Source organism: Pleurodeles waltl, chromosome 6 (genome assembly GCF_031143425.1).
Source record: "Pleurodeles waltl isolate 20211129_DDA chromosome 6, aPleWal1.hap1.20221129, whole genome shotgun sequence".
In the NCBI taxonomy this organism is placed as follows: Eukaryota; Metazoa; Chordata; class Amphibia; order Caudata; family Salamandridae; genus Pleurodeles; species Pleurodeles waltl.
The window spans coordinates 432,904,303-433,048,481 of NC_090445.1; the positions used below are offsets into that span (position 1 = coordinate 432,904,303).

Sequence of the window (144,179 nt, forward strand, 5' to 3'; positions counted from 1 at the left end):
AGCATACCAAATGGACAGACTGTTGTTACACCCGGGAGGGTACATGAAGGCCATTTACAAGCCCCGCCAAACTGACCCGCGACTTGGGACCTACGTCGCTGACCATCAACCACTGTTATGCTGCGCTCCGAGCCCTGGGATGGGAAAGAAAGCTAACCCAGGCCACCCCCCTTTGGGACGCGGGGCGCTGGGCACACAGGGTGAAGTCCCCGGTTTTGCAAGGTGGGACCTTTTTGACATTTTCAGGGTGGAGGGACCTTTAGCAACACGGCGAGGTACTCACATTCCAGGACTTGCAAATGGATCACCACAAGCACCACTACTGAGAGATTGGAAATGAGACATGGACAGGTACATGTTAGCCGAAAGAGTAACTTATGAGAGCCGGGGTGCACACAGAAATGGCCGAAAGTGTGGGGGCAATGAAATGAGTATAGGGTTAGGCTGTGCTCGGTTCCCCTGCAAAACCCCGCCACGTGCCTGTCTTCAATGTCACTAAGTGCACTGACATTGACCTGACGGAACCCAACTTAGGCATGGCACTTCTACTGGGTATGGGCGGTGTGACATTGGAGCCCATGTCTCATATGTGTTGTTTACTCCTAAACAGAATTTGAAATGTACCATGTATGGGCGGGTGTGTTATCGGAACCCATGTCTCATATGCGTTGTTTACTCCAAAACAGAGTTCGAAAGTACTGTGTATGCTTGCCCTGTTTCTAATAAAAAGATATTTTTTAAAAAACGGCTGCTTCCTGTTATCGCTTTTCTCTTTCATGAGCTTGCCTTCGACTTCTGTGCCTCCTGCCAATCTGCTATCTGCTTCTGACACTACAGTCAATCTGCCTTCATTTTCAGCATCTGCCTTCATTTTCAGAGTGTTACTTCAGCTGGCCATCTGAACTTCAAACACCTTTGATCCAGGCTCTTAAGCTCCTGTTACTGGATTTGGACTCTTCAAATCTGCATTCAGTTCTGCCTCCTGAATCAGGGTGCTTCTGTCTTCAAAGTTATGCCTCTAATACTGCTACTAATTTACTGTCTACTATTCAACCCTCCAGAACATCACATTTTTCCAGCCGTCCCGTGTATCTTGCACTACGACTTTGATGGGAATTGACATGTTACATAGGAGCAAAGATTCTGAATCCAGTCCCAGATCCCAGGAGCCGGTCACGGAAGGGGGTATACTGTCATGATTCTCACCCAGTCTCTCATGCCCATCACCAGGTGGCCTAATTGTGGGCCTTTCCAATGCTCTAATAAGCTTCCAGACCTTTCCCTGCGTGCATATTCTGACTTCATGTAATTTGGTTGCTATTTGCAAATTACCATCCATTCCCAGTCCATGACGCGTTTTGTGGAAGCAAGTCTGCTCATGCTTGGAAATCCATTACCTAGAATCCCCTGCTCACTGCTTCATCTCCAAGCCTGCAGGCCAATGATGGGTGGCGGAATTCAGCACACCTGTGGCTGGCTGCTGCTAGCCTGCCCACACCTGATGCATGTGATTACTGTGAGCCTTTTTAAGCCTCAGCTCCCTTCAGCCCAGTGTTGGTCAATGTAGGTGTTTTCCGGTGAGACCCACCCTTGTTTCCAGAAGTTTCTGAGCCACAGTTATTACTTGTTCCTGTTCCAGTGCCTTAGTTATTCCTCCCTTGTTTCCTGAGCTTTTGTTATTCTTATTTGCTGAGTTCCTGAGCCATAGTTATTCCTTGTTCGAGTTCCTGAGTCATGGTTAATCCTTGATAATGTTTGTTAGCTGTAGCAAATCCATATTCCTGAACTAGCACTGTCCGCAGTGCTCTCTTGATTTCTGAGCCTTAGCAAATCCTTGTTCCTGAACTAGCAGTCCCTGCAGTGCCACTTGACTCCTGAGACACAGCTGTTCCTTGTTCCTTCTACTTTCTGCCTGCAGTGTTTCCTGGTTTCCTTGATTCCTGCACCATCACTCCTTGTGGCCCCTTGAAACCTCCTCTTCTGTATTTTCCTTTTCCCATTCCTGCCTTTCTTTCTATTTCTTTGTTCCAGTTCCTAGTATGCTGTTTTCTCACTGTCTGGCTTCTAGTTTTCTTGTATGTTTGTTACGTGCTTTCTGCCAATAGTGCCCTTGTTTTCCTTTCTTTCCTATTAAGCCCTCCTCCTTGTCTATCGTGGTTGTAGTTAGTTCTACACCCTTGCTGTTACCGCCTTGCATGTTCCTGTTTGATCTCCAAGTTTAATGGCCTCAGCTGACAACCTAAGTGGTGTTTCTTGTCCACTGTGAGTATTGTCTTTCAGTTACTTTTATAACATCACCATAGGGGTCAGCTCCACAGACCCTGCCTTTGCTTATATATATATATATATATATATATATATATATATATATATATATCCAATATATGGGTATTAGCAGTCAGAATCGGTAACAGCAATTGTTCAGGAACTTACTGAATGCTTTACCCCACATTCCCCATATCTTGCACGTTTGTCCTTGGGTGCTAGTCTGGGTGCCACATTACCGACTGAATTCCTGTTCTTTCTGAGACTTATGTCTCTTATTCCTTTGAATAGAGTTTCCCTTTTGGAGTCCCTCTCTCCTCTGAATCTCTGTGTGATCTTGGGCAGCTCTATACCAGTATTCTGCTTCCTTCGTCTTCCCTGCCACCAGTGTAGCCAGCACTCCTTGACAGTCAAATCATCATTAACATTTATAAAGCGCGCTACTCACCCGTGCGGGTCTCAAGGCGCTAGGGGAAAGGGGGGGTTACTGCTGCTCGAATAGCCAGGTTTTTAGGAGTCTCCGGAAAGCGGAGTGGTCCTGGGTGGTCCTGAGGCTGGTGGGGAGGGAGTTCCAGGTCTTGGCCGCCAGGAAGGAGAAAGACACTGTGTCTGACACTGTGAGCCCGGGACCCATATCTGGGCATACCCGGTGCACTTAGGGCATCAAATACAAAAACAATAGGGTGATGGATGGAATGGTTGAAGTAATCTCAGCCAATGGCAAGTGCCCGGGGTCATATCCTAATCCATTGTTTTTCTCCCACCATGCCATTTCAGTTTGGACCCTGCCATATGTTAATCCGGCTTGACCCTGCTCCTCATGGAAACAGCCCAGCCCAAATTGCTGTTGCATTTGCTGCCCTAAGTGTGACGGATATGGCCAGACGTCGGTCCCATGCTCAATGTACCACTAGACTCAAGCTGATGACTCCACTATGCAAGCTTGAAACTGTTCACTTCCAATATCGAAAATGTATGTTTACCCTCCTAACCCGCCATACCATTGTTAGAGCTAACCTTAGACAACGTCTGGTCCCGGTCTTATGAATCTGCTACCTTGTTGTTATTAAATATTTGTTGTATATCTCCGAGGGTCTCAGTCCTGTTTCTCAATATTAGTCTCCAGTGTGTGGATTTAGTTGCTCCTAGATGACCTCTTGAATCCCCGCCTCGTTACCTTTGTGCAAAATCTTCCTTCGGTTTACCACTGGGTCCTGTAAGATCAGGAAAGCCTTAACGACCTGGATATTTCCACCCACTTCGTGTGAGTGAGTCATATGGATGGACTTGTGGTTGATTATAGCACGTGCTCTGTGATAGTATAATAATACCTTTGTGGTTAATGTCTCTGCTTTGTAAAGGTTTAAAAAAATATATATTTATATTTGGCACGTGTGTAGAGGTGCACTGGTTGGAGCTGCAGTGTTTTTGTTTCTTTTGGAATACCTTCCACGAGTGTGGTACTAAATGATCGTTTGTAATATCGACCTGCCTATGTATTAACTTCCACCTTATCATTAAGCTAATTAGATGTGAGTTAGAACAGTAAATGTACAGGCGATCTATGTGCAGGTGGATTTTGTGGACCTTGATATCATGATCTACAACACGTCCAAGCAGGTCTGAGGTTTTCATCAAAGAATGCAGTGTGGTGTGCTTTTAGTGGAAAAAATGTGAATTATTATTATTAAGAAAATGTCACTTTTACGTGATGAGTGTAATTGGTGAGACGAGAGAGCCGTGCTAAACTTCTGAAACAGCTTCTGAGCCGGGATGCATGCCCACTGCCCTAGCACGTGTGGTAGGCGGCAGGTGAAACCTAGCACTGCTGGCTAGTTGCATAAGAAGTGTAAACACTTCCCAGCGAGTGTTCTATCCACTCTAACCACATCCACTACATTTATGACTACTGTTGGCTTTGGTGAAGGGAAAGGCAGCTCTTCAAAGTTTACTGAACTACAAGTGGTTCCCAGTGAGTCAGAGGTGGATTGTCCAACCATCTGGCAGGCGGAAACTGGGCACCATATGGACACGTGAACGCTGCTAAACAGCAAGGAAGCGTCTACCCTGTGTACTTGAGCTGTGCTGTTACCTAGAATGCATTCACCTATTGAGGACAGCATAAAATGTTTTCTAAATGCATGCATAACAGCCGAAGATTGGTGGATGCCCTAGTGTTAGGTCCTGGGGTTAGGTGGTGGTTAAAGATCTTTACGAGATTGTTGAAAAATTCCTCAATGATGTATCCTGTAAATATTATGCAACTTATTGTCTTTTTTATAGAGACTACTAAAACCTAGCTAGCGAACCATCACAGTAGCAGCCCAGAAAGCATTTCACACAAAGGCTAATGTAAATGATGGCTTCACCCCCTTGCGTAACTGACAAAGGGAGCTCTGGCCCAATGTAGCATTCTGCAAAGGAAGAATTTTATTTGGCTAATTAAATTATCTACTGTCTTTCTTCAACAGATTGCAACCAATTTCCTGTACAAGTATAAACAGAAACACTGACACTGATTATTCACTAGTGGCATGTAGAGCAACTGTTCATAACCTGGCATCCGCGAACCTCTGGGGGTCCCCAGTGCCTACTCCAGGGTCTGAGATTGCTTAGAAAATTAAATATTAGCAGGTTTATTTAGTATACGTACATAAAAAGCAACATCTAAAATTTTAGAAAACTCTGTAAAAGTCAAGGAATTTGAAATTTGAGCCTATTAATTAAGTTGGGATCCTTATCTTAATTTTTGGGAGCAGTGCAAGTACAGCAAACAGAAAATAGTATGGATAATTGGTGGTGCCAGTGGTAGAACTGGTATGGGCAGACAAAAGTGAGCACATGCTAAAAGCAAAAAATACAGACTGATATGCTACCGTCTAGCATACTACTTTGTCTTTTAGAAATGAAAGTAAATTTAAAAAACCTTTCCCTTAAAAATTTTGCATAGTTTGGATTGCACACTAAATAGAATATTTAATAATGTGGATATTTGTTTGTATACTTTTTTCTGTATTTTTGTGTATAATTTCGAGGTTCAAACTGTAGAAATTGGTTGGGTGGGGGGGGAGGGGGGGGGGGGGGTTCTTGGATTCCAGTAATGAATCAATGTGGTCTGCTGAAGTCAAAAAGTTAAGAACCACTGCTGTAGATAATAAACCAAAGTGGACTCCAGGATGCGCACACGTTATCCTAACGACCAACCGCCCATCATCATTAGTGCTACAGAACGCGTGGTTCATGTTTCCATAATACGTCTGTCCACAGCTCCATCAGCTTGCATTTGTTCTGAAACATTTTGCTTAGAGGGGAGTGTGGCTGTAAGATAGCCCTTTACAGTCTTGGAGAGGAGACACTCTGGGTGGCTGGGGGAAATCAGGCCTCAATTGTGGTTTAGAGGCAGCTCTGCATTGGGGATTGTGGGGAATGAGTAAGATGGCCCCATGGACTTTGGGGCACGTCCATAAGGGGCGTAAAAGTGCGGGATAGGTCCAGGAGTGCTGTTGCTAAACAGGGGTAAGATTGGACCTTCCATCGTGAGACAGTGGAAGTTCTGGGTGACTGGTGGGTCAGACCTTTAATGTGGGTTAGGATTAACTATGGGTGGTTTGGTAAGGCAGAGACCTCCTTTGTGAAACTGAGCGATCTTTGGGTGATGGGAGTGGGGCAATTGGGGCAGTAAGCCAGGCCTTCTGTGTGGTTTACAGAGGGTTGTAGGTGAGGGCCCAACAGTCCTCTCCAGTTTGGGATTGAGAAATCTCTAAGCCACACTACAAAAGCTGCCTCTTCATCCAGAGGATAATCAAGACCTTCAGTGTAAGCTACCTTTGGTTTTTGGCAGTGGGTTGGAGGCTGTGGTGAGCGGGCGAGATAGCCTCTCCCGCTCTCTCTCGTGGGACAGCAGAAGTTCAAGGTTAGTGCCCAGTCATTCGTCTCCAGTCCTGGGAAAGGAAGCTCTGGATCCGGAGGTAGAGACATACCTTCCAGTATGGGGCAGAGAAGGCTTGCAGTGAGGGATGATGACAGTCGCTCTGGGAGTGGGAAAGAAGTGAAGGCAGCCTTCACTGTGGCACAGAAGGAACTCTTTGGCTAACTGGGTGAGGGCATGAAAAAGCAGCCTCCAGGGTGGATCAGGAATGAGCCAGTCCCCATCCCCACACTGTGGTACAGAAGGAGGGCTGTGTATATGGGGGCAGAGATACCCCCTTTAAGTCTGGAACATCTGCCTCCCACTGGCATCCTTGCAGTTGTGAGGTGTCATTCATTTACTGTGGTGGGTTGCAGTCATTAAACCGTCATCCGTGCCCCATTGTCCAGATGGTTGTTGCAGGGTCTCAGGCTGTCACTGGTGGCTAGTGGAGCGGCACTCTGAGATCGCCAAAGAAGTCACCTCGGGCTTCACCTTAAAATACTGCTTGAATCTTAATTCTGCATACCTGTCAGAAGAGAACAAAAGGTTAGTCACATAATTGGAGATGTTAGGTCTGGCTCTGAGAAGGCCATTCAGAAACCAGAATGCACTGAAGTGTACTAGCTTTATTACAGTTGTATATCTGAGGTTGTGCCGCAGTTTGAGGGTGCATGCTCTTTTAAGCTTCTTTGACAAGGACTGGGGCAAGCCATCAGTAGTACCTAAAACCTGTGTAAACGTCAGAGTAGGAGTGATGGTTTCTTATTTACTCTACTATCCATATTTGTTCCTCTTGTCACCTATCCGGCTGAGTACCCAAATTGTGTGGTTAATTCCTTCAGAAGGGACCCTTTGTTTTCTTAAAGTAAATACATGTAGGTGAAGGCTGGGGGAGCGCAGAGGACAAAACGGGGACCTGTCCATGTACAGACAACCCTTATCTCCTTTATTCTCATTTAAGTACAGAAACATTTAATTGGGCAAAGGAGAGTGAGAATAACCACGTCCTGACTTTCGTCTTCAAAATGCAGAAAAGGTTTCTGGGTACAGAGAGTCAAAGCTACTAGACTTGAGGGTAGAGTGGAGTTGCACACACAGTGATTTAAATTTGCAGTTAAAATGTAAACCAGAAAACACAGCCCTTAAGGACACGAAGGCACGCATGAAAATCTAATTCCAGCTCCTACGTGTGAAGGGGTGCGTGGACTCTGGGCCCAGGCTTCCCTCTGGTAAAATGATGGCTTGTCCCAATCCAGGTGCAGAAATTCCTCGTTAGACTCTGCTGGGGGTATATGGCTGCCAGATGGCTCCATGTCAGCAGGGCACTGCTTCGCCAATCATCTTTACTTGTACAAAGTATTTCTTGAATTAAAGAAAATCGACATTGCATCTCATAGAGGGTGCTAGATTGTCATTGAAAGCCAAGAAGTGAAAAAGGGATGTCCTGTGACAGAGTAATCTGAAATCACCTGTTAGGAAGTGAACATGGGTTATTCAGTAGTTTAGAAGATTGACTTGCGATAACTCAGAAAGGAAGAGTAACTTACAAATACGATGAGTCCATCTGAGTTCAGAGCATAAGCAAGTTATCTCCATAATCAACACCTAAGCTAAACAAGAAGGCTTTGACACGTCATGATTGCTCTGCATGCAAACTGTGAGACAACATAAAAAATATTTTAAGGATAGAGACTCACTACACTTTCCACCCAGAAATGGCCTAATTGCACTAATTCCCCAGGGGTTTACCTACTGATCTGCCCTTATGTTACGGTCAGGTCTAGATCTGAAATACTACAAAAGCCCTTAAACTCACACCAAGAACATCTGTTTTTGAGTTCTTTTTTTATTATTTTCCCAACAAGAATGTAAAGCAAAAACAGCTACTAAGAAAATTTTTGATGACTTAAGAGTCTTGATCCGAAACACTAAGACATATCTACATCAACTATTGAGTTCCACATCCTCATATCCAGTGACTCTCTCACCCAGCACACCCTCTAATCATTAAAGATCACCAACAAAATCTACTACCACTCTCGATTCTCAGTCCCACATAAACCTGAAAGGCTTTGTCTACTTTAATGCTGCTAGTTGCCTTAGTGGCTACTAATCCACGCATATTATGACTGAAAACCACTGCTCATTTTAATAACCATTACTTATGTTATAGCTGCAAGTGCCACTTAGAGGCAATCAGTCTGTTTCTGTACTCTGTGTGTTTCCCCCAATGCTTTGTTGGTAAAATGTTTCATTCTTAGACAGCGCAGAATCAGAAGCGATGCTAAAAGTACTCTTCGTGGACCAGCACACAGATTTCAATACCCACATGCTTGCATATTCTCAGAGTTACTTAATATCTCTTCCTCCATTATAACCGAGAGATTATTGATGTAAGGCTACGTTCTAGTCACCCTATGCACTGATGTTTTAAATGCAAGCCGACCCATGCCCAGTACTCAATACTATCTAATGAGGTCTCCTCTACCCCAATATGGCATAGATAGTTGGATCTAGCATCCTATCTCTGTTCTGACAACGCTGATGTTATAGCACCATTTTTGTAGGTACTTTTAGTATCACAACATCAAATACTGACTGGACAGCACCAAACTACTAGTAGTGAGGAAGCTGTGCTCCTGACAAGGTGTGCCTGCCCCACGGAAAGAGCTACTCTAAATAAGTTCATCATCTGTCTGCTTTATTGCCTCCTTATTGGTGTCTTATGAAAGATAGACAACCATTTTTATTTATTCCTTCAAAAGACATTTATTCAATAGTGACACATACGTCCATCATTTTCAGTAATTTGACTCACAAATCTAAGGGTTGACTCTTAAATGTGCCATTTCGGTTCATGTTATTCCATTATGTGTAATGAATTATGTATAGCTTTGTGTACAACAATATTTGTTTTTTGAAATGCTCCATTATTTATATTCTGTAGTAGAATACATTTAGGTAATCATCCAATTAATGTTGGGCTCTGTCCCTTTACGCCCCCAGTTTGTGTACTATAACACAGATTATTTCAGACAGTGAAGTTACACCCCGTGCGTTGATATTCTGTTCCAGATTTTAAAAGTGTTATAAATAAGTCAAGAATGTTAAGTATTTACATATAAACAACACGGATGGTGGTGAGCACAGACAATATTCCATTTTGATTCTTTTGGACACTTTTATGATGAGTTGCCACCTTTCACAGTGGGGAAAAGGGTGTGAGCCTGAACCCCCTGCTGGTTCTAGAGGTAAACTTGCTCAACCACTAGACAGTAACATCGATCTTTCTTTTTTAACCTTGCTATTCATTGACTCTATCCCTTGAAGCATCTGAATGCCAAGCTCTATTGTGAAGGAAGATATGCAAGCTCTGTTTTGAAGGAAGAAGTAAAGTAATAATTTCAACAGTGCTATTTTGTCACGATAATGGTTTTCTATTTTCCTATTCTACTAAAAAGCAGTATACTGTGTTTGACTCCTTGCTATTCCTTGGCGCGCTGTAGTTTGTGGTGTTGTGCAGTACAACCTGTGCTCACAATGGATTCGGTGGATTATAACCCTGGATTTATAATGCGATAAACACGTACCAGAATGCAAATAAACTGAGTGGACTGAGTGAGCTCCTAAAGTATAGAATCCGAAGGCTTGGGAGCTCATGGGTCCTTGCGCCTCTTGGCCCTACTCTGATGGTCTCCCTCGATGCCCCTAGACACCGCTGCCTCCCTCCCCGCACACTCACCGTGGGAAGTTGAACGCAATGGTGGAATACCGTGCCTGGATCAGTGCCCAGAATCCCCAGAAGAAGTGAGTTGCCTGCAGGGGAATAGATACACCAGCGTTACTCAGATATGCACAAGCATCATGCTCAGCCTGTGCTAGATTCTGAAGAACAATCTCCCATACAGTGATGTATTTGCAACTAATGTACCAGAAAAGTGGGGCCATGGTAACTCAATTCACCAAACAAAGGTAACAGCAACAGAGCTTTCAGTGGTCTCAGTACCATGTGCGAGCACCTCATCCAGGCTGGGTTTTTTAGTTTCCGTTCTGATCCTTGATGCCTTATATTTAAAATAAATGAAACATTGACACACTAACCAGACTGCAAAGGAAAAACCTGAGCTGGATGAGAGTGGCACTGAGTCAGGAAGCTTGCCAGCTCAGGAAAAAAGAAGTCACAGCTGCCAAGGGGCCCATGTCATGTGCACTTTCAACCCCTGCCCCCTTTTTATTCATTAGCGCTTTGCTGCTGGGAAGTATGAGTGCAAGCCTACAATCCTACGGTCCAAAGTACAGCACGCTGATGAATTAATGCCATTGTCAGACAAGCCAGGACTAGCTGAGGGTATCACGTACCACATGGGGTAACCCTGTACTATCCCGCTCAGAGATCACTCACAAAGGAAACCCCAATCTCTGGAGGCAGATGTCAACTGGCCCAGGTGATAAGAGCTACCTTCTGCCCACGGCACTACGCAATCCTTAACTTAATGGCCCATATACATGATCTACAAAGTTAAACTACAAATTCCACAATGTAAGATACAATGAAGTGCCTGCAGGTATCAACCGTGGAACCCTTAGCAGCTATGCTGGTGACCGAGCGCGTGTTCATTTGGTTATCAGTTGCGTGGCCATGTCACCAGGGACACTGTTAGAATCACTGGGCTTTTAACCTACTAATCGTTTGTGTGCTCATCTCATTCATTCAGTGGCAACAAATCAAGACTACAAGGTTTGTTACCCAGAATGTATTTAGTTTCCACACGGAGGCCCAGCACTGGAAGCAGCGTCATTGATGACATAGAGTAGTGTGGTCACCACAGCTGCCAGGGACCACAGGGTACAGATAGACACCCACACTCTATCTATTGAGCCAATCAAGGGCCGCCCGACTCTGCCCGGGGTTACTACTGGGCCATACCATTAAGCACAAGAGCACTGTGTGGTCATATAACCGAACCCTGTGCCCCCAGGATGCACACTGGAGTTGTTAATTAACACTCTTATACCTACATAAGTCAAAGTCCCTCCAGCGACTGACTTCAAAAGCAGTCCCAAATCACCCACAGATCACTGACCGCGTACTTTCCGGATACAACACACAACAACACAGGGGCCGCGAGGGGGTGGAGTGGGGCTTGGGCTTCCAGGAATTCCAGCATCGGCAGGAGCCTCCCAACATCAGCTGAGTGAAGTTCATGTCGTGTGCACTCTCACTGGCTGACATTAAAGCCTCGTCCATTTTACTCAGCCTTTCACCCGAGATGATCCGCTCCCTTGCCCCTACTGGTATCTGCCAGGCGGCTCCATGTCACATGTGACACCTTTAGCCAGTCCTGGCTTTTTACCCCACAACGATCTGCATGCTGGGATTTTTGTGAAATAGCGAAACTGCGAGTCCCAAAACACAAAATGCTGTTTGCTGCATCGTCATGGTTTGCTAGAAATGTCACAGGTAACACTGGGTAATCCAGAAGTTATGCCTACCTCAAAGTAGGCAAGAGGCCACTCACGGAGAGGCTGCTTGGGTACACATCTAATTTAGAAGATACGCCGTGGCTGCTCCTAAACACTTAACAATCTCTGCAAGTGATTCCGAGCCACGACTGTACCGGCTAAGCAAACTGTCTAGTGCACACAATCCTAGTGAGCAGCAAGAGGTTCCTTTGACTTAGCTGTGCAATCCCTCTCCTAGCTACCAAGTTTCCCTGGTCCATGCGTGACTACTAGGTCCGCCATGTTTTTCCCCCTAGAATCTTGGAACGTGTAGTATACATTATCCCAGATAAAACCAAAACTACAAGTCCCAGAATTCTAAGGAAGGAAAGAAAAAAACCAGGACTGACCTATCTAGTCAAGTATGGACCTAGGAAACCTGGCAGTTATGGACCTCTGGCTCGTACACAGCACTTGCACACAGCTCCCACCTCTACACTTTTGTTGTTACGCACACGTGCATGTAGCATTCTAACTGGCTACAGAGCTCCTTGCCTTCTTTCGTTTGACCTGGCGCCAGTCTTTTACTTCACAGTGGACGGTGGTGGAGCGAGCGTAGCTCTCTAATGCCACCTACCCTCGTTTGAGATTTGGGTAACAGTAGAGGGCACAGGACTGGGGGTGTCACCGCCGGCGCAGGGCAGCAGTAAGCCGTGTAGAGTTGGGACACGGTCTGCACTGTGAAATGACTGGCCCTGGAATTGAAAGTTCCCAGGAGCTGGGAACAGGCATCAGAGGTGCAACCCACAACCCCAAACCCTCCCTTGGCCTGTGTGAAGCCAACATGTGCGTTTTGTGCTGTCATCATACAACCTACCCATCTGAACACCACAATGGCACCTGCGGTGCCTCCCAAATCCTGCAGGGGGCAGTAAAACAAGGACTGGCTTTAGTCAGAGCAGAGTTTACTCGCAAGATTATGATAAACAAACTACTTGCAAAACTGTATACTTACAGTGCGTCCATTTGAAGCACATGGATTCTTTGCAGGTAAGGACGGTATTATGTCACGTGGCACCTCTGTATGTTAATTCGTGGCGGAGGTTAGTGCTAACCCAGGGAGGAGGTGCAGGCTTTGTGGAGGTAGGAAGGACGCGGATGTAGTTAGTGTTACAATCACCGGAGTTCAGTAGGTAATGACGTATATACCTGCTGGCAACTTTAAGTGGAGGTTGGGACTGTAGGGGCCGGGGTAGTTAATAGGGGAGTTTGAATGTATAGTGAGGATTTAGTTTTGTAAGGCAGTATTGATAGGAAGGATTTTGTGATGCGCACCTGTTTCAATAAAGCTGCATTTTTCACACACAACGGGTCAGAGGTCTGTCTGTTCCCCATTTCACCCAGTAGGCGTTTGGGGGACAGCTGACTAGCGGTAGGTCTGTCTCCTGGGGGAACTGGGGGAATCGTGGTGCAATCTAGACTTGGAGTATGTAGGGATACATCGCCTGGGCTACTCAGGGCTACACCTGTTAAAGGATGTAGTCTAAGGCTATATATCCATCCATTTTGGAACTGCCACCCACCATTTTGTGGTAGATGTACCTGGTGGAAGCCCCAGCTCTGTTGGTGAGTGTTTTTCCCTCCCACCCCCTTTTTCTTGGTTTTTGGGTATATTTTTTCTGTGGTTTTGGTAGCTTTATTTAGGAACTGGTGCGTAGGGAGTGCTTTGTACGTGGTTGCTGCTTGCTACAGGTGTCAAGTATTGGTGGGTGCCCACAAGTTTGCAGGGGTTTAGATAAGGTTATTGTTGTTGACATAGGTGAACCAGGACGTAAGGGTTGTTGTGAAAAAGTTCACACCAGAAAGAGGCCAGAAATTAAGGTAACATCATAGGAAGTTCTGTTTAGTGTTGTTCACATGTTCCCTGTTAAATGGCGGGTTAAAGTGTTCTAGTCACCGGAGTGCAGTAGGTCATGACGTATATAATTGGTGGGAACTTTAAGTGGGGGGATGGGGCTTCGGGGGGGGTAGATAGTAGGGGAGTTTGAATGTATAGTGAGGTTTTAGTTTTGTAAGGCAGTATTGCTAGGTTTTTGTGCTGCGCACCTGTTTCAATAAAGCGCTCTTTTCACACACAATAATGGGTCAGTGGTCTGTCTATGCCCCATTTCACCTAAATGGTGTCTTCGTTGCCTCATGTCAATATAGCTTGCAGCTTGCCTGCTGTAGGGTACGGGTTAAGCTTGCTGTGACAATCTACATTTCTAATGCAGAATAGAAAGCAGAAAAAGAAGCCCTTAGAGGTAATCAGAGACTCTATAAGTGGTCAGCCTGGCTCCCCAATCCTTTTGCCCATTACAGTGCGGAGCAGGGAATAATTGCTGGCCTGTGAGGATGCACATCTTTCTCTGAAACATTCAAGGGACGTTCAAGAGATGTAATTTATTTTAAATAGAATCTTTTTATTGATTTTTTACAAACAATTTTCCAGAACAATACTGTAAACCAAGGCACTGAACACTGTAGAGCTTTCCATTAAATACAGACAATGCATGTATATTCACAGAGCATATTCAGGTAACAGATCATTACTCTTGAGGAAGGACCAACTAAATAATCAGGAATCAGCTGTCTCTGCCTCTGGGAGTTCATGGGCCCCAGACCTGCTCATGCTTCCTGTCGCATTTGTGCTGTTTGTATACCACCTTTTCAGCCCAATGTCAGTAGTCATACCCAGGGACCATTCTTGTATTAATTAAGGGGAGGGTCTGGGTGTCACCAATGCTTGGTGCTATCCCTTCTGGCAATTAGAAAACCACTCTCTGCTAGTGTTATCTATGCTTGAGTGTCTGTCTATCCCTCCATCATGCCCAGCTTGGGCCACCTTAAGGCCCAAATAAGCAGGGACAGAACAGACATCTGCCAAAATCATATGTATCTCTTGCCAGTATTGTTCTATGACCAGGCACGTCCAGACCATGTGGTAACAATTCCCCTCTGCGGCCCTGCAGCGTGCGCATCATGGGTTGCCCCAACCCCCATTTTCCACAGTCTATGCGGTCTAAAATAGATTCAGTGAAAGCATTTGAATTGGATTCATTGAAAATTGGAGGGAATGGTGAGTAACCATCATAGCCTAATGCCAATCAACGTCATACACTCCCCGACCTCCGTTTCCTAGGTGCCCGTAGACTCTATAAGGGGGTCGAGCCTTTCAGGAAAAGGGAGAGTATAATCTTGAAATGCACTTCCTGCCCAGTTGTTCCATGATTAATTTTACTTCGAATGGATTGAAGTCACCAAGGGTTTCCAGGTCCATGCCATATGTATACAGTGTGTGGCATAATTGGAGGTATCTGAAAAAATGAAGTCTCGTAATTATTATTATTTTTTTTGGGTGGTCAAGTGAGGGGATTTGATCGGTGTCCCACACGTCCCTCAGCTGTGAAATGCCTATCAGGTCCCAGGGTTGGAAACTGGGAAGGTGCATCACCCGATTTAACCAGGTTCCTGCCCAAAGTGTGGTTTGGGCTGTTAATGTACCCACCCTTTTAATATGAGTGAGTGCTGCATGCCAGCAAAGTATGGGTAGCCTAGTCATCAAAGGAAGTGAGTGTGGGAGGATTTACTGTAGAGTGCATCTAGGATTGCAGGACCATCTGCAGAGGATAACTTCAAACACCATGAGGAATTCTGTCTCCAAAGATCCAGTGTCTTATCTGCACCATCTATTGAAGCCTAGTGATAAATCTTGATGTCAGGGAGGCCAAGCCGGCCCAAGCAGGTGGGAGGGTGTAGTTGGTGAAAGAGGCCTTTGGGATTTAATATGCCATAATGAATCTGGATACCAGTGCCAATAAGTCTGAGAAAAATGATAGAAGGATCACAAACAGACAGTTTGGAGGGCATAAAGGAAACAGAGGAGTACCATCATTTTATGAAGCACCACTCTTCCCAACATGTTTTGGGGTAGCTGCATCCAAGCCTCTACGGGTGCATCTGATATGTTGGTGCTGTTAGCTGTTGGTGGGTTACGGTACATGCTCAGATATCGGACTGTCCCCACTGTCCGCTGATAGCAGGCTTTGAGTGGATAATGAGGTGTGATGTCTGCATGTTGGTAAACATAGACTTTCCCCAGTTGACTGACAAACCAGTGGCATCCCCATATATCTGTAACATCTGTGTCAGACATGGCAGAAAGCTCTCTGTGTGTTGCAAGTAAAGACATCTGCTTATAATACCGCACCATCCTCTCATCCATCAGGCGACAGAAACCCGATGAGTATCCTTCCTGATCCACTCAGCCAGGGGCTGTACTGCAAGGGCAAAGAAGGGAAGCTGGTAAGGGACTTCCCTGACTCGTACCTCACTGGATTGCAGAGGAGTAGGAAAGTATTGCATTGACTTTTACACAAGCTCTTGGGACATTGTATAGGGCTGTCCTAAGTGCCAAATATTTAGGTCCTGTATTCATCTCCAAGAGACCGATGCTTCTTCGGATCCTGAGCTTCTGAAGAACATGGGGCCAAGAAAATGGTTTTGCCAGGGCACCCAACTGTCTGAAGTGCTCAGACAGTTAGGGGCAGTCTGGAACTTCCAGCTTCACAGAAGGAGGTGTGATAAGCAGACTAAGTTGATGACCATCAAATGGAATTTCTACCCCTACATGTGGCAGTGAGCAGTGTCATTGCTAAGGAATGGAAGAATAGTGAGAAACTGACTTTATTACATACACCAGAAGGATTTGATGCTCAGTTTTTGGCCGTGGCAAATGTCAACTTCTTGTTAGTGAGCTGATTCTCTCAGTTGTCTTTGACATTAGAGTGTTAAGGGATCTCTCCACTCTATTTGATGTAACGCAGAATAGGGAAGAAGCTAATTCTTTGTTGGGGATGATGGAGCAGGAGGTGCGGTTGCTCTCAGATATCACCTCTTATGAGCAGGCAAACAGTGGCTTTACGAGCAGTTATTTGCACCAAACAACAGCTGGTTGAAGAACAGTCACAAAACAATTTCTGCTCCAACTCCACTCCTGAGCTCCAATGATTTAATCAAGGAATCAGCTAGTAAAAATATGTCTTCCCCTTCTTGGATGATAGTTCCAGAACTAGAAAATTATTCCAGAAGGGCATTTCCAGAACAGGCCTGAACTCTAAGTTCCTTCTTCCTGAATAGAGCACAGCCTCAGTCATCTCCCCCGTTCACCACTTCCTCACCACTTCACTACCAAAAAGCAGACTATTCTCACACATTCAATAGAGGTGGGCAAGCGACTGAAGGCTCAAGCCAAGGTCGATCCTGATGCCCATCTCTGGCTCCTCTCAAGGTCTGTTTGGAACTTCAAGGCAATAAAACCAAAGCCTCCATTTGGTTTCTGCCCCCCCCACCCCCACTCCTTCCCTCAATCGCACCTTTCTATAAAGTATTTTTGTTTCAATTTGATTTAACTTATGGTTGTATTTATTTAACATGGCTTACGTTAGTTTCTCAAATAATTAAAGACAAAATGATTAACCTTTGATTTAAAAGAGAGAGAAAACAACATCCACCTAGTGGCTACATTGCATAACCAAGAAATGCAGGCCTATCTATGCTTCCCTGTTCGACCAAAATTAGCTTATTTCACTGGGCCTCCTTTTCCTTTATGTTCACATTTGAGAGCGCCTTTACACACATCCATCAGTTCAGGACGTGTGCTATACAATAACCTCTCATAAATAAATGTTATTGTTGCTCCTTCTATAATGCAACATATAGGATAGGCTTGAGAAATGGCTTGCCACTTAGTTCATTAAAGGCATTATCATCAGGATTGAGAGGTGGATGATTGCTTCTACGTTCAGCTGTAGAGACTATTATTTCTGCTAAGTGGCACTCAATACAATGAGTTAAAAAACTCGGAAGAATCCTTGTCTTAGTTGTGCATGCCATTTGTGGCATGATTTACATCCAAAATATGTCAATTGGGCAAAAGTTAGGGCTCTTAGAGCCAAGCCAGACCCTTGGTGAAGCGCTGACTCGGCTCTTCCTATTGATTTGCTGGCTTACCCCTATCTAGTATATTCAGTGGTAAGACTTCTTTGGCAGTTGGTCCAGGAGGATGACCTATCTCTCTCCGGTCAATGGATGTTGCAGGTAACATGACAAGAAGATATCAACAGTTTTTCAAGGAAGCCTCTGTACAATCAGATTATTTGGACTCCTGTACCCCACTGTCTTATCTCAAGGAAGGCCCTGCTGGGAGAAGGCAGTAGGGGAGTAGAGGCTATAACCAAACATAAATCAATCACTCATGTTGCTCTTCTTGGTACGCAGGCCCTCAGGAGAATGTGGCCAAGTCATGGATTTGAAAGCGGTGAACAAATATGTACTCCATTGATCTAATAAGCTGATTCTTCGACCACTCATTTCTTGACAGAGCCAGGAAATAACCTCTTGCAGACAGACAACTCCCACGGTACCACTGTATCACACAATATCAGCTCCCTTCACACAGTTGCCAAATAAAGAACCAATTTGATACTGCAGAATGGAAGCTAAGCTGGAAACCCCTACGTTGTGTAGGTTCCATCTCATCTTTGAAAAATCTGGTAAACTGATGTGCATTACAGGTTTTGAAAACATCCACAGGATATAGGTAACAGCCTCAGCAAGCTTTTGAGTCTTTTAGGCATTGGGGTAAGATGGGGTTGGGAGCTAGAAGTGACTCTTATGTAGTTCTTGGCACAAAGCTCCACCTCCTCCTCTCACATGGTGAAAATGTTTTTAAGGTTGACAGTTCTGCTCATGCCAACAAAGTTGCATAACTGCCTTACTATCATCAACCAACTCTTTTGGTAATTCGTTCTGGCAACTGCAGCAGTTTTAGCAGTGCTTAATTTGTAAATAAAAAGGTGCCGGTGCCACAGCCCGTCTCTTAAACACGCGGCTGCTGCAATTGAATGTGCGAGCACAGAATACTGAGACAGCGTAATCCTGAAGCCATCTTGGGCCTCTTCAATCTATTTAAAGACACTCCCTACCCCTTCAGCTCACTCTTGAAGCTTTCTGCTTTCTCCTATTTGGACGATTTTTAGTTTTTCTCTTCCTCTGTCTTTTCCATACGTGTCTTTTGCTCGCAGTAAATGCTTGAGGCAGAAGCCTAAGCGCCGGCCCTCAGAAATAAGTGCCGGTGCTCAGCACCGGAAACAACAAGCACAAATTAAGCACTGAGTTTTAGGCTCCAATGTCCGTTCAGAGTATGAACACAGAGTATTCCGTTCATGTGGTTCGGGGCCATCTTGAATTGTGAAGTCACCTAAGGACTGAAGTCTCAGCTTGAGGCTCTGCAGTCCTCTGTATGGAAAGAACTACGAGTTGTTCATCAAGTGCTCTCTCAATGATTTCCCTTTACAGAATTCTGCCCTGCTGATAAGAATGAACAAACCAGGTTTAGGGTGCTACATTAAGGTGCCTGGGGGTACAAGATGTCCAGTGTATTCTCTAAGGGCAGCAGGACCGGACTGGGGACCAGAAGCAGCCGTTGCAGAAAAGATCACCCACCCTTGACCCCTTCCTCTTCTCTCTTGTTCGTCCCTTGCCTGCTGTAATTACCTGGGGGTCGGGGTCAAGAATGACGCACAGGTGCCATCAGCGGCCCTCTTCCTTCAGAAACCACCCTCCGTTGACTCCAGCCCACCTGGGAAATCTCCGATTGAATAAACGGGTACAAAGTCCGGTCCCAAATGCAGTGGCGGCCCGTCCTTTAGGGCGGAGGGTCCACGCCTCCCCACCTTTTGCCCCTCATGAAGAGTGTCTGTCAGGCTGAACAAAGGCCATCCTGACAGACACTCTCCATGTTCAGCTCAGGCAGCCAGGAGCAGACATGCGCGATTTGCGCAGACTCCTGGCTGCCTGAGCTGACATTTGCTGGGCTGAGAAGGTCACAGCTCCTATGGGCGTGACCTCCTCGGCTCAGCAAAGGTGCCCCGAGGCCCTCCCCTGGGTGACGAGGAAAGCGTCACCAATTGACACCCTCCCTGGGCGCTTCAGTTTAAGCCCTGAAGTGCCCAGGGCGAGTGTCAATCAGTGACACTTCGTCACAGAGTGGGGTGGGGTCAGCAGTCTCACTGACCCCATCCCACTCTGGGACGAGGCTGGGGTAAGTGTGTGTGTGTGTGTGATGTGATGTTTTAAATTGAATGTTTGGTGCGCGCGTGCATGTTTGAATGTTATGAGTGTTGTTAATGGATGTGTGTGCGTGTGTGTGTAAGAATGAGTGTGTGCGATCTTTTAAAATGAATGTTTGGTGCGTGCGTGCATGTTTGAATGGTATGAGTGTTGTTAATGGATGTGCGTTCGTGCGTGTCTGTGTGAAAGAATGAGTGTGTGTGTGTGTGTCCCACCTGCCCCCCTCCTTCCTAAAATGGTAGTTTAAACCGCGGGGATGAAGAAAGTTGTGTCATCTGCATCACGTGTGCATTTACATAATCTACACAGCACTTCTTTCAGCCACCTCCCGCCCCCCTTCCGCATCAGAGAAATGCCACAGAAGCCCTGCAGGCATTGATGCCTACTTTAAAAGCCCCCAGGGAAGCGATCTTATTGCAGAAGAGATCACCGTCTGGCCATTCACTAACACTAAGGACGCATGTAGTGACGGCTAAATGCGAAGTGGGCATTCCTCCATTTGGTTGGGGGTCTAGCCTAATGTAAATGAAGGAAAGTTATTTTCTGTTTGGCTGCCCCGTGTTAGATTTAATGCATGGCAGTGGGCCCTCTGGGAAGGGCGTGGGAGTCTGTAATTGACGGAGTTATTGAACACCACAAGGGTGTTATTTGGGAGTCTGGGAAGAAAGGACACCCTTAGGACCGTGGGATTTGTCAGGGACCCTCTCCCCACAGGAGGGAGCAATTACAGAGAACACGCATTTTGGTTAGGTCAGGGTTACTGGCTATCTTATATGAGCAGGATTGTTTGCATGTGCAGTGAAACAAGGAGCTGCTACTGCTACGTTTTCTATAATCGGGCTCATTGTCCAATTCTGCATTGGTCCCATAAGGCACGTTACACGGCACCCCTCCAGAGGTTCAGTCATATTTGCCATCTGAGGAGCCTTCTAAGTATGACTGCATCAGAAGAGGCCGAGCCTTAGCCCACATTTGCTCTGAAGTTCCCCTGCCTCGATTGTGGAAAGCGAATGTGCTACATATTACAGTACTCGCTCCCCCACCATGCACAGTGTTGTCATCAATGATGTAATTCCAGATGTAGCAGTGATGTTATCAATGATGTTATAAAAGTTACATAAGTGATGTAATATGTGAGGTATTTACAGTGCATGTCGAGAGCGCAAGTTAAAGTTACTTTAGGGCACGAGTTATAGTCACTTGAAATAACAATAACTGGTGAATTTCAATGGATTTGTTTGTTTAAAATAGTATGTTTTACCTGACATTTTCACCAGGCCCTCTGCCCAACCCCTAACGGGCTCCCAACACCCTGCCACAGCGCATGGCTGCCTATGTCATGTACCAATACCCTGCAGCCCTCCACTGCATTACAAAGTGGTTGGTGGAACCCCTGCCCCTCCTAGGGGCACCACCAGGAAGAAAAAATATAATTTAAACAAAAAAAGCTCTTGCAGGGCATTAGGGCGTGCCCCTTGCAGCAGCTGTGAATAGTAAACGATTATTCTTTTTTTTTTGTATACCTCCATGCCACGTATTTTGATTTTAGTTGTGGACTGCAGGAGGAGCCCTCAAGGCCCTAGACGCCCGTGGCAGCTCCCCATCTAGCACCCATTGTGGTGCCAGCAGGAGCAATTCATTACTTTTTTCTGTTGGTGACCCAGTGCCCACCAGGGGCCCCACACATATTTTTTTTAGTTGGGAATTCTGGGCAAGCCTTAAGGCTCCTGCGGGCCCTGCCAGCTCCCCATCAAGTACTCATAGTGAGTGACAGTGGGAGCAGGCTATTTTTTCAAAGTTGATTTCCTAGGCCACATGCACCCCTCCCTAAAACACAATTGGCCCCAGGAGATGGGGTCCACAGGGACTAATTAAGGCTTGGAGAGGTGGGATGCAAGCCCCCTCCTAATTTACATTTTAGTGCCCTCGGGTGGAATGGGGTCTCCAGGTCGTAATTAAGACTCTGGGGTGGGGGCAGCGCACTCCCCTCCCCTCCCAGTTTTAAAGAGTGATCTAGGGGAAGGGGCGACCAGGGCCTAATTAAGGCTTAGGAAGGGGACATGTGCCTAGCCTCCCTTTTAAGGAAAAGTCCACGGAGGCTAAAAATGGCTTGGTGAAAATAAAACTGCTGAGCCTCAGGGCCCTTACAAACCTGGGAGGCTGAGATTAGAAAAAGGGCGGGAGCCCACTTTTCTTTATCAGAGCCACAAATCTGTCATCAGTGATGTCACAGAACAGGTCAGGAGTGATGTAGTATGTGAGGCCATAATCAGTGCAGGGCGAGACTGCAAGCTATAGTTAGCTCTGCCAACTATAACTGGTGAATTTCTGTGTTTTTGTGAGTTCAAAATGTTAATGTTGTCACTGATATGTTCACCTAACTATAACATCACTATATCCTTTTTGTTCAAGTGAATGTTTACGTTTTTCTTAAACAAAGAGATCTTTTTATTACACCTAATTACAACATTACTTTAATCTTTGATTTTTTCAGTGAACTTCCAAGTTTTTTTTAAACATAAAGGGGGTCATTCTGAACCAGGCGGTCTTGGACCGCCAGGGTCACGAATGACGGAAGCACCGCCAATAGGCTGGCGGTGCTTCAAATGGCATTCTGACCACGGCGGTAAAGCCGCGGTCGCCCTGCCGGGGCCGGCGGTATTCCGCCGTTTTTGCCCCGGCTGGGAGAATCCGCCAGGGCAGCGCTGCAAGCAGCACTGCCCTGGGGATTCTGACCCCCGTACCGCCAGCCTGTTTCTGGTGGTTTTCACCGCCAGGAAGAGGCTGGCGGTAAGGGGTGTCCTGGGGCCCCTGGGGGCCCCTGCACTGCCCATGCCAGTGCCCATGTCAGTGGCCAGTGGCATGGGCAGTGCAGGGGCCCCCTAACAGGGCCCCGGCCAGCTTTTCACTGTCTGCCTTGCAGACAGTGAAAAGCGCGACGGGTGCAACTGCACCCGTCGCACCGCCGCAACACCGCCGGCTCCATTCGGAGCCGGCTCCTGTGTTGCGGCCTCATTCCCGCTGGGCCGGCGGGCGCTAACTTGGTTAGCGCCCGCCGGCCCAGCGGGAATGTTGGAATGGGGACCGCGGAAATTTGGCCGCATGGCGGCCAAATGGCAGTTTCCGCCTGGCGGGCGGCGGCAGCCGCCCACCAGAGTTGGAATCACCCCCAAAGTAATATTTTATTACCATATGTAAAGCCAAACCCTGCAGCGCAAGCTCTTTGCCTGTGTGTGGCGGGGGTTAGCCGCAGGGCCTGGCCTGTGGCCAGGCCCTGCAGCCACCTGCCAGGGGCAGCCAACCACACCCTGCACATGACCTTTAGCCATGCTTAGTGGGGGTTGGCCACAGGGCTTGGTGTGTTGCCAGGCCCTATAGCCAAACCCCGAGCAGGGCTGCCAACCCCATGCCGTGCATAACCTTTGGTGTATGTGGTTAGGGTTGGCCTTTGGGCCTGGAGGGTACCAATCCCTGCAGCCAAAACATACATATTAAGGGGGAGGGAGAGTGCAGCCCCCCCCCTGAGCTTTAATAGTTCCCAGGGATCCTATTCCCCAGGGCCTATTACAAAAAAAGGGGCAGGGGGCTGCATGACACACACACTGCAAGTGTTGTCAGTCATGCACCTGGTATATACAGACAAAGTGGGTGAAGTGTCAGCTGCCACATCCTTCTTCCAGCCTCACCGTAATCCAGTACATCTGAAAAAAGTGCAACAATGATTTGCTGCGTTGCCATCACCATACCAAAAGTCCTGGTGCTCCAAAACGAGAGCTGGTGCTCACAGTTGACTACTGCCACCACAAATTAATCACTGGGCAACAATGTTATGTCCCCAAAACCAGAAATGACTGTGAAGCAGAAGCAACGTATTGAAAATAGGGGAAAACTAGGGCATTTTTGGAGCACTGTATTTTCTGTGCAGCATCCTATAACTCTGCAGAGGAGTGCTAGATTTGGTGTTTAAGTAGTGCCATAGAATGAAAACAAAAAAATAGAAAAAAACTCAGAAGGATGGGGTGGCTCATACACTCAGCTGGGTACATTCATCACTGGATGGGGATCGCTAGTAAACAGGAAGTGGCTCACATCAACCTCCGCCAACACCAGTGTCAGACCAAGAGCCACACAGAAATACTAAATCATGTGCAAGATGTACAGATATTAGTAAAAGCGATTACTAAATAGAGTTTTTTGCTAATCGCTATTTGGTAATCACTTTTACTAATGTACCAGAGGGAAATCTGGCCCTGATTTCCAAAACAGAGATTCGTAGTGGGTCACAAATAGACCTACCTCATGAATATTAATGAGTTAGGTTGCAATTAGTAACCCGCTAGGATTCGCTGCCATCACAGAGATGATGGTGTGCTGAGGTCAGCAGACCACCATTTCTATGATTGCTTTTAAATAAAGCAATTTTTTTTTTTTTAAATGCAGCCTGTTTTCTTCAAAGGAAAACAGGATACATTTAAAAATAAAAATGAAATGTTTCACGTGGACCACTGCCTGCTCTTAAATATTTTTTTAAACAGTCTCAAAGGGGAAGGGATCCCAAGGATACCCCTCCACATTTGTGAATGGGTTAGCACCAACTTTCAGTTGGTGATACGGTATGAATGTTTTCCAACATTATTTTGGTCGCAAAACAGTATCACGTTCCATTCAGATTCCTTAGTTGTGAAGGACGCCCTGAACACGCCCCTTCCAAAATGCAATTCTGTTTGTGTTCCAACCCCAAAATGCGATTCGGGGACAAGTTACCAAATCGCAATTTGGAGTTTGTACATTACAAAACGCATTTTTGCAGGCACAAATGGCCAGGTTCAGCAAATTGAGCCATTTGCAACAGCAAAAATGCTTCGTACATCTAGCCCCATATTCCTTACAGACCAGATGGTGCAATAAAGCATTTCAGCACACCCAATATGGAGGACATTGAGGTCTCCTCACGGTCACATTTACAGTCTCCATACCAAATTAACTGTGCCAGAGCAATAGAGCTTACCAAACTAAAGTTATTGACTTGGATGTAGAGTTCTTCCACCTCTTTTTCAGTCACCCCGCTGGTGTCGTTTCGGAGTTTCTTGTAGGCCTTCAGGTAGTGTTTGAGCCACTGGAGCTGGGTTTCTCTGCTGGGCAACAGCCGATAATCCATTTCATTCACGCCTAGGAATAGAGTGAGCTATGAAAGTGACAAGGCGAAGCCAAAATGCACGAATGCACACATATGCAAAGGATGCCAATATACATTCGCATTCAGCTGCCTGGGAGAGGAAGAGGGTGGTCTACAGTTTGCATTTGGGGACTCTGGGAGTAACAGGGAGGAATCAGTCTTTCATACCAAGACTGGTTCTTTCGAGCTGAAGTTTATCTATGGGAAAAGCAAAGTAGGCGGAAGAACAATGGACAAAGTCAGTTCACCTGCAAATTCATTGAAATGATTGGCGATGTCAAAAGCCTGGTAATTATATCCTGCGTATTCGTAGTCGATAAACCGTACATACCCTGTGGAAAGGAACAGAGTGGAAGTGAGATTAGAAACAGGAGCCAACTCCATGATATTTTACATTTTACAGGAGTGTAGTGCCACTCTCTAATAACACAAAGGGGATGCACCCTATGTTTTCTTGTGGAGCCCCTCTCCTTCTGTCACAGCAGTGCCAAGCACTTTTAGCTCCAGAGGTGCATTACAGTGCATACACAACAGTAATTTATTTATTCCATAAGCAATAAGGCCAGTGGAGATAGTGAATAGCCAGCCTATTGTTTCAAGTCCATAAATGAAGTTACGTTGACAAGAAAAATGTCACTATTGATTACTTCATGGGGGTCGGAAACCACTGCTATACACACGTTGTGACCACTGTTTCTATAGTGTAACCTGTCCTTGTATTTTGCATACCCAAGTTCCCCTAAGGAATATCAGACACCCTATCGTGCATAGTAGGCAGTGTTTAATAAAAAATAAAAAAAGTAAGTAAGTACCAGTACTCTCGTGAGGAGGCCACTGCAGCTTGCACCACAGATTGCCGCTGCCATGCTGCCAGTGATAGTAAAATCACAACTACTTACCATCACACTCCTAGAGGTGTGACAATTTGGACTATTCCAGGCCTCTAAAGCTACAAGAATAGCTTGGGTAGCAAGTAATAGTCATTTTTAATATATATTGAATTAATAATTAACTGTTGTTCTGGTATTCTCTAAATTAGCTAGACAGTGCCACCTTGTGGCAGACTGTCACAGCCACCTGTGTTTAAAACTAAGTGCTGGTACCGAGCACCGGAAACCAATGGCACAAATTAAGCACTGACTGGCCAATGAATCACCTAATTCAGTGGGGAGCTTTATGCCAGTACTGGGAGTGTGATGGCAAATAGAGCTGTGTTGGCGATGCACAAAGACGTAAAGCTCCTACAGCTGTAGTGCTTTGCTTCACTTCTGCTTGTGGCATGGTTGGTGGCGCGTGTCTCACTTTGCGATTGCCTGTGGTAGTGAAGTGAGATAAAGGCAGCCCAAAGCCCTCAACGTTTAGACCTTCCCAGTGGCCTTGATGACTGAAGTTGAGAAACTGGTAGCTGTAGCATCCTCCCCAACCATGGTACCTGTCAATGATTGTGCCACACATGGAGCTGAATATCACTGAAGCAATGGGGCAACTAAATGATATGGATAGCTACAAGAAATTGTCATACAACAGGGTCAATTTACAAGAATATCAATAAAAAACTAAAGCCATGGCATACAGATTTATTGATCAACTATGAAGAATTGAAATGTTTGGCGGTGGATCATCCCATATTACCAACAATTTATTTTTTACCAAAAATTCATAAGAGTCTTAAAAATCCCCCAGGAAGACCAATATCCTCAACATGTGGCTTCGTGTTGGAGAACATTGCGAAATACATTGAATATTATTTATCTCCTATGGTACAAAACTTAAGTTCATATATCAGGGATACTGGTGACTTGCTTCGAATTATTGATGGCATAATATGGCAGCACGAATACCACTTGGTCACTATAGATGTAGTAGCTTCATATATGTCAATAAAACATAAAATGGGTATACATGCCATTAAATATTTTCTGAAAGAGGAGAGTTGGAGAATACGAACATTCAAAGATGCTAGTAGACATGATAAATCTATGTCTTAATAACAATGTTTTCATTTTTGATAAGCAAATCTATCAACAATGCGGTACTGCCATGGGAGTGGCCTTTTCTCCCAGTTATGCAAATGTGACAATGGGATGGTGGGAGAAAGAAGTAGCCTGGGGAGAACATCATCATGAATACATGAATAAGGTTGTGTTATGGACAAGATAAAAAGATGATCTTTTTAATATTTGGAATGGCACTGTTAATGAATTCAAGATCTTTTTTGATATGTTGAATTGCAATTCTGTGGGTTTGAAATTCACACATGTAATTGATAAAATGAAAAATAAATTTCATTAATATAACTTTATTTAGAAAAAAGCTAGTTACAGACGACCCTTTACAGAAAAGAAACCACCACTAATTCTGTCTTGCATGGGTCAAGTTTCCATCCCCATCATGTAGTGAAGAATATTCCCTATGGTGAGTTTCTTAGGTTAAAAAGGAAATGTTCCACTGAGTCAGAATTTGAGAAACATGGAGTAACAATGGTAAATAGATTCAGAGCAAGAGGGTATAAACAAGGTCATATACGAAGAGGTTTTGACAAAGTGAGACAAGTAAATCGTAGTGATATGTTAGTGTGGAATAAACAAAATAGATCCACTGGAGACAAATCACAGGCATCCAAACCAAGACTCATACTGTTACATAGTAAGAAAAGTGGTAAAATTAGGAACATTTTTCAGAAATGTTGGCATGTTTTGGGTGAAGATACAGATATAAGTGGGAAAATAGGACTTTCAGTGTCCATTGTGTATAAAAGATCTAGATGCAAGGTATGTTAGTGCACAGTTATTTTGAGGACGGACAGCATAAATCTTGGCTTCATGATATAAGTAAAGGGTTTAAAAAATGCCTTTGATGCAAAGTCTGCACTATTGGGAAAATATAAAATCATACAAAGATGCGAGTGGCAATGACATTTTAATTAATCAAAAGATCACTTGTGAAGCTACACATGTGGTATATATACTTGAATGTCACTGTGGGCTGAGACATGTTGGCATTACCATTTGTCAATTAAAGAAGAGAATCCTTGAACATGTTAGGGCCATAGAGAATAAGGATACAGCATATGCATTAGGTACATATGGACTCCTTTTGCGGTGGATACAGTACCCCTATCACCTAGAGGGGGAGACAGAGTGCAGACATTGAGAAGAAAGGAGTCAAGATATATCATGAAACTTAAAACAACATCCGGGGGGTTTGAACCGCGACAAAGAACTTTATGTACATTTAGAACATATGATGGAGACTGAAGGGTGATGGGTTACCATTATGGAAAATCTTAAAATGTATAAGGTGTTTTTGATGCTTTAAAAAATGGTTAGGATTGCTCTTTGAAAAAGGAAGATGACCTGATTCAGTAGATGTGAGCTAAAAAAAAAAACACGTTGGATCATAATATTCATTTGGAATAGGCGAATCTCACTGAGATTGAATGGTATGAGTCTAAATTGAAGGGATTTCCCACTGAGGGCAAGTTACATTGCTAAATTAAAACTTATTTGGTGTCAGAAGGTTTTCTGTGCAAAGTAATGTATATGAACAATAGATTGATGGAGCATATAAGAATTTTTGTATTTAAGTAAGAGTTTTTAAATTGTTTTCATTGTGATATGTGAATGAACCACGAGATCCAGAATGCTTTGGGGTCTCTGAGAGGTATAGAGGTATATATTACAGACATGAAAGTAGGACTAATAGTCGTGAACAAGACCGCCATGGTTGAAAAGCGTTGACTGTTCATATGAGAATAAACAGCTAAGGCTGCTACGGACTGCTTCCCATTTATCTGTATATATATATATGTATGTGTATATATAATATATAATGTACAACTACATATCTTCAATCTACCTTCTTGTTTCTGTGATCAGTCAACCAAATCTGGTTGCTGGGAGCTGTCACCTTAATTGTCAGCAAGATTTTTGAAAATGGTGAAGAGGTAACAACAATCACTGAGTTGTCAGGTTCAGTCTTTCCTTTACCATCTCAATTTGAAGGCCGATGAATCAAAGGCCTAAAGTGAGAAGAGTCTCTGGTAACAGACTTCCCAAGGCACTGGGCAGTCACCATGTGCCTCTTGGTAGACACCACGTGGAAAGGTTTGGCATCATAAGGAGCATCAGATTTCCTTCTTCGCATCTGTCGGGCATTCACTAAATCGCTTCTCTTGAAAGTGATATTCCTTGCATGTTGCCTCTTGTCCGCATACACTTTCATTTTTTGCTTGTTAACCAAGTCCCTTGTACAAATCATTTTCTCACTTCTTTCTCTCTTGTTGGTCCATTGAGGTAACTTGGTTGTCATTGCTCTCCCAAACATCAAAGTCGCAGGACTTTTGCCTGTGGTCGAGCGAGGTGTTGAACGATAAGCTGGTAGGGTATAATTTAATACAGTTTTCAAGCAGAGTTTCTTAAGAGTTGCACACTTCACTGCCTTTTTTTAGCATACTCATAAAATGCTCAATGAGTCAGTTGGTCTGCAACCACACAGGTATACTCTTTTGATGCTTTATATTAGGGTGCTCCAGTAATTCTTTGAATTCTTGACTGTTAAAAGGTGGGCCATCATCAGACTTCAAAATGGCTGAAACGGCCCATGTCGCAAAGAAGCCACCTAGTCTGTCAGTGATTAGTTTGTGAGTTGTGGATGAGAGATCTATGACTAATGGAAAACATGAGTATTCATCCACAATCACCATCAGGTGATGTCCATCACCGAGTGGACCAAAAAGGGCGATGGCTATTCTCTCCCATGCATACTTAGGTAGTTCTGACATATTCAGAGTATGCTGAGTAACATTTGTAGAAAGGCAATTGCATAGATGACAGGCCTTGATGTTTTTTTTCAATCCAATCATCTAAATACAGAAACCAAACTTTGTCTTGGAGGGAGCCACTTGAATTATTTTCTGTCACAGACTCTCCAGAATCTGGATTCTCAATCTTAAGAGTAAACTCCCTGAATTATGGACAGTTCATCTTTGACATTTCAGTATTTTTCATATTTACCATAATTGGTGAGAGGTCAAGTGTGTCAGTTCCATGACTGATGTGTAAATATGTCTTTTAACTTGATAGCAGCTGGTGTATTTGATTTTACAATGAAATTAATGTATGCTTCAGCCATCTTGGATGGAGTACCTTGACCTTGTACAGACACTCTGGAAAAGTAGTCAGCGGGGTTTTGATCCTTCCCTGGATGATGCACAATGCTATAATTGTACTCTTGCATTCGTAGTCCCCATTGTTCAGTGCAAGAAGGCAGCTTGGCTTTTGGATTGCCATAGATAGCCAGTAAAGCTTGATGATCAGTTACCAGTGAAACAGGCTTTCCATACAGGAATACACGGAAATGTTCACAAGCTCATGCCATGGCTAAACTTTCATTCTCAGGTTGTGAGTAAGCATGTTCTGTTTTGGACAAACAGCTACTAGCATATGCCAAAATATGCATTTGAGCATTTAGGTTCCACTGTGCTGTGCAAGGGCAGCGCCTAGCCCGACTGGGCTAGCATCAACAACAAACTCTGCATGAAGCTTCGGATTGAAGTATGCCATTTTAGCAGCAATTTCAATGGCTTGATTGATCTTCTTGACACGTCTTTCACATTCTTGTGATCATTGAAAGGAATCATTCTTCTTCATCAATTCTCGTGATGGAGCACTTACAGTGGCAAAATCTTGTATGTATCTTAAACAGTAACTGGCCATACCAAGAAATGAACGTACCATAGATACATCTTGTGGGGGATCACCATTTGACAGTGTTTGTACTTTCTGTAGGTAGCTGGCCTGATGTGTGGTGAGTACCTAAGGTACTTACACCTTATACCAGGTCCAGGTATCCCCTATTAGTGTAGTGTAGGCAGTGTCTAGAAGCCAGGCTCTCTATAGGTAGCTGTGGATGAGCAGCTAAGGCTTATCTAGGAGACATGCAGAGCTCATGCAATACCACTGTAGTCACACAGCACTTACACACATGAAACAACCACTCAGTGTTACAAAAATAAAGGTACTTTAATTTAGTGCCACAATACCAAAAAGAACTAGAGAGGCAGCCCTCCAATAGGAGGTAAATAACACACTAAATATATACACTAATCATCAGCAATAGGCATAGAAAGTGATAGAAACTGTGCAAATGCAGTTAGAAAATAGTGACCCTAGAGGGAGCCCAAACCATATCCTAAAAAAATGAAAGGTGAACACAGGACCTCCACCTAGGAAAGTGGAATGTGTAGAGGGGAGCTAGGAATACTAGGAAACCCCAAAGGTAAGTACAACAGAGCCCCCTGGCGACCAGGAGGAAAGGAGAAAATTACTTTTCCCCAAACCACCCAAAAGGAAGAAGAAAATGCAACACCCAGACAAGACTGCAAGAAACCAGTGGTGGATTCTTGAAGAGGAAGACCTGTGGAAGAAGGGGACCAAGTCCAGAAATCACAGAATAGTCCAGTGGGGGCAGGAGCCCTGACCCACCAGTCTAGGATTGCAGGAGTTGGTCGTCAGTGATGTGAAGAAGGTCAGCACTGCAGCCCTGGAGTTTCTGAAGAGTTCCTGAGAAATGCAGGTGACGTCCCATGCTGGAAGATGAATTGCATTCGGGTTCTGGTGCAGGAATTCCACCAACAAGCCTTGGCAAAGGCAAATGTCGTGATTGGCGGAAAGTAGAGCTGCCGGGGATCAGCAAGGCCCAGGAGGACTCAACCCTGGACGGGGAGTCACAGGGGACCCTCAGCGACACAGAGAGCCCACAGGATGGAGACACAGGAGTCACAGAGGAGCCCACACAGCACTACTGGAGAAGGGTCCCACGCCTCAGGAGAGGTACGCAGAGGGCTGTGAGTCACAGGAAGGAGTGCTGGAGGGTGGGGTTACATGGAGCCTGAAGATCTCTTGGAGGAGATGCAAACAAGCCTTGGCAGCTGCAAGAGATGCGGTGCAGGGGTAACTATCCTGCGTGGGAAAACAAGGGCTTACCTCCACCAAATTGGAAAGCTGGCAAAGAGGACCACGAAGACTACTCCGGAACCACCACCCGTGATGCAGGATCCATGCAGCTCAGGATGAGAGGAGATCCACGCAGCCGGTTGTCGTTGCAGTTGGTGCCTGCGGATGCAGGGGAGTGACTCCTTCACTCCAAGGGAGATTCCTTCTTCCTTCTCATGCAGACTGAAGACTTGCCGCTCTCAGAGGATGCACAGCCGGGGAAATGTTGTAGAAGCTGGAAGGAACTGCGGAAACAATGTTGCAAGCAGAGTCTTTGTCATGGATGCAGATTGCCAGTTCCTGTAGGCTCCAGTTGCGGTTCCAGTGGCTAGAAGTCAAAGTAAGATTGCAGAGGAGTCCTGCTGGAATCTTGCAAGCTGAATCTGAGAACCCACCCAAGAGAGAGACCCTAAATAGCCCTGACAGGGGGATTGGCCACCTAACCAGGTGACCACCTATCAGGAGGAACTCTGACGTCACCTGCCTGGCCACTCAGATGCTCCCAGAGGACCTTGCCAACCTTGGATTCAAGATGGCAGAACCCAGGGACCCTCTGGAGGAGCTCTGGGCATCACTCCCCTTTCCATTGTCCTTTTTCACGCAAGAGCAGGTACTGGAGGTCCCTGAACCGCTGTAGACTGGGTTATGCACGGGGGGCACCAAATGTGCCCTTCAAAGCATACCAGTGGCTTGGGGAGGCTACCCATCCCAAGCCATGTGACACCTATTTCCAAAGGGAGAGGGTGTTATCCCCCCTCTCCTAAAGGAAATCCTCAGTTCTGCCTTCCTAGGCTAGAGCTGTTCAAGCAACAGGAAGTCAGAAAACTGTCTGAGGGGTGGCAGCAGCTTGGGATGCCCGGAAAACCCTAGAAGGCTGGTGGGAGCAATGCTGGGGGTCCTTTAAGGAAACTGGAAACAGTATTGGGATATGATTCAGACATGTTTGATACCAAACATGCCTAAGTTCGGAGTAACCACTATGTAGCTGGACATAGGTAGTGACCTATGTCCAGTACACGCATAAAATGGTGTCCCCGCACTCATTAAGTCCATGAAAATGGCACTGGAGGTCATGGGTGCACCTCTGCTAGTGCAGGGGCGCTCTCACACACAGTTATGTGCACTCTGCCCTCTGGGCTAGAAGGGCCTGCCATCGGGGTGACTTACAGTGACCTAGTGCACTGACCTATAGTGAAAAAGGGTGCATGCACCTTTTCACGCAGGCTGCAATGGCAGGCCTGCAGAACACTTTGCATGGTCTCCCCATGGGTGGCATAGACAAGTTGTTCTCTTTGTACTTGATCCACTTGCAGGGCTCCACTGGGGAATGCCACCTCATCCAGTCTGGCAGCTTCTGCAGCCTGTGGTGGGAGTTACAACCAGGCTATGCTCAATAGCGTAAACTGTAAACTTTGCACTTGTATAGCGCAGTACTCACCCGTTAGGGTCTCAAGGCGTTGTACGCATACCCTCCTGGCTTTTCCCTGTGAGGCGCCCACTCCTGAGCACCCCCAGGGTAAAGCCAGGCATCCAAGCGCTGTTGGGGCCGTTGTGGAGATTAAGCAAGCTATTGCCCAGAGTTGCAGAGTGGGACCCATGAATTAGATTAGGCACTGAGGCGAGAATTATCTGGTCAAGGGGAATTGAGCCCAAGACCTGCCGAAGCGGGACTTGAACCCTGGTCTTGAGCCAGATCTCTGCTTCAGGGTCTGCCGCTCTAACCATTGAGCCACACTTGGGTGAAAATGGTACAAATAACCAAGTAAGAAGGGAGAGAGCATAATCACTGGGGTCCTGATTAGCAGGATCCCAGTGAACACAGTCAAACACTGACAACAGGCAGAAAATGGGGTAACCATGCCAAGAAAGAGGGTACTTTCCTACACTTTCATAGGATTGGGTGTCATACCCCCATCAGAAAAGATATGGCCAAAGAATTTTAGTTTTGTCTTGTGGACCTCACACTTGTCCACATTCAACATCAAACCTGCATCAGTAAATAAACCACATACTTGTGTGAGAGGTCTATTGTGCTCCTTCTGTGTAGCTCCAAAAACTAATATGCCATTGCTATAATTGAACGCATTCACAACAGGCTGTATGATACGTTGAATGACATTTGGAAAAAGTTCTGCAGCCAATGACACACCAAAACCAACTCTTTTATATTGAAACAGGCCAATATGTGATGAATAAGTTGTAACGTACCTGCACTTTCTTCGAGCTCCAACTGATGATAACCTTTATTTAAATCAAGGCGAGTGAAGACCTTAGCACCATTTAGTTGCATTATCATGGCAGCAGTGTGTGGACCTGAATGTTGTTCTTGTTCAGTTGCCCTGTTTGCCTGATGTATGTCAACGCATATGCGTACAACTCCTTCACTATCCTTTTTGGACACTACCACTAAGGAAGAAACTTGTGGGGTTGGACCAGTAGAATGCTCAATAATGTCATGCTTGAGTAACAATTCAAGTTCTTTTTCAACACCTTCTTGTAGATGAAAAGCAAATCATCTGTGTCTCTGAGCAGCAGGATGGACATCCTCATTAACATGCAGCTTTACTTTCATCGTCTTAAGCTTTCCTAACCCATAGATTAACTAAGGGAATGGACTTACTACTTTGTGAAGAGCATTAATGTTGTAAGTCAGTCCCATATCAGCGGCTGTGCTGAAACTGAGTACACAGGCACTTGATGCAGCACATGGATGCTTGCACCTTAATTTTCTTGTGTTTCATTGTTGCAACAAATGAACAACGACTTTTTATGAAAATCGATACAGTCCTTGTATACACTTTTCGTTTTCGATGGTGTAAGCTGCGGTAATGGAGATTGTTCATTGTATTTCGCTTCAGGCATTATGTTTATCAATGCACTGCTGTCAATAATGAAAGGTATCAAACAACCATTTATTTTCAGTGTAATCTTTGGACAGTGTTTGTATGATTTTGATGCTTTGGCATGTCCACTTTTCTTTAACATTTTTCTTCACATGCAGCCAGTCCAACAAGCACACATTTCTCTGAGGTAAACTTCGACATGTCACAAGCATCCTTCGCACTTTCACATGATATTGAGGCAGAAACAAGGTGCCCACCCCAAGCCCAAGGAACACTCTCACCCACACCAGACGGATACCAGAGGACGGGGAACCCCATCTCAGAAGAGTAGGGTAAGTTTTTTTGTTTTGTTTTTTTTTAAGTGCCTAACATGGGCCCTCCTGCAGGCACTGGGTCCAAGGGCCATGCCCAGGGAACACTGGTCCCCTGGGCATCGCCATTGGGGTGGTGGGTATGACTCCTGTCTTTAACAACACTAAGGGGGTCATTCCGACCCTGGCGGTACAAAACCGCCAGGGTCGCGGATGACGGAAGCACCGCCAACAGGCTGGCGGTGCTTCCTGGGCCACCGCCGTGGTCAGAAAACCGGATCCGGCGGTTTCCCGCCGGATTTCCCCCGGTTGCCCAAATCCGCCATGGCGGCGCTCTGACCCCCTTCCCGCCACCCTGTTTCTGGCGGTTTTTACAGCCAGGAACAGGATGGCGGGAACGGGTGTCCTGGGGCCCCTGGGGGCCACTGCACTGCCCATGCCAATGGCATGGGCAGTGCAGGGGCCCCCTAACAGGGCCCCAGCCTGCTTTTCACTGTCTGCCTAGCAGACAGTGAAAAGCGCGACGGGTGCTACTGCACCCGTCGCACACCTGCAACACCGCCGGCTCCATTCGGAGCCGGCTTCAGTGTTGCAGGCCCCTTTCCCACTGGGCCGGCAGGCGCTAACTTGGCTAGCGCCCGCCGGCCCAGCGGGAAAGTTGAAATGGCCCCAGCGGTCTTTTGACCGCGGAGCGGCCATATGGCGGTTACCGCATGTAAGAGTCGTTTTTGGGTGCTATTGTGTCAGGAAATGACGCTAGGCTGGTTAACGCCATATATATGACCCACCCCTCCCCTCCCCTACCACCGGCTAGCGTCTTTTCTTTTGATGCTAGCCGATCCTTACTGCCGGCTTGCACCATTCCATTAATATAGCACCTGGCTTGTGCCCAGGAATGGCGTTTGTGCAGTTTTGCATCAAAAAGTATAAAATGAACCAGAATCTTTTACAAAGATGACCATGCTCTTGGACACTCGGGTACAGTAAGCAGTCACATGGGGCGTGTTCCTGCATTTGAATTTGAATGACTGGGTATCCCACTCCAGGATGTTGCTGTCTGCTCTTGTGGTTCAGATTGCATAGTTTATTGTGCATAGAGCTTCACCGTTTCCAGTGATATTGAGGTGTTTAATTCAGAGGGAGTACACAGATTCTGTGAATTTCCAACTTCGGAACTGTGGGCCATTTCAAGTTACTAGGACTTAATGTGCACAAAGGTAGCCATCACTTTTACATTTTAGAAATAACTTTATTAGCGGACGTAGTGTGGACAATCTCAGCCTCTCGATAGTTGGTGTAATCATCTGTCACTACGAGGAAGTACCTTTCATTAGAGAGGTTGCAGAATTCTGAATTGGCCCTCACTTATCTATGAAATAGGGTATCCTTGATGATTATGTTCGGTCAGCCCCAGGCTTCTAGTGGTTGGAATGCAAATATCTAATCTCAATAATTTTGATTTAGAGTGTCAATGTGAGGAAATCAGACTTCTCCCTGTAAACGTTTTGGTTTTGACAGTACCCGAACAATTTATGTTGGCCAGCTGCAATACGCATACAATCATAGTTGCTGGCACTACTAGGTTGGGGCTCGCTAGCAGCAGGCCATTATCATAATTTCCTGGTACAAAATGACTGCATCCTGCTGCCGATTCAAACTATTACACAAAATCAGAAGAACCCAAGTTAGGCCTCATTATTGAAGATCCTTGTTTGACCGTGCATCAAAGATTCTGGGTGGGAAGTGGAGAGAGAATATATGATTCTTGCAATTTATTTGGAATGATTAGGCAACTCAGTCTCTGATCTAGGTGATATTTAGGCAGTCATAAAACAGTGGCAGGTTAACCTGAGGGAATAGCTCTGCTGTCTAAGGCCTCAGACTGTCATATCTGTATAGCCTAGCAGGTAGCTCTGGTATGTGAGGTCTAAGCCTGGAAGGTAAGGCTTGCCTGAAGGACAGCTCTATAGCTAACATTCAGAGCCTGTGGGACTGTGTAAGACTCTGCAGGACCTCAAGAAGATGGAAGGTTCACAAAAAAGGATGGGATAGGAATGTTGAGGGGCACCCCCTCACATGGAGGCCCCTAAGGGTTTATTATGCAACTGCTTCTTTGCCATTGTAGTCAATGGTGGGAGCCACTGTAGGCAAGTGACACTGTCAGCGTCACAGTTTCAGGAGTCGGAGTCTGCATCCCTGTGTGAGCCCAGACATCTGCCATTCACAGGCATATAGCCCTCCCTTTCCCATTCGTCACACAGTAGGACTGGATGCAAGCATGTGTGATTTGGAGCCTTGTCCTCGGTAATGGTAAGTGTTATAATGCTAATCTTGTGTTATAGATATAAAGCTGAGACCCCTGGTCACACTAACTGCCCCCACTGTGACACCCCAGGCCTTGGCTGCTGGTTACAGCTGCTTTAGAAGTGGAGCTACTGTATTTATTGCCTTGTGAAATTGCTCGAAAGTACGATCAGTGTTTTTGTTCCCCAAATATCCAAGTCAAATGCAAAGGGAGAAATAGGTGCTTATAGTAAAGACAGTTACATACTTTATGGCGTTAAAACTGGCCCTGTCTTCATGCCCTTAACATTAATGCCAAAAATGTGGATTGATTTACCAACAATACATGTTAAAAACGTTACAATATAATGCATGTCAGCAGTTTACTTCCTCTTTTATTTCATGTTTTACTTAATTATGCATTCCCCAAGATTGTTAGCTATTTCATATTGTTGTGTTTCAGTTCTGCATCTTATTACTCCTGTATAGTGCATAGTTTGAGTCATGCCAGGTATCTATGAGGGGCTTTGATTGAAAGCTGTGGCCCTGAGACTGAACCCAGCAAAGCAAACTGCCTGTCAGGGATGACCTCTCTGCAGAGCACACAGTACAATGGTCATATATTCCGGTTGCAATTGAAATTCTGTGTAAATGTGTGAGAAGGGTGTACACGGATGTCAAAATATTTGCAAGGCAAAAGTAAATACGAGGAAGTGCATTCGGGGGAGAGTGAAAAGAGGGTGCCAAAGAGTAAAGAGATGAAGTTGAAGATGTGCAGTTGGACGAGATGTTTAGAGAAAAAGGGCATACATATATAACCTAAAGCACACATAACTAAAAGGCAAATACTCCTTCCGCAGACCTCAATAATATTTCATTCACAGTCTCACAATTTCAGAATTGAAACATTTCCAATGTTAAACAGATCATTGTTGTTACAGCTAAAATACACTGACAAAGCCAAGTGCTGGCAGATTTTAGATGTATGCAGTTGTTGGGTATCTGGATGCAATAACATCCCAGATAGAAACCAAAATACCAGTCGGGTGGCACACTACTAGAATCACAAAAAAATATTTTACATGTTCCCTGTTAAAGAGCCCCCCATTTGTCTTCATCTTACTTAAAGACCTGTTTGCTCATATTTCCCTATGACTGATTGTAGCCAGCAGCTGTGGGTGATTCCCGAAGCCTGGTTAGAGCATTTACTTCCAAACTCAGTGCTGCACGCCGTGCAATACACTGGGCAAGCACACACTTTAAAGGCCTGAAGGTGCTGCGCTGTACAATTTGCACACTACAATAACTGTTGAACATATTAATGCAGTAAGATATGGGGCATTTTTTTAATGTGTTTACAATTTCAAGACTTTACTTTCCCACTGCTTTATAAAGTTTGCTGTCTCACTAAATTAATTTACTTAAAATGCACTGTTTGCCAATCTTTTTTAATTTTGTTCTCGAGAGAAGGACCCCCACCTAACTCCAAGTGTGCCCATTAAGCTTGCTCGCTTCACTCTACGTAAGTCATACCCGACTTTTACGCCCCACTACTTTCAATTGTCACCAGCCACCACTCATAAAGCAGAGCTATAAGTTGTTAGTGCAGGTCTGTTGTGCCTTTAAACATATGTGCCCTCCTGAAAATACATGTTATGTGACATTTACTGGAGGAGCATAGGTGAAATTGACAAGTGGTCTAGCACCTTGGTGTGAAGTTGATCACTGAAACGCCGAGTCGACATGCTTTACTGTTCACTATTTCAAAGCTTGTTTTCAGAGGGACATTTAGGAAAGACTCCGAGGTTCCTATTATCATATTTGTTAGTGCAGGAACAATATGATGATGATTCGAAATTCTGTGGATGAAGAATGGATGTTTCATGAGAGTTTGAGTGACACTTTACACAATAATGTATGGTGTAAGTAAAAAATCTTGTGGAATATGTTTGTTAATGGTAAAACTACTAAGAGGAATAAAAACATTTTTGGATATAAATTTTATTCTAAACATTTTTTTAAGTTGCAGTAACCATACATGTCAAAACAATGACTCGGTTGATAAAAAATCTTTGCTGATATACAGTAAGTGTATCACACTCATCCTACGTTTTGTTGGGTTGCAGCTATGGTAAGGATAACTGAGGTTTAGTGAACTAGCATGAGAGGAAATAGTTTTAGTTATGTAGATCTCTTCGTATGTCCCGCTTTTAAGATTCACTGACACACTGAACTCAAGCTCACTTCTGCATCAGGATTTCCCTATCAATATAAAGATGTCATCTGAAGTATACCAATGGGGCTTTGTTGGGGACAGTCAGTAAGTGGCTTGCATAACAGGCCACACATTTTTTCTGTTCTCCAAGTGACCCATGACCAAGACCTACGATGAAGAATGCTAGCAAACTTGCACAGTTTTGTTTGTACAGGACCTGCAAAAGCCAATAGATTTCAGACAGAACATGGGTGAGACCTCGCAGGTAGTAAGTCTGGAAGCATTAGGCCTCATATACGAGCTGCTCCAAAACCCGCACTAGAGCCTAAATGGGCTTCACACAGGCCCAAATTGTTTTGCTTTTTGATACCTTAACAAATTCCAGTATTGGTAGTGGAGTGGACGAAGGAAGGAGCAGGCGAGTCTTACGGTGCTCATCAATTGCAAATAGCATGTGGCAGTGCTGTTAGCTATCCGGTTCATGTCACTGTAATTATGTCCTGATTGACTTTCGGGCCAGTACCAAGTCTCACTGGGATACTGGGAGGCACCTCACAGGAAAACCATCAATCACTTACTTACTTCCTCCCGGGGTACAGGGCGTCAACCAGGACTCTCCAGCCATCTCTGACTTGGGCTTTTCTCTCAATCTGACTCCAGATTATCTCCTTGCAGTAAGCCGCAAGGCCCCAGCGCCAGTGTTTCTTGTCCTTTACCTTTTCCTTTTCCAATGAGGGTTTCAGGTGAGGGCTTGTCTGGTGGTGTTTGATGCAGGCTTGCAAAGGGTATGACCTGTCTAGCCCCAATGTCTATTTATGATTTCTTCAGGTGTTGCGAGTCTTCTGCCATAGGTCGTTGTTGCGGATGGTGTTTGGCCAGCTGGTTTTCCTCAGACAGGTGTTGATGAAGGTCTGGACTTGTTGGTGGTGGTCACTGTTGTCGTCCAAGTTTCTGCTCCAAAGAGAAGGACAGATTTTATGTTGGTGTTAAAAAACCTGATTTTGGTTTGAAGTGCTGGTGCTCCAGATCTTTAGCTGAATGAAGGAAGCCCTTGCTTTGCCGATCCTTGCCTTGACCTTGTGCTGCCTTGCTTGTCTATGAAACTGCCCAGGTAGGTGGAGGCCTTTTCCAGTGCATCGCTTTCAAGCGTGACTGCAGTTGCGCTTCCAGATCTTGGTTTTTCCCCTGTGGCTATTCACGCCAAGTTGTGCTGATGTGGCTGCCACTTTGTCAGTCTTCCCTTGCATCTGCAGATGGGTATGGGAGAGTAGGGCCAGGTCATCTCCAATGTCCAAGTCATCGAGCTGCATCCAAGGTGTCCTCTGGATGCCATTTCTTTTCCTTGCTGTGGAAATCTTCATGATCTAGTCTATGGCAGCAGGAACAGAAAAGGCGAGAGCAAACAACCTTTGTGGACCCTCGACCATCAATCAGGTTAAAGGATACATTTCTGTTACTTCTTCATGACTACATCAAGATCAGGCACTGACAATAGCCTGAATGGAAAATTACAACCACGTGTCCAGGGAATGACCAATCAGTTATTGTAGTGATACCAGTCACATAACACTCACAATAATCACCTGAATGGTGCTGTCAGCCCTTAGAGACACCTGAAATTACATAAAAAACCAATGAACCTCAAATCCTACCAGTCACCTGAATCAGTGCTACCAATTCTTTTGTACTGTTTAAGTTAGTTTCAGTGAGTGTAGCATCACCTCAAGGTCACGTCAGTAACCTGGGGCATTGTTTCAATCTCCCATGAAGAACTTGAGACAGGCAAGGGTCTGTTAATCACTGCCAATCACAATGATGGAAACTGTGATTCATTCAGCTCTGTGATTGGAGGTTTTAAACAACCTTGAAGTTCCTGTCAATCACTTCTTGTAGAGAGGGTTATCTTTAAATTCAGAGAACTTATCAGTCTCCCTGGGATGAAATTCTACTCACAGAGCCTTCCCCATGAACTTGAGACTTTAAAAATACACCTAACTCCTCAGTATGTGCTCATTTAAAGATGGTACCAGCTCTACCTTTGGTCTCGTTGTAAATTACGTTCTTGCACAAGAGGTCATTGTGGCAGAGAACAATAGGGGAGCCAAGCGTGGGCAGGTAGGACTCCATCCAGGTCAGCTCTTGATCCAGGACCTCCATCTCTGGCACGTCAGCTTGGACCCTGAGAGCAGAACAGAAAAATTAAATCATTCCATCAATTGATAGAGGAGACATAAAATAATATGGTGCCAACACCTAGTTTGACTTAGCTAGCGGAGGTGAACATTGAGAACAGAAGGAGTTTCATAGGTATACCAACTGACACAGGAATTGATCAGGACTGCTGACATGTTTGGTTTCCTCCATACCACACAGTGTAGAAAGGGGCCCTGAATTCATCTGGAAGATGAGGGACAACTGCACACAAACCTTATATAAACAAATTTAGCCTGGAAAGAGAGTGGGAGACAAAGCTAGTTCTTGTTTGAAGGCTCCTTTCAAATCCTGAAAATCTGCGTGAAAAGAATGAGGCGTGTGTACATGTCCATGTTTCAACGGGTGCAGAAGACCAGTTTGTCAATACAAAGATGAAATTCCTTACACACCACTGCTTCTAAAGGGGTTGTGGGGCCAATGCTATCTTAAGCATTTTTGGGGTGCCACGCAAAACATATTTTGAGGTCCTCTGTTCAGAACAACTTTGAATGAAGTTATTGCCCATTTTCAGCTCAATGAAGCCTCGATGATCACAAAAAGCCTGAATTATATGTTGTACTTTAAAAAAGGGAGGCACACAAAAACATAGATAACACCAATTGTTTTTGCTCTCGGATTTAGATTTTTTTGTCTTGTAACAACATAATACTGGAAATTCATCATCTTACCAGCCTCTTCCTCCCATTGTAGGTAGGATGTGGTAAGGGTGGCTTGGTGGATGTTTATGATACCAGTATAATATCAAAATAAATAAGACAAATGCAAGTACAACCTGGGAAATTAGTTTGATAGAGATAGAAGAGGTAGAGATAGGTAAGCCAAGGAGAAGCCTAAGGTAAAGTGAGGTAGGTATCCAGTAAAAAAGAGGCAGAGAAGTAGAAATAGGAACAGGCATATTGTAAAAGAGAGGCAGCGAGATGTGAAAGGTTTTTATAGTGAGGTAGACAGAAGGAACTAGAGCCAGAAGGAAATGTAGTGAACAGAGATAGATGGATGCAAACAGTTGTGAGGAAGGGAGAGCTAATGTAGAAAGAGAGGTGAATTAGTGAAAGCTATAGGCATAGAGGCCCAGATTTACAAACGTTACACAGAACTCAGCGTAGCACCCAAAAATGCTGTGCTCTGTTGCTTGAGATGGAGAGAGAAGGAGAGTGCCATATCTATAGGGATATGGCACTCTCCTCCCCTCTCATTCGTTCCTGATTTCCTTGAATCCATTCAAGTCACTCTTAATGCACTCATTCCTTCATTCTCCAAAAGCCCCAAACTTCATTAAGAACTTTATCTTCAATATAGCTTTCCATTCACTCCTTTTGAAAAATAGCATAATGTTTCTTATTCACTGACAATACTACTTGAAACACATTCCATTCATTCACTGTGTTTTCTTGTAGTGGTAGAGACATTCTGCTTCAACAACTCTGCTACTTTTGAAATTGTGAAACTGTATTGGTAACCTTGTGATGCCAGGGGAAGCCAGTAGCATACGTAGTCAAGATTTTGGGTTTATGGTCATTTCTTACAACAAAGTCGTAACCTCAGACAACCTGTCTAAAATGTTTCATGCCCAATACGTAGGCCAAAGTTTCCTTCTCAATAATGGAACGATGCTCTGACAGTGTCAATGAATGGGAAGAGTCGGATGATGACTGTCCCCAAACCTTAACCACTGACACCAACTGTAATGATGCTCCTCACCCCTGGTCAAAGCCTTGTAAAGATGTAGCAAGCATTGCAAACGTCTCTTCTACTTGTTTCAATACTTTCTTGGCACTCTATGTTCCATTCAGTTGTGTTTTGTCTTTCAACAGCAGTTTGTAGGTCATTTCTGCCTAATTCTTGACAAGTCTCAAATAAACTTCAGCTAGAATGACCTACCATCTTTTTTTATTTTTTTAGAATTGTGCTATTCCTAACAGAGCCCTGTTATATTCTTTGTTATATTCTGTATTGTATTGTTACCCTCTGCATTGATGCTGTTTCTAGTCAACTAGCATGCTTCAACTTCTGGACTCCAGTGTGTGCATACAGACAGTTGCCAGAGATCAGGGTCTGAATAGGGGTCGTTGTATGCAGCTCATTAAACTTACAATCTTCTTCATATCCTGTGTCCTGTCTTCTCAAAATCTCCCACTAAATCTTTCTTGGGTTTAATTCCTTATGCATTCACTACATGGCCAAGGTATGTGGCAGATTGGACCACAACCCTACACTTGTTAACTTTTTCACTAAATCATTTGGTCCTCAGAATGCTTGACGTCGTGCTCCTCAGTTTCTTTCTATGACCATGATCTCATCCTGGTAAAAGATTCGCGTTTTAGCTCCATTGATCATCTCATGCATTAACTACTGGAACAAAGTTACTACAGAAGTTAAGCCGAACTGCACTCTTTGAAAATGGAAGCACCCTATAGGTGTAATGAAGGCTGCATGATTTTTACTTCTGTGGTGTAATGGGATTTCGTGGTATGGGGGCGCCAAATAAGTGGTGGAATACCAATTTACACCTTTGGATTCATTGGTCGATCCAACCAAGAATTGGTGGACCTCTTTCAACCACGTAGAATTTACCTACGGTTCCCCTACCTTTAAACTCCAAAATAAAGGAGTATTCTAACATGGGATTAGATTCTCCCATGCTGCTCTTAGATTGTATGTCAGGACTTCAGGGAGGGCCACCCAACAAAATGTGCTTATCCATGTTTCTTTTTCCATGTTTTTGGTTCTACTGTGGTGTACAGGTATCTGGAATTCCCTACTTTTTGTTTTCGCCCCCCCGCTGCTGTCATTTCACACACAGATTTGTTGTGTGTTCCAGTGCCAACCTCAGGAATGTCTTTTTCTTTGCTCAGTACACACTTGTCTTGAGCTTCACTTTGAAGTTGAAATAGTAACCTCATCCTTATTTAATCTAGCAGTAACATGATTAACTGTAGCATTTCCACCTTTCTTTCTAGATACACTGGAAAAGAGCCCTTCGATCCCACAACTTGAACAAACTTAGAAATTGGTAGGACAATACTTAGTATACGCAAACTGGTCTCCACTGCCACATCTATAGCAACAATAATGCGGTTATTTATCTTTATCTAGTTTCATGTCTGGACATGCTATCACTATTAGTACCAGTATAGATTTTCTTGTAGTCACCAATAGTTTGGCAATGCCTTGCTTCCTTGGAAAAACATTAAATTGGTGTACTGCCATACAAACAGGGTTAAAATACGTATAGGTTATTCATTTTCAATGTATATGGATCTATTAAGCACTGTTGTTGAGCTCATCTCAAAAGTAGACATACAGCACCACCATATGGTGGACTGTCTTTAGTGCTGGTGTTGCAAATTAAGTGCCATGCTCTGGAAACCACAGGCTCAAATTAAGCACTGGTTATATGTAGGTTTACAGGTCACAATACGTGTAGCTGAAAAATCTGATTCTGATGATTCGAACTGATTGGAGAATTGTGAGTGGTGTCACTACACCAGTGAAGTCACACAATGACATAGTTAGTGCTGTCACAACTTAAACTCCGCCCTGTTTCTGGAGTTGATGTTGTGTAGTGTGTGATATCTCTTTTGTGGCTTCCGAGGCATTTGAAGGCCATTTTCGGAGTGTTGTGGCACTTAGCAAAGTTATCATAAAAAACACCATGATGACAAAATCCTGCACTGGAGACAGCGAGGGGCTTCCCTGCGTGTCTCCACAGTCAGTGTCTGTCAGATTTAAGAGAAGGAGGGGATCAATGCAGACCATCATCCACAGGTGCATATGGACAGGCTCACTCTTTGCTAGCTTGAAGGAACTACCGAAACACAACATACTGGTGGTAACCAACACTACAGGGAAGCAGACAGACAAATATGAGGTAAAGAAATAAAGTGGAGGTTGATACCGAGGTAGAGGCAGGGTCCGATAGTGAGAGAGTGGTGAGGTAGTGACAGTTGTGTGGTATAGAGAGACATGTTAGAGATGAAGGTGAGGTAAAGAGCATAAGTGAAAATGGAGGAGAAGCACAGAGTTAAATGAGTGAGAAAGAGGAGTTGATGATAGAGATAGCGAGAAAAGAGTAAGGGAGTAAGAAAGGTGCCATGGGGCATCAGAAGCAGAAAGTGAGAGGAGGTCGAGGGGTGAGGTAGTTGCGTGAGTCGAGTTGGTGAGGTGGAGTGAGAGTGAGGTAGTGAACGGTTGGTGGAGTGAGAGGTGAGGTAGTGAATGGTTGAAGTGGAGTGAGAGGTGAGGTAGTGAATGGGTGGTGAGGTGGAGTGAGGTGAGGTAGTGAATGGTTGGTGAGGTGGAGTGAGAGGTTTGGTAGTGAATGGGTGGTGAGGTGGAGTGAGAGGTGAGGTAGTGAATGGGTGGTGAGGTGGAGTGAGAGGTGAGGTAGTGAACGGTTGGTGAGGTGAGTGAGAGGTTTGGTAGTGAACGGTTGGTGAGGTGGAGTGAGAGGTTTGGTAGTGAACGGTTGGTGAGGTGAGTGAGAGGTGAGGTAGTGAACGGTTGGTGAGGTGGAGTGAGAGGTTTGGTAGTGAATGGGTCGTGAGGTGGAGTGAGAGGTGAGGTAGTGAATGGGTGGTGAGGTGGAGTGAGAGTGAGGTAGTGAACGGTTGGTGAGGTGGAGTGAGAGGTGAGGTAGTGAATGGTTGAAGTGGAGTGAGAGGTGAGGTAGTGAATGGGTGGTGAGGTGGAGTGAGGTGAGGTAGTGAATGGTTGGTGAGGTGGAGTGAGAGGTGAGGTAGTGAATGGGTGGTGAGGTGGAGTGAGAGGTGAGGTAGTGAATGGTTGATGAGGTGGAGTGAGAGGTGAGGTAGTGAACGGTTGGTGAGGTGGAGTGAGATGTGAGGTAGTGAACGGTTGGTGAGGTGGAGTGAGAGGTGAGGTAGTGAACGGTTGGTGAGGTGGAGTGAGAGGTGAGGTATTGAACGGTTGGTGAGGTGAGTGAGAGGTGAGGTAGTGAACGGTTGGTGAGGTGGAGTGAGAGGTGAGGTAGTGAACGGTTGGAGAGGTGGAGTGAGAGGTGAGGTAGTGAACGGTTGGTGAGGTGGAGTGAGAGGTGAGGTAGTGAACGGTTGGTGAGGTGGAGTGAGAGGTGAGGTAGTGAACGGTTGGTGAGGTGGAGTGAGAGGTGAGGTAGTGAACGGTTGGTGAGGTGGAGTGAGAGGTGAGGTAGTGAACGGTTGGTGAGGTGGAGTGAGAGGTTTGGTAGTGAATGGGTCGTGAGGTGGAGTGAGAGGTGAGGTAGTGAATGGGTGGTGAGGTGGAGTGAGAGTGAGGTAGTGAACGGTTGGTGAGGTGGAGTGAGAGGTGAGGTAGTGAATGGTTGAAGTGGAGTGAGAGGTGAGGTAGTGAATGGGTGGTGAGGTGGAGTGAGGTGAGGTAGTGAATGGTTGGTGAGGTGGAGTGAGAGGTGAGGTAGTGAATGGGTGGTGAGGTGGAGTGAGAGGTGAGGTAGTGAATGGTTGATGAGGTGGAGTGAGAGGTGAGGTAGTGAACGGTTGGTGAGGTGGAGTGAGATGTGAGGTAGTGAACGGTTGGTGAGGTGGAGTGAGAGGTGAGGTAGTGAACGGTTGGTGAGGTGGAGTGAGAGGTGAGGTAGTGAACGGTTGGTGAGGTGGAGTGAGAGGTGAGGTAGTGAACGGTTGGTGAGGTGAGTGAGAGGTGAGGTAGTGAACGGTTGGTGAGGTGAGTGAGAGGTGAGGTAGTGAACGGTTGGTGAGGTGAGTGAGAGGTTTGGTAGTGAACGGTTGGTGAGGTGGAGTGAGAGGTGAGGTAGTGAACGGTTGGTGAGGTGAGTGAGAGGTGAGGTAGTGATTAGTTGGTGAGGTGGAGTGAGAGGTGAGGTAGTGAACGGTTGGTGAGGTGAGTGAGAGGTGAGGTAGTGAACGGTTGGTGAGGTGAGTGAGAGGCTTGGTAGTGAACGGTTGGTGAGGTGAGTGAGAGGTGAGGTAGTGAACGGTTGGTGAGGTGGAGTGAGAGGTGAGGTAGTGAACGGTTGGTGAGGTGGAGTGAGAGGTGAGGTAGTGAACGGTTGGTGAGGTGAGTGAGAGGTTTGGTAGTGAACGGTTGGTGAGGTGGAGTGAGAGGTGAGGTAGTGAACGGTTGGTGAGGTGAAGTGAGAGGTGAGGTAGTGAACGGTTGGTGAGGTGAGTGAGAGGTTTGGTAGTGAACGGTTGGTGAGGTGGAGTGAGAGGTGAGGTAGTGAACGGTTGGTGAGGTGGAGTGAGAGGTGAGGTAGTGAACGGTTGGTGAGGTGGAGTGAGAGGTGAGGTAGTGAACGGTTGGTGAGGTGAGTGAGAGGTGAGGTAGTGAACGGTTGGTGAGGTGGAGTGAGAGGTGAGGTAGTGAACGGTTGGTGAGGTGGAGTGAGAGGTGAGGTAGTGAACGGTTGGTGAGGTGAGTGAGAGGTTTGGTAGTGAACGGTTGGTGAGGTGGAGTGAGAGGTGAGGTAGTGAACGGTTGGTGAGGTGGAGTGAGAGGTGAGGTAGTGAACGGTTGGTGAGGTGGAGTGAGAGGTGAGGTAGTGAACGGTTGGAGAGGTGGAGTGAGAGGTGAGGTAGTGAACGGTTGGTGAGGTGGAGTGAGAGGTGAGGTAGTGAACGGTTGGTGAGGTGGAGTGAGAGGTGAGGTAGTGAACGGTTGGAGAGGTGGAGTGAGAGGTGAGGTAGTGAACGGTTGGTGAGGTGGAGTGAGAGGTGAGGTAGTGAACGGTTGGTGAGGTGGAGTGAGAGGTGAGGTAGTGAACGTTTGGTGAGGTGAGTGAGAGGTTTGGTAGTGAACGGTTGATGAGGTGGAGTGAGAGGTGAGGTAGTGAACGGTTGGTGAGGTGGAGTGAGAGGTGAGGTAGTGAACGGTTGGTGAGGTGAGTGAGAGGTTTGGTAGTGAACGGTTGGTGAGGTGAGTGAGAGGTTTGGTAGTGAACGGTTGGTGAGGTGAGTGAGAGGTTTGGTAGTGAACGGTCGGTGAGGTGAGTGAGAGGTTTGGTAGTGAACGGTTGGTGAGGTGAGTGAGAGGTTTGGTAGTGAACGGTTGGTGAGGTGAGTGAGAGGTGAGGTAGTGATTAGTTGGTGAGGTGGAGTGAGAGGTGAGGTAGTGAACGGTTGGTGAGGTGAGTGAGAGGTGAGGTAGTGAACGGTTGGTGAGGTGAGTGAGAGGTGAGGTAGTGAACGGTTGGTGAGGTGAGTGAGAGGTGAGGTAGTGATTAGTTGGTGAGGTGGAGTGAGAGGTGAGGTAGTGAACGGTTGGTGAGGTGAGTGAGAGGTGAGGTAGTGAACGGTTGGTGAGGTGAGTGAGAGGTGAGGTAGTGAACGGTTGGTGAGGTGAGTGAGAGGTGAGGTAGTGATTAGTTGGTGAGGTGGAGTGAGAGGTGAGGTAGTGAACGGTTGGTGAGGTGAGTGAGAGGTTTGGTAGTGAACGGTCGGTGAGGTGAGTGAGAGGTGAGGTAGTGAACGGTTGGTGAGGTGAGTGAGAGGTGAGGTAGTGAACGGTTGGTGAGGTGAGTGAGAGGTGAGGTAGTGAACGGTTGGAGAGGTGGAGTGAGAGGTGAGGTAGTGAACGGTTGGTGAGGTGGAGTGAGAGGTGAGGTAGTGAACGGTTGGTGAGGTGAGTGAGAGGTTTGGTAGTGAACGGTTGGTGAGGTGGAGTGAGAGGTTTGGTAGTGAACGGTTGGTGAGGTGAGTGAGAGGTGAGGTAGTGAACGGTTGGTGAGGTGGAGTGAGAGGTGAGGTAGTGAACGGTTGGTGAGGTGGAGTGAGAGGTGAGGTAGTGAACGGTTGGTGAGGTGAGTGAGAGGTTTGGTAGTGAACGGTTGGTGAGGTGGAGTGAGAGGTTTGGTAGTGAACGGTTGGTGAGGTGAGTGAGAGGTGAGGTAGTGAACGGTTGGTGAGGTGAGTGAGAGGTTTGGTAGTGAACGGTTGGTGAGGTGAGTGAGAGGTTTGGTAGTGAACGGTTGGTGAGGTGAGTGAGAGGTTTGGTAGTGAACGGTTGGTGAGGTGAGTGAGAGGTGAGGTAGTGAACGGTTGGTGAGGTGAGTGAGAGGTGAGGTAGTGAACGGTTGGTGAGGTGAGTGAGAGGTGAGGTAGTGAACGGTTGGTGAGGTGAGTGAGAGGTTTGGTAGTGAACGGTTGGTGAGGTGAGTGAGAGGTTTGGTAGTGAACGGTTGGTGAGGTGAGTGAGAGGTTTGGTAGTGAACGGTTGGTGAGGTGAGTGAGAGGTGAGGTAGTGAACGGTTGGTGAGGTGAGTGAGAGGTGAGGTAGTGAACGGTTGGTGAGGTGAGTGAGAGGTGAGGTAGTGAACGGTTGGTGAGGTGAGTGAGAGGTGAGGTAGTGAACGGTTGGTGAGGTGAGTGAGAGGTTTGGTAGTGAACGGTTGGTGAGGTGAGTGAGAGGTTTGGTAGTGAACGGTTGGTGAGGTGAGTGAGAGGTGAGGTAGTGAACGGTTGGTGAGGTGAGTGAGAGGTTTGGTAGTGAACGGTTGGTGAGGTGAGTGAGAGGTGAGGTAGTGAACGGTTGGTGAGGTGAGTGAGAGGTGAGGTAGTGAACGGTTGGTGAGGTGAGTGAGAGGTTTGGTAGTGAACGGTTGGTGAGGTGAGTGAGAGGCTTGGTGGTGAGAGAGATATAATGTAGAGATATATGAGGTCATTATTGAGAGAGGAAAACAGTGGAAGGTTATGTATGGAGTGGTGGAAATAGAGACAGCGTTGAGGTAAATAAGAGATGCAGTTGAAAGTACTCATAAGCCAATAGAGGGAAGGCGAAGGGGTGTAAGATGCATACAGAGTAGTGAAATTCCAAGAGAGGGGTAATGTAGGGAGAATGATGAATTGGCACAGAAAGTGATAGGTGGGAGTGTAATGGAGAGAGAGAGAGAGGAAAAGACAGAGGCGATGTCGAGGTGACAGAAAGATGGTGAAGCAGAAAAAACGAGGTAGAGGGAGTTGTCAAGAGAGGGCTGGATAGAGAAATGAGGTAGAGCAAAGGGTTGAGATTTAGACTCTGGTGAGGTAGAGAAAGTGAAGGTACAACGTGCTAGAAAGATAGTTGAGAAAGAGGCGATGTGGAAAAAGATGAATTCAAAAAGAGGATTAAGTCCAAAAGGCAAAGTAGGCGGAGGAGGATGGGGTGAAAAGTAAGAAAGAGGGAAGGAAACAAATAGAGAGGTAGAGAGTCTGAGGTATGGTTAGGGAGACAGACTGAGGGGAAGAAGTAGGCAAAGAGAGGATGAGATAGAAAAAGAGACAGATGTTTTAGAGAGATAGACCACTTTACCAAGCAGCCATTGGCAGATGGCGACTCTGGTCAATAAACATTATACACAGATCTTACAGGTAGGTGTTCAAGGTCTTAGTTATCTGCTGCCCATCCAGCCTCCCAGAAGCAATGGTCTGTGAGACATTTTTTAAAACCCCTGACGTGAGAATGTAACTCTTCTCTTGTCATCAGCACATGTGCTGTGCCAAAGGGCCGTCCCCAAACCATCAAGAAGTCTGCTTCTGGAATGTACAGGAGGACCTGGGGTTCTGTTCAGCAGCAGAGCCATCCTCTGACTGCCACCGGGGTCTGTAGGTACATGAGTTGTATATCAAAGCTAGTTTATAACACCTATGTAATGGGTCTGCACCTGGCATACCCTGCAGGACCATATTGTGACTGCTTTCTTCTTTCAAATTTCCCTTTCCTTCCATTCTTTGCATGCTTTCTCTAATCACAACCTTCTCTGAGTGACGTGCATGTTTTACTTTATGTCTTGAAAACGCCCACAACTCATTTTAAAGATCACAACCTCTCCTTCTTTAAAAGACATGCTCTTGCATTTCAACAATATCTCATCTACTCTTGTTCAGCATTGACACTCACCAACTGTCTGCATGGACTCACATACACCCTCACTAATGATCCTCATAACTCATTAATTCCATCTGCCATGAAGAAACTGGAGTGAATGCATAGAATGTTTCTTTGCTTAAACACACAAGAACTAATTCCAGTAATCAACAATACCCAATAACACCTCACTAACGACTACCCTTCTGTAGCAGGGTGCTGTCCAGGGTAGAGCGCTCCCACAGTAAGTGCTATATAAATGCAGTTACAATACAATATGAATGGTCTTTGTGCCTCAGGTGTGCAGAAGAGCTTCTGTGCATGACCTCCAGGTTTGTCCACACCAGGGTGTGCAGCAGGCCTCAGTGTCAGATTGTGCTTGTCAGTATTTAGGTGTGCAGTAGGCCTTTCAGTATCAGGCTGGACTTGTCTGTACCCGGGCATGCAGCAGGCGTCTCAGTGCTAGACTGGACTTGTTAGCACCTGGGTGTGCAGCAAGGCCTTCCATGTCAAACATGGTTTGCCTGCGCCTGGGTGTGCAGCAGCCCTCTCGGTGGCAAGCTAGGTTTGTGTATGCCTAGGTGTTCAGCAAGCTTCTCATGGTCAGATTTGGTTTCTCAGTATTTCGGTGTGCAGCAGACCTCTCAGGCTGAGTTTGTCAGGAGTTGAGGGTGCAACAGGAATCTTGGTGTCAGGTTGAGTTGTCAGTACCTAACATCTGTCTGTACCTAGAGGCAGATGGGGCTTGGGAGTGTGCAGCAGGCTTCTCAATGTTGGCTTCCGCACTTGTAGTCTGCATTTGTCTGTTTCTGGGTTTTGCAGCAGGGCACCCAGGCCCAGACTTACCAACTTTTTGCTTTGGGGATGCATAACGTTTTTTTGAAGCAGCCCCGATGCAAAATGTATTTTGGGATTTACTAAGCCATGCAAAGCTCGACTTGTGTGGTTTAGTTAAAAAAGAAACTGAACGCATGGCAGTGCTGTGCAGTGCCTTGCTTTCTTTGCATCGGGGAGGTGTTCTATGGGTAGAGTATAGGCGTTCCCATGCATCCATCCATGGATTTTGACGCTAACCCACATTTACTCAAACAGTAAAGCTTCATTTGTGACAGAATGGTATGCCTAACCAAGGCTGGCGTTATTTTTCAAAATACCTCTTTCCATGCGTGCTGCATGCCTGGAAAGAGGAATATGCGTCCAAGGACTGCTTTTGTGCAAAAAGGTATCCCTGCTATTTTGTGTTACGTACAAAGTCAGTACATCTGGCCCAGTGTCAGAATGGGCTTGTCTGTACCTGCGTTTTATATCAACCCGCTAACGTGTCAGACATAGTTTCTCAGTACTTTGCTGTGAAGGAGCCCTCTCAGTATCAGGCTGAGTTTGTTTGTACCTCTATGTGCAGCAGCAGCCCTCTCAGTGTCGGGCTGAGTGTTGTGTATGCTTACGTGTGCACCAGGCTTCCCAGTGACAGCCTGTGCTTGTCCATACCTTGAGTTTGCAGCTCTGTCATCTCCCATTATATCCATTTTCACGATAGCATAGAGTTGACGCAGTTTGTGGCAGAGGTTGGATTTCGGGTAACTGCCATTTGGGACTGTGATGCTGTGGTACTTTGCCAATTCTTCTGCTATGAGCCTGTCAAAATTGAGAGAGGAAGTTGATGCCCTGACATCGACGAGAAGACTGACTTTCACCACCCCCTTTTCTCCCACCTCCCATTGTTTTAGACATGGACCTTCTCACTGTTTTCTTGCTTTACCCGTCCACTCCACATTGATCCTTTGAACCCGTGACCTAAGGGTTATCTTGGCCCCTGGGAATTCCGACCTCTGAATGTGGGGATTTTCTGGGAGCAGAAACTTTATGCCTTTTCACATGGAGATTACCTCTAATTGGTTCCTGAAACTCCATGACCCTTAGCTCTTCACTCAATGAGCATCTTCACTACAGTCCACAGGGACACTCTGAACCAGGGGCAGGGCTCTTAGTGGGATGAAAAAACTCGGGGGATCCCTCAAAGGGATGTGGCCGATATTTTTAAGGGTGTGGCTTAAAACACTTAGGTTAGAAATCTCTCCTTAGCATAGTGTGCCGCCCAACTGGTATTTTGCTGCTTCTTTCTCTCTTTTCATTCAGATATATAATACAAGTAACATTACACCTACAGCAAGCCAGGACTATTGGCTTTGTCAGTGGTTGTCAGTTGAATAGGATAAATAATCAGAAAAATAAAGCTGATAATAAAAGTATTTTATTATCCCTTTATTTTTCCGCTTTTGTGGGGCGTAGCTAGCCTCCTTCACATCAACAAAAGGACGAGGAGTGGTGATCTGCTTCTAAATGTGCATGTCAGTTTGGCCAGCTGTCTGAGGCCGGCCAAACTGACATGCACACTTAGAACTCTATACCTGGCAGTGTTGCACAGCTGGGTGGAGACCAAGCGTAGTATCTCACTCCCTTCCTGAGTGGAATTTCTGCCCGCTCTGGCCAATCCCAGCACTTCTTTCATGCTGTGTAACAGCATGAGAGACGCATCGGGATTGGTTGGCGAGGGACGAAGAAGACAAGAGGCTGCTGGGGCAGCAGAACACGGAGGCGGCAGGTAAGTTTATGGTTTTTATTGCCCCTCTGTGCCCACCACCCCATGCCTGCCCCCCTGCACCCATCCTCCCCATCCCTTCCTGCCAGCAGCCGCTAGCGTAAATAAGCAAGAGGACCCAGCCCACTTAAAGCCTTGACCAGGGGTTTCCTGCTCTCAGGGATTTGATGACCTTTGACTATAAAGACTGTGTGGAAGCTCTTGCCCTTGACCTGGCGCCAATTTACCCCTTCTCTTAAAACCCAGAGATTACTTGGCACTGTGACCCCTCAACTGATGTTGGTGTCCCCTGAACTGCTAGGCACCACTAACTGCTCACCCTGGAGACACCTTGACCTTCGTGATTCTGTGAGCTCTGACCTGGAGACCCCTGACCCCCACTACCCCTGAGTACCTGAAAATGCGGGGCTCTCGGACCTCCTCTGGGCCCAGGGCTCGGCCTTGCATGAACTCGTAGCATAGACCATTCTGAAAGGTGCAGTACAGGGCCGGGGCGCAGCCGTGCTGTCGCAGGAGCTGGAAACTCCTCACCTCATTGTTCCTGTCCACAAACAGCTCCGTCATGTGACCATACACGCGGACCAGGACCACGTCCTCCATTGCGGCGTCCAGGTAGCAGGCCAGTAGCTTGTTGCTGATGCCCTCGGTGAACATCTATGGAAGAGCGAATACAATACATGATACAAACCACTGAAAACGCTATACGGAACATACTGACTTTTATATACCATTGTAGCTTCCAAATGGTACCATAAGTTTTGGCTTCCTAAGTCAAGAGCTTTCATTGCTGGACATTGTAGCATACATTCCAACCCTCCCAATTCAGGCGGGAGACTACCGATTTCAAGGCTAATCTCCACCTCCCTATTTTTTCATGTAAAAAACCCGATTCTTCTGAAGGCTTCAGGTGACAGGGCCTGGACTTGTGTAACTCGGAGTATGCACTACCAGTAACCTTCTCCTGCAGGCCAGTGCACAGCACTTGCCTCACACTCTCTCTGGCTTCCACTGCACTTTCTTCCTTCTCCTTGCTGGTAAGGAAAAAAACGTACATTTGCTGATTTAACATCCGATCCTGCAACAGCAGAATTGCAAATCCCATATATAACAGTACCCCGATTCAGGCCCGAGTAGCAGTCAATGAGGGAAATATATTCTCCTTGTTTTTTTCTAGAAGTCTCCCACTTTTGTCTTCTAAAATGTTTGTTGGCATGCATGGTTGTAGTTTCCCTTTTTTCCCTTTAAATATGCGCTGGCATGCAAACCTCTATCACTTGGCAATGCTGCAGCGTACATAATAATCTCATTATAAAGCACACTGCAAAAACTGAACAGTTTCTGGTTCTTAAATCAGACCGCTTATTTTTAGGGAACTCAAAAGATGAGGCGGGCCACAAGATTCTAACCCATAGCCTACAGAACAGATATTCTCTTAATGAACCTTTACTTACTGTTGTACAGAGCTTACTAAATAAGTGCACACCCATTTTAAAGTGGAAAACATTCCAAGTTGCCATAACGATGGGCATTCATTCCTGCAAATTCAGTTCAGTGTGCATGCAAGGCCTAACTACAATCCATAATTTACATTGCTTGAAAAGGGAAAGCTGTTTTAGTCCCTACCTGCTCATCTGAATTCTCCAATTGCTCAAATGCGCCTGCGGAAACCCTGGCCTTGTGGCTTTCGCCATATTATACAAACAGGCTGCATTAAATAATGCTTGGAGTTGCCTCTTCAGGCAAGACACCTTGGTTTAAATTATTTTCCACAGCCCATTAGACGTTGGGAAGCAATTAGAGTGTGGTTATAGATGATTACATACATAATAATATACATCCCTCAACTGAACCAACTCCCATAACTGTAGGAGCGTTGCAGGACCAGGACACTGGCTATGCCTTAAGAGTAACAAATTAGAATAAACATGCTGGAAGCCTTTGTAAAGCTGAGGCAGAAACCACTGTTCGTATTATGCTAATGTTCTTTGCCCCTAGGGTACTCCTGTGTGTTGTCAAGATGTCAAATTTACTTAGGCTGTTGAAACTGAAGGATTTCTGTGTTGTTTTTAAAATTGTTTTAACAGAAAAAAGATTGTGCCATAAGGTAACTATAACTGCCATGCACAGTTATCTGATTAATTATTTTACTGCAGATATTACAGGGAGATTGTCAATGATGTTATTAAAGATGTCATGAGTGCTGTAATTTGTGTGGTAATTAGCAGTGCATGACGAGGGCGCAAGTTATAGTTGCCTTACGGTACGAGTTATAGTTACTTGAAATAACTAGCTGGTGAATTTCTGTGGTTTGGTGCGTTTAAAATGTGAGCCTAACAATAACATCCCTTTAACCTTTGTTTTTTTAGTGAATTTATGTTTTTTTAAATCTATTTCCTAACTATAACGTCCTTTGGTTTTTCCAGTGAATTTCTATGTTTTTTTAACATAAAGTAATTTTCATTAATATACGTTAATCTAACCACCGCCACGCATGGCCTCTGGCCGTGCACAGTGGCAGTCGGCCGCAGGGCCTGGCCTGCAGCCAGACCCTGTGGCCAACCCCCCCTAACCACCCAACCCCATGCTGCACATGTCCCTTTGGTTGTGCGCAATAGGAGTTCGTCACAACCTGTCTCTCTGGGTGTTAAAATTGGTGTGAGAGGGTGTATCTGGGGGTGAGAGTCGTCATGAGTGTCTGGGTGGGAGAGTGGGTGTATCAGTGTCTTAGTGGGTCTATAAGTGGGAGCGTGAGGGTTTCTGTGGGTCTCTGAGTGGGTGTGTGAGTGGGTCTGTGAGTAAGTGCGTGATTGGGTGTGAGAGTGGGTGCATCAGTGTCTAAGTGGGTGCATGAGTGTCTGTGTGGGTCTATGAGTGGGTGTGTGAGGGTGAGAGTCGGGCTGTGAGTGGGTGCATGAGGGTCTAAGTGGGTCTGTGACTGGGTGTGTGAGAGTCTGAATGGGTCTGTGAGTGGGTGCGTGACTGTCTGAGTGGGTTTGTGAGTGGGTGTGTGAGGGTCTGAGTAGGTCTGTGAGTGGGTGCGCAAGGGTCTGAGTGGGTGTGTGAGTGGGAAAATGATTGAAAAAGAGAAATTAAGAGAGAGGAAGAGAAAGTGAAAGAGAGAGGGAAAGTGATATATTTAGGCTTTGGTGAATGATATACTTAGAATGAAATATTTCTGGACAAATTGAAAATAAAAATGTATTTGTCAATTAAAATGAGTGAGATCACCTTTTGGTAGGAACCTTAAACTTTGAACATAAAAAAAAAATTAAAATAGGGAAATTACCACATACACACCTGGACTAGAACCTTCAACTTTCAGCTTGAGGAGCTATGACCTTAACCATTAGGCCACAGGTGACTCCTTAATGTGAGGTGTCCAGACATAACTATGACAGTCAACCCAAATATTTTTATAGGGAGGACATTTATTAACAGTCAAAACCCTGGTAAATAAACACACTGTAATGCAATTCTTGGATTTGAACCTTCAGCCTACAGAGTGACAGTCCAAGACCTTGACCATTAGGCCAGAAGTCACTATAGTCTGGTGTGCATTACAAGATAACTCTAACATTCGAAGCAAACATCTTGCTACTGTGACCTTTTGAAGTCATTGCATGGAAGGACCATTGCAATGACTATATCTCTCTCTCACTCTTCAATCCCGTTATGGGATGGAAGAGAGAGACAGTGACAGAACCATGGGGGGGAGCCTCAAGGCCCCTGCGGTCCCAGCTGGCTCCCCACGTCCAGTGGGAGCTGGCACTGCTCCGACAAACAAGGAGCTGCTTTTAAAAGCAGCTCCCTGCTTGTAGGAGCAATGTTTTCATCTTTTTTTCTTGCATTTGCTTGCAGGGAAGACAGATGAAAACTCTGCTTTCTAACAGAGGGAGCTGTTTGACAGCTCCTGCTGTCAGAAAGTGGTCTTTGTTTGCTTTTGCTTGGTGGGGGCTGTCAAAGCTCCCACCAAGCAAAAGCAAACAGCTGTGTCCCAGGGGTGGGCACCCCAGGATATAGCAGGAGCCAGCCCTGAGGGGTGGTTGTCCCCAGGGCCATCTGTGGCTCCTCGAGGGGGGCCATGCGGGCCCCCTCCAAAAATCGTTGCCCCAGGGAGGAGGTGTTCCCTGGGATTTGGGGTCCAAAACGACCCCCTTTACCTTTTTATTATAGGCCCAGGGCTGGAAGTCCCTGGGGCTGCGGGAAAGGGGCACTGTATAACTTCATAGCCCTGGGGACGTAGTGGTCCCTGGGGCTGCGGGGGGTGTGGAGGCCCCCGCATTAAATTGGATTTAAGCCCTGGGGAGGTGGTGGTCTCCGGTACTGCCAAGTGGCTCCCCCCGCACACATCATTTTTATTGCCCCAGAGAGGTGGCGGTCCCTGGGCAGCGGGAGGTCGGGAGGCCCCCCTTCTTTAAATAGGAATGCCCCTGGGACTTAGCCCACCCGGGGGCGTATTAAAAAACAAGCGCAGGAGTCCGCGCTTGTTTTTTTTTTTTTTTTTCGCTGGATCCACTGGTCTGTTAAAAATTATTTTTTTTTAGCTCTAGGGGGTCTCTCTGGGATCCCAGCACCAGAGCTAAGGGGTCAAGGTGACTCGACCCTGGCCCCTTTTGTTTATTTTTACACTTTTTTCTGGGACTCGGCCTCAGCCGAGTCCCAACATGGCTGCCAACACTTTGTTGTTGAAGTGTTGACAGCCAATAAGATCTCAGCACAAGATCGGTAGGATTTGCGACGCCTTTGCGTCCCTATAAATATATACAAATTTGGATTTTCTTTAATTTCTCTAAAACTACTGTCCATATCCACACCAAATCACAAAAAGGTCGCTTTCTGGATTGGGCCCTTGCTTTCTGCCAAATTTGGTGTCATTCCGTTCAGTGGTTTCTGCCCTATCGCTGTTCAAAATCCCTAAGGAAAATTGAATGGTGTGAAAGCGTTTTGGGACCTCCCCTTTTTGTCTGCCCACCCCGAAACTTTCAAGACAACAGCTCACATGAGTGGCAATTTTTTGGGGAAAATTTTGTGAAGATTCATCAACTGGTGCCAAAGACATAGGCAAGTAAATAATGTTTTTCTATAGAAATTAGGTCCTAACTATACCTACCTAGTGGTGACTAGGTTATATATATATATATATATACACACACATATATACACATGTATACATATATGTGTATATATATATATATATATATATATATATATATATACACACGCACACACAGATATCATACATAAATATAAAATATTCTTTAGAATAAACTGAACTATATTACATTGAATTGGGCTGAGGATACTTCTGTTAATTCTGGGGGCAATGGCGACATGTCCCTTGGCATTTGCGGTCTTTTTATTACATCTTCAAAAACGAAAATAACTGGGCACCTCTGTGGCAATAAAGTTGAGTTTTTTGCCTGTCATTTAATATTAGATTGGGAGCCTCGCCTTCCACACAGCAGCAGATTTCCCAGCAGAATAAGCCATTGGAGGCAAACTTGGGAACAGGTAAAAAAGGACCGAGTCCGAAAAAGAGTCTGTTTATAGTGTACTGCGAAGGCAGGCACTAGTATGATAAAAATGGGGAGATGGCCCTGGCGGTCAATTCTCACCTCTCATTATTTGTATATGTTGCTCTTTCTGTTTCTTTATGTGTGCACAGTCAATGAAAAAAAACAGATTTAGTTAAACTTTAAGCTAACGAAAGCTGAATATTCCTGCAACCCTAAACCTCAAAAGACAGAAAACAGAAAATGTAGGGTATTACTTTATCCTTAACTCGATATGTCGTGTGAAAAGTAACAAGGCTATAAAGATGAAAGGCTGAGCGGATAGGTGTATGGCACTGACAGTGATCACTTATTAAGTTATTGAGTGATAAATTCATCTTATTGCTATTTATAAAACTGTATTTTTCTTCTTGGCCTTTATTATTAATTACTGAAATTGTGCAATAGTTCTAACCTATGTTATTACCTTAATTTGATATAAATTATACTATTTGTAATTTGGGCTTGTGTGGTGATGGTTATTTATTTTTTCCATTTACAAGTGTGATTTCACCCATCTGGATACACGAGGCACACCACCTTACTGACATCATTGGCGTAATGTAGTGTATGTGGGAAATGCATATTGCGAACTGCTCTGAGGAGGGAGAGAACGTAAGTACTGAGACGAGTAAGGATAATACTGGGTATTGAAGATTGCTGTGAAGTAATCCAGTTCTCATCACGTTCCTTTCTCTGGAAGAATATACTAAAGTGGTAGTAATTTATCATGATCCAGAGCAATGGAAAGGATCAAGCGGGCCTTCGATTTAGGGGTCCAGTGTGTGGGAGGTGTGGCCTATGTAGGGAGTGAGGCAAAATGTTTGTTTTTCCCATGCTTAGCCAGCTTTTCAGGCTGTCACTGGTCTCGGGGACAGACACCTCATGGAGCAAGGAATGGAAAGAGGACGGGGATGAGAAGGTAATGTTGCTGTAACTAATAAAGATCCCAAACTCTAGGGGGTGCTATGTGGCAATGTAGGGCTGTGTAGTTAAGGAAAGTGATTTTATGAATCTTTTCTGTCATTTGTGTTATCTGAGAGTAGCAAAACCAAGAATCTGATGCACCACCTTTTGGCTACGTTGCTGATGCATGTTTGCAGCATTTGCAATGCAATGCAATGCATTCAGAGATTACATTTGCATTGAGAAGTATATACTAGTCAGTCACAGTCCAGAAAAGGCTTCTTGTTGGATTTGCAGAATGTCTAATAAATTAGCATTAATGAGAAAGGTATTTCATTTTTAAATCCCTTCGAATATATGAAAGGCATGCAAGGATAGCAGACCTCCATCTTTGCATTCACATTTGCAAATGGTAAAGAAAAATGTGCAAGATGTGATGGATATTGTGGGATTGCATGTAATTATATTGATGAAAAAAAACTGAGGAGTCAAAAAGATTTACTATTCTTAGCTTCACATCTGCGTACCTTAACCATATATATAGATATATTTATATTGTCATGATCCATAGATGTGGTGTTAAGTACAGTAAACCTATAATTGCCTTGATATATTTCCCTTGTTGATATTTCGGCCCACAATATTTGGCCCCACAAAATTCTGGTGGAAGACCTATTGTGGGAAGTATGCAATTATACTCTGTACTGCTGTATTCTTCACGACAGATTCTAATGTGCAAATAGGTCTTTTTTTGGGAGTCAGTATCTAATCAATGAATCAATTGCTTGCAACCTTAACTGAGGTAGCAAGCCACTAATATATTAGACTAAAAATTACAGGGAATTGGAATGTCCTTTTCGTGTCCCTTGAAATGAACTACAAGTATACATTGTGAGCAGCACATACATTTGCAACTCGTGATGCGATTTTTAGTTCGAGCGTTAGCGTTCAACCTGGTGTACACTTAAGTATACTAATTAGGTCAAGCATTAGCATTCGACCTGGTGTATACTTAAGTATACTTATGCTGTGGGTTAAAGCAATTTAATTTGTCACTTGCCGTGTACTTTAAAAAATCTTACTCGTTAGTGGTCAGTTCTGCCTTTTTCTCCCTCCTTTTTCTGTTTCAGAGCAGTGACCTAGTACTTGTTCCACTTTGGTTTCTTTATCTGTTGCTGTAAGGGACTTTTTTTGCATTTCTTTGGTGGTCCCCTTTCACTGTGCTGTTTAGGCTGGTAGCTGCCTGCGTTTTATTGCAGCATTCCATTCCTCCCACCTCCTCCCATGGCCCTGACATTTGTTTTGGCTTTCCTCTACCCTGCTCCTAAAATAAGCTAAGTTTTCTAGACAAAGGGTCATAAAATAAGCTTATATTACTAAATAAACACCATATGCCCCTGCATCGCATTGCAGAGAGTATGTCTCTCTGTCTCCAGAGCCCCTCCCTGCCAGCACTCATGACAACCCGCACACGCCATTGCTTATCTTTATTGGGGACCATAAGTCTTCTCAGGCTGCTCTGCTAACTTCATTAGAGCTTTGTTGAAATGTGAGGCAAAAATGCTTGTATTTTCTCTCTGTGGGTCTACATTAGAGTAAGACGCACGGCTTTTAGAAATAAAGAAAACAAGCATACAAAGTCACTGCTGTCACACATCCCGGCTGCTTTCGAGAATTTGGGAGACTGAGTACAAATATGATCACAATTTCAAAATCAATGGACCAGTGAGTAATTGTCTATTCCAGGACAGAATTCATGTAGTAGGTAGATGTCATTTTTTGCCTAAACTAAAAAAAAAAAAGTGGGGGGGCATTTGCTACTTATGAGTGCAAAAATCACCATGTTCAGATAGTATTTTGAAGTTGAAAGATCATAGAGATTCCAGCTATTTTTGAGAACCTACGACTGGATCAGATCACGTCTAGGGGGCGGGAACTGCGTCTCCTCCTAATGAATCTGCCAGGCCTTTGCCCCACCAGTATCTAAAGCCAGCCTTGGTGATTGATCACATATCTCATGGGGTCTGAAGCTCTGTAAATATATCCAAGGCACCCTTCTTCTAGGCCACGTTTCCTGTTGTGAGTGGGGTAAATCACACAGACTTGTCATGCCTGTGTGAGCTGTGGTTCCTACACAAAAGGCAACTGAGGAATGGAATTGTGAGCACCAAAATGGCTGCTCGCCTCTAAGATCTTGCCTGACTTCGGTGTGCGTGTTGGTGTGCCACCAGTGGCGGCTGGCAGCTTTAGGAGGGAGGGGGGTGGGCGGGATACACATACACACACACTCATTCTTTCACACACAGACACGCACGCACGCACATCCATTAACAACACTCATACCATTCAAACATGCACGCGTGCACCAAACATTCAGTTTAAAACATCACACACATACCTACACACACACACACTTACCTTCAGCCTCCAGGTCCCAGGAGGGTTGGGACTGCTGCCTTCCTAGGGTCAGCCAATGAGGGAAGGCAGCAGTCCCAGCCTCTTCACAGAGTGGGATGGGGTCAGTGAGACTGCTGACCCCACCCCACTCTGTGACGAAGTGTCACTGATTGACACTCGCCCTGGGCATTTCAGGGCTTAAACCTGAAGCGCCCAGGAAGAGTGTCAATTGGTGACGCTTTCCTCGTCACCCAGGGGAGGACCTCGAGGCACCTTTGCTGAGCCGAAGAGGTCACGCCCATAAGAGCTGTGACCTCCTCAGCCCAGCAAAGTTCAGCTAAGGCAGCCAGGAGTGTGCGCAAATCGTGCATGTCTGCTCCTGGCTGCCTGAGCCTGAGCTGAACATGAAGAGTGTCTGTCAGGCTGACCTTTGTTCAGCCTGACAGTCACTCTTCATGAGCGGCTAAAGGTAGGGGGGCGTGGCCCCTTCGCCCTAAAGGACGGGCCGCCACTGTGTTTGAGTATGTGATTGTGCCTTGGCTTTGCATCACTTTCTGGCAAGCAAATCTCTTCATATGGAGTATTACTCCAGTCTGTGGCCAGTTATCCTATGTGACAGCAGGCTGCAGTCGGTCTCACCGGCCTCTCCTCATTAGCCCATGTTACAAGCAGTCTTCGGAGCTGCTACCCAGGCAGCTGAAGACAGGACGCGATCCCAGGTCACCCGAGAACACTCATGACGGCATTCTGTGCATAGCCACTGGGATATCGAGGGTAGAAAACTCCTCACTGCTGATAGAAGAAAGGGCGTGATATTATTTTTTTATTGTATTGTATTGTAATAGTATTTATATAGCGCTTACTACCCCTGACGAGGCGTTGAAGCGCTTTTTGGCGAGTAGCACGCTTCTCCGGAACCCAAAAGGAATTAGTGGTGGATTAGTGTAGAGAAATATAAGTACAGTTTTAGTATTATTAAGTGTTAATTTGAGCCACGGATATGTGAGTTTGTTAGTTGGATTGACTGGAGTAATGGAGGGGTGCAGAAGTGATAACTATCATTTATTTACAGATCTCCAAGCCATGAGCAGTGAAAAGGTGACAGCAAAAGTTACATTTAAAACATTGTCTCTTCAGACCTAGCCCATTACTCTAAACATTTAGCTCAAAGTGCTATTTTCCGTTTGAAAATATGCATATGTCCCTGCTCATCACAGGTGCTTATTTTTTATTTTACCAAAAAGTTTAAGTTCACATGCTGTCTGCACATATAACCTTGCAACCCACTAAATAAAGCCTTCAAACCAACGCGCGACTATCTAAGTGGAGACTCGGAGCATGGAAACTTGAGAACTGCTGAGCAAAAAAATTGTAATCCAACAAGTATAACAGGAAAATGGGTTTTTAAAAGCTCTAGAGTGCTGAGGACATAAAACAATTTGAGCAAATTACAAGAACTGCTCAAGGGCATGAATGAAATCAAAACTTTACTTGCCTCCAAAATGAAGATTTTTGCCTGTTACTCGACGAATCAGTATTATTTTCAATGGAAAGCTATACGAGAAATCCATATATGCCTTCTTGTAGATATTGACGAGGCACAATGTACCATACAGGCAGTTGTGTGTAGGTACCTCGCTTTATGCATTTTAGGCAGTGCCGAAAATCAGGAGAGTTAAACTTTCAGCCTTAAGTGAGAGCTGGCGGCATACTTACCAACCTTTTTAAACTCCCGGCCGTAGGCAGACATGTTGCACTGCACTTCAAATGTTTCAGGCTGCTGTAATGTCCTGGCTTCTTAATGTCCAACTGAAATGTATTTGAATAGTTCCTTTTAGCCATTCTTGATGTTGCCTTAAAACTAGTGTTCAAATGGAGAAGAAAACAGTGTGAAGATCTATCTATCTATCTATCTGCGCCCCATTTCATATCATACGTCCAGTAGTAGTTTCCTTTTAACAGCAATTGTCCTACAATGCGTGAAGCCCACGTTACATTTGTGGGGACTGTTGTTTGGGGAGGGGTGCTAGTGGATAAGTCTCGGGACAGAGGCAGAGTTCAGCAAACCCCCTTTGCCTGTCACAAACACACAATGGAAGTGGGGCCGAGGAAGGGAGCCTTTCTCTTTACCGTGCCAAGTTGCCGAGAACTTTGAGGAGCTGTTGTGGTCTCCTCCTGGCTGTGCTGACAAACACTGATCCCCTTCAGGTGTTATGCAAGCTGGAGTGGCTAGTTATCCAATTAACTCCTTTGTCTGTAGAGACGGTCGAGTTTAGCGGAGTGAAGCCCTCTTCTTTCGGAACCAAAGTGTCAAAGTGGTTTTCCCATTCTGTGTCTGTGGGAAATATGTCAGTACATTTATGCCCTGGTTCTTTCACTGCTAGTTTCTCTCACCATCTCTCTTTTTTTCTTTAATGTTCATTTTTCTCTTTCTTTTCACACTACTCAAAGTTCCTAACATGAACTTAGGCCTTCAGCTTTGCTAATGACTCAGTTTAACATGCGTATGACATGTATTCAAGGAACTGTTGAGCAGTAGACCTCTTCTATAGTCCCTATGGGTGTAACGCAGCCAACAGTTTTGTCTGATGCCAGAATTCTTTTCTAATTGCTAGAGCCAATATGGACCTGGGTAGGACAAATGAAAGCTGTCATTCGTGACAGTTTCCAGCTGTCCCAACTGCTATGATGTTGCTGCTGGTCCAAAGACTGAGTGGAGCCAGGGAAAAGTCATCCGGGCCCAGAATGTAATTTGAGGGTAGGTGAAGAAAAGGCCCAGATTTATCCATGCATGTGTTGCGTGCATTATGAACATGTGAATAGTTTTGAGTGTGTGCGTGTATATGGTAATGAGGCTGAAAGAGTTGACCAGGCAGAGGTGAGGGGGTCAAATTTAGTGTTATATTTGAGGGATATGTGTGATATTGTTAGGGTTCAATGTGACCTGAAATTGCCCATAATTGACATACTGTGGGCATTCTTAGGTCTGTATAGAGAAGTTATTATGAAATTAAAGACGAAATTAGATCTCAGCATACATGAGAAACATCAGTAAAAAATACAGAGGAAAGCTTAGAACAGAATATATAGCATGCAATATAGAGCCACAAACACAAATAGAAGAATCTTACTTACTTTTTCTGAGCTTTACTGTCTGAAACTAAAGTACTAACTTGGAAAAATATCCGTTTAAATGAATTCACTTTATGCTCTGCAGTCATATAAAACAAGTGCTCTGCGCTGCACCACAAATACCCATCATGATATGGTTCCCCGTGCGTGCACTCAGTCTTTCATCCTTCCGAGGTTGAAAAAGAGAGTTCCATTCAGTTCAGTGGCGGTCATTTGGCGCCAGTATACCCCAAGGGGTGAATATGCACTTTACATGTTTTCATCTTTGACATGTTGAGGGGACCGGAAGGACACCTGGCAGGTGACTGAGAGTGTCCACGACGGGCTTACCTGTGAACTTTAATGTTACGCTATATGTTCTGGTAGGTATGGGGCATTCGGCCAAACCCCGTCTGTGTGCTACACAAAGGGTATGTTAATATCTTTCATAATGTCTCCTGTGGTCCACGAGAGGTTGTCGCAGTGTAGATGCGAACACAATGTGTGATGTAACTAGAAGTCCTGGTTTTGAATGTTCCCTGTCACTTATAAACCACAGAGTTGGATTGACTTCCTGGGATGCTGAGGCAGCGAACTCCAGAAGACAGAAATAAGTATGACGAGTTAGTGTATTAATAACATGTTCTTTAAATGGAGCTGTAAATAACAGCTGTTACCATTACCCAACTCTAGGGCGCGTGTTTCATTCACCTCATTCCAGTGAAAGTCTGAGGCTGCTAGTTGAAGATTCAAGCCCTTGACCTTCAGGGCACAGGTCAGTGTGGAAACTCAAGCATCTAGACTTCTAGAGGAAATGATGTAATAGCCCCACACTGCACCAAATAACTTGGGGCCGCTGTGATCCCCTGCAGCGGGGGAAGAATAGGGATCATGGGCACATTTCACAGTAATATGACTAAGCGACGCAAGTTTACTCCAAAGTTCCGCACCATGGGCCTTATTTACAAGGCTTTTGCCCCACAGCTGCATCTTTTCTTTTTTACAGAACGGTGGCGCAAGCAGTGCTCTCCACTGCACCACATTTACAAACTGACACATTGGACCCAATGCGTCAGTCTGTAAAGCTTTGCATCACATTATACCTGCACCATGCACAATGTATGCAAGGTAGGTGTTCCCACGGGAAAAGCCACGCAGAACTGACACAGTGAAATTTACAACATTTCAGTGCGTCATTCTGCAACTTCACTCCGTCCGAATTTTACTGCCTGCTCAGAGCAGGCGTAAAATTGATGTAGGAGTTTTCTCAATGTGGGCCTCCTAGCATTGCTGGAGTAGCGTCATTTTTTTGACGCTAGTCCAGCAATGCGTGAGTTTAGCGCCACACATGTCAGAATTTCTTTTGCATCTGTGAAAAAGTGTGTCATGGAACTCTGTGTTGTAAATACAGCGCATCCATGACTTTATAAGGGGGTTGTAGGGCAGCGCAAGAAATCTGATGCATCGAAGGGGATGCATCAGATTCTTGTAAATGAGGCCCTGTACCTGGGAAGCAGAAATCCCAGAACCCTCACACCTTGCAGCACTATAGGTTACACAAGGATCTCTGCAGCGGTATATTAACCTCCTGAGCTATATTATAAGCATCCAAACTTGTAATCTTCACTTTATTTACATCACTTCAGAGGGTGCACTAGCCGCTATTTACCAGCAGGTTTATCACCTTGTCCTAGTAGCTAATTATTCCCAGGTTATATCACTTGACAAGTCTACCAGAATAGTGCAAATGCCGATGTATACAAGCCAGTAAGATGATGGTAGACAGCTATTTCAAGGTGACTGCATGGTTGGAGCCCCTGCTATAAACATGTGCATATACCATGGAGATTGCAGATTCATAACTCAGCAGAGCAGCCATTTTTATAACATATGCACCAGGAAACAACTCAGTGTGCTGAACGGACTATATCATTGCTACATAGGCAGAAGCAAGATGGGTAACATTCACCTCATGGCTTTGTAACAGGGGTCTCCAACCTTTTCTATAAACAGAGCTATTTCTGATAAATAAAAGTAGTCCTGAGCTACTTTGACTGTTGCAGTACTGACCACTTCAAAAACAATCATAATAGCAACCATGCAGGATCACTAGTAATGACCAACCAGATGTATGTCACAAATACAAAGTGACAAAATTATACCATGCCAAAATATAATATCCAGAAGATTAAATAATACAGTGCCATGGAATATGTATGTCTACGTAAGTACATATGTACTATTCTTAACTGCACATCTACGTGTATCTTCAGGAAAAATAGATGTGATGTTAAGAATGTAAATAACATTAAACTTACCTATAATTATTTACCTTCATAATATTGTGCTCGTCGATATTGTGGATACTGTATTTTGGCTGGATGATACCTAAAACTCGATATTGAAGTAGAACACCAACCACCCCAATGCATAAAACACGGCTGTTGATAACAAAGCCATGAAAAGCTTTATCAATATAAAGAGCCTCCAAAAGATGACTGAAATAACAGCCGCACCAGAAAGTGCCCAGTGATCCAAAGGAAATAAATAAATCTCCTCACCTCGTTTTGAACGATCATTAAAAGAGCAGCTTTAAGTATGTTTTGGATTTCTAATCATTTTGTTTTCAAATATCAGAATACCAGTTTTTCAAAATACATGTTTTTTTCTATGAAATATGCACTTACCATATTGGGTTAGCACACTCAAAGAAAATCTTGTCTTTTTCTGAAAAAGCTCTTGCCTCAAAAATAAATTTATATGCATGGTGCCCAATTTTTAGTTTTTGATTTCTCTAGTACAAATGACGTTGACAGATTCTGCTCCACCTGCCCAGGTATTGACATCACAGGCCAGGCTGCCCACCATAATGTGAAATATGCCTACATAATGACATGGATGCCCATCATTACGAGAGGGCGTAAATTATGTGTTAGATGTCAACAGTTATATCACACATATTGGCAGTAGATGCCATCATGGCATGATTAGTCCAAGGATGCCCAGTAGGCCAAGATTTGCCATTATTATACCAGTGCCGTCATTATGTCAGGAATAGTCATAAAAGTGCCAAATATAAACCCCTTCTATTGGCAGAATCATATACGTTTGGTGTTCTCTGACACCAGGAATGGCTTCCAGGGTGAGAAAATGACGTCCAACAAGGGACACAACACAAGCTGCATACGGAACACATACATAATAGTGCACATATGCACAGAGAAACATTTAAACACATACACATATATGCATGCACACACCACTCAAAACATCTGGAACAAACATTAATGTATATGTAAATCCAAAATATACTTAAAGCTGCTCTTTCAATGATAGTTCAAACTGAGTTGAGGAGATGTATTTATTTTCTTTGGATCGGTTGGCACTTTCTGCTGCTTCTGTTGTTTCATTAACCATATGGATGCACTTGATATTGATAAAGCTTTTCCTGACATTATTGGTTAATTGCCTTGTTTTATGTGTTACGGTGGTCGGTGTTTTACTACAATGTTGAATTTTAAATATCATCCAGCCAAGATATTGTATCTAGAATATTGACTAGCACAATATCAAGAAGGTAGATATTTTAAGGTGGGTTTAATTGTATTTACATACCTACTTTCACATTTATTTATCCTTAAGATATACATATCTGTTAAGTTCCCAAATGTGAGTTAAGACTAGTAACTGTGTACTTACCTACTTATACATACTTCCATGATATTGTATTGGTCAATATTCTAAATATATTTTGTCATGACAATATTTTGTCATTCAGCATTGTGACATATGTCTGGTTAGTCACTACTAGTGATCCTGGAAGGCGAGGTCACTATTGTGATTGTATTTGATGTGGTCACTGCTGCAACAGTCATCAAAGCCATTAGTAGCTTGGAATTATTTTAATTGATCAGAAAATAGAACTCTTTATAGAAAAGGTTGGAGACCCCTGAATTAGAGCAGTAGTTCCTAACTTTTTCAGAACCACAACCCACTTTATAGCATGACAAACTTTCACAACCCATTTATCTTTAATGTCCTGGAAGAGGACGATTTTATAATGTAACTAAAGCATTGTGTAGTAGTGCAGTGTCATTTGCAGACAACGTATCTTCTTTTCAAATGGCCACTAAATTTGCAGAGACATACAGTTTTACAAATAAATCTACATTGTACACAAAAGATAATTGGTGGAAATTAGGTTTGCGTGAAAACTTTCATTGTTTGCGCATCACCAAGTAAAAGTGTTTTGATTTTCTTGATTCTATTAAAGTCTTTGTTTCTATCACACTTAAGAATTACAAAAAATGTGTTTCATTTTTGTTTTCCACTGCTCAGTTTTTACAGTTCATTTACAGGTATTTGCATTTGTTGTGTGTTGCAAACGATTACAGCCTTTCTTTTCACACTCCCTGTTCCCCTGCAGTACTGTCACATAATTCATTTGACTTTTCCTTCTCTGACTGCAAAGTGAGAGGAGTTTGTAAACACCGGTCTACATATTCAAAAACATAAGCTTCAATTTGGGACAAGACACAGCCTGGCATTTGACTTCATTCACTGAAGCGCAGCAAATAACAATGACAATATAATTAGAGAATTTAAAGGCATCTTTAATTATTGCTTGGACTTTCAGGACCAACCAAAAATCGTCTCTTGAGAAAACACTGGGTTAGAGTCCTAGCAGGTCAACTCAGACTCTCGTCTTTCTGAGGTTGAATAAATGAGTACCATTGAGATGGGTAACAATAAACATGTTTCATGGTGCCAAGATGCTCTTCAGTGTGACCATGCACTTGGCAAACCACATATAAGTACCACTGGTTCTACTTTGTTTTTGTTATTAAGAGATTTTACAATACACATAATAATCATATCAATTTCAACTGAATTTTAAATAAGAAAAGGAGTCCAAGAGCAATGAAGGGATTTAGAAATCTTATATTATAGTGTCATGTTTGCAGTGGTGAAGTGGCGAGTGCAGCTGCTCAGTGAACAGGAATTGCTCAGTGCAGATTCACGGTGGATTGCAACAGCACCAAGAAAAACATTAAATATGCATTTGACCCATATAAGTAAGTTAAGAAGTAGCTAGAAAATTTTGGACCAGTACAAATATATTTATTTGTTATGCCTCCGATGAAGTATGGGAACAACTAGTTGTATGTAGTCAGTGTTTCGACCCTGGGGGAAATGTCATGGGGTCATCATCAGAAACATGGTAATACTTTTTGGTAATTGACTGATGTATAGGTAATGTGGCTGATGTTGGTGTTAAAAAAGGGTTTCGCTTGAAAGAAAGTTGAAACACCCATGCTCAAGAGTAATTAGGGTACAAGAAATGGCATAGACAGCAGTCATTCATTTCGGCAGTCTAAGTAGTTTATAAACAAGCTTTCCACTATGGAGAAGCCAAGCTGCTCAGCTCCCTGCAAAGTCAAAAGGAGCCAAAAGGAAACTTGGCAGACGACTGAGTGTCCGCGATGGGCTTAGCTGTGCACTTTATAAGTTAATGTATTACGCCATATGTTCTGGTCAGTATGGGCATTTGGCTAAATCCAGTCTGCGTGCTACATATAGGGCATGTTAATGTCTTTCATAATGTCTCCTCTGATGTCATATGAGAATTTATTGCAATGGAGATGAGGTCACAATGTGTTATGGAACTAGAAGTCCTGTTACTAGATGTTCTGTTCTTTGTCAAGTTTCAACCACAGAGTTGGATTGACTTCCTGGGCTGCTAAAGCGGCGAACTCCAGAAGACAGAAATAAGTATGACGAATTAGTGTATTAATAATTCGTTGTTTATATTGAGCTGTAAATAACAGCTGTCACTATTACCTAACTGTGTGGCACGTGTTTAATTCACCTCTTTCCAATGAGTGCCTTCACTATGCCTTGCCGGGCAGATGGAGCAGAATCTGTCAGACATATTTGTACTGAGGATATCACAAGCTGACACTTGGGCACCAGGAAGAAACATGTTATTTTTGAAGCAAAGAATGAGTTTCTTCAGAAAAAGACAACATTTATTTGAGTGTGCTAACCAAATACTGAAAGTGCTTATTTGATAGCAAAACGTATTTTGAGAAATTGGTATTTTGATATTTGAAAACAAAATACTTAATTCAAAACGTGTGTCATTCACTCCACTCCTGTGAAAGTCTGAGGTTGCTAGTTGAGGATCCAAGCCTGTGACCTTCACGCACAGGTCGGCGTGGTAAGGCGTCCAGGCCCCAGGTCTGACCCTCTGCAGGGCCTTTACGGGAGGAGAGTAGGGATCATGGCCACATTTTAACGAAATAGGGCCAAGTGATTCAGTTTTAGTTGAAAGTTCACCGCTGAATCTCATCCAGGAAGCAGCCGTCGCAGAACCTTCATCCTTACTCCTTCCTGCATTGCAGGTAACTCAGAGATCTCTGTGACTGGTATTATAACCTCCAGGGTTATATTACCAGCATTAAAAGCTGTAACTTTCACTTTACTCACATCACTGCAGAGAGTGCACTAACCACTCTTATCAACAGTCCCTTTCCTCCCAGAGTGAATCACTTAACAGGTCTACGGAATAGTGCGGATGCTGATGCATACATCTCAGAAATAAGGATGATGACAGACAGCTAATTCAAGGTAGCTCCATGGGTTGAGCTCCTGCAATAAACATCTGCGTATACCATGGTGGTCGCAGATTTACATCTCATCAGAGGAGCATTCTATCATGTATGCACCAGGAAACAACTCAGTGTGCTGAATGAGAAACATGATTGCTATATGGGCAGAAGCAAAACTAGTAACGTTCACCTCACGCCTTTAGAAAGTTATGGACAATACTTTGATATGATATCTGTGCCCGTGGTAGTTTAAATGGACAGACATGTAAATGGGAGAGTACGAGTGATCTTCAATTAAAAATGGATGTACACCGAATCACTGCCTTGCATGCCATTTTCACGCAGACGACCCCCGCCCCTAAAATGTGTAAAAATGTCACTTCAAATCTCACAATAATTAAGCATATTACCAGCAGAAACATTATGCACTTTCGCCTAGCTGCAGCCAGAACAACTGATAGCAACATTAAACCATAATATATATTTCTTTCGTTCTACTACAGAGGACACTGCCATTCCCGAGCATGACCTGGTTCAGGTTCTAGGTACTTAAGGCACTGCTTGTAAGTAACCAGGCTTTGTCGCTGGGATCTCCAAAGGGTAGCTCAGGAACTACTGGTAGCTCTTGAATATTCTAGAAGTAGTTCAGTGAACTGCATCCCAACACAGTACGGAATTGAGAGGGTCCAGCCATTTTGAGAGTGGCAGCTCTACACAGTTCCCTGGAAGGGCCACTAGCCAAACCAATGGCATGCAGCTTACACCCAAACACACACTGTGACAGCCTGCGGTACCTGCAACATCACCACTTGTCTCCACTCTCAATTTAGCATAGTCACATTGAAATTCGTCACTCTGCAAGCCATATTCTGTCAATCATACAGCACTTGTGAAAACTGTACCAGAAGAGAAGTGCAGAAGTAACCAGAGTGGAGTCGTTAGAGTGTGGGATGGCTGGACACTGCGTGGAAGTATGTGATAACTGTGAAGCAGCCATGTAGCCAAGGAGAGCCAAGGCTGGATTGAGAGTGGAAGACACATAATGGCCTTGTTTGTTCCAGACGGTGGAAGTGGTGCATACATGTATGTATATGCATTTATTTAAATGTTTCTCTGTGCACTATTATTTATGTTTAGTTCCTCCTTGAAAGTGATTTTCTCGCCCTGGAAGCCATTTTTTGTGGTAGAGAACACCATACATATATGTTTCTCACAATATAAGAGGTCTGTTGTTGGCATAATTATGACTATTGTGACATAACCACCTCCTCAATTATCCAAGGAAGTTAAAAACCTAGGAATCACCATGGATTCCAAGTTAACTATGAATGCCCAAGTGGACAAATTGGCACGAACAAGCTTCATCACCTTGAAGACTTTACGACGCATCTTCCCCATCCTCGGATTTCCACACAAGGTGCAAGCTACTATCTCGCTTGTACTATCCAAACTGGATTATGCCAATGGCCTCTACCATGGATCATCTCTATCTGTTATGAAAAAACTACAACGTATCCAGAATTCCGCAGCCAGGCTACTATTACATGTAAAGCCGCAAGCCCACATCTCCCCTGCCTTGAGAGCACTACACTGGTTACCCGTTGCCAGAAGATGCACTCAAGCTGCTTTGTATCACCCACAAAGCTATACATGGAACAGGACCTCTTTTTATCAGAAACAAAATAACCAAATACATCCAACAAAGAAACCTCCGCTCAAGATTGGCACCCCGCCTTAGAACACCACCATACAAGGAAAAGACTATGGGTGGTAAATCCTTCTCCGTTCAAGCAGCCAAACTATGGAATTCATTCCCCCCAGCTATAACCCCCCCAGTACCCCCAACTATAAGAGCCACAGATAACTTTCTTGTCTTCAGAAAACTACTCAAGAGTTGGCTCTTTCCTTCATAACCACCATATTCAAACAACTATGAACTGCATATACCAATGTTGATAAATATTTTTTTCAGATTATGTGTATATTTCTAGTTATGTATAGTTTCTTTAGAAAATATGTATCGCTACTATGTCATAACAATAAAATACACACACACTCTTTAAACCTGTTTGACTAAGTATATTTTACCCATGGTTCTAATTATGTATTGTATGTGCAAATGTGTGTGTATTCATGTGTGTGTGTATGTATATATATATATGTATGTATGTATGTGTATATGTTGTTTCTGTGCTTGGCATGTTCGTGGGTCATTGCATGGCTCCTGGGTGGGTTGTTATACTAGATATCTATGAATTCCTGCTCTCATCTTATCACACTTATCTACCCATCATCATATGTCATGTCTCTATCAAACTATCCTCCATTCTCACTCTGACTCATCCCAAATCCTTTCTACTACTTTCATCTCCTAAAGAACTCTGCCTAAGCTCTTCCCTCCGCTTCCACATCTAAGTCACCAAACCTCACTCTACTACCGTGACCTCCCACACAACCCTACTAAATTCTCCCGCATTTATCTCACCCTACTACTATGCTCTCCCTAACCCTTCCACATACTCTTCCCTCCTCCATCCCCCTTTACTCATCCCAAGCCTTTGGATTGAGTAAATTAAGGATATACTCCCAATTAACACTTCTGGATTTCTTTCCTCCTCCACCCCTCCATTACTCCAGTCAATCTAACTAACAAACGCTCATATCCACGGCTCAAATTAACTCATACTCATTATTTCCCGATACTAATCCATCACTAATTCTTGTTGGGTTCCAGAGTAGCATGCTACTCACCGAAAAGCGCTTTGACGATTACAATACAATACAATAATAATGCTGGCACTGGCATAATAATGGTAAATCTTGGCATGTTGGGCATCCTTGGACTAATCATGGCATAATAGCAGCCATCCTTTCCATATTGCCAGTGTGTCTGACATAAGTGTGACCATCTATCACATAACGGATGCCATCCTTGGAATAATAACGCCCATGACTAACATGATGTAGTAGTTCTTAGTAGGCATTTTTCACATTATGGTGGTCAGTGTGGCATGTATGTAATGGCAATACCTGGGCAGGTGGGGCAGAATCTGTCAACGTTATTTGTACTAGGGAAAGCACAAGCTGACATTTGGGCACTATGCATAAAACGTTAATTCTGAAGCAAAGAAAAATACAAGATTTTCTTTGAGTGTGCTAATTTAATATGGAAAGTGCATAGTTGATAGAAAAACATGTGTTTCAACAAACTGGTGTTCTGATATTTGAATACAAAATTATATAAAAATCCAAAACATACTTAAAACCGCTCTTTTAATGACAGTTAAAACCGAGTTGAGTAAATGCATTTATTTCCTTTGGGTCAGTGGGCAGTTTGTGCCGTGGCTGTTATTTCATTATTCATATGGAGGCACATTATATTATATGGTTTTCCTGACATTGCAGTCAAAAGCCCTGTTTTAGGTGTTGGGATCACTGCTGTTCTACTACAATATCGAGTTTTAAATATTGTCCAGCTAAATATTAGTTCCAAAATATCAACTAGAGCAATATAATAAAGGTAACTATTTACAGGCAAGTTTATTTTTTTTTACTTTTTAACTTCACATCTATTTATCCTGAAGCTATATGTATCATCAAGGTAATACTAAATGGGTACTTACCTTTATATAATACTTTCATGATATTGTATTGTTCAGTGTTCTGGAGATTATATTTTGGCATGATAATATTTTGTCGTTCGGTATTGTGACATATGTCTGGTTGGTCACCACTAGTGATCCTGCAAGGTGTGGTCACTATTGTCATTGTATTTGATGTGGCCGCTACTGCAAAAGCCGTCAAAGCCATTACTAGCTTGGGACCATTTTCATTGATTATAAATAGCTCTGTTTATAGGAAAGGTTGGAAACTTCTGCTCTGGAGAGAGTTTCAAATCAGCATGAAAGAAATTCAACTTCACCTCACCGAGAAGGCTCTCCTTCTTCTGAAGAGAGCTTACTTTCTTGCAACTCTTTATCAAGGTATGGTAGGGTCTGTAATTGTGAAGATTTCTGACCTCAGAAACGTTAACGAGTATTACACTAAATACTGCTTTAATCAGTTTGCTCCTGGCTAATCTTTTGATTTTTCCACCTGTTTCATTTTGAAACTTCTTTGTTGTTAAATCTTTTTATTGGTTTATCATACATCAAACAAGAACAATTGCAGACTTAAGGGAAATGTCCAGGGGGTGGGCATGGGGGGGCTTGAGGTGGTAAGGGTTACAGCCATCGGGGCACTCCATGGTCCACAGCGAAATGCATGTGTCTTACAGGTCATATTACGGATTATCGAGTAAGAAATGTTACATTTAATAAAGAGAAGAAATGAAAAAAAACCAGTATCATCTTGGCTATTTGTTGTTAATGGGCTACTTGTGCATGTTAGTACTGAGTGTATCCTAGCTGATCGTCCAGTTGTCCCAGACCTAGTTGGCCAAGCGTTTCTTATAGGACAGACTACTGCCAGTGTGAAGTGTAACAACGTGAATTGAGGACTAACAACGTCAATTGAGGAAAAAGAAAAATATCCACGGTTGGTTCTCTGTTCATTTTGAGACTCCTTTTATGTATTTGTAGGTAGTCCTTACCCCTAGAAACAAGGCTGTTTTTTACTTTAAATTCTTTTCAGTGATTTTGTATAAGTATACAGAATTATGTACATAACTATGACTAGAAGTAGAGGTCAAGTTAGTACATAGCCCAGACACATAGAATTAAATCCCCTGCGTCTGACATTATAGCAGAAATAAGAAATTCATCCCTCAAACTACCCTTCTCTCCCCCTTGCCCCATTCCTACCCCTCAACAGAGGGTCTTCCCTTACCTAAGAAGGACAAGCAAACAACCCCCCTCCCCTCACACTAGTCTGCCATCATCTGGGTGCCTGTACCTTCTAGGCCAGATTTCTGCTACCAGCACTTGTGTATCTGTTTGCAGATTGTAAATGTTCACTGGGGTTGGATAACTAGCTGAACAGTTGGAGGGTACACAGTCATAGTGGGGAGAAGCACATGAGCCCTAACCTGCTGAATAAGTGTATTAGTGGGTCCATCTGCCTCTGAATTTGCTCTCTGTTTGATGTATGTTGTGTGATAGTAGCTCCTTTACTAGGAGTTGACAGAGCCTATGAAACTACAGAGGCACTGAGGAAGGCTTTCCCTTTTTCCAAAACAGGTTGATTCATTGTTTCACCTCTCCTGCCTTATGAAGAGTCGTGGACTACTTGTGTGAAGTCATCTAGTGAGTGATGACATAGCCCTAAGTTCACTGACACAGCTTTAATGTGGACACGAAGAACTCTGTTGATGTTGTGCAGAATCTTCTTCCAAAATGTTTGGACAGAACATGAAAACCAGATTTGTATTGACAACATTTTTTAATGTTGAGTACCTCCAGAGTCTGGTGCAGGTGGAAATATGTGTGCCGGGGCAAGAGCCATTGAAGCATTGCTTTGTATGGCTATTGATTTGGGTCACTCTTGTATGTTTTAGGTATATCTTCAAAGAGAGCAAGCTAGGTTTGGGTGGTTCTCTTTCCTCCAGGGTTCTCTCCGACCTCACTGGCATGCCCGTTTCTGTTCTAGGTGTGTGTTCGGAGATACACTAGTTCTGAGATCACTGACTGCTGAAAAGGACTATGCACGTTTCTCAAACTGTATCAATGGCTTAGTGGCTGGTTTTTCATGGGATGTGTACATGGCCCAATGCCGAAGTAGGCAGTATTGTAAAGTATTTGCCTTCCTTGATTAGCAGTAGGGCAATGCTTTGACCTAAATATAGCTGAATAAGTATGTCAAGATTCTAAAGTCTCCTTCCTCCCATAGCTGGTAGATGTTGCCACCATGGCTGGTGTGAATTGAAGGTTTTGGTGAATGGGTGTATATGGTGATGGGAATGAGGCTATACCCTGCTTTTAGTCACCCTGTCCTACACCTCCAGAACTGATTGCATTGGAATTGCCAGGTATGCATTCCAAGAAGGTTGCATCTTCCGTAGCCATGCCAAACCCCACCACTGCCTGATTCAGGAAGTGAAAGTTTTTCTCACTTTCTCTCACACACCACTGGAATAGCAACCTTAGGTGTGCTGCCCAATCAGTCCCCATGACATTGGGGTAAGCAAGCCCCCTTCCCATCTCTAGGGGCTAAGAATATATATTGGCGGCATTCGTGCTTTCTTGCCACCCCCGAAGAATTGTATCTGCTCTCTCTGCAGATATCTGGCATTTGGATATTAACCAGGAGCGCCTGAAACAGATATAGGACACTGGGGAGGATGTTCATTTTTATGACTTTTAATACGTACCAGCCAGGAGTTATAGATGGGCTTCCAGTATATATGTATTGGTATTTATATAGCGTGAGCCTAGTTGTTAGGCAATAGAATGCTGAACAGTACATGAGGAATTGGGAGACCATCTTAGATCATGTACATCAAATGGGGATTACACAAATACATTTTCCACATATTTAGGCACAGGGAGATTAAGGCTCGGATTTACAAAGGCTTTGTGTTGGATTTGTTGACTTTTTTAACGCAAATCAGATGCATAGTCTACTTGTGGGATTTACAATCAATGCAAATTGTGATTTGGGTTGAATGGTAACCTAAAGTAACACAACATAACACAATGCAATGCCTTGTGTCATATAGCACCAAAGGGGCATTCCATTGGTGGTGCATGGGCATTCCCTTGCAATAACCAATGAGTTTTGATGCAAATCTGCATCTACAAAGAACTGTAGACAGTGATTTGCACCAAAATCCTGCTCCTCTTTGAGGCAGATGTAACTATGAGAAATGTTTTAATTTGTCCCTATTTTATTTACTCTTTGCATATGTACTGCACTGCATCCGTGCACAAATACTATGCTGACCACAACACTTTGACGCAAGGGTGCCTGTTGGCACATGACTGCCAAAGTGTGCCAGCACAGGGATGAGCAGAGCTGTGCCACTTCTTAGTAGATATGGTGCAGTTCTGCTCTCTCCCATTCACATATGCAACATTCAGTGCAGCAAGGATTCAGAACAGCAACTTTCTTGCTGCGCTGCAGTGCATGAACTCTTTGTAAATGAGGCCCTTAGTGAATCACCCAGAATCACACACTGTTGTGTCCAGTGTCAAGCGCAGGTTTCGACCCTAGTTCCCCAGCCTCTATAGGCGGCAGCTGGAGCATCTAAGCAACATCTCCTGCCGTGGAAATTGACCTCCAACATTGCAGATCTTCACCTATCTGATTGTGGAGAGCCAACTAGTTTGCTTCTCTCCATCCCTTCATTCTATTAGTTATGCCTAACCCTAAATACCTAATGTTGTGTGTCTCCAACCTGATTGGCATGAAGGATTCTAGTTTTGCAACTTTTCTGGGGGAGGCACAATAAATTAAGGACCAGCGATATTTGCTTATTGATTTTAAACCTGGATCTCAAATCAGTTTCCTAGAACCTTTGTGAGAGAATTGGCTGGATTCATCATGGCTAGGAGGATATCAGTGAACAGGCACATATTATGCTTTTCCCCAGCAAATGGGGATTTCCTTCATCCCTGTTCGCAATCTAATTCTCACAACCAGCGGTCCCACCCCTAACTCAAATATCAAAGGTGAGAGCAGTCCTTCTACCGGGTACCACAATGGTCTTTGTCCTTTTAATTAAATGGTTGCTGCTGGGCGCTTTTTGCCTGCCATGATTTACCCCTTCATCCTCTCACTAAATTTTATCCAGTCCAGCACTTCTTCCAGGGGTCCCCTTTATATACAATTGCATTCTTTCTGCATCTAATGGCATCAGAATACTCAGGTGTCCCTTCTTAATAACCTATTCTACTACGTGGATTATTTGCCAAATATTATCACTGTGGCTTTCTAATGAATCCCACTTGATCTGGGTACGTCTGGCCTCACAGCAGGTTCTAAATCCTAGTTGCCACAGGGGGTTCAGGAGTCATTGCCAGGTCAGCTTGAGCACTGTTAGTTTACATCTGCTGCAGGTCCATCTTGGCTGCTCCAATTTTTTGTTTCAGCTGCAAGAGGGTGCCTTCCCCCTCTCTTCTTCCATCGACTGTCTCTCAGGTCTTCCTGCTATTTTCTGTGTTGCATTGTCTGCCAAATAGGCCCCCTGTTTTTTGACTAGTGTGAACTGCCACCATTGTCCTTTTCTTCAACTTTAATCTCTAAGGCCCAATAGTTGTTTTTCTTCCCTCAGAGAGCTTGCTCCCCTTTTCCCCCCTACTATAGGAATAAAAACAGAATCAGTTTCCCCATTTTTAGATGGTTTGTTGCTGTCTCAGAAAGTCTGTGACGAGGTGAAAATTGTTGTGCTGTTATAGTCTGACCCAGGTTAGGTCCTTGAAGAGCTGGAGTTTGTGCCTCAGAATATCACTACATCCTTAGACCGGATGCTTTGAATTATGAGCGCCTTCTCTTTGAAACAGTAGACCCTCATCAGGATGTTTCTGTGCATTCTGAGTCATCCACTATATGGATGTAGTTTAATTTGATTGGGGGCTTGTCTGGTAGATTACGGTTGGAGTGGAGCAGAGGCTTGATGAATTATTTTATATTGCCTCCTTCTGCACCTATTGGAATTCTCTGATTCATGATGTTATTTCTTCTGGAGTGGTTCTCAAGGCTTTGTTTCTTATTTTGGGGTCCAATGTTTTGGTCTTCCAGTGCCTGTAATCTTGTCAAGAGTTGTATATGCTCCTTTAGCCTGTCATCGACCACTCACTCCAGGTCATCCACTCTGCTTCCCAACTTCAACACCTTCTCCTAAATCTCTTGTAAGCATGAGCTCCTTCCTGATCGTACTCACTTCTGTGCCTATCTCCCATAGGAAACCCTTCAGGTTTTCCTGTCTGATGGATAGTAGACCTAGGGCGGGAGGCTGCAAAGGTTTGAGGAGTGTCTTCTGCTCCTTCGGAGACTGATTCAATTTTTCTGCTGGTTGGACCAATATGTCTTGATGGATAGTTCCTTCTTTTGTTGCCTGATATCTTGTCCTTGTGTGCCGATTCTGTCTCATAGTGGATCATGCAACTGTATGCTGCTATGTTGCTGTAATCCAATAACCTCTGGTCAGATGCTCCTGACTAGTCGCAACTAGTCAGGAGCATCTGACCAACCCCAAGGCCAGTCTGATTTGCACTTCTCTTCAATGCCTTAGTGTGGGCTACTCAATCTCTCTCTCAACTCTCCTCATAGTAACACTCCCTAGGTTTGCCAGGGCTCTTCTGCCTGCTCTGACTTTCTTGCTTCTGCACCATATGGATCTTCACACTTCATGACACTGATGGATGCAGAACAGTCAGGAGGATTAGAAACACTGTGCCATCATTAATGATCAGAGGGGGGGATGTGGAAGCATGCATTATTTTATGTGGAATCCATCTTGTCTAGTTCACGTTTTGTGATATTCAATTATGACAATTGTCTGCAAGGTGTGTACAGAATTGAGGTGCCTGCAGATAAACCAATGTACACGGCTTAATATCTTGTAATGCAAGGCATGCTCAAAAGAGACACCTCAAGTGACATGCATTGCTTCATTCGCCCAGCAACAGGCAGATACCTTGATGTCCTCATAGATCTGAAGCCAAGAGGCTGCATTTGATTGGACAGGAATTGTAAAAATAATTTAGCTGATGCCTTGGAAAGTACCAAACATTTGAGTAATGTGAAGGTCACGCTTGTAGTCATCTTGTATCACATTGCCAGCACAAAATGTTATTTTACTGTAATTAGTTAGATGTTTAATGCTTGTGTAACCATTGCATCTTCTGATCAACATCACGCCATGCATTTGTCCATAATATTGAAGAAATCCCCTTTTTCTGTATTATGAATGGATGATGTATTGTCATGCCCTTGTGGTTTTCAGGTATAGAAGACCAGATGAAGGTTGCTCTTATTGGACATGTTGTTTGTAAACGCATGGCCCTGTGAATCACAAATACAAGTACGTATGACGCTTGACTTTGTCTGTGTCTCTTCATTCAGCTTCTACAGAGATGCACACTATCCCCTTTTCTACAGTTTTCCTAGTACGTTATGGTTCAGGCCATATCAAGGATCCACTCACATGTTTTTGCTGTGTTGACTTCCATAACTATGTCCTTTCTTCATTTGACACCCCCTGGGTGTTGACTGATGTGTATGGACTGCACTTAGAAACCCACGTGGCAGTGTGCCCTCTGATAATGTATTCTCTGTGGACTTGTAGTTTTTGACCCTGTTAAATGTTTGGTTCCAAACCTCTCCCTGGGCAATCTCACCTGCGTCACTTCTCTCTTTCTCTCTCTGCTGCTGATTTTCTCCCTGCAGGCTCTCCTTGTAGCCCTCATTACTCACATGCTGACCTCTTCAGTGGCAGGTGTTTCAGCCTGTCCTCTGCATTTCTCAGGCTCTGTCTCTCTGGGACTTTCCTCTAACCCTGCCTTCTAAGAATAGGTCTTCTACAGCTAGACTGGAATCTGATCACCACCTCTCGGTCCGTGCGCGGCGCTCTTGTGCTCAGGGATCTCGGCTCCCTCAAGCAAGCCTCAGTGCAGCGTACACAAGATGGTGCCAGTAGCACGCCTGTGCCTCTGAAGGCCATCTCTTGTGCTCTGGGAATGCTGTTGGGTTTATTCCTCCTTCTGTTTGTGACCCTGGAGTTCTCCTGCTCTTGCTGCTCGAGTCTTGCTGAGAAATTGATCCTCAGTCTTTGCCCCTCCTCAGGTAGGCCTCAGCTGGGCCAGGTGCGGCTGCCCCAAGATGGCACCCAGGACCCACTCATGCCTCGGGATAATGAAGCCTTGCTTCCTGAGCTCCAGGCGGAGAGTTCAGTCCGCCTTCAGAGTGTGCCCCCAGACTTCTACTGATTCAGTTGCTTGGGTCTCGGGGAGTTCTCATGCCTCTGCCAGTGTGGCACTCCCCTATTGCAATAGCTGTGAGGCCACTTCCAATCTTTGGTGTTTGCGTGGCCGAGGCTCATCAGTCATGACCCTGGTCCAGTGGGACGTCTAATCCTGGTAACCCTGTGCTCCCTCACTGCTTTCTAGCTGGGTCAAGCTCTGCAACATTGGGTGCTGCTTTTATGGCTTTCAGTAGGGCTGGTGGGAAGGGAACTTGAGGACCTAGCAATTTACTCCATTGTCGGCTGGAAAAGGAAGTCTCAACAAGTCTATTTTTAAGTTTGTTTGATGCAGAGGTGAGTGTTTGGCACTTGGGATCATAGTTGTGCACCAGCAGCCCCGTATCTTAACATGTAAGGAAGTATGATGTGCATATGACATGACACATCAGTTCTCTCATTTTGCTGAGCGTGGACTCTAAGTGGCCCTGGATAAATGCATTTGACTTATGTTAGAGGGGACGTTTTACATAATCGAGATCTATAAAATCGGATAATGTCAGAATGAAACGATTGAGATAATAGGTGTTTTCATTCCCTTTTCATCGTCAGGGGACAAAAGATTGTGAAACATGTTATCTGAAATTTAGGTATTGTTGAATTAATTTGAAAAATCATTGCCAGAAGTGATGATTCTAACTAAATGACGAATTCAATAAAAGTGTGATTTTAAAAATGATTGGACTTGTGGCTTCATACCGTTTTTTGGGTATAATTTTTTATTGATATTTGAACAATAAATGAAATAAATAATGGCATACCGATACTGAATTACAAAGACTTTCAAATTCCACCCCCCTACCCCAGACTTGCGTGCCCCCATCCACGTGTGTTAACAAGCATCCTACAGTACTAAGGGCATAATAAAGATACATTCTACATAACATTTATAACAAATGATATTTAAATTAGTCCCCCTGCAGCTGATCAATGCGTGTTCCACAACCCTACTCCCCACCCTGCCTGGCTCCTGTGGGTAATGCATCTGAGGGGGTCTCACAGTTTGGTGAGCATCGCCGTCCATGCCTGTAAATCATCGGCAAGCTTAGTGTCCCTACGTGTTTTGTGCATGTGACATTACTCTGCATTTGCCCATTCAGCCATATCTCTCAGCTATCCTTAAGTCGCCAGAGCTACCGGGGACATCCATCAATGGCAGTTCTGTCTTTGGCCAGTACGAGCCCCAGCAAGAGCAATTTCCTGCTCAGTTTCTTTTGTCTTTTTCACTGGTATCCGACCTAAGAGACATTGTCCTACCTCTCTGGGTGTGGACCAACTTGTGGTCGCATTCAGGGATTTGAGCACTATCTCCAATTTCCGTCTAACCTGGGGCAACCCCATACCATATATATGAAGACTGCATCTAACACAGTGGGCCGGGGGCTAGTTGTGACTTCATACCTTTATTTGTCTTTTTAGGGTCGAGCCTGTGTCGCACGCGCTTGCGCATGCGTTTCACTAAGCGAGACGCTTTAGTAATTAGAAAAGGCTCGGAGCCCTGTCCACATCACGTCAGTGTCTGTCATTGGCTTTTGGGCTTGCCTATTAGAATGTGCTTGATTTCATTAGTGGAAGGCATGCACATGTCATGCCTTTTCCGGTGGATAGCCCTCCTCTAGCGCATTGACCAAGTACAGAAAACATGCGAGGCTCGCTGTTTTATGTCCGGCTCGTGGACTACTTTTTCTCTATTTTCCCAGCGTGATCTCGCTTGGCAGAAGTCGAGCGCTTTACATAATATTGGCCCTGTTACACAGTTAATTGCACTTTTTCGGGTTACGTACATAAATGCACTTTTGCCGATAGGTTTCATTACCAGTGAAAAGTCGGGTTAGGAGTTTACAATGCTATCAGCTCTAACACGAGCAAACGCGAGACCCGTTGCATTGCAAATGCTTGTTTTAAGTTGACATCGTTTCTCAGGCATTTAATGGGTATTTTGGGACACAACCTAAGCATTGTGCAGCTGCCCCACTTTAATTAAAAAAACGTTTTGTCTTTACCTGCTGTACAGTATTGAGCAGCTTGCACTTGTGTTTACTCATACAAGTCCTACGTATCCATCACTTACAACTCAGTGTGTTTGTGAGTCTCTGACGCACGATTGCAGGAGTCACTTTGCAACATGAGACCCAACAATGAATTGAGTGGCATCCTTCCAGTACATGAGTAGGCAATCATGCAATATTCACATTGAGCATACGTGCCAGATGCAGTAGGGTATCCTTCCAAGACACCGAAAAGGGCAAACTTACCAGCAAGAACTTAAAACTCACAACACAACTCTTTTTCATAAGGATTCTAAGACAAACAGAATAACATCCAGACCAGGCATAAACATTTGGATGTCATTCATAAAGCTGTTTTCAACCACAAAATGAGTTTTACTATCAAATTACTGGTTCTGTTCCTGTAAGAATTTCAAAAAGGGGAACTGGAAGGGGTGAAAGTCAATTTCCTCCTATCATGATCTTTCACAAGTATGCATGAGTTAATTCCGTCCAAGGGTTGGAGTTGGTGAATGATCATAACGTCTGTTTGTGAGCATTCTCAAACTCCTGTCCAAACCTTTCCCACTCTGGAAATGGTTAGAAACTTACACCACCCAGGCACTGGAGTAAATCCCTTTTCTGATAGGGAAGGAGAACGGAACATCCTTCTAACTTTCTGAGGGTGCGGGAAAGGAGTTTCTTATTGAGGGAAAGTATTTTACCTGTGGAAGAGGTTCTCAGGTGTACCCTTGGAAAGTTCTGTGAATACCAAAAAAACAAAATTGTAAAAATACATTCAGACGGCGGAGTATATGTCTGAAGGTACCTTTATAATGTGTTTTATGAATTCAGCCCCGTGAGTGTAGTATGAGCACCAGTGGGACCAGAAAGGTCTCTCTTTAAGCAAACCTTCAGAATGCGGTATTGGTTAATCAACTGTAATGTCGTGCCTAGCCCGTCTTATTGAAATAGCACCGTGTAGAGGAGGGTAGGATGCATTATAAAGCCCCCGGGGACCTTATAAGAAACGTCACACTTAGGCAAAACCGTAGAATGTTATTTATAACCTTATAGGAGGACCTTTTTTGAACTTATAGGTAGCACGGATCCAGTTTGTGACCATCCAGGATGCACAGTCCTAGTTGCATGCTTCTCTGCTTCTCCCCTACTATCTGGGGATGAAAGAAGTATGGCTGCCCCATTGTAAGTAATGCCTGTAGTTCGCTTTCTTCAATTAGTTCAATGTCCTTAGTACCATGTGCCAAATAGCAATGCAGTAGGCTTGGCCTAGGACAATGCATGTGTGATCAGTGGTGTTATGTGTTATTGTCAGCCTTGATGTTGCATGGTGAGGCTATTGTGCCGCAGAAGTGAGTGGTGTTGTGTCGTAGTGTGATGCGTATTGCTATGGAGTTTTGTATTGTGCTTTGCTATGTTGTCTGATGTAGTGTGATGTAGAGTGATGTGTTGCATACTGCGATGTAATACGTCACTGGATTGTTTTGGTTGTATGGTGTGTAGCAATGTTGCTTGGTGCAGTGTGGGATGAAGAGATGTGCAGCTCTACTGTGTGTTGTTGTGCAATACGGTGTAGCCAAGGTCACGGAGATCATACGGCAGCAGGGCACCATATTATGTCGCAGGGTTGGACTAAAGTAAGGGAAAATAAAAAAGGCAAATTATGTTGCATTAAGCAGCATATTCTGAAGCGGTATTATCTTGCTATTTCGTCATTTTAACATACATTTATACAAAGCACACCCAAATGCGTTAAAAGTTACAAAGATCTCCTAAGAAAGAAAAATATCTAAATTCATTCCTCATTGACTTTGCTCCAGTGTTCTACTTTGGCTGCTAATTCATGTCTGCTTGACATCCCTACTTGGGTTCTCGGCCAACTTGTCTGCGCGCTAGTTACACAGTGACTCCTTGCTGCATGCAGTAGGAATTTACGTGCGATTTACCATCTTATGCTCTGTGATTTTGTTGGAGGCTACATCCTTATTGTCTCATCATCCTGTGTCAAGACAGATAAGTTGTGCTTCTCACTCGTGCTCTGTGATGCTGCGCCTTCCTGGGGTCATTTTACAGACTACGGCGCACTCTCCTTGCTTGCTCCGGGCGCACCTTTCAAAAGACATGCCAGGCGCAAACCAGGTGAGTGCACCGTATTATACTGAGGCCCATATTTATACTTTTTTGCGCTGCATTTGCATCACTTTGTGACGCAAAAGCAGCGCAAACATAGAAAATACAATTATGGCCCATATTTATACTTTTTTAGTGCCGCATTTGCGCCGTGTTTTGACGCAAAAACGGCGCAAACTTACAAAATGCAATTGTATTTTGCAAGTTTGCGCAGCTTTTGTATAAAAAAATTACGCAAATGCGGCGCAAAAAAAGTATAAATATGGGCCTATATTTTGTAAGTTTGCGTCGTTTTTGCGTCAAAAAGTGATGCAAATGTAGAGCAAACAAATTATAAATGTGGGCCTGAGTGCGCTGACCCCAGGGCAGTGCATTCAAGAGAAATACGAAGCAGGTATTTTAAAGCTGCTCCGTGTTTCTCGGTGCATGCTGCACCCCTCCTGTACTTTTAAGGGGGATTAGCGATCCCCTTGCAGGCGGGTGCAGTGAGTGACTGCACACGCCTGCAATTGGATGTCCGAGGGATCCACTGGGCTCTTCTCCCCTCCCCCCCCCAACACACAGGATCGAATTGAGACCAGAAATATGCCCGGGCATCTGACAAAAAAGTGGAAACATACATGGATCCTGACCACTTGAGACTAATGACCTTTCGTGAGGCACTCCTTGTTAGTAGCAGGAGACTACGTTGGAAGTTGAACAAAAAAAAGTTTATGCATTAAGAAACAACATATTTGGAGATTCTGCAGTACCTGTACAGCTCACAAGCAAGGGCTTTACCTCATTCATGTTATTAGTGAACTGAGGCAGTTGCGCTCAAAGAGAAGCGACATGAGGAACATCATTAGAACTCCTTTGACTGCTTACTAAAAGGCAGCAGTGCCAGATCAACACTTGCTGTACCTTTAAATTGCAAATTTCTGATCTTAGGTGGGGTCAGAAACATTTACAGAAAAGAAATACATATACTTGGTTGTGATAGGGACCATTTACACTCCCGCTCTGCTGTTTACTTGAGTAACATAGTGTCTGGTTTACCTTGTCTCATTCAGTACTATCTTAGCCATGTTCCAGGCCACGACTGACACTTCACTTAATTGGATGATAATACTTTCTGTTCATCCGCAGATGTAGCAATGCTGGAGAGCTTCACTCGCTCTGTTTTCCCTCAAGTGGTTATAAGGCTAAGCAGCTGCTGTCATCAGGGCCTTCTACTTGTCTGCCTACAGTAATGATGCTTTCCAAGGCTGAGACTAAAGGCAATTAAGGAAACCAATAGTAGCCAAGAGTGGGACTGGCACTGTTTCCTTCTGGATCTTACTGAGCACCACTACATGATCTGAAGCAAGGGCCAGTGTGCAGCCAGCCCTGTAGCAGACCCCCTCTGTGCAGACACACCCAGCTTCAAAGTACAAGACTAACCCTTTAGTAAAACAGGAGGTAACTTGGCACGGGTGGGTACATTAATTGAACTAGTCAGCAAGCGATGTAAGTGTCTGTATGCGCACAGCATGTACAACTTTGGGATTCTGCCGTGGCCCAGTTAGCATTTCATCCATTGAAGGATATTTCAATAGATACCATTTTGTTGGTATTCATAATACCTACTATTTAGACACCAAGAGATATTTTAGTTTATGGTGTGCACTAACACTAGAAGAAACAGGAGTCCTCTGCACGGCTTTGAATACGTGCCTTCAAGCGAAAGGAAAGAATGGAATGGTAGTCCTCTGGTTTCTTCTACGTTTCAAGTAATTAATAGGAAGAAGAGAAGATAATGTAGGCACATTTGGACTGGTGGAAGCTAAGCTCTTTGACAGTGGCTGGGGCCGTTTGTCACCCTCCCCCCCTTTGAACGTATACGCTTCTCTTCTTACTGTGGATGCGAAGTCACTTAATGCTGCTCTATACTTGAACTGGCAGCAGCTCTGGTCAGTACAGAGGTGTCTGCCATAGGTCAGCAACATCTGCACACTTAACGTAATGGGCAGCAGGTGCAGTACCCTTGTTTGTCAGCAGCCTCTGAATTGCACACATGAGCTATTGGTCTGTTTTCTGTGGGAAGCGGCCTTAACCACGACTCCGTAACAACGAAGTCGTGGACAACAAAAGCGGAACAACGCTTTCGTTAACCACGACTTCGTTGTTTGGTGCCTTAACCACGCACATGCGTGGTTAAGGCAAAGAAGAAGGGAGTCGGCTGAGGAGGACGACGCGATCAGTCAGGTAAGTGGGGCTGTTTTAGTGGGTTGGGGGTCAGGGTATTTTTAGTTTTAGGGGCAGGGGTGGGGGTGTTTTTAGTTTTGGGGAGTCAGGGTGGTTTAGGGGAGGGGGTTGGGTTATTTTTTGTTTTAGGGGCAGTTTAGGTTTAGGGGCGGGGAAGAGGAGTCGGGGTATTTTTAGTTTTAGGGGTGGGAGTGGGGGATCAAGGTATTTCGTTTTTGGGGAGGGGAGTTGGGCGGTTTAGGGGCAGGGAGGGGTATTTTTAGTTTTAGGGGCGGGGTGGGGGTCGAGGTATTTTTAGGTTTAGGGGCGGGGGGTCGGGCGGTTTAGGTTTGGGGAGGGGTATTTTTAGTTTTACGGGTGGGGGTCGGGGTGGTTTAGGTTTAGGGGCGGGGAGAGGGGGTCGGGGCATTTTTAGTTTTAAGTGCATGGTGGGGGGTTGGGTATTTTTAGTATTTGGGGTGGGGGTCGGGGTGGTTTAGGTATTTAGGGGTGGGGTGGGGGATTGGGGTGGTTTAGGTTTTAGGGGTGGGGGTTGGGTGGTTTTAGGGGCAGGGAGGGGTTGCGGTAATTTTAGGGGTGGGGGTTGGAGTGGTTTTAGGGGTGGGTTGGGGGGTCGGGTAATTTTAGGGGTGGGGGTTGGGGAGGTTTTAACTTTTAGGGGCGGGTTGGGGTGCTCGGGGTAGTTTTAGGGGCAGGGTGTTGAGGTGGTTTTATGGGTGAGGGTTTGGGTAGTTGAGGTTTTAGGGATGGGGTGGGGGTTGTGGTAGTTTTAGTGGTGGGGTGGTTTTAGGGTGGGTAATCTTAGGGGCGGGTGGGGGGTTGGGGAGTTTAGGTTTTGGGGGCGGTGTGGGGGACTCTGGGTAGTTTTAGGGGCAGGGTGTTGGGGTGGTTTTAGGTTTTAGGGGATGGGGTAGTTTAGGTTTTAGGGATGGGGTGGGGGTTGGGGTTGTTTTAGGGGTGGGCGTTGGGATGGTTTTAGGTTTTAGGGGTGGGTTGGGGGGTCGGGTAATTTTAGGGGCTGGGTGGGGGGCTTTTAGGTTTTAGAGGCGGGGTGGGGGCTCGGGTAGTTTTAGGGGCGGGGTGGTTTTAGGGGTGGGGGTTGGGGTAGTTTAGGTTTTAGGGATGGGTTTGGGGTTGTTTTAGGGCCGGGGTGGGGGGTTGGGGTGGTTTTAGGGGCAGGGTGGGGGTCGCGGTAATTTTAGGGATGAGGTGGGGGGTTGGGGTAGTTTTAGGGGCAAGGGTGGGGTGTGGTTTTAGGGGAGGGGTTGGGGGGGTCGCGGTAATTTTTAGGTGTGGAGGGCCAGGGGGGACGCATGGTGGAACCATGCATGCCGATCACTAATGCCTTTACCAGGAATGCCTTTACAACTAAAAATCGTTGTTAAGGCATTCGTGGTAAAGGCATTAGTGGTAACACCGCGGTCGTTATTCCGACCTCGTTGTTCAGGCATGAGTTGTTTTAGCATGCGTTGTTCTGACATACATTCGTTTTCTGTTCTTATAGTGTGACAGTATTCCAAAGTAAACATTTGTCACCTGCTTGGCGCAGCAGAACCCGCAGACAGAGGAGAGAGGGGCTCCATAACTAAGCAAGGACAATACTGAATACACCAGGAAATGCTTATTTCATTCAAATTCAGTGCCTTAGTGCAGTGAAAAAGTGGAGTGGATCCCCAAAAGGGGCAAGGTTGAAGAAGCATAACTCAGAATACGTACAAAGAGGTGTCGCATACATCAAATAAAATTTGTTTGGAACATATAGCTTAAAATCCTGTGCTTTTCACCGAGTGCCACCTGGTCAGTATCTGGGTGCCTCTATGTGAGTTTTCTTTTATTAAATGTAGACATATCCGACTCACACTGTTGATGCTTGTTACCAGTATCATATAAATGAGTAACAACAATGAATTTGTGAAAAGAAATGTTTCAACACTGAAAAATATTACACTGTACATTAAACATTACTATGATTTGGTGAAGGGGTAGTGGTCTACCAAGCAGTGGTAGCTGATAATTAAACCAGGAGGTGGGCCTGGTGGACCACACATGCACACACATACATTCACCCATATATATGCACTCTCACTCACACCCCCATGCATTCATGAGCATGCACACATACACCCACCATTCACAAGCACACATGCAGGCACAAACTCACAAATACACATAAATTCATAAGTGCACGCATGCACACACAAAATATTTGAAAAAAAAACAACGTACCAGCTGCAGCACTGATCTCTGGTGGCACGTCTCTGAGGTTCCTAGAGAATTGGGACTGCCGCCTCTCTCATTGGCTGGCCTAAGGTCAGCCAATGAGAGAAGCAGCAGCCACTTACTCATCACGGAGTGGGGTGGGGTCAGCCAGACTGCTGACCCCACCCCATGACGAGGTGTCACTGATTAACATTCAGCCCTGGGCACGTTAGGGCTTAAAACTGAATCACCCAGGCCCGAGGCTATCAGTGAGGCTCCACCTCATTATGAGGGGTGGTACCTTGAGGTGCTTTGCACCCCAGTTCAACAACCAGTGGCTCTGACTGTAATGCCATATCCTGGGCAAACGGAGGGAGGCAGGCAGAAGCCTCATGAAAGCTTGGCTTGTTATGGGCTTGAGGTTCCAACAGGATCTCGAGCTGAGCCAGGCTTCAGGCTCAAGCCTGGTTTGATATTTCAGTGGCTCACCCAGCTCTAGGCTGACCTTTGCTTGGCCTCACAGACACCCTTCATTTTGCCATTTTGAGTGGAGTCCCTCGGTCCTTAAGGACAGTCCACTGCTGCGTAAGAGTGTGTCCATCACTGCTATTCTATCCCTCACACCATTTTCCTCTGTGTTAGAAATGGCCCTTTTTGCAGTTTTACCCCCAAACTTTTTGCCTCTGACCTCCTATTTTTGACAGCATTTCGTTTTTGCTGACTTTAGGACTCTGGGAACTTTACCACTGCTGACCAGTGCTAAAGTGCAAGTGCTCCCTGCTTAAATTGTATTGGGGATTGGTTTATCCATGATTGGCATATTTGTTTTACTAGTAAATCCCTAGTAAAGTGCACTATGTGTGCCCAGGGCCTGTAAATCAGATGCTACAAGTGGGCCTGCAGCACTGATTGTGCCACCCACCTGGGTTGCCCTGTCAACATGTCTCAGACCGGCCACTGCAGTGTCTGTGTGCAGTTTTAAAATGCCATTTCGACCTGGCACGTGCACCCACTTGGCAGGCCCAAACCTTCCTTTTACTACATTTAAATCACCCCTAGGGTAGGCCCAAGGCAGCCCCATGGGCATGGTGCAGTGTATTTAAATGGCAGGACATGAACTGCTGTGTTTCACGTGTCCTGATAGTCAAATACTGCTAAATGTGTTTTTCACTATTGCAGGGCATATCTCTTCTATAGGGTAACATGGGGATTGACTTGAAATATCTTTTAAGTGTAATTTCCAATTGGGAGCAGAAAGAAGTATGGAGTTTGGGGTCTCTGAACTCACAATTTTAAAATACATATTTTAGTGAAGTTGGTTTCAGAAATGTGAGTTTGAAAATGCCACTTTTAGATAGTGGGCATTTTCTTGCTTAACCAATCAGTGTCTCTGCCGGTCTGTGAAATACACGTCTGGGTCAGGATGACAGTTGGGCTGTTTGTGCATTCACTCTAGATAGTCACACAAAAGGAGCTGAGGTGTGCCCTGCATATGCTGATGGCCCATCAGAAGGCTGATGGGTCTTCCTGAGCTAGAGTGATGGGAGGAGCTGGCACTTGCACCTGAATAGGGCTGTGCCTGTCCTTACACAAAGCAGGGTTGGGAAAGACAGAATCTTGTGCACTACAAAGACTTACCTTTGCAGTTTGCCTACTTCAAAGACAGAAATGGGTATAAGTACAGTACCTCTGTCACCACATTGTTGGAATCCTTCTGGACTGAGGACATTCTGCAAGGAAGAAGAGCTGGATCCTGTTAGGAGGGGCTGCCACTCTGCCTGTTGCTTTGTTGTGCTGGCCCGCTGCTTACTGCTTCTGTCCCAGGAGTGAAAGGACGGGACTTGGCTTTCTACATCCTGCTTCCAAAGGTATTCCAAGGGCATGGACTGAGCTTTCCTCCTGTTAAAAAAAAGTCTCAGGGACATCAAAGACTTTATCTGCCAGTGCATGGGCTCTTCCAGTGAGAGTTCTGACTAGCCAAGTGGTTACAATCCCAGTCCGTGGGCCCCTGAGATATAAGCTGGTGACCTGAAGAAGAAAATCCATGCATCAACGCAAAGCCTGCGGAATCTATGGAGTGCCTGTCTTGCATTTGAAGAATCGACGCAGCTCCAGTCTATCGGCTGCAGAATTGACACAGCGCCTGTTTCTTTGCAGCTCCATCTGCACAGCGCATCTGGATTTTCAATGCAATGTCCTTGGGCTTCAATTTCTCATTGACCTCGCACCGCAGTAAGGAACCAATGCTGCGTGTCTGGAAATCAATGCATCTCCTTTCCTGTGAGAAAATAATTGACGCATCACCTCCCCACACTTAGACCCATAAGCAGTTTTTTCTCCACATCTTTCTGAAATTATCTATGTGCACATATCACAATAGCTCTTTACTCTTCAGCACTGGCTTTTCACTCCTGCATGTACTCCATTATCTCTCCTACTTTACTATCTTCTCACACACACACACACACACACACAACCCACCCAATCACCTGTAAGCACTGCATTTATTTTTTCTTTGGTGTGCCCAATATTGTGACAGCGGTGTACCTTATTCACACACATTCCCATAGGATTGCATTTACAATGCCAAATGTGTGACCATCACTCTGTACACTCTGCAGAGATGCCAAGGATTGGATGAACATGTTGGATTAACACACATATGACCCACTGACTGGCACTGTGCGAGTTTCTCACTGCCTCCTACATCAACTCCAGAGCTATCAATCATGCAATTTTATCAACACCCACAACGTTAACTCACACAGGACACCTAACGGCACTCAGTTCACAATATGCGCAATGCAAATGCCCTTGGAGAATGCAAAGTGAAGTGAAACCTGAATGTAAACACTCATTCTTGAGAAATGGATCCTTGTTTTTTCTTTTAAACCAAGGGCATGAATATAGGACTGAGAAGTTTCATAGTTGACCTCACCACAGTGTATGTCCACTTGCAAGGCGAGTACAAACTCTGCTGCTCCCATGGGATGTCTGCCCAGGCCCGCTCATTGACGATTAGTGCATGGCAATAGGCTGGCCTAATAACCATGCACTCGGGCTACTGCTGCCTATGGGGTTGTGCAGAAGCACCCTAAGCAGGTTCACATACCCCACACACGTTTCTTACAATCTTGGCAAACAGGCCCACAGCTGGCTTTGGCAATTGGGCTTCGGGCATTCCCCGATTGCCTGCTTTGCCAATTCGACCCTTCCCCCAAAGGGTTGCCTTTAGAAGGTGCCCTGTAAGTGCACCACCTTTTTGTGGCCCAATTTAGTGCGCCTTCTAAAGGTAGATTTGCCTCTGTGCCCACATCGGTAATGCATCACAAGCACAGAGGCAAAGTGATTCCCTGATTTGCATGGGGCATGCCCCATGCAAATCAGGGAACACCCTCTGATGATAGCACTGGCGCACAGATAGCGAGCAGAGTGGTAAGGGTGTAGTTTGTAACCAGTGGTACATTTTGGAGCACTAGTGTGGTAGTGCACTGTCATTTACAGACAGTACATTTGACATTGAAATTGTCACTAAATTTTATTGAAGCTCTGATCTTGGTAGACATGTGGCACCTCATGGATACAGGGGAGCGGGGTTACAACTACTCTAGGGTTCACGGGATCTCCTCTAGGCTAGACCATTTCCTTATACCAGCTTCGGAATCCCACAGGGTGCATGGCATTCACATACATGCACAAGGTCTTTTAGCACATTTTCCCCTGGAACTAGGGCTGCAAATTGGCCCACACAACTTGCTGGTGTGCTGGTGTCTAAATGCATGGTGGCTCCAAGAGGACGAGGCCAGGACCCGGATTCATACAGCCATATAAAGGTATGTAGACACCAACTCAGGTACAGTCAAGTCCCCGGAGATCTTCGGGGAGGCCGTGAAGGTCACCATGCGGAGTGACATCATTGGCTATGTCTCAGGTAGGCGCAACAAACGCAAACAGGGAATGACTGACTCAGAGACTTGTATCCTGGCTCTGGAGGCGTTTTACGCCACGTCCAGTTCCGTTGCTGTCCTGAGAGACTACCTGAATCAACAAGAGGTAATGCGACAACTGTGGATGGAAGACGCCAGAATGGCTTGGCTCATTACACAGAGTTGCCGCTATAAATGGGGTGACAAGACCAGCAAGACCCTGCATTGGCTCTGCACCAACTCTGCATATTGCACACCTATAGCTTCCATGACAGATGAAAAGCGGGTCAGGCATGTGAGAGACACAGCTATTACACAGTGCTTTGCACCTACTACACAAAGATATACACTCAACCACAAGAGAGGGGACCCCGAGGCCTTCCGTGACTTTGTGAAACACATGCCTGCGCGTTGATGGCCTCTGGCTCCCTAGAGAAGGATGTTACCTGTGATGAGCCGGGAGAGGCTCTGTCTCAGCTCCACCGCGGTAAAATCCTGGGGCCTAACGGTCTCCTTGTGGAATTTTTCAAGGTCAATAGAGGTCTGCTTCTAGATCCCCTCGAGAATATGTTCAAATGGACCCAGGAAATGGGCGCTCTCTCCTCTGATCTCTGACTAGCTGAAATAGTTGTTATACCAAAGCAGGGACACCCACCTGTAGACTGTTCATCATACCGCCCGATCTCCCTCCCTAAAATGGAGGTTAACATTTTGGACAAGGCTCTATGCTAACAGGTTACACCCTGTGATTACTACCTTGGCTCATGCCTATTAGTCTTGCTTTATGCCTAGGAGGGCTAAGAGCCATAATATACGGCAGGTTTATAACGCACTGGCACCAGCACATACACTTCAAAGAGCACATGCACTTCTGCTCATAAGGCATTTCACTCCGTCCAATTTGATTATCTCTTTTGCCTGCTGCAGAAACTAAACTTTGGACCCAAATAAATTTCCTGGCCACGATTGCTGTATACTGACCTCCAGGGGAGAGTGCAGGTAGGAGGTGCATTGTCTGGCCCATTCCCCTTGAACAGCCCAATGAGGCAGAGTTACCTCTTCTCCCCTCTGCTTTTCAAATTAAGCCCCTAGTGGGATGGCTGGGGGTGGATGCTCTAGTGAAGGGCCTGGAGTGGGTGTCAGGGATCTCAGACAGGATCTATTTGTATACGGGCGGACCACATTCTGATCTTCTTGGACGACTCACCTAACTCAGGGCCTTAAGTTCTTCAAATTTTGGAGATTTTGGGGACTTTTTCTTGGCTATGTATTAACAATTCCAATTCCTCAATATATCTCCTTGCATGTCCCTCATTGGTGCTTGAGTGGGCTGCTGATATCCAGGTCCTCCAGGAGTGCTTTCAATACTTGGGAGTATATGTAACTGAGGACCACATGTGGATGTGGGAATACAACATTCAGAGCCAGGTTAAACGGGTGACCCGGGATGTAAATATTTAGTTGACACTGCCGCTGTCCATTCTTGGGCAATCAGCCATCTATAAGATAGTTATTCTGCCTCGCCTGCTGTATCACTTGCAGAATTACCCCTTCCTACCCCCCCACCCTCGGTTGTTAGGCAACTAGACTCCCTGCAATGAGACTTTCTTTGGCAACAATGCATCCCGAGAATAGCCCTATCCAAGTGCTATAAATCCCTATGGGATGGTGGTATTGTGACCTATACTTTCCTACTATAGGGCGTCCTACCTAATTGTTACAAAGGAGTGGTGGTTCTGTACTGCACATGATCCTGCCTAGGCTACTGAGCAGTGGGCAATGCAGGAGATCCCCCTCCAGCATTTGCTTTACAGAGGAATCCCCCCAGAGCACCTCTCAATAGCCACAAAAATGGCTCTCCAGATCTGGCGGGAGACTCACAGAGCTCTCGGCGGCAAGGGACACTTGACAAGAGAAACCCTGTTGTGGCGTGGGACTTGGCTGCTACAAGGTGGAGCCTTGGAGGGCTTCAAATCCTGGGATAATATTGGCCTATCTAAGTTGGGGGATATTCTGTTGGGCCCACTATAAAATGCTTCCTTGAGGTACAAGCAGACTGTAACCTAAGTTGTTCTCAATTTTTTAGATACCTGCAATTACGCCACACTCCATGTATTAAAAGGCACACATAGATACGGGAATATACCCCTTTGAGGTCAAATTTCTGTTGGAGGAATAAACCACATACAAAATCTCACCTATTTATCGAACACTAGTGGGCTACACACCAGATCCATTCAATCAGCCAAGGGAGGCCTAAGCGGTGGACCTGGGGCACCTAACAGACGATGATGAGAGGGCGTACGTACCTCCCCCCACAGGATAGCGATAGCTTCAGAGTTCCACCTCATACTGTGGAAATACTTCCACAGAGTCCTTTACACTAGGGAGAGATTGTGAAAGATGCGGATGGTGGCCTCACTGTCCTGCCTGTGATGCCTGTTGAGAAGAGGCAACTTCCTTCACACGACTTGGGCCTGTGTTCGCTTGGCCCCATTTTGGGAGGGAGTGCTGATGTGCCTAGAACGAATGGTGTGTTGTGTTCTTCCTCGCAATCCTAATTTGGTCCTTTTACACATCACAGAAGATGTGGACGCAGATAGATATTGTGGTGCCTTGTTGTGGTTGGGTTTGGTGCTTGTGAAGAGAGATATTGCCAGAGCTTAGAAGGACAGCAACCCACAATCCTTGGAACAATGGAAATAGGGACTAGATTGCTGCCTGGGCCTGGAGATTCACATATACAAGGCCAGGGGTTGTCCTCTGAAACACTATAAAATATGGGCAACTTGAAGCCGTTTTCGGGGCATTTCCTTGCAACGACCTGACAACCCGGGCCATTCTCGGGAGGGTGAACTTCAGTCTTATGAGGGCCGGGGTGAAACTGGGTCATAGGGAACAGCGATACATGCATGGCGGTCCGTGACATCAGCTACAGGCGGGACTTGGGGAGAGGCGGATAATGGTCTTGTTTCGATGTCCAACCTCCTTTGTTTGCATTGTCATACTGGGGGCTCAACTTGTCGTTCCTATATCTATATATAAGAATACTTGTGTCATGTCTGGTGCTATAACTGTGGAAAACGTAATAAAATGTTGTCATTAAAAAAGAAATTGCCACTAAATTTGCATAGATATGCAGTTTTACTGGTAAAACTATATAGCAATCAAACGATGTGGGGAAATCCACTTTCAGCGAATATTTATCATTCATACATTACCTCGTCAAGGGTTTTGATCCTACTAAAATCTTTGTTTCCATTACACTTCAGAATTACAAAAAACTGTACTTCATTTGTTTTTTCCCCCAATTGCTGATATATTTTGAAATAGGCGTATAGTTTATTTACAGGTATTTATGTTGTGTTGCTAAAAAAAAAACAGACATCCCACAGCCTTTCCTCCTTTTACTTCCTGCACCAAGCAAGAATGTCTTCTAGGTCACTTTAACAAAATTCTCTCACTTTGCAGACAGCAAAATAAAAGTGAATACCAGTTTCCCAATAAACAGCAATTTGTCAGAAGACATAGCCTGACATTTGACCTCTGTCTTTAATTCACAGTGTCATTCACCTTCTGAACACCACCCTGGTTATTTATGGAGGCGCTGCCGCACCCCCTGCATACCTACTTCCAGCACCTATCAGTGTCTTCCTCTCTTGCTCCACCTCAACCCCCATCTCTATCGCCACACCCTTTTTTTGGGCGAGCACAAAGTGCTCGTCCATTCTGTAATCTCTCTTTGGGCTTGAAACCACGCCCAGGCCACGTCAGTCACTTACCTTGGTTCGTGGCCTTGCCTTTTAAAATCTGCTTGCTTTCATTTGTGAAAGGCATGCATACGTCATGCCTTTTCCGGTGTTTAGCCCACCTACACAGCGCCAGTAAAGTACCAAAAATACGAGGTTCGATGTTTTTAGCCTGGAGTCTGGACAACTTTATCTGTTTATGTTCCACGCAGCGCGATCGTGCTGCATTTTACATAGCGCGATCACGCTGCGTTTTCTTTTTTGCTTTGCAATGCTAATAGCTCTAACTTGAACAAATGCGAGACCTGTTGCGTTGAAAATGCTTGTTTGCCCTAGTCATAAGGTTTCCTCCACATCCCCGGGCCATACACAGGATGTGCGTGAACTTCCAAGGGGAGAAAGGGGGACTATCCTCACTATCCTATATTTAATGTATCCAAGGGCAGAGAGGTACTGCAAGATTCAAGCCAGGAGGCTTTAAGAAGAGAAGTAAAGATGTCTTGGATTTTTTCAGGTACTAAGTGCCCTCTAGTAACTGGTGGCTGGGGAGCAGCATATGTGTCCTAACTTTAAATTGGATGAGCAATGAAGGGAAACATTGGAATGTATTTGAACGCGTAAAGGTTATTTTTCATGCCGCTGACAAAGGTCATCCCATAGTCAATCATTTGGGATTGTGAATGCCAACTGGGCAGAATTCTCACCCTCACATGACTGTTTAAAAGTTGAACACAGCAGTAAACTGACAAGTTACACGTTAACCCTTTCGCAGCATCTTCTACTGGGCTGCGTAATGTTTGCACATTCTTTTTGGTAACTTTTGTCTGTAGGAGCTGCTAACAGAATTGTTTTTGTTGGAATCTGCAAATTATTAATCAGAAGGTGAAATGCATGACAAGTGTGGGAGATCTATAATTACCTGATAGAGAAGCAGATAACTGCATTTGTCCGGCATGGTGAAGTGTGGTCATTGATGCTCTAGTACGATGTGTTGTACTATAGTGTTGCAATGTGTGGTATGATGTGATGTAGTGAGATGTGTAACATATTTATGGTGTTTGATGGTATGATATGGTAATTTATGGCATGATATAATGTGAAGTGGTGAGCAGTTGTATTCAAAGGAATGATGTGGTGTTCTGCAACACAACATAATGTGATTTGGTGTTGTGTGATGTGGTTAATGGAGAATTTGTATGGCGAGTAGGGGTGGGCGGAACTTGAGGAGTTTCACTCTGTGTAACTCCATGGAAACATGAAAACTCTGCGAGTTCCATGGAGATCCATGAATAAGCGGAACTTGTTACGTCACACTGCTCATGCTGCGTTTTAGCACTGGGACCTTGTTCTGCGCTGAAAAATCATCACAAACAGCACCATACAGTGTGCCAAAGGGCGTTGCTGCTTGAGTTGCTTCTGCTGCTGTTCAAGTAGATTTTCAACTCAAGCAGCAGCTTTCTTACAGCAAATGGTCACGACCGCCCATGACCGTTCGCTCTGAGAAAATCTCACTAGTGGCCCCTAGCAGTCGAAAATTGTTCTAGGGACCCTAATTCTTGCTCACGCTTGCCAACTTACTGTTGGTGAGCCATGAGAAAAAACTGTGCATGCGCGATTGGCAGACTTTGGGTGAACTCCATGTTGCACGCATAACACGGAGTGGCCAACATTTATCATGCACTCCGAATGGTGTGTTTCTGTGTAATATAATGTAGTGAGTAGTAGTAGTATTGTATAATGCTGGGAAGTGTGATGTGGAGCAGTGCCACAGAGTTATGGGATTCTGGGCTGTGTGCTAATATGGATGATGTTGCATGAGGCACCTCTCAACTCACTGCAGTCCTTTACTGAGTCGGCTGAGAGGCGTAAGGTGAAAGCCTTCTTCGCTGGCTCTAATGACATTGCTTCATTGTACTGATTACTCTTCTAAAAAAAATAACACTAACTTGGATTCCCTTTTGTGATGACCCAGGTGACATTTTCACCTAATTAGTGAACCATATATCATTAAATGTATCATTTACCAATCCCTGGAGTGCAACCTCAACATTCCAGCGTTTTACAGTAAAAGTTAGACTTCTCTGGACAATATGGAATCAGAATCATTCACGTCTGTGCAGAAAGTGCAGAAATCACTCGGAAGAGAAAACAAATCTTCTGCCATCTGTGATCAAGACACCTTGACCATCTGGAAAAAGATACATATTGCACAACCAATACGATTTTTTATTGGAACATTGCAAGCTCTGGTAAGGCAATAGACTGCTAGAGGCCCAATAATGGTTGGTAAGGACCATCTACTCCATTGTTCTCTATTCCTCTGTTTCCTTCCTTTAGAATGTTCTACTATTAGAAGGCAGAATGTCCTAATAGCATTATAGCGCTTCTGCCTCAGCCTGTAACAGGCAAAACAGGTCCTGTCCTTTGTTATAGTCCCTGCCTCCCAGGTGGGCCTGTAACGTGGACAGTAGGACTTTAACAACCATGGTAGTCCTCGGCACCAGTCTGCAATACTACAAGTAAACCAAGATAAACATCCCAAAGCCATCAAAATAAACCTATTTCTTAAATAAGGAGAAGTAGTAGTATCACAGTCTCCCCCACAAATGATTTTGCAGGATGGTGTTGAAATCTTTCTTATTAAGTCTTGGTGGAAATGGAAATAGTCTAATTATGGAGAATAAAAATGGTGCCATTGCATCTATTAACATTCTAGTTTGTTTGATCCGCACAATAGACCCATCATAATCTAGATTGCCTCAAAAAAGCTTAAATAGTGCATTTATTATGGAGGATGTGGCGCATCTGGCACTGCACTCGCTTCTGCTGGGAAACTAGAAATCCAGTCTTTCTCCGTTAGTATGTACTACTTACTGTACAAATGTGGCCTGCAGCTACAGCGAATCTTCAGAAGACGGCAGGAACTCTCAGATTACTTTCTGCTATACCGGGGGGGGCTCCGAGAGAACTCTTATGCATGTCACTCCTTGAGGTAAAGGCACCCACACTTGTACAGACCCAACACTAAACTGCTAAATGGTAGTTTGTCCAAGCAGTATTTCAATGTTTGCTTTTTTTCTGATAGGATGGTTGCATTGCGTTTTACTTTGAGACACCTGTCTACAGCCTTACTTATTCAACTTGTAATTTTCAGCCTGCCCATCTGTTGCACCTATGGACCCTCTGCCCTCCAGGTGTCCGTTCTTTACCCGGCTTTCAGTCCAGCCTGCTTATTGTCAATACCTTTCTCTTCTGATTTACAAGGGAGGTGCCTCTTGCGCCACAACCTTTGTTCATCCTCCCAAGATTTCATCATTGCACCAGAGTCCATAGTGTTTCTGTGGTGCAAAGTGTATAGTGTGATAAGCCCTGTTTATGGTATAGCGGTTGCTGGTGTCACGTCTAGCTCTTTCCTGCAGGTGCCACCCAGGTTCATATGCCGTCGTGCAGCCATCCTGAGCAACTCTGATTCCTAATGTGAGACACACTTACTGCACAAACATCAGGATGGATGATCCTGTGCAACCACACTCCCCACAGCACATATTGTCACTCCTGTGCCTGCCCACTGCCTGACTCAGGTCATCCCTTCCTCGGTGGGTGAGTCACCCCCAGTGGCGCTGATGTCAGGAAATGCAATTCACTCACTAGACAACCTGCCAGAAACCAAAACCACGCTCCACTTTTCGTTGATAATAGCTATTTTTCTCTTCAACCCCGCTGCTAAAGAAACTATTAGCCATGTCTGGAGCATGACTCTGAACCTCACACACCTCAGGCAACATCTCCCAAACAGAGAAGCTTCTTCACCCAACTTCCATCCATGCAAAAGTGCCCAGGACCAGATGCAATCAGAAAGCTTCTTGGCCTCACTAGACTATGATGCTTCCACAGATAAAACAGTTCAAACAACCAGCCCCACCACCCATCATATTCATACTTGAGTCCTTTAAGTCAGGCTCATAGTCTGTTGAACCATCAAAACGCTGGTCTCTTGGGAGGGACATGCAACGTTCAACTGTTCCACAATATCTCAGACATCTATTCTGAAATCTGATGTTTTGCACCAAGCTTCATAGGTCAGTCAGTGAACAGCATAAAGTAGTAGCATGGAAACTCCTTGGAATATAGTTAACAACTGTGTATTTCTGAGACACCTTCCTCACTGCAAATGCTTTCTCTAATGAGACACAGGCCCGAGAGTTAATGTGTTAGATGTCGCTCACTGATAAGCAGTCTAGCTGTCCTTGGTCTCTGTACCTTGGTCTCTGTACTACTTTTATTTTTTTTTAAATGTTAGTTCAGGGGCCCTTGGTTTTTCCTAGGATCCTGTTGCCGCCAGCGCTACTGAATGCCACACTTGATGATTACTAAGGCAGTCTAGTCCTGATTCCACCTGCTGCCTTTCTTTCACCAATCTATACTCCCTGGCTCTTTATCCCACTCTTGCAGGTTCTTTGTTTTCTTCCCTGTGTTCTCCTTTTGTCACTGTTTTCTTATCTTTCTCTTCCTCCTTCCTTTCTCTGATTACTAATTTTCTCTCTCTTGCTGTGTGTCCAACTTTGATGATGTAAACAGGACCGGTCCAAGGCATGGGCCACGCATTGAGGTAATAAAAGTGGGGCCCTGCCTCCCTATGAAAGGTCATAGTAGCAGTCAGCCCCCTGCTCCTCCTGTGCCCCTCCCCCATCTGATCACATCGCAACTGTATTTTTTGAGTTAGGTGTCTTGAACTCACTGGCCCTAGGGCATGGCGGCTTTGCTGGGGTTGCAGGGAAGGTAAACAGTTGATGGGGAAGTGGGCAGCAGCAAAACCATTAACTGTGTTGGCTCGCAATGTTACCCCTCCCCCCCAAAATAAAAAAAACTGTCTGCCCTTACTGTTTTGTGTTGCCAGGCAACGGAAGATCCCTTTTGTTCTAAGGATCAGCTGGACATTATCAGGTGAGGAAAGGTGGGTTGGAGGAGGAGGGAGAGGAGAGGTCACACTGGCATAGCAGCATTGTTTAGCAAAACACACTTCCCTGTGCCTTGAAGCACTGGATCAGGCCGCAAGGTCCAGGTATAGTGCCCCTTCCCTGGGCTTTGCAGCCATTATCTAGTGCTGTGAGGCCAAAGGCAGAGGGCCTGCGCTTCTTGGCCTCGCTGAGCTACACTATTGCTGAGAAGCCCAGTGGATGAAACTCCATCCCCTAGTCATCGCAGCACATTAAGTAGTGTGATAGGCCTTTAGAAAACTGCAGAGGGCCTACTCCGGTCAACACACGAATGATAAAACAAACGTGCAGAAGTCTATATTATATGAGAAAAGTACAGGCCTTGGTTTGAACATAATGGTCAATAAGGAACGCAGGGACAGAAAGGAGAATGAGAAGAGAGGTCAGGTGCAGGGTAAAGCAGTTACGATTCAGCTTAGCATACCACAGATAACTTAGAAGGACGCACACACACAAGGGAGAGTCTGAGCCACTTTCTGATATCAGGAAAGAAGGGAAAATCATGACAGACTTGAAAGGGAGACACGGCGTTAGATGTTTGTGTTTCAAGACAGGACGTAAAACTTCAGAGACTGGTAGACGTGTAGGGAGGACATATTAATAGAGGTCACAGGGCAGGATCGAAGCACATTGTGTATGTTAGATAATATGTGCGTAATATATTTGCCATGAATGTATTTTTGTAACAAGTAGTCAGATAGTGTTTAAAGAATTCTTCTTTTGTTAATTGCAAGTGTTGTGAAGGAGGTGGATTTTAAGTGCCCACCGAGTGTATAAAAATCACCGTGTGTAAGAGCTGAGTTGAATTGTGGCTTCAGTTGCAGAACTGTGCTGTACTCCCGGCCGTATTTTATTTTGCTTATAAATGCTCAATTATTACTATAATTGTGTCACTTCGTTATTATTGATAAGAAATTCAACTACAGTAGTTATATGGAGCTAAGGAACCAAGTACAAGACCTAGGGCTTGTTGTAAATGCCGTGTTTGTGGGCAAATCACTTAAATGTTCCCATTCCTAAACAAAAAATTATCTTTTGTATTGTAATCAATACTCATGTAAAGCAATCCATAGACCTTGGGCTGACTTTGCGCTATATAACACTTTTGGAAAAAGGAAACAACACCATGCCACCTTATGTACAGGCACTAAGCACCATTCATGACCCATGACTTCCAAGATTTCAGATTGTATATGTGCTGGGACATCGTAAACCCTCCCCACCCTTGCTTTCGGAACTTTAGGAGGGTGGAGTTCTTGATGGGCCTCTTCAGTTTGCAACTCTGAAGACAGAGGCTCAGCTCATGATTAATGTGAAAGTGTAGGTGAATAAGCGAAGGGATGGATGGATAAGTGAAAGGATGAATGGATGTGTTAAAGGCTGGATGGATGTATCATGAGAGAAAGGATGGATGAGTTGAAGTGTAAATAGATGGATGGAAGGGTGGGAGGGTGCATGGGTGGATGAAAGGGTGGATAGTAGATGGGAGATACCCAGGATGGATGGATGGAAGTATGGAGTGAAATGGTAGATGATGGACAAGTGAAAGGGTGGATGAATTAATGGATGGATGACAGATGGGTAAATGAAAGTATGGCTGGATGGGTGAAAAGGTAAATGGATGGATGAGTAGATGATGGATAGGTGGAAGTGTGGATGGATGAGTGAAAGGATGAACAGAGTGAAAGGGTGGATGGAGAGATGGATGAGTGAAATGATGGATTTAAGGATGGATAGGTTTGTAAATGGTTGAATAGGTTTTGATATGGACGGGCACACGGCTGGACAGATGGATTGAATGGTGAAAGACTGAATGATAGATAAAAGAATGAATGGATGACAATGTAAATGTGAAATGGTGGACATCAGCAGTTTGATGGAAGGATGAATGGTTAGATCCTTGATTGAAGAGACAAGAGAGCTCTACTGGGAAGGGTTGCAATATCTTAATTTGCTTGTTTGGCGCCATAAGAGCTTTGAATCAAAATGGGAGGTATTTTAATTTTCTGGCTCTCCCTTGCCTTTGTGTGGTATTTCTGTGTTTGCTGTGTGTTTACGTGTGGCATTTATACATCATACATATGACATTTTGAGTGACACCCAACTGCTACTGGAATGTTATACTAGTAATTGTAAATTTTAGCATATAATGTTTTAGGTGCAAGGTTCTTATAATGCCATGAGCTTTACTTGAGATGTATATATTGTGTTTGTAGCAGTAGGCAGGTGTCAAAAATAAACTCTGTAATGGTGCATCCTCAGTGCCTTGTTTAAGAAAGCTGCATGTAAAAGTACCTTTGTGAACTGTCAGCCTGTGCAACTCTCTGAGAAGCCCCCATGATTCCATATTTTAAGCCCCACTTGCTGACACACCTATAATGCGTTCGTTCCCTTTAGTTGGTTCATCAAAGCAATCCTCCCTTTAGTACACCACAAAAGCAAGAGCTCTTTAGTAACCTCTGCGTAGCAATGCAATGCAAGAACCTCCTAATGACTCCAAGGGTACGAAACCAGTTCTCCTGTAATGAGTAAGGGGATCAGATTCCAGTTTCTAGCTAGGATGAGCAGTTGCACAGTAGTATTGATGTGAAACCTAACTGCTGATACTGTTTCTCAGTCCAGAGGCCTAAACTCTCATCTCATAGTAGCAGCAGGAATAAACATTGGTATGCTGCTGCAAAAAACACACACGCTTTTTGAACGAACTCACACCAGAGCTGTCCACTGCCTTATCCTCACAACTGACTTCACTAAAGGTTCCAAGATAAGTGCATCATCAAACTTTCTTTTCTCACCAAAGTAAAAGGGATTTTAATGAAAACATTCACTAGCACAGACTTTTACCGGAGGAGGTCTCAAGTAGCTTCTTTGTACCACATGTACGTAGTTCATTCTGCTTTTATTCCCTTCCCTTCTGGAACTTGTATTTTAATTTTTCAGTCATAAATGAGGCAGTACAAGATTCAAATGAAAGGGCTAGCTCACTTCATGGATGCCCAAGAATATTATTGGTCCTAAGATGCCACTTTCTGTGATGTCACTCTTGTGATGTCACTTCTTGTGACTTCATATACAACTTAGAGGGGCCTCACATCTTTCGTTTCTCCCAGGGCCCCAAAAGTCCTGGATGCAAAATAAAATGCCGGTCCCCAAAAATGAGCGCTGGTGCCCGCTACCTGCAATTGTAATCATTGCACTCTGTCTCTGATCAAAAGGGTTTTAGGTTTCTGTTATGAGCAGGGGCGCTTCTGATGACAAGGGCCCACCTGGCTCAAGGTTCGAGGTCTCCGGGGTTGTGTCCAGGTTAGAGGCCTGAGTGAACATTGATCAACCAGACTATAACAGTAGCTGAACGGCCAAGCGGTGTGGCTGATACCCCTGGCTCTCGCTGCTGAATGCCCATGGAGGGTTGTGGCACTCACGGGGCAGCCTCTCTTAACAGCCATAGCCTCACGGGTTACAGGTCTGTAGGCGCAGCAATAACTGGGAACTTGGTCTCTAGGAGGTGTCCCTCCTGACATCCGACACAGTCCTGCCAAGTACCACGCAGCAGGCATTAGACTAATGCAGTGGTTCCCAACCTGTGGTCCGGGGAACCCCTAGGGGTCCGCAAGGCCTCGTCAGGGGGTCCGCAACTGCTTAGAAAATGAAATAATATTAACAGGTTAGGTCCTCAGCTTTCAGTAAATACTCAATGGGGGGTCCCCAGATTCCAATATTGATTCAGTGGGGGTCCCCGGGTTCCAGTAATGATAAAGTGGGGGTCCACAGAAGTCAGAAGGTTGGGAACCATTGGACTAATGCATTTTAATGTGGTGGTCAGCATCACCGCATTAAAGTGTATTAATCGTGCATTTTGAGCGCCTTGATCACCTGCATGCCGTGAGGGGTAAAGCAGAGTGGGAGCGATCATCTGAGCTGCATTTTATTACAGCAGTGAGATGTCCGAGTGCGCTGCTTGATAATGGACAGCCTTCCCCGGGGCCACACAGGGGCAGGGCGGCACTGAAGGGATGACAGGAGCATTGTGAGCCCTTGAGTAGGGCCCCTGGGCCAGCCTGCGGTGCTCACGGCCTGCCTGCCACTCGCTGCTGCTGTGTGTCTGCTGCGCAGAGGCTGTGTGCACTGCTACTGGCCCCGAGTAAGGTATTTACTATTGTAAACGGGCAGGTACTCTCCGGTACTGAGTACCTGCACTTCTTTCATTTGAAAGGGAGAGTACCTGCACTTCTCAGCACTGCTGCAATACATTTAATGGGAGAGTACCGGATCTTCTTGGGAGCAATTAAGTACTGTATCTAGAGAGTACCTGCAGTGCTATATTTCCATTTAAAGCACTGATAAATACAAAATAGTATCACTGAAGCTGTCTGATACATGACAAACAGACCTGATAAACATTAATTTAATTTAATTTGCGGCCCAAATGATGGACGACAGAGACTCATGGGAAGACGTTTGGGAGTCATCACAGGAAACAAGCAGCGGAGCATCTGCGTCAAGTGACATGCACGTATCCCACCCCTGGTTTGTGGGCTCATGGACAGCGGCTTTCTAATTGTACCAGAACTCGCCAGCCTTTGGAATTGTGTTTGGTTTGGTTGGTGGTTGAAGGTCAGAACCCGGTCAGCGCCCAATGTGGCCCCTTGTGGCCCGAGGGTTTAAATAAAGGAGAATTTGCCGCTCATAGGAATCCTGCAGTTACCCACCACTCTGAGTGTCTCGTCTCCATTCTTTGGCTACCAGGGCCACAATGAGGCCTAGCACGTGGGTACCTGACATCGCTTCCACCTCATAGAGCCCCTGCAACCCAGGGCCTTACACTGGCGATGAGGGAGAGAGTGGCCCGGCGTGCGCCCCTCTATGTCCCTGCTGCGGCAGGCGGAAGAGTGTGACTGTCCGGTCATCCTAGAATGGTGGCAGTGTGATTGAGCCGAAGGTTACGGCTCCGAGGGTGTTGGAGCAAGAGAGGGCACAGCAGCATGCAGCACCGGCCCGAGGTTGCCGTGTGAGAAGAAGAAGACCAAGGCCCTTCGCATGACAGCCACAAGGTGACAGGATGGTGAAACAAGAACATCTGACGAATGGGTAGGAGACAGTTCCATGTAACAACACTGGCATTTTGCACACAGCAAGAGGAGAGAAGGGACAAAAGGCAACAAGCACTAGCTAAAGCAAAGAGAAAGAGAGCAAAAGGGTGGAAGAGATGCAAGCAGCGCGCAAGTGAAGTCGGATGAGGGCGCTTGGTGAAGCACACTGTCGGAAGGACAGCACAATGCACCAGACGGCCTACTGCAAGGTGGTAGTGCACACACAGCAATACCCACTTTGCCACCATTCAGTCAGCTAGAGGACTCAGTGACCCCCGTGCCGCGGTGGTGTAAGTGGCTTGGGAGGCTACCTAACTATTTTGGGGCAACACTTGAGACAGACAACACCATGAAGAGATCTCTCATGCTGCACATGGGTTCCAGGAAAACCGAGACGGGGCAGGTGATGCCGCAAACTTCGGACAGGTCCCAACTCAGTAGGACCTCCGTTACTTGGTGCTTTACCTGATGCGGCCCATCCACTAGTATGAGGAGGGTCCCTGCATTGTACTAATATTCCTTATTATAGGTTATATTTACACATAGGATTAGGTAGTTTAGGTCCTGAAGAATCGCGTTAGATCCATAGGACATCAATAGCGAGAAACATGTTGACCTTCTGGTGAATCGTACAGGGGATCCTGTGCGTACAATTCCTAACCTCAAATTGAGTGAGGAAGTGAATAATTTTTTGGGGAGCGTAGACCTTGTTCTTTTCTCTCCCCGCTCTTTGGTTTTAATCATGACAGTGGTTGGATTATTTAATAAAATTTGCCTAACCTCTAGTTATTTTTAAATAGAATTTTTCCAATCCTATACCCTATTCTTTCTAAACCGGGCATATATCTCAAAAGATCTCCGGCAAAGAGCCCCCCTTGAGGGGCCCGTCAGGCATTGCAGCGCCGGCCTGACGTGGAGCAAAGCCCGAGGATGAAGCATGTCACCTTTGGTGAGTGAGGGCTCTTGTTCCAAAATAATTAATTTTCCAGGGACCTGGCTTTCTTTCTTCTTTCTTCTCTCTTTTTTACGATCTTTTCCTTAGATCAGGACCCAATGTGGTTTTCCTGATTATACTTACGTTGTGGAACTGTGTATACCTTGTTTTTGTACATGTATTGGGAGCTCTATACACAGGACCAGGATTTTTCTATCCAAATCTCCCTTTTTCCAAACCCCTCTTTTAGTTGTTTTTTGAGGAACTATGTGACTTATTTGAAGGCCTACCCAACACCAGGGCAGAGGACAATTTTGAGGCAGCAGTGGTGGCACTCAGCATATATTTTGGCCTCCAAATAAACCTTGTCTTCAAGAGGTTCAAGCTGAGACAAGCTCGCCAGGAAGAGGAGGAGTCCGTGGCCATCTTTTTCGCGCGACTGCTGATACTAGCCAGCACGTGCACAGGCATAGATAAGCAGGATGAGGAAGATTATTCTACAACAACCAGGGATATCACTGGACGACATCCTAATACTGGCCAGATCACAGGAGCTGGCTGACTGCAAGGCCGAAGAAATGGAAACTGCCCTCGCGCGGCAAGCATCCACCAAGGTGAAGGAGGAAAGGGTTGAAGTTTTGCACCGACTGCCCCCCAAGAACAAGTACGAAGGCGGGAGTCGAAGAAGTGAGGGGTGTGTGGCAACTGCAGCCTTCCCCAACACACACTGCGATGGTGCCATGCTCAAGGGAAGCAATGCCTGAAATGCAGAATAACCAACCATTTTGCAAACGCCTGTCGCTCTACAAACAGCAAGTGGGGCCCCAAGGCCAAAGGCAAGTCGATGGGAACTGTAAGGCTGCTGTCGCTACAAGGGGTACCCGACCTGAGAGACCTGGCTGCCGATGAGGGTGACGGCAACTGGCGAGAGGAGGATGATGAAATTTTCCTGATATCAGTAGCTGGCAGAAGTAATCAAAAGAAAAGACCGCCTCCAATGTGCCAAGTAACTGTAAATGGGGTTGAAATCACCGCACTTATTGACACAGGAGTGACAGTGAAAGTCATTGATGCAGAGCAGTTGCAGAAAATAAAGGCACTGCCACCAATATCGCCGACCAAAGCAAATATATATACCCATGAAGACAATAGGCCGATTCCCCTGCGCGGAGTCCTCTAGGTGGAGATAAGTCATGGCAGTTTTAGAGAACGTACCAAGTTTCACGTAACAGAGGGGCACACCAGCACACTACTAGGGCGTCACACAGCTGAGGATTTGGGGTTAGGTTTTTTTGTTCGTCAAATTCACCAGCACCATATGGACGACATATTGAAAGACTTTCCTGAACCATTCAAGGGTTTAGGTTGCCTGAAGGATGTCGAAGTGAAGCTACACATTGACCAGACTGTCAAGCCGTAGCCCTACTCCACCGGAGAGTTCCATTCCATCTCCACTCCCCAAGTTGAAAAAGAGCTAGAGTACCTTGAAAAGGAGGGCAAGATTGAAACAAGTATCCGGTCCTACACCCTGGGTATCCCCGTTGGTGATAGCGCCCAAACCAAAGCAGCCCGGTGCTGTGCGGCTCTGTGTAGACATGCGACTGCCAAATAAGGCAATCAAGCGAGAGAGACACATCACCCCTACGATAGACAAAATAGTGACTGACTTAAATGGGGCCCGATGGTTCTCAAAGCTCGATTTTAACTCGGTACCATCAAGTGTGGCTGGAGGAATCATGCTGTATATCACAACTTTTTCCACCCACATCGGGCTGAGAAGATTCAAATGCCTCAGTTTCGGTGTTTGCTCCGCAGATGAGATTTTCCAGGAGGCTGTACGAGAAGCCCTGTCAGGACTCATAGGGGTGACCAACATGAGTGATGATATTTTGATATACGCAAAAACCCTGGAAGAACACCATGTATGCCTGAGAGCCACGTTACAGCACCTCGCAGAGAGGGGGCTGACGTTATACCAAAGAAAATGTAAGTTCTGTGCCAACGAAACTGAGTTCTTCGGATACCGCTTTTTGGAGAAAGGTCTTCAAGTGGACCCCACTGAAGTACAGGCCAATAGGACAGCTGAAGAACCTTTGGTGCCTCTCTTTGCCGGCATGGCCCGGAATGGACCGTCGAGAATTGAGCGATGGGCCGTTAAGCTGCAGCAGTACACGTTTGAAGTGATCTATCCGCCCGGTGCCAACAATCTGGCGACCTACCTGTCATGCCACCCGCTGGCAGCTAAAGCAGACCCCCACCAAGAGGAAGACTCAGAAGCGAAAGCGCTTGTCCAGATGGTGGTAGAATCTGTCTGCACCCGAACACTAACACTGGATGAAGTTGCAACCGTGTCTCGAAAAGACGTGGGGTTGCAGAGGGTGGTGGTGGAAGCACTTCAAGGTAGGAAATGGAAGAACTTTCTCTAAGGAGTGCAGGAGCTGACGCCGGATGAGCAAGAGAGGCGGCAGTAGATGTGGAGAATTCAGGGAGAGCTGAGTGAAGGTCCAGACGGATTCATTCCGAGAGGATACCAAATTGTACTCCCCGCGAACCAATGGTCCCGCACTGTCGAACTAGACCACCAAGGCCATCAAGTCACCACCAAGACCAAGGCGGGGCTCCGGAGTCAGGTGTGGTTCCCAGGGATGGACCGTGAGGAGGTGCCATGCCTGCCTCATTACCAGGTTAGACCCTCCCGCAGCTCCAGTCATCACTGAAGAAGCCGCAACGGAACCTTGGTCATCCATAAGTATAGACTTTGGTAGTTTCCCAGACAACCGTGTGACCTTGGTGGCCATGGACAGCCTTTCCAAATTTCTTGTGGTAGAGCTGGTGAAGTCGACGGCCTTTGAGTATTTCCTGCCCGCTCTGGAGAAGATCTTTGCCTTGATGGGGCTACCACGAGTAGTCAAGACTGGCTATGGACCCCCTTTCAGGGTCAGGAGTTTCAGAGGTACTTACATCGACTCAACATTAAACATATGCAGATAGCACCCAGTGGCCTCAGGCAAATGGAGAGGTCGAACTATTTATGTGCACCTTGAACAAGGCCCTCCGGATAGGACTCCACAAGTCGGAAGACTTGGGATGTTGCGTGCACCAATTCCTCAGAGCCTATTGCTAGACTCCCCACAGCCCCACTGAGTGTGTCCCAAGTGACTTACTGATGCGGCAGACTGTGAGGGACCTTCTCCCGGCGGGGCCCACATGGAAACCCGGCCAAGATGGACATCCGGGCAGGCCAGCTGAGGAGAAAACATCCCAATGACCGCACATTCTGACCTCGATGAACAAAGAGCTTCGATCTGTGAGAAGGGGATAACGTAGTTATCAAAAGTCAACATCCAGGAGGCAAGTTCCGCACCCCGTTTGAGGAAGAGGTATGAAAGGTGGTGCAAACGAAGGGAACCCTGGTGACAGTGAGCAGGAACGGCCAAGAGGTAACATGCAACGTGTCCTGGTTCAAGAAGGTCAGCATGAGGGGCTGAGAAGAAGACGGTCCGGAGATAGAGGCTCCGTGGAGCCCAGTGGGAGATGGAGCGGCCGAGTCAACGACAAGAGCTGGGGTTTCTGGCAGGTGTCAAGAGGGTCCGGGCGTGGAGACCTCTCAGAAAGGCATTGACAGACTGAGTCCAGCGCCAGGGAGGGAAGAGAGACTGAGTGGGCATCCTTATCAGATGAGGGCTAGCCCCTAACCAAATCAGCAGCTACAAGACTTTGGCCCTCATTATGAACACGGCGGTCGAAACCGCCGTGTTCATGCTGGCGGTCAAACTACTGACCGCCAGCGGTCCTGGATCCCCACCGGACGTATTAGGAACATTCCTCTGGGCTGGCGGGCGGAAACATTGTTTCTGCCCGCCAGCCCACAGGAATGCCTGGTCGGGACATTGACGGTGGCGGCACATGGAGCCGCCACCAATGCCTCTGTGCGGCGGGTGTAGCTGCACCCGTTGCGCAGATCACCTGTGCGATGGGGCACTGCACAGGGGCCCCGGGGCACCCCCTCCGCCAGCCTTTCTCTGGCGGGTTTTCCCACCAGGGAAAGGCTGGAGGATTAGGGATCATTATCCGAGGGGCAGCACTACTGCCCTGTCGGATAATGATTCCGACCACCACCAGGCTGCCTGACGGAGGCAGCCTGACGGTGAGTGAGGGCTGCCGATGGCGGCACTCATGATGTTCTTTATGTGGCTGTGTGGCCTGCCATGCCGGCTGGCGGGCCACACTGCCAAGTACATAATGACCATCTTTGTGTGTTCCTGAACTGAAGTCCTCCAGCGTGGTATGGTGTGTTTTTTATTATAAGTTGTACCTCTGTTGTTTTTCAACTTTAGAAAGGTGGGAAGGGATGTAGTAAACCACCCGGTCACACCCGCGTGACCGATAGCACACACCTCGAGGGCCGGGTGCGGCCCGAGGGTTTAAATAAAGGAAGATTTGCCACTCGTGGGAATCCTGCAGTTACCCACCACTCTGAGCGCCTCGTCCCCATTCTTTGGCTGTCAGTGCCACAGTGAGGCCTAGCACGTCAATACCTGACGTCACTTCCACCCCGTAGAGGCCCCGCAGCCCAGGGCCCTACATACCCGACCAGGCCCCCAGCACTTGTTGCTGCCGACCGGGCCCGGAGGGATTCACTACAGGACAGGAGAATGTGTTCGGCCTCCTCCGGGCCTACACGTGCTGCAGCCCAGCTCCGTCCCAGCCCAGCCCCGTGTCTTTGCCGTCCTTCCCGGGGGTGTCTGCTCACTGGCTGGCTTGAGTCTGAGAGCAGGTGCTCTGCGCTGAGAGTCTTTACAAAGCGCAGGTGCGGCTCTCCGACTGGTGAGAATTTCCAGCAGCTGTCTGCAGCCAGGTCGTGTGACAGCCACTTCAGGGGCCCAGGCATCGGCAGCAGGTTGCGTGTATTTTTCCAGCTGCACCACCCTCTGACTCATAGCCAGACTTAGTAAGTGTAAAAAATTAAACCTTGCAGTATTGATTACAGATGTTCCCGTGTGTTAAGGTCGGAGTTTTCTCTACTGGCAATTGTCTCGCCTTTAATTACCAGCATATGTGCAAACTGCATTTTATGAGGTCAGATAAATGAGTTACTTTTCTCACAGAGATTTTGTGAAACGTGTATTTATAAATAATATGAGTTTAAATCACCTAACAGTGGGGCTGAATTCCTTGGGTGTCCAGGAGTTTTCGGACAACAATAAAAAGATAACTCTGGTGAATAATGTTTCTTGGGAAGCAACATCAGCATTTAATTTAGTGCCAGTTTTCATTCATAAAGTGGCGCAGAGGGTTAATATGCCGATTCACACTGATCTCAGAAGGCACGCATGTATGGGCCATATTAAAAGAGACACAGAATGGCAGGTTGCAACAAGTTTCAAAAGCTCTTCACACGTGTCATTTATGTACAGAGAAACTGGACACTAACACGCAAACTTTTAACCCGGATTAGAACGAGGAGAATGTTTACATTCCTTAGATGTCACTTCCAACTTCATAAATTCAGCATGCGTACACGTGTATTATGGTCTTATATGAGCGTTCCCAAGGTAGAAATGCAAGTGAAAGGTGTGGATCAGATGCTCACAAATGTGCAACACTTTAGCTCAGTCGCCGAGTCTGTCAGCTGTTGTGACTAGTATCATTATCTAATTTATCAGCAGGCTGAGGTAGCTAAGACCCGTGTTGGGGCCTCTCTCACATCCTGTTTCAGTTTGGTTGCAGTTGGTCCCACGTGGAGCCCTCCTGCCCTTCCGTTTCTGGTGGTTTGGCAGTTTAAGATCTTCTTAGAGTTTCTCTTTGTTCAAATGGGTGTAATTTCTGATGTTTATATGTTTTCACTGCTTGATTTTTGCTCACCAGAAAGTTTCACTCATGGTCATTGAAATGTCACTCATAATTACACTGAAATTAGGAAAATGTCACTCATAAGCAATCTGAAACTTTGGCAGCTATGTGGACACCAGCAGCAACTGGGGGCAGCTCTAGAGTCCGAAGGTCTAAATATATATCATAAACAAAGAACCCCGTCACCAGCACCCGTGAGCAGCAGATCTCCTGGCCAGGAACGCACCCCCCTAATGTGTTCACTGACCGGCTCAGACATGCAGACAGCACGCTCATGCACCATCTACTACCGGACACCCTGGCTTGCATCCAGGGCCAAAAGTACATAACATGAAAGCAAGGAAAGGAACAAAACAAAAAAAACTACACGCTCAGTGCCTAATTTGTAAATAAAAACGTGCCGGTTCCCAAAGCCCTCCTCTTAAACACGTGGCTGCTGCGATTAAATGTGCGAACACGGAATACTGAGGCAGCGTAATCCTGAAGCCATCTCGGTCCTCTTCAATCCATTTAAAGCCACTCCCTGCCCCTTAAGCTCACTCTTGCAGCTTTCTGCTTTCTACCACTGTGACGCCTTTTTGTTGTTCTCTTCCTCTGTCTTTCCCATATGTGTCTTTTGCTTGTAGTAAATGCTTGAGTCAAAAAATAAGTGCCAGCCCTTAAAAATAAGTGCCAGTGCTCTGCACCGGAAACAACAAGCACAAATTAAGCACTGCCCACGCTTCCTCCCTTAGCCACAGGTACACAGTAGCACAAGAGAAAAAGGTGAATAGGAAAAAAAAAAGAATTATACTGGATAAAGTCAGGCTTGGCACTGAACTTACAGGGCCTGCTTAAGCCCGAGCTCAGTGCTCCACTAACCCCTTCTTACTGCATTCCAGCACAGTATTATTAGCATTTCGTTCATTGCCTATAGTCATCCATTCATCATTCTGCCAGGGCGCTTCAACCTTTCATGTAATCTTCCACTCTCCATTCCAACGTCTCTTCATCTATCACTTGAAAAAGATGCTCCTCATTCATGAAATCCAACTTAGGCCCAAATCTGCTAAAGGTCTGAGCTAGTGCTTGCATGGCGCAAGCAGCAGTTTGGGTGTACACCCTTCTAATAAATGTGTTTTCTTGCAAATTGTTTGTACAGGTGCTTTCAGTCAGGTACGGTGAGGTGGCTGTCAGGTTTCACCTAGGATTCATAGGTGCACACACAGACAAAAACATACACACACTCACTCTGCCTCTCATCTATGTTTTGAAGTTCTTAAAACTTTTGGTTATTTTACAACATATTGGGCCAGATGTACAAAGCATTTTTTAGGCTGCAAACGTCTGGGTGGCACTAGAAAATACCTTTTATAATGTACAAAATCCAAAATGTGATTTGGTATCTTGTTACTGAATCGCATTTTGCATTTGCAATTTGGTATTTGTAAGGGGTGTGTTTAGGGCGTCCCCTCCAAATACTGAATTGGTACAGCATGTATTACTGTTTTGCGACCGAATTCTGGTAGCAAAACAGAAATATTTTACCACCAAGTTAAAACTGGTGGTGACCCATTCGCAAAGGGTAAGGAGTCCCTTGGGGACCCCTTCTCCTTTGAGAGTATTAAAAAAAATGTTTTAACCGTAGGCAGCGGTCCTAATGGATAACAAATTGTGACCTACCTCATTAATATGCATGAGGTAGGTCTGTTTGTGACCCACGAGGAATATTGTTTCATACATTGGGAATACCAATAACCTACTTGCAATTCAGTGAGAATTGCAACTACAAAATCAGTATTACTAATGTTGGTACATCTAGCCTCTTGTCTTTTAAGTAACCCTAACAATCCACACTGCTTGCCCCTTGAGCCCCCTCATGCACTACCTCTCAAATAATGTATTTTAACATGATATGCCAGTGTGATTGTTGTGAAATTTGTACATGAACAACCCTCCCTCTCTCCCCACCTTACTGACCAAGCTCCACCCATGGGCAGATGTACTTCAGTGAAGCCCAATTAGAGGGGCAGGATTAAGCGATAAAGTGCCAGCGTTCCATTGAGTCCCGATAAATGCCGATATGCCCAAGCTACAGAGGCTTTGGCAGAAGTATTGATCTGGCACTGATTAGGCCTTTGGTAGCACAGAGCTGGCAGGGATGGCTTATAAGACACTTCTTGGGGTCCTGTGGCAACTGCTGCTTCACAAGGACAGTCTCTGTGCTTTACATTACTAGTACTAGGTCTGGGAGCTGCTAGCTCTCTGTTGTGGAGGGGTGACTCTGGCAGCCCCCTTGGGGCAGCGCTAAACAATCAGTATTTGTAGAGCGCATCACGGTCACCCCTGGGGGTATCTGGGCGCTAGGTTTCATCAAAGAGTTAGGCCTTATGTATCTTTCTGAAGTCCGCAAAGGAGGGTGACATTCGAAGGTGGAGAGGCAAGTCATTGCAGGTCTTGACAGCTATATGGGAGAGCAAGCAGCCACCGCTTTTGCTGTGACGGATTAGGGCTGTGTGTGCATGTGCAAGAGAGGCGGAGCGCAGGTGTCTGGTTGGTTGGTGGAAGTTCAATCGATGGTTGATGTAGGGCAGTCCTTGATCATGCAAGGCTTTGTAGGTGTGCGTTAGGATGTTGAATTGGCATCTCTTCTGGATGGGGAGTCAGTGGAGGATTTGAGGTGGGGGTGATGTGGGCTCGTCTGGGGAGATTCTGAGTCTCTTGAGGAGTTGGGTGGAGATGCCGAAGTAGAGTGCGTTGCTGTAGTCGAGGAGGCTGGTGACAAGGGCCTGGATGACGTTTTTTCTGGTATTGACAGGGATCCATCTGAAGATTCTGTGGAGCATGCGGAAGTGACTCCTGTGATTTGCCGCTTCATGGTCAGTTTGCTGTCCAGGATGATGCTAAGGTTGCATGAGTGGTCTGTTTGGCGTGGGGGTGGGTCAGAGCTGGCTGCCCACCATCTGTGGTGCCAAATGGATGTGTTTCTCCTGTTGATCAGTATTTCAGTTTTATCAGAGTTGAGTTTGAGGCAGTTGGCTCTCATCCAGTTGGCTACGTTGGTCATGGCATTGCAGAAGTTTGTTCCGGTGATAGTGGGGTCTTCAGTGAGCGAGAGGATGAGCTGTGTGTTGTCTGCGTAGGATATGATGTTGAGGCCATGGGATCTGATGATATCCGTGGGGGGGGTAGGGTCATGTAGATGTTGAAAATCGTGGGACAGAGGGATGATCCTTGTGGACACCGCATATGATGAACTTGGGTTCGAAGACGACAGCATAACAGCATCACAGTTTTTCATTTTTTTGTGCTGAAGGGAGACAGCAGGAGAACTTTCTCCACTATTTGCTCATCTCCCAGTGCAATGAAAGATAATCACAGACAGTCTGTCACCAAATATAAACAGTGACTGTGGTTTTGTATAGCGGTTGCAACTGCAGATTTGTCATCTCGCAGCTTTTCAAATATAAGTGTTACTAGGACTCACTGTAATAGTATTAATTGTATCGACCGCGAAAGTATGAAGGTTGGAGTCGACCCGGCCGGATTAGAATTTATGACGTGGCGCTCATACACCTGTCACCAGCAAGCAGTAACCTCACAACAGCATTTTGCAATCTGTATGTGTGTAGAGGGAAAGGTTAGAGACAGGAGTTACAGATCCCACACGAGTAAAGGGCTGAATGGGGAATGTGTTTGTGTGGGGGCGGGGGTGGGCGGTTGATATATACAGGTGCAGGTGGTTCACATACCTTGGTCTGTACTCGCTGCAGGTCCCACTCCGGCCTCAGCGCCTGGATAAGCTTCAAAGCTCCCGGTAGCACGTCATCTTCGTCCACAGAGATGCTGAGGCACTGGGGGGCGACGCTGCCCTCGGGGAGGGGTAGCTCGGTGCCCGACATGTCCAACTACTTGCGAAGCAGCCCGCGTTTGCAGCCTGGCACTTTCTCCCGGTGGGTGACCAGTGAACCCCACTGCAGTCCAGTGCCGCCTTCTCGGAGTTCAGTTAACTTATTACACCGAGGCCGACCCGTCCTCCTGCTGGGAGGGGAGGATGGTGGGATTGGTGGGAGGTGGGGGAGTGTGGGAGGCGGAGTGAGGAGAGAAGACGTTGCAAACTCGTTCACAAACTATCAGTCATCCGCCCCCCCAGGGGAGGAGTACGCCTCACTCAGCAACACCACGCGCACCCACATTCGCCCCCAGCAACCGAAGAGCGTCATCCGCACTCTCTGCGGCGGCTAGAGAGGGGAAGGGGCACGGCACCGAATGTATGAATGAATTAATGCATATCTGCACCGGGACCGGATAGCAGAGGGGATGCATATTGATCTATAGCTACCTCTACAGATAGGGGTTCACATAGGTTATCTTTAATAATGACAACTCTTATATTTTTCAACAATAAACACGTTTGCAGATTTCTTCGGGGATTAAACAGTTAACAAAGTTAAACGTGTGGGATCAAAGTATCACGAGAGAAAGCGTCGCGGAGTTTGACAGCCAGTGAACTCGGTTTTACAGCGGTCTAATCTATGTTATCTCGTGGGAGGCCGAGAATACAAACGTGCACCTCGCTTCTGTTTTTAAGAATGTGCTTGAGGTGATGGAGTAGCTCAGTGGGTTAATGCACCTGCTTGCAGAGATCATTGTGTAGCCTGCAGGTGTATTGTAACATTTGTACTGGGTTTACTGCGCCATGTGGGGTGCTGAACCGAGTACCCGTCAAGATACAAAGCTTCACCGTGTAGGGTGGGCGGTTTCCTATGTAACAAAGAGTCATATTTAAGAGCTCCGCCATAGTGTCATTTTGTTATGCTAAGGCGGCGTTTAAGTGGCTTTTCTGCTGAGACATATTTACAAAGTGGTACAATGCTTGCATTGCACCACTTTGTAACCCCTTGCGCACGTTATCCTTGCATCAGGCATAATGTAAGCGGGGGGGCGTTCCGGCACTACGAGGCCCGCAAAAATGGCGCAGTGAAATGTAAAAGATTTTTGGTGTAATTTTCAATGCCTGCTCAGAGCAGCGTTAGAATGACGCTCCCATAGTAATCTATGGGCCTCCTTGCACTTTGCTGCACTAGCGTGAACATTTTTGAAGCTAGTGTAGCAAAGCACCACAATTGCGTCAAAAATATTGACGCTATTGTGCTAACAACCGCCATGGTGTGCCTTATTATAAATATGGCACAACTATGGTGTCATTGGGTGCCAGTAGGGGAGTGCAAGAAAAGTGTTTCCATGTTGTGCGTGATGACTACGAGGTGCAGTTATTGTGCTGTGAGTTACAGCGCCTGGAGGTATGATGAATGAGGAAGTGGGAGAGTTAGACCCACGTACAATTCAGCCGATCAGCACATTACAAACTGTGAGGGGAAATTATCACAGCTAGTAGTTTTTACCAAAACAAATTTCAGCAGGTAATTGCTGTCAAAGGTTGCAGGGGAAATAGCACATTTACATCTTACAATGGATGGTAATTCCTGCTGCAGTATCACCGAACCAGCTTTACCATGGTCAGCATGGTGAGGGCCTAAATAGGGCCGAGGGTATTAACCAAGCTGTTTTCTTCTTGTTTGTTTTACTGTAAAGCAGTGCTTTAAATCAATCAATCAGTGATTTTTAAAGCATGGCCAATCACCTGCAGGGTCTCAACATGCTGTTTGTGGGCGTGCTGCTCAGTCAAAGAGCCAGGTCTTGAGGTCCTTCCTGAACTGCTTCAGAGATGCGATCTGCCTGAACTTGAGTGGTAGCGTGTTCCATGTCCGGGCTGCTGGTAGGAGAACGATCTTCCTCCTGCTGTGCTTTTCCGGATCTTGGGGACGCCTGCAGGGGCGAGCTGGGAAGAACGGAGATGTCTGTTGGGTACGTAGAAGGCGAGGCAATGGTTGAGGTAGGCTGGTCCTGTGTTGTGTAGTGCCTTGTAGGTGTGGATCAGGAGTTTGTATGTGATGCGCTTGTTGACTGGGAGCCAGTGTAGGTCTTTGAGGTAGGAGGAGATGTCCAGGATGAGTCTGGCTGCAGTATTATTGATTCTTCGTAGTCTTGATTGTGGTTTCTTGGTGATGCTGGCAGAGTGTGTGTTGCCATAGTCCAGTTTCCTAGTGAGGAGTGCATGGGTGACTGTCTTCCTTGTGTCGGAGGGGATCCACTTGAAAATGTTTCGCTGGAGTCGGAGGGTATGGAATTATGACGATCAGACGGCGTTGACTTGGTGGGTCATGGATAGAGAGAAGTCCAGGATGATGCCCAGACTGCATGCGTGGTCCGTGAGAGCGGGGCCGTTTCCCAGTGCAGTGGGCTTCCAGGAGTCATTCAAGGCGGACGGGGTGGAGCCAATTACAAGGATCTCTGTCTTGTCCCAGTTGAGTTTGAGGCAGCTGGCTTCCTTCCAGGCGGCGACCGCTCTCATCCAGTTGTGGAAATTTCTTTTGGCCTTTGCAGAGTCATCGGGAGACGATCATCTGGGCATTGTTGGCATAGGAGACTATGTTCAACCCACATTGTTTGATGATCTTAGCTAGCGGGCCATGAAGATGTTGAAAAGTGTTGGGCTGAGTGATGATTCTTGGGGCACTCCGCAGCATGTGTCTTTCGGTTCCAACATGAACGGCGGTGATCTGACACTGTGGGGGTCATTACGACTGACCGCCAGGGGTAATGTGGCTTCCGTACCGCCAACAGGCTGGCGGTACGGAGACCCGTATTACGACCGCGGTGGTAGCGCCGCGGTCGCACAGCCGGGGCCGACGGTTTCCCGCCGTTTAATACCCGGCGGTGATAATCCACCAGGGCAGCGCTGCCCTGGGGATTATGACCCCCCTACCGCCAGCCTGTTTCTGGCGGTTTGCACCGCCAGGAAGAGGCTGGCGGTAAGGGGTGTCCTGGGGCTCCTGAGGGGTGAATTGCTAGTTGCTGGCCTTTTCCATTACTTTGGCTGGGAAAGGGAGTAGAGAGATGGGTCTGCAGTTTTTCAACTCCCTTGGGTCAGCGGTGGGTTTCTTGAGCAGTGGGTTGATCTCTGCGTGCTTCCAGTCTGATGGGAAGGTGGCGATCTCGAAGGATCAATTGGTAGTTATGCAGAGCTCAGGTGCCTTGATGGCGCTGGTCAGGTTGAAGATATGAGGAGGGCACGGATTAGAGGGTTTTCCTGAGTGGACGGAGTACATGAGTCTTTGGATGTCCTCTTTAGTGATGGGGGTCCAGGAGTTCAGGATCTGGTGTGGTGCTGGGTCCGTAGTAGTGTTAGTGGGTTGTGTGGGTGAGTTTTGGTTCCTGAAGCCTTCGTAAATGTCCTGGATTTTTCGGTGAAAAAAGGAGGCAAGGTTATTGTAGAGGTCTTGGGAGGGAGGGATGGATGAGGTGTCCGTCTGGGGGTTCATGAACCAATGGGTGATGGCGAAGAGCTCTTTGCTGTTGTGAGCGCTGGTGCTGAAGAGTTCTTGAATGGCGGCTTTTTTGGCAGCTCTGATGTCCTGGTCGTGCGTGGTGACTCGATTCATGTAGGCTGTGCGGTCTTCAGTTGATTTGCTGTTCCTTCATTTCCTGGAAGTGTAGGTGTTCATGGGTTGGCTGAGACTGTGACATGTTGGTGGTTGTCAAGCAGAGGGTGTTCTTGTAGACTATGGCAATGCCTCCTCCAGGCCAGTTGACTCTGTCCTTGTGGGACGGCCGTGGCGATGTCCTTGGCAGAGGTGGGGTGATCCATGTCTCCGTGAAGAATGCGATGTCTGGGGCAGTCGAGTGAAGGAGGTCCCAGACTTCTACTGCGTGCTTGACGAGGGAGCGTGTGTTGAGGAGTATGCACTTGAGGTGGTCGTCCGTGGTTGGTACTGGATCATGAGGGGGTGCTTGGAGGATGCGGGAGCATGCGCGGCATGAAAAAGGTCCATGAGTGTTCCTGCGATAAGCTAGGTGGCAGGCTGAGGATCTTCCTGGGTTGAAGGAAAGTAGAGTGTTGGCGTCTGTGAATGGGCGAGCCCGAACACAATCTCCACGCCGGCCGGGATAGACGTGTCGGATAGGTCCGACACGTCATTTCCGCGTTCCCACGTTGCCGTGGGAACGCCCTCGGAGGACGGCTGGCGTCCTAGTGTTGCCGCGGCAACCCAGGAGGGTTTCCGGGCCGCGGCAACAACGCGACAGGAAGTTCCCGATTTAGAGGGACGGAGAGACGGGAACGAGGAGGAGAAGGAGAAGGAACACGACCGGATGAGGACGGGAGACGAGAGAGAGACCAGGCCATCGCGGAGTGAGAAGAAGTCGGAAAGGATTATCCAGGACTCTACCCCGAGGGAACACCCCAGCTCCAGCCACGACCCAGGAGGGTCGTTGCTTGCTAAGGTACGGTCCTTGTGGGACACAAAGGGGAATATCACGGCTAAGGGGGCACTGGGGAAGGGGGCAACGACGGAGTGAGGGGAGGATTGGAAGGGAGTTTTAGAAAGCACAAGTAAAAACCACAAGAGTCACATAAAGTGCACTAGAGAGAGTTTATTCACTTTGCCCTAACTCACAACCATCACCACCCCACCTATGTTACCTCTTCCCCTTTAATTAAATAAATCATGAAAACATATGTAATACCCCACTTACCTTAGCATTTTTCCTTTTCCCCACGGTATCACACCATTGGAGGCCACCGACAGACAGGGAGAACACCCACCTCAAAGAAGAAGAGAGGAGAAAAATCAAGAAGAAGAATAGAAGACGACGCCATAAGAACTGAAACTATAGGAGAGGAAAAAGGAACAATTAGAGACAATCCCTTAAAACTTAAATAAATCACTTACCTGACCACCCCAATTACTCTCCGTGGGTTTTTATACCGTTCATCCTGCCACAGCGTCCAACCGGCAGATGGAATGAGGAGCACGGTCTGTGGCAGTGGGCACGGATGGGCAAAGACGGACTTGCCTTTGACGCACAGCGGCCCCCCATTAAGAAGGGGAGGGAAGGGGGGGTCTGGTCAGCTGGGAGGGCTGGAAAAGCGCTTTGCAGGGGGATGGAGAAGGCAGGGGCACAGGGACAGCAGCAGCACAGGGAAAATGCAGGGAGAGTGAAAGGAGAGAGAAAGAGACAAGAGGGAAAAAATGGAATGAAAAGACAGAAAATAAAAACAGAAATAAAAGCAGGAGTAAAGAGAGACAGAGGATACTTGCAGATGGCCACTAGGCCACCAGGGATGAGGCACAGGTGGGGAGCCTGCGGGAGGACGTGGGTCTTGATCTCGGAGTCAGGCAGACTCTCAGCTCGCACAAGGCAGAGGCAGCAGCAGCAACAGCAACAGGAGGAGCTGCAGAGGGGAGGGCAACAGACGCTGACCAGGAGGTCAGAGGAGTCACCCTCTCAGTACAAAGCGGCTTCCATTACAAAATGGAGGGAGGCAGGGGGTCAGGTCAGCTGGGAGCGGAAAAAGTGCTTTGCGTGGGTGGGCTGCAGGGGCAGCAGCGGCACAGAGAAAATGCATGTACTCACTGATACTGAGTACCGGCACTTCTTTTTCCTCCCTCTGAGTACCAAAACCTCGCTGTGCTCGGGGAGAGTATCGGTACTTACAGCAACATGTTAGGATTTCTCAAATAAATTATCATGTAAGAATACACAGTATTTCTACTCTGCATGAATGCTCACATGAATAACATTTCAAACTAGCAGTGGCCACCATCTTGCGCAGCAAAACCTGTGAAGATACCACCACATCGCTGTGTGGGGGGAAGGAAGGGAAATCTTTTAATAATGTAGTTTGCAATGGCTTTCCCTTCCTTCTTTGCCATGCAGCAGTGAGGATCGTCAACAAGGAGTCAGTCGAGCGGCGTAGCAAAACATGAGCCCCCCACTGCAAGATATGCTGAAGGGGCCCCCATACCCACAACAATAGGGGCTGAGGGCCCCCCTCCAGTATGGATAAGCGTGGAGGACCCCCAAGGCCTCTGTTACCCTCCTGAGCCAGTCAGGAGCAACACCTGCAGAGGAAGTTTCCCTCCAGGATCAGCCAGAGACCGCAGACCTGATTCTTGCATCCTATGCCATCTGGGACCCAGGAAGCAGGGTTTGGATTCCATTGATATGGTGTCGCAGAGGACCCAAGACCTGATTGCTGCAGGCAGCTGCTGTACTCTCCACCCATGCACGCATGATGGCAGGAGCAGATTGATAAGGCGGGCACTCAGATATCGCCCGATGGACAGGGACGTGAGCCCTGTCTGCGGGCCGTTTTGGTATTTGCATCATTTGAATGTGGGAAGGGAAAATAGGGCCTGATGGTCCTTGCTGGAGGCCAGCCGCAGGGGCCAGTGGGCCTCAGCTCACCCGCTACCCAGATGGGGGCTCTCATTTTTGGGCTGGCGTGTTAGTGTATGGGGCTTTGGTCACCATGGGCACACTGATATGTTATGTAAGTACAGAATAAATGAGTGGGAGAGGGCCTGAGCAAGAGTGGTCCGGCAGGAATCTAGGTAAGATGGGCTATTTTCACACCTTACCCAGCCTGCCGCTGGAGTTTGACAGTGTATTTTACCTGACTCCCTGCCCTATGCCAAACTGGGACATTTAGCCCACAATGGGTGTGTAGGAGGTGAAGGAGATGGCCTGGGTGGCCTCCATAGAGCCCAGGTGAGATTGGAGTAGGCATCTACCCTGGTGGACTCTGCACATACTTGGGGCCCTGCAGTGCTCACTCTCTCTGCTACTGCGAGCTCTCCAGCCATGGGGTCTTCTGATCTCAATCCGACTCTACCTGCTGAAAAGATCTTCAGGAGATAGAAAAAGATCATTAGACTCGCCACTTTCAGAGAGGCCGATGTTGTTGGGCTGTTTTTCTTTTATTTTACCTTTGCTTCGAGCTGTTAACCTTTCACTGAGAAGTGGCACAGGTGCTGGAATTACAGAGTGTCAGCCAAAATAACTGCGCTGGAATTAAGATGAGAGTAAAAGATGCACCAACTACTATATAACTACACTTTGTCCTGTTTATCTCTTTTGTAGGGACCTTTTTTCAGTTTTTGTCTGCTCGTCTTACACTGTGGGTGTGTGTTTCAGAGGGGCCACGCTTCCTCGGGCAAATCCTCCACCGTTCCCCCCCAGCTTCCTTTGCAAACAAAAAACAACAGCAGAGGGGGTCATTTCCAGGGCCAGCTCACTCTCGCTCTCTTTGTCTTAAGTATTTGTATCTCGAACGGAAATGCCGATCAGAGATGTTACAGCCCGAACTTTACGTTTCACGTTTAGTGTTTGGAGCAGAGAAGTGTTTGAGTGTAGAGGGAATACAAAATACATAGTGAACTGGATGCACTTTGACTAAGTGATGTCAGTGGGGTATGGAATGCCTCTATGCCATTTACTTAAAAAATGAATCGAGGTAGCAGAATGCGTGAAAGTTAATGACACCAACATTGTTTTCCCGCCTCCTCTCAAATTGGCTGCTGCCTCCTAATCTGACTCCTTAGTTTATGCGTAAAGTGGGGGTGGAGTGAAGCCATTGAAGACTTTTCAACCAATCAGCTGCGTTAGATCTGCGGTTAGGGAAAAGAATCTCAGTCTTGCCGGGTGTACTTTGCTTTTCGCTGAGACAGAAATTAGAAGCATAGGATTTTAAACAGTAGTAAAATGACAGGGTCGAACTGGAATGGAACTGAGTTGGCAAACTGAGAAGCTTAGGACGAGTAGCAGAAGCAGTCAGTGTTTATGGCACACCGAGAGGGCAGGGTTTAAAACCCACACGCGCCTTTCCTTGTGATGCCAGTCCTACACTTATTTTGAGAGAGTTGATTGTACATGTTTTGCTGGTGCTGGAGGCAGAGCCAATGGAGGAACACTTAAACAAGCGTCTATAGAATTAGCTTTGAATGCCTAGTGGACATTTTGTTTGTCACGCTGTGATATGCAGTTCGGGAAATTTTTAAGTGTTGAGGTTCGAAAAGTGCGTGCCATTTCTCTTATCACAGATGTTGAATGTCAAGACATACCATATCTGACAAATTGCTGCTTATTCTTTTGATACTTTTCTTTCCCCGATTGCAGAGTGAGAGGATTTTTTAAAGTTTGCAAACATAAAATACCTGTATAAAATACCTGTAAAAAAACTACAAATATTTCAAAACTGGAAATATGAAAGGACAAATAAAGCAGTTATTTTGCAATTCTGAAGCGTCATGGAAAAATTTGATAGGATTAAAACAAAATATGATACTTTACTGAGTGATGCGCAAAGGATAAAAATTCTCTGGACCCTGGGGCCTAGCTTCCAGTGGTGCAGCAGATGCAGTGGCACAGAAGCCTGGGGGCCCATCAAAACCAGATTATTGCTGTATTTCACAGATCAAACAGGGGTCAGTGTTCCTTTTACTTCCTTGCATTCAGACCCATGACACACTGGTTACGCCACAGATTGGTATCCAAATCCACAGTTTATCCTTGATGCGCGGACTATTTTTTGTCAATAAAACTACGTCTGTGCAAATGTAGTGGCCATGACAATGGAAAATGTGCTGTCTCTGAATGACAGTGGGCTCCCACACCATGCACCACCAGTTAGTACCACTGTCGGTAAATGTTTCACTTGCCGGTAAATGTTTCACAGTAGCCTGCCCCCCAGGTCCCACCTCTAAACCTGCCTCCCTACCCTGCCCCATTGGGTCATAGCTCAATTTGGTGAGAACCTGCACTTTTTTCTCCCTGTTTAAAGCACTTCCGTTGAGTTATTGTAGCATGAAATCTGTGTGGTGTTAAGCAGTGATTTCTCAATGTGGTACAATAATGATATATTGCATTGGTTCCCCCTCCTAAATCTCCCTTTTCCAACTTTACCCGCATCCTGTACTGAGCCTTTTTCTTGATTATTTGAAATGGTAAGTGCGCAAGCCTTTATAACATTTTTTTGTTCAAAAGATTTTCAGGCTGAATTTTCATTTTTATTTTTCACAAGTTGGGAATTTTAGGGATACCCAGGATTTGTGGTTTCCCCCAGAGAGACAAAATGCTGCAAAATGTTTTTTACAATAAATGGAGAAAAATGTGCTGTGCAAGAGAGAGAGTATATTTTATTTAAAAAAGAGGCTATCAGCGAAAGGTTTGTATGCTAAAATCACCTTCTTCACAGCTTTGAGAAAGAGGTGTTGTTTTCACAACTGGTTTTGCTCTTTTCTAAGTGGTGGTTAATATTTTCTATGTTTGCTCTTTTACCTGCTTGCACTTTGTGCGGGAAGAGATGTAAAACTCATTGGTCAATCAGGAAAACTATACATGTCTAAAACATAGTCAACATTCTGAATTCAGCAATTGTTGAATAAAAAAATAGTGAAAATAATAGGAATACAGAGAGAGTGGTGACACTATTTTCATAGGTACGTTTTTGCACTGATGGCTGATCTACTAAAGTAATATGCCATTACATTCATCAGACTCTTCCGGTTGGAAAGGTTATGTATATTGTTCAAAAACACACAAAACCCAGAGTATTCGAGCTTTAGCTTTTAATGATTCTTAGTTGTGTTTCGACACTGCATAGATTGATAATAAAACAATCTATTGAATAAAAAATGGGTTTGAGCACAATATTTGCATTTTTGAAATGTGCTCAGGAATCTGAGTTTAAGAATTGGGGTTATTCATACCTCTCTGGTATTGAGATTATCCATAACATGAGGTCATTATGATTATGAACGCGCTGTTCAAAGTGTGTTTTTTGTACACACTGACTTATAGTTGGAAGACAGAAATTTAGGGAAATTAACTAGATAATTACAAATGTCCTACCGTACTGCGTTTCCACACATCTCCGTAAAAATGATACCCGAGATGTGTGAGTTTCTGTCACATGGGACAGAAAAGGTCCAAAAATGTGTTCATGCAAAAAGAAAAAAAATGTTTGCTTAAGATCGACTGTTGTGGTGGTGTTGTCTTCTGTATTCTGGCTCAGAGTCGGATGGCACCCTGGGAAGTTTACCAACCCCAGACATTTCTGAAAGCAGAAAACATGGGGAGTCCATGGTGTGTGGCATTTGATATCCTACTACTGTTTCCTATCTAGAATACCCTACAAATTCGAAACTTTAGCTAAAATCACTGAATTTACTCACTTTTCTGTGTATGAAAAATCTATAATATGTGAGGATCAGCACAATTCCTACACATCTAACAAAAACATTTATGTGGGTTAGCCAGTCACCATGTCAGAACAAGCCCCATATTAAGTTATCGAAATTTCATTCATTCTTGGAATGTGGGCTTCGGTAATAATTGGACCAGCAGTCAGCTCACCCAGGGAAAAAATATCAGGCCTTTCTGAAAACTAGACAACTTGGGGGTCGAGGATGGTGTGGCTTGCATGCATCCCACTTCATTTTCTTACTTAGAATGCCCTGCAAACACCTAACTTGGGCTTAATAATGGTGATTGGAATACATTTCCCCATGGGCCAAAACGTGTAGTCTGGGACACGAGCGAAGACTGTATTGATGCATGCAGGGTGGGGAGAAGCAGTATAATGTTAGCATAGAGAAAGTGAAGCATGTGCATGGTGTGGGTAGGGAGTCGTGGAGTTAATTTGAAGGTCCAATGATATCCTTCTTATGCCTTTGTCCCCTTAATTGACATTATTTGATGGAGGTGGGTGAGCCACAATAGGCTTGAGCCAAGCTTGAGTGAGATGGCTGGCTTTGAATCAGATTGAGATTCTCTTAGATCCTGAAGCACTAAAAATCCCAAGCCTTCAGGTGGATTCTGTGTGCTACCCACAGTCTAACATCATGTGCCAAGAATTAAAGACAGAGCATTAACTTTTTATGTTAAATGAGAGAGGGGAAAGATACCAAACTTGAGGCTGAAGTGCACAATTGATGATCACGGGGCTAAATTAATAACATTTCCTAACATTTCTGTGAGAGAAAGCCCGCCATCTGAATAATAAAAAAAAATCCAACCTCCTCCCCCCAGTGTTCTCATATTCCTTGTAAAAATGGTGTCACACTTGTATTGTTCAGCCTATCATCTGGGTCTGCTGAGGCCTCAAACTGCACTATGGAAGTTTCAAGACTTTTCCTCTGAACTGCAGTCGTTCTGGAGATGTGAATATCAGTGGTATTTGGACCTGCGGTCAGCCGGCACATCAGGAAACCTACCAAACCCAAACACTTCTGGAAACTAATACCCAGGGGTTTCCCGAATGGTGTGTTTTGAATTTGTCCTGTTTGAATTCATCCCCTAGGATGCTCTAGAAATATCAAAACTATGCCTAGAAATACTCAATGTCCTCTCATTTTCCAATGAGGATGGCTACAGTGTTGGACCTGGCCCTTTTTGCAGGATCATCCCCAAATGTTTGGCCTCCTTCCTCCTATTTCTTCTGACCTGTTTTTGTTAGCTTTAGGACTCTGAGCATTTTACAACTGCTGACCAGTTCTAAAGTGCATGTGCTGTCTGTCTAAATTGTATTGGTAATTGGTTTATCCATGATTGGCATATTTGATTTGCTAGTAAGTCCCTAATAGAGTACACTAGGTGTGCCCAGGGTCTGTAAATCCAATGCTACTAGTGGGCCTGCAGCACTGATTGTGCCACCCACATGAGTTGTCCTGTAAACATGTCTCAGGCCTGCCACTGCAGTGTCTGTGTTTGCAGTTTTAAACTGCCAGTTTGACCTGCCAAGTGCAACCACTTGCCAAGCCCAAACCTTACCTTTTACTACATGTACATTGCCCGTAAGGTAGGCTAAAGGAAGTCCAATGGACAGGGTGCAGTGTGTTCAAAAGGTAGGACATAGACTGATGTGTTTCACATGTCCTGATAGTGAAATTCTTCTACATTTGTTTTTCACTACTGCAAGGCCTATCTCTCCCAGAGAGAGTCACTTGAAATATCCTTTAGGTGCAGTTTCCCATTGGGAGCAAAAAGAGATTTGGAGTTTGGAGTCTCTGAACTCACAATTTAAAAATACATCTTTTGGTGAAGCTGGTTTTGGAATTGTGAGTTTGAAATCCACACTTGTAGAAAGTAGGCATTTTCTTGCTTAACCATTCTGTGCCTCTGCCTGTCTGCTGGAATCCACATCTGAGTCTGCTGGAATCCACGTCTGGGTCAGGATGACAGCTGGGCTGTTTATGAATTCACTCTAGACAGTCGCACAAAGGGAGCTGAGGTGTGCCCTGCATATCCTGATGGGCCTTCCTGGGCTAGAATGGTGGGAGGAGCTGACACTTGCACCTGAATAGGGCTGTGCCTGTCCTTACATAAAGCAGTCTTCAACCCCATGAAGTGTGTCTAGGGTCAAGGCAGGAAGGTCATAGTGTTGTGCTCTACAAAGACTTTCTTTTGAAGTTTATACTACTTCATAGGCAGAAATGAGTATAAGTATTGGGCCTCTGAGACCACAACTTTAGAATTCTTCTGGACTGAGGACATTCTGTCAGGAAGAAGAGCTGGGTGCTGTAGGAGGGACTGCCACTCTGCCTGTTGCTTAGTTGGGCTGGCCTGCTGCATGCTGCTTCTATCCTGGGAGTGAAAAGACTTGACTTTGCTTTCTACATCCTGCTTCCAAAGGTTCTCCAAGGGCTTGGATTGAGCTTGTCTCCTGTTAGAAATTTTAGGGACATCAAAGACTTCATCTGCCAGTACCTGTGCTTTCTTTCTGAGAGTCCTGACTTGCCAAGTGGTACCAAATCCAGCCCCTGGGCCCTTGGAAGTGAGTTCTGGTGAAACAAAGCACATTGACTCCAGAGCGACTTCGGACCTGGCACCGCTGTCCGACACTGTGCCGCTGCCTGCACTGGAGCCGTGGTCCCCACTGAGTGCAACGACCACGATCAATGCCACAGGCCTGATGCTGCTGCAGCATCTCCGAAGTCCCGCCACAGTGTGAGTCCTGAGTTCCATTTCCCTGAAGTTTGGGACACCGACTCCTGGGGTGTGATAGCGACACTGCACAGTCGATGCCTCGTATCTTGACCTGCTGGATTCATCGACCCCACCCGATCGTAAGGAACTGACACCTTGCCACTGACGCCGCCTCACCTCTCTGGCAACCGTAAGGAACCGAAGCATCACCTCTCCTCACTACCAGTAAGGAACCAACACCTAACCTCCCCGGTAGTAGTAAGGAACAACGCCGCACCCGCTCCAGCGATGCCTCACCTTCCCGACTCCATGCAACCACTTTGTTTCATCGTTTTCAAAGGTACTGTACCTGGGGTCCGTGTGACTCCGTGACTGGCCCGCACTGCCTAGCGAGTGGCATTGGACTATTGGAAACAACTACATCAAGACGTCGTGATAGCCCCAGTTGGAGGTATTGTGTTTTTAAGTGCTATATTGAAGTTTAATCTTTGAGAATTTGTATCTTTGCTTGTGTTTGTTGGATTTTTGTCACTTTGGTCTTGTTTTATTCAGATAAATATTGGCTATTTTTCTAAACTGGTGTGGAGTACATATTTAGGTTCCAGTTGCCCAGAACTCATGGAATCCTATCAGCCTGGGGAATTTCTAAAAACTACGATCCCAGGGATATTCCAAGTGGGATATCTCATGCTGATCTCACTACATTTTCTTGCCCAGAATCCCTAGGAAATGTCAAAAAATTTGCATGTTTATAAAAATAAAATAAAAAATAGATAAATGACCTCCTCTCTGTTTTCATGGCAAATGACACAGTATTTGGATCTGTGTTGGCTGGCTCACAATGAATCCTACCAACCAAGGGCATTTCTGAAGAGATTCACAGGAATCTAGGGTGTGGTAGCGTGTGTTGATCCCAGCATATTTTCTTACCCAGAGTGCAATGGAAATGCCAACGTGTTGGTGAAAAAAACAATGACCTTACATTTATGTGACAGAAAGCCCCAGAACAAGCAGCCACCAGCAACAGTCTTGCCATCCTGAAATTCTACTCTTCTCCTAATTAATAAAGTACCCCATAATAATGGGCCTATCAGAATGGACAGAAACGGATAAAAACAGCTTGAAGTCAATCCAGCAACAATATATTCTTCAAGGGGTCATAGTTTTGATCCGCACTTGACGCACCAAATAGCCCACCTGTATGTGGACCTATTGCTAGCGTGTTTTAGACTTAACGTTCATAGGTACATTATACTAAGGTTTTATGCTGACATGTAACTCTTGACAAATGGGTTTTTCATGTTTGCATTTCTGATGCTTTAGTTGATTGAATTTGTTAATAGAGTGTAGAGTGGTAATAGGACGGACATCTTGTCGACTAAAAAGGCATTCTGGCACTGATCATCCTTAAATATTGCAGCTTTAATTGTTCATGGTGTCTCATTCCCAGTTTCTTGTTCTCACTGTGTGGGAACTATAACAAAATTGCCAGCATCTGACATGATCTCATTAATTCGGACATAAAAGAAGTATTTCTTACATTTAAGAAAATTGTTTAAATTGTTTTAGTGCTTCTATTATCCATTGATTTGGTGAACATTTTCACACCTTAAAATAATTTATGTACTTTACAATATGTTAGCATAAGAAGTGTTATTTCTCTGTACCGCCTGCTATGTCGATTCATATAAATCCTATAATTATTTTAGGACAACTATCCTGACCTGACAGCTGGCTGCTAAGAAAACTAAACTTTAGCAGAAGAACCTTTTCTGATCCACCATTTGTAATGTATTCAGTCCCTTTTAATAAGATGTTTTCTACAAATACGATGATCTGTCAAACTGGCTTCCTCACTTACATATCTAATGCAGTTTGCGTGTAGTTGGTGTGGCAGATGGGTTGCCCCCATTTAGTCTACCAGGATTTTAGCTTTTAACTACCCAGTTTTTGGACTTTTATTGTGGCTGAGTCTCACTACTGAAGTCTCAATCCCTGTAAATTAATGGTAATTGGACTGAATATGTTAACCTCCAGTGTCTGCCCACAAGCTGCAGAGGAGTTCCAAGAGTCAGGTGGGGGAAAGATGCCATAGGGAGCCAGTAAATGTAGCTATTCGCAGAATGCTTTACTTTAGGGGCAAAGAGGACTGGAGAAAATGATCCCAGTGGCCTGTCTACCAGGTGCAATAAGAGCCCAATAAGAAAACCGGCCCAAGATATGTCAGGCGACAGATATGCCACTTTAAATATTTGACAGCTTTACAATGGAAAACAAGCCCAAGGCGCTCTGCCATACTCTGAAGAATCTCCCTCTTGAGGGCCAGGTCCCCAAGGAGCAATGCAAACACATTCCTGTTATTAAAATGGTTGCACAGCTAGGTTAATAATTCCTGGGCTGGTTAAACGGGAACATGTATGCAGACAAGTGTGTACATGTGTGTGTGGGTTGAGCAGAATTGTCTAGGGTTGTGTGCAGCCTGGTATCTGCACACCGCTTATCTGTCAGAGAAGGAACTCTGCAAGGATTGGTGCTGACCTAGGGCAGGCCTTATAATATGATTGGGCATTCATAGAGTCGGTCTGTAGTCCTACTAGAAAATCTTTAGTGTTTTCATGGTATTAAATATGTAGGCAAAATCTGCTGTAACATACTGTTTGTTTCCACATAGGGCTACAGGGTCGAGCGAGATACCAAATTGGGTAAAACATGCATGCCAAGTGTGAATTTGCAATACCCAGTAACCCAGATCCACATCTTCTGAGGCTTCAGGATTTGTCTTATTTCTTTGGCTCATCTCATATTCAGATTCCAGGCCCTTGACCCTCCTTACCCCCACCCCCTACTGGGCCAAGTTAGTTACTCTACTCCTCAACAGAGGAAGCAAAGGCCTCCTGTAAGGCCTGAAGAAAGCACTTCTGATGCCTGGGCCTGTCTACCAACTGCCAAACGAGCCCAAGAAGTAGAACATTTGCCCAAGATATGTCAGGCCAGTGATATGCCACTTTAAAGATTTGACCTTTTTACAATAGAAAACGAGTGCATGGTGTTCTGCTGCATTTCAGAAGAATTCCCCTCTGGGAGTGCCAGGGGCACCACACACACATTTTAAGAGTGTGGCGAGAAGCTGCAAAGGGGGCAGTAGCCCTCTCAGAAATGTTTGTCAGAAATTAAACCTAAGCCTTCTAGGGCCTTATAAAGATTACCCGATGAGAGTCTTCCCTCGTTTTTAAGCATTCCCTGAGCTGGAGCATTTGCTGTTGGGCACTGGAGTGTGATACCCCTTGTGGTTGGTCCTATGACTGCATTATGTGGTCTGCAGTCCAGAAAGACCCAATTAATCAATCAATCAATTGTTTTTATAAAGCACAACTACTTACCCGTGAGGGTCTAAAGGCGCTGGAGGAGGGTCTGGGCCTCATTTGAAGAGCCATGTCTTGAGGTTCTTCCTGAGGATGGTAAGTGATGGGCTTTGTCTGAGGTGCATGGGTAGGTTGTTCCAGCTCTTGGCTGCAAGGTAGGTGAAAGATCTTCCTCCGGCGGTGGTTTTCCAGATGTATGGAATGGCGGCTAGTGCCTACTGGGCGGATCAGAGGGGTCTGGCAGGGTTATGGAAAGGGATGCTATGATTCAAGTATGCCAGTCCGATGTTGTGAAGGGCCTTGTAGGTGTGGGTGAGCAGTTTGAAGTTGATTCGCTTCTCCCCCGGGAGCCAATGGAGGAGTCTCAGGTGTTGGGAATTGTGTTCCTGGCGTGGGAGGATCCAGACGAGTCTTACGGAGGCTTTTTGGATGAGTTGTAGTTTCCTGAAGTTCTGTGTCGTAGTGCTGGCTTACAGTGTGTTGTCGTAGTTGCTTGTGACTAGGGCGTGGGTGACTATCTTGCGGCAGTCATCCGGGATCCACTTGAAGATTGGCAGAGGGTGTGCCTTCAGAAAGAGATGACTGGATTTACCTGTCGGGTTCCAGACACCCATGTTGTTTTAAATTCAAATGCTTTATAGATAACATGGATATTCAACAGTATACAGTATTATAGTGAATGCTCATGACTTCCATTGGTTTAATGGTGATGAATGGTTGAGTCATATGTGGGTTACTTTTATTAATGTGGTGATACCTTGACAAAGCCAGTAGGTCTGACTTTTTAAAAGTGGTGATATGAAAGTGTCACCAAATGTATTTCTGTCTACATGATGTATATATTTGTAAATGAATGCATAGTACTTAGTAATGTGAGTTGTAATACACATACCTGTCCTTTTTAAAAGATAAAACAGTGCCTGGGCAGTAATTTATTGACTGTGGTTACTGCGTGCTAGTGAATTGGGATTGTGAGCCAAACCACCTCCCTGAGTAGGAATTGAATGGCTCTGCTTCGCTACCCTGAGAGACTCCAGCAGGGTACGGGGTCCCAGTAACAAGACAAATTCTTACCATTTGTGAAGGACTACAAGGCACTACACAACATAGGACTGGCATACCTCAATCACAGCCTTGCCTTCTATATACCCAACAGACAACTCCGTTCTTCCCAGCTTGCCCTCGCTGCCATTTCCAAGATCCGGAAAAGCACAGCGGAAGAAAAATCCTTCTCCTACCTCACAGGCCGGACCTGGAACACGCTAACTCTCAAACTCAAGCAGACTGCATCAGTGAAGCAGTTCAGGAAGGACCTTAAGACCTGGCTCTTAGACTGAACAGCTTGCTTACAAACAGTGCCTTGTGACCCTACGGGTGATTAGCCGCACTTTAGAAATCACTGATTGATTGAGTGATTGATTGAAGGACTTGAATCCTTTGCAACTAGTAACATCATTTATTACAGTTGGAAATTAATGATCCTGAGCACATCATTTTGGCTTTTATTTTATTTGTTATTGTTAAGAGCGCCTTTTGAGAGAAATCATTAGATAAAACTAAATTACAGTGATTGATTTGAATTTAAAGCGCTTATGTATTTTTGTAATCTACATTTTCAGGAGAGAATTAAATTGCTTGTTAGTCCTGATCATGACTATCCTTTTTTCTTTAGGAATTGAAATGTCAAGCAAACTAACTGGAATCGTGTAATAAATATGTAAAGTGATGTGTTTAGGACATACAACATTCTTCACTTTTTTTGTATTCTGGCTCAACAGTCTTGTTAAGTGTGATTATGGACCTTAGTTAGATGCTGGTGGACAGTCCTCTGATCTTCCAGGCTAGTGGAGGCCAGGACCTCCACCAATCTGATGAAATACAATCCCTGCCTCCTCAAAAATCCTCTTCTGCAATGCTACAATGGCTGTGATGTAAACTTAGCATAGCACTGAAGGTTTGCTGATTGGGCTCCATGTTTTAAGTGCCCAATTAGCAAATATTTTTGCTCAGAGAAAACAAACTCCCAAGCTGTTTCAGGTTCTTACTGACCAAGGGAGTAACCTTATTTGAAGAGCTGCTGCAGAACCAGGACAGGTGACTGCCTGTCTGCCAGTCTCCCAGAGGTGAGGGGACATCTGCAGGAGTCTGCACCTCCTTCTGGAGCAGCTGAGGACCTGCCTGGTGCCTACAGGCCTGCCCGCTGAGACAGGGAAGGAGTGCGCCTGTCCCCGCAGAAGGAGAGCCCAGCATATTTCTTATGTGGACCCCACAGAGGAACCAGATCGCAACAGAGAGAGAAACAAGGAGTGACAAGTATTGTGAACTGGTACCCTGGTCTCTGTGTGTGGTCCTTAAGTGAGACTGCATGGAGCAAGGCGTGGCCATACCTGCTGTCTGCTTTGGCTGTGAACTGTGCATCAGCAACTGCACCAAACCACTTTAAGCCTGATTGCCCGGGAGGCTGCCAATAGACCTCGTCAATATAAGCCTGATTGCCTTGGGAGGCTGCAACTGCACTTCATGGATGTAAGTCTGATTGACTTGGTTGGTTGTAACTGCTCCTTAACGCTGCAAGCTCGATCAGCCTGGGAGACTGCAATTGCAGCTCGCTGCCTCTATAATCCTGATTGGTTTAGGAGGTTATGACTGCAGCTCATCACTTGCCTGAAAGGCCGCAACTGCAACTCACTAACATAAGCCTGAACTGCTGGGAGGCCTTATCTGCACATCACTTTGAGGGGCTAGAGAGGCTGCCTCTGTTTGCAGTGCTGTGACATGAAATGTGGACTTGTGTTCTGTCCTGTCTTGCCATTGGCCCTAAAGTGGGGCTACTGTAAGCATGAACTGCGCCCGGCCCGTCGTCTGACCTGCAGACCCCCCACCAGAGCGTCTGACCTGAGGTGCGGTCCAGGAAGATGAGCACCCAGTCTCGAGACTGCATACCCGAAGGAAACCAATGAAGATATTGGGCAACTGTGTTATGCTGTTAACCCCCGGAGATAGTCTGCACCAGTGCCTGATTTGTGCCTTTGTGGGGAGAGGACATTAGAATGGGAGGGAGACATGTTATCTGAAGAACGTGGCCACCGATTCAAACCTGTACTCATGACTGGATTGTGTAGTGTATCAGTATTTAGTTTTGTTTGTACTGAAAGTATTTGCATTTACAAAAAGAAAATCATTGTGTTTGACGTTGAAGTTGTTGTGTCTGAAGGCTGATTGTAAGCGAGTGAGAAGGAAACATTTCCCACAGATAAGCAAAACAAAGACATCCCCACACACCTACATGGTGCACTGTGATAACCATGAATCTCACACAGGGGGTGTAAGCACTATGTAAATGTTGTGAAATAAAACAATAATACAATAATTTAGGTATCTTGAGTAGTACAGGGATCACTAGACATTCTATCAATAAGAAACTATTTAATTAGAAGTATTTAATGTGTCTGTTGTCTATGCATTAGCATATTTCACCCCATGTTCTATCATTGTTTGATATGCTTTGGTTTGATTGGTATTCCATTCCATACAAGTAAGCATATCAGATACATGTTCATCAACTTTTCTTTCATAATATGAAGATTCCCTTATCACCACTGTTCCTCCCTTATCTTCTCTTTTAATAGTGATTTGTTTTGTTGTATTCAATCTCTCAATTATCATTTGTTTTTGCTTTATTTTCATTATGTTTACATCCAATCCTTTTAAAGTATTTTATCAGTGACCATGCAATCAAGACTACTATGGTCTTGTTATTCAGTCATGGTTTGAATGTAAACTTCTTTCTGAACTCACTCAGTTTCTAGCTGTAGATATTACTTCTGCAATCTGCACAACCATACTTTCAGTCTTATTTTCCTTATGAATTTAAAAGCCCCATCATGTATTTTCGAATGTGTTGTAGAACATGCAGTTACGAAAGTCATTCCTCTTTGTACTCCCCTCCTGTTTTTTCTCCAGGATTCCCCTTCTAAAAAGCTACTCTTTTCTTGGAAGTAACATTCACATTTTTACTTAATCCTGAAGCTGCTGGTATTATTTGTTCTTCTTTACTTTCTTGTCAAGGTGGCACAAACCTGGTAGCCCGGACCCACCAGGAGTGATACTTTTAATCACACTTTCCCGAAACCACTGACAGACATGCAAAGGATACTTACGCTGGTCAGGAGTAATCCTGGGAAAGTGTAATGGGACAAGAGAGAAAGAAACAGACACACTGGTTAGCTCCACTCATTGTGTTCTTACTGCTAAGCTTAGCCTTCACTGCAAAAGCGCTGACATCTACAACAAGAAATAGTTTTGCCATTTGCGTTACATCTCACCATTTCTAAAATGAGATATGAAATACTTTGTGCCAATCTCTGTACAACTCACTCTCTGTGGTCCATTAAACTCTATGATTTTCTAGAACGGAAAGTTAAATGAAACTTGAAAGATGAACGAAATAACCCGAAGGTTTATACACTCTCCTATACCTTCAGCAAACTGTAAATCAAGTCTCTCATCTGAATGATTCTCAGTGTTATAAATTCCTAATTTGTAACATAATGAATACACATTAGTGTAGCTTTCACTCCTGGAAGTACAGATTCAGTTCCCCGCCACTGGAAATATCCTAGTACCAAACAAGAGTCAATAGTAGCTTAAGCAAAGCCTGTACAAGTTGAGGATTCCTCTTGCTCCTCTTGTGAAATAACAAATGCCACAGAGTTCATAATCCTGGGTAGGATGACTCGAGTACTAATGTGCAAATCAAAGTCTAAATGTATGATCTAAATTGCATCCAGACTACTTCTCTGTATCCAGTAAGTCTTTGATAACTCCAGATAACAGAATGGCATCAAAATACCAGCTATAGTTAATAAGTATCTTGAATGCCTAGCACTGAAAGCTCTAAAACACAAGGAACTTTAACTTTATGGATCCAGGATGGCTGCCAACGTTGCAAGTTTTGTTTGAGTTGCGTAGCACTGTCGCGCGTGTACTTTGCCATTTCATAGTGCAAGCATTGCAGACACAAAACCTTCCAACAGGGGGCACCCACACTCCACACATACTTCTGATCTCCTCTGCAGCCACAGACTCGCGCATCTACGCAGTTTAGAGATGCATGTCTGTGTCTGGCCGTCATATAGGGGTGAGCAAGGGCTGTTGGTCGTGACATTTCTTTTGAGGAAATATTTCCTTCTGAGTTTGCTGTATCTGAAGGTACAGATCCATGTTTTGTGTCCTTCCTTTCTCATTTGTTTACATATTTTTCCCGCCAAATTAATATAACTCATGGTAATAAATCTCTCTCTTAAACTTTCTTAGTTTTGTTAAGTTCTTTTTCTATTACTTTTTTGGTCCTGATTACAAGTACACGGCTAAATTCAGATCGGATCCGAATTACGAGTTGTGTGATAATTATCACATCCTCGCAGTTTTGCTTTGATAAATTCCGGCAGGCTAAACCTGTTGAAATTTATATGGGAAAAGGCCCATAAAGAAGAGAAAACATGCGGAATTCAGGGTGTTAAAACCGATTTCGCATGTTATGCCTCGTTTGCAGGTAAAAAAAAAGTAGGAATAGGAGGTGTTTACCCCAAGAATTGGAGCTAGGAATGTTACCCCGAGAGGCTGCCAGTGGTAATTTTTGCAAGAATCCCTCCAATCACTTTTTGTGTTTTTGATATTACCGTGAGGCACCAATGAAGGTCAATATTATCTTGCTATAAATAGTTGTTTAAGCATAAATATATTAAAGTGCCTTAACGATTGTGGCAATTTATGCTTATTATTGTCGGAGGCCATTTAGGTTCCTTAGCGACTGGGCCTATCAATAATCAAATCACTGGCAGAGAACATTAATGCCATTATCTGGGGCAATTAATGCTTATAAATGTATGGAGAGATTAAAGCGCCTTGAAGTATTCCACTAATTATGCTGCTGCTGCCTGGGGTTCCTTACTCAATTGACCCATTGATGTTAAGTGCAAAGGTTCATTAATTGTATTACTGCCTGGGGCCATTAATGTTCATTAAAGCAGGCAGACAGGAAGCATTTGACTGATTAGGGCCTTTTATACTTAATAATGTCCTTGGCCATGACGTTTCCTACTGATTGTGCCCTTTAGTATTCACTGCAAGAGTTCATTAATAGCCTACTGCCTAGACACACATGCTCATACATATAGGGGGACATTAAAGCACCCTGTATTGGCATTTTTCCCCCAGAATTTTATATGAACGAATGAATGAATGAATGAATGAGAGATTTGTAAAGTGCAACAGATACTACTAGAGTGTCCCGGCGCTAAGACAGACCAGAAGCCAGAGAGGAGGAGGCTCAAGTCTACAGCTTAAACAAATGCGTTTTCAGGAGCTTTATAGACGCCATTCTTCCAGGGATACATCTAAGAGAAAGAGGGAGCTCACTCCAGTATTAGACAGCAGGCTGAGCCACCCACCTCTTTCGTTTGGTACATGGGGCTGTCAACAATCTAGCTGACTGGGTCTGTAAGGTTAAATAGGACAATAATCCACCATCCTGTTAGGCACATATTTGGGTCCATACTAATAGTAGGCAGCATGAGCAACCCTCAGAGACTTAAACCTAATCCTCTTTCTGACTGGAAGCCAGTGTAATTGGTTCCTGTAATAAGAGAGGGAGTCCTGTTTGGGAAGCTTAAATAGATGGAATACTCTGTACCAGTTGTAATTGATAAGTTAAATAGTCCCGAACCCTTAAGTACAAGATATTGACATAATCCAATGGAAAAAGAATTAGAGCCTGGACTACAGTTTTCTGGGCATTCCAAGGGAGACGGTCCAGAAATGTCTTCAGCATCCTCAGAATCCAGCAAGAGGTTTCAACCACAGATGTAATCTGGGCTTTAAAGGAGAGGTGCGTATCAATAAACACCCCGAGAATCTTAGCAACCTCCATAGGAGGAGGTGGAGAGTTACAGCTTGCAGACCACACCACTAGCCAACCCGGCAGGGGATTAGCCCCCAAACAAAAAAAACTCAGTTTTCTTAGGATTGCATTGGAGTAGGGGTTTCTTAAGCCATCCCATTAATGTTGCAATACAAGCAGAACATACACCTGGAATCTGACATCTTATTGTCGTAAGTCAGCAAAAGCTGAGTGTCATCTGCATATGACAACACTTGGCTACCAAAGGATTCA

At 45.3% G+C, this 144,179-nt stretch overlaps 1 protein-coding gene across 1 annotated transcript; it reads right to left on the reverse strand.

The window, feature by feature from the left end:
• Positions 1–4,885: 4,885 nt before the first annotated feature.
• On the reverse strand, positions 4,886–120,875 carry ETNK2 (ethanolamine kinase 2). The gene is made up of 8 exons (XM_069238491.1): positions 120,563–120,875; positions 54,639–54,898; positions 53,134–53,280; positions 41,649–41,791; positions 25,214–25,297; positions 24,798–24,958; positions 9,918–9,991; positions 4,886–6,701 (listed from the first exon to the last, which is right to left on the reverse strand). Exons 1-8 carry the CDS (start codon positions 120,710–120,712, stop codon positions 6,608–6,610), a joined length of 1,113 nt encoding a protein of 370 aa, XP_069094592.1. The 5' UTR covers positions 120,713–120,875; the 3' UTR covers positions 4,886–6,607.
• Positions 120,876–144,179: the final 23,304 nt, after the last annotated feature.

Excerpts from the sequence above, each read along its gene's own strand:
- ETNK2 (XM_069238491.1), bottom strand. The coding sequence starts at position 120,712 with ATGTCGGGCACCGAGCTACCCCTCCCCGAGGGCAGCGTCGCCCCCCAG. Across the intron at positions 53,281-54,638 it reads CGAGAGCCCCGCATTTTCAG|GCTCATAGCAGAAGAATTGG; the intron begins GTACTCAGGGGT and ends CAATTTTGACAG. Across the intron at positions 9,992-24,797 it reads AAGTCAATAACTTTAGTTTG|GCAACTCACTTCTTCTGGGG; the intron begins GTAAGCTCTATT and ends ATTCCCCTGCAG.